Source organism: Pelophylax lessonae (genome assembly GCF_965119305.1).
Source record: "Pelophylax lessonae genome assembly, chromosome: 11".
Lineage (NCBI taxonomy): Eukaryota > Metazoa > Chordata > Amphibia > Anura > Ranidae > Pelophylax > Pelophylax lessonae.
Genome location: NC_138778.1, coordinates 16,323,251 through 16,447,998, shown reverse-complemented (window position 1 = coordinate 16,447,998; position 124,748 = coordinate 16,323,251). Strand labels below are relative to the sequence as shown.

Here is a 124,748-nt window from a genome sequence, read left to right as displayed (position 1 = left end):
GGAGTGATTGTGGGTGTCAGGCAGCAATCGGAGCCACCTGACCCACTCATCGGCTTCCCCGCTGCCGAGGAGTGGGGGCAGGAGTGCGCCGGCGCGCGCTCGTCCCCTAGCTTTCCACGCGCGACTGATGTAGATCTACGTCGGTTTGTGCAGGAAAACCACACTGCCACAGTAAAAAAGCGGCGGGTGGTCATTGAAGTCAGTGCAAGTCGCCTCCAGGTCGCCCCAAAGTAGTACAGGACCCTTTTTCTAAGTCGTAGCGACTTGTGTCACTCCTATTAGAACGGGTCCTGTGCTAATCAATGGCAGGCGACCCACCGCGACTTGTCAGGCGACCAAGTCGCCTGACAAGTCGCGCTAGTGTGAATGGGGACTTACACTGTACTACTCTGGGAAAGTGATCAGGAGTTTTTTTTTTTTTTTTTTTTACACACATACATTATGATTGTTTATACCAATGAATTTCATAGGTATAAGCAACCATTTTTACTGCATGAAACAGATTTATTGTCTTTTGCTGTGATTGGCCACAGCTAATCACATGGTACAGATGGACTGTAATTGGCCTCATCTGTACCATGTGATTACTGTGCCCAAATCACAGCTAGCAACACAATTGTTTGCCATTATTAAAAGGAAGCCATCCATTGTTTGTTTATAATTGTCGTGTGATCTGCTGTGATTGGTCACAGCTGATCACATGACACTGGCAGCAGGGCATTATTGTGATCAGTCAGCAGCTGTGTCCGGCCGTCAATCTGCCATAGGCTGGGCAGGAAGGTGTTAAAGAGACAAAAGAAATTATTCTTAAAGTAAAATTTGGATGTAGTTAAAGTGTATCTATGGTGAGGATGTAAAATCTTATATTCATTGGATACATTGTACTCCAATTATTTCTGGCCGCCTCCTATTACTCTGAATTGTCTTAAAGTTTAAAAAAACTTACCCTGGGCTGACCCCATAAATTTCCTTCCTGGAATTCTGTGACACGGAGTCACTATATTAGGCACTGCTGTGTCACACATTTCACAGAGCCCGCCTTCTGAGAGGAGGGGTTTCAGGAGGCGGAGTCAGTGCAGGAATCAGCACAGAACCATGGAATATGTAGTCCTTAGAAATGGAGGAGAAGCATGCTGGAGATCCAAGAGACCACCAGCACTCACAATATGAAAGGCGATGTTTCCAGTAATCTCAATTTGGATTTTCGGTATTCTTACTTTAACCACTTCAGCTCTGTGAAGTTTTACCCCCTTAATCACCTGCCGACCGCCGCAAGTAGATATACTGCGGCGGTCAGCCCCTCACAGGCAAAGTGACGTAGGGGTACGTCACTAGCCTGTGAGGCTCTGGGGAGCGAGCCCGCGCCGCCGGCGGCGCGCTCCCGCGTGGTCACGGACCCCCCCCCCCCCCCCCGCGCGCGTGTGACCGGCGGACCCGATGTCCGCCGGTCACTCAGCGATCGTCGGGGGAGAGGGAGAAAGTCAGGCGGCTAATGTAAACAAGCCGCCTGTCATTCTCCCCTGTGTAGAAACAGTGATCATACGGTTCTACTATGTAGGACCGTTGATCACTGTTCCTACAGCTCAAGCCACAGCCAATCACAGTTAGAATCACGCCCCTAGGGACACACACAGCCCCTCCCTCTCAAATAAGTTAACCCCTTCACCGCCAGTGTAATTTTACAGTAACAGTGCATATGTTTAGCACTGATTACTGTAGAAATGTCACTGGTAACCCCAAAAGTGTCAAAAATGTCAGTCAAGGGTCCGATCTGTCCGCCGCAATGTCGCAGTACCGCAAAAAAAAAAATCGCAGATCGCCGCCATTACGCGTTAAAAAAAAATGACAAAAATCTTTCCCTTTGTTAGTAAACGCGATAACTTTTGCGCAAACCAATCAAAATACGCTTTTTGCGATTTTTTTTTTACCAAACATATGTAGCATAAAACAAATTGGCCGAAAATGTTAAAAAATTTTGATTTTTACATTTTTTTTGGGGAATTTCATATAAAAAAAATGTGAAAAATATTGTTATTTTTGCAAAATTTACGCTCTTTTGTTTATAGCGCATGATCAAAAAATTGCACAGGTGATCAAATACCACCAAAAGAAAGCTCTGTGGGAAAAAAAGGACGTCAAATTCGTTTAGGTACAGCGTCGCACGACCGCGCAATTGTCCGTTAAAGTCACGCAGTGCCGAATCGCAAAATACCCCCTGGTCTTCTAGCAGCCAAATCCTACGGGGCTTAAGTGGTTAATGACCAGGCCATTTTTGGTGATTCGGCACTGGGTTATTTTAACCGAAAATTGCGCGGTTGGGCAACGCTGTACCCAAATAAAATGGACGTCCTTTTTTCCCACAAACAGAGCTTTCTTTTGGTGGTATTTGATCACCTGTGCGACTTTTATTTTTTTGTGCTATAAACAAAAAAAGAGCGACAATTTTGAAAAAAAAAACAATATTTTTCACATTCTGCTATATAACATTCTCAAAAATAAAATTTTAAAAATCAAATATTTTAGGCCAATTTGTTTTCTGCTACATATTTTTGCTAAATAAAATCATAATAACTGTATTTTGATTGGTTTGCGCAAAAGTTATTGCGTCTACAAACTACAGGAAAGATTTGTCTTTTTTATTGTTTTTTTTTTTACTAGTAATGGCGGTGATCAGCCTTTTTTTTTTTTAGCAGGACTGCGACATTGCGGCGGACAGATCGGACCACTAACTGACACTTTTGGGGGTACCAGTGACATTACTACAGTAATCAGTGCTAAAAATATGCACTGTTACTGTAATAATGACACTGGCAGGGAAGGGGTTAACATTGTGGGTGATCAAGGGGTTAAATGTGAGCCTAGGGGCGTGATTCTAACATTCTGGCATTTTTAGGATTAGTTAGGTTCACCCCGGAATTGCACACTACTTGCTTACATCTTACCAAAGACCTGCTCAGTGTTGGGTTCTACCTCCATTACAGCCGCAGTCATGTAATAAGGAGCACAGCTCCCCCCAGCACCCCCTTTTTTCATCAATGAAACTCCCAGAAGAGTAAGCATACAGGAAATACCGACCACCATGCAACAGGCTGGCTGTCATTTCACTTCAAGCTCTGAGCAGACTTCTAGGAAAAGCAGTGAGCTCACAACAGGAGACAAAGAATAAATTTTTTTCAGAATGCACTCTATAAATGGAATACAGATGCTATGACTGCTAAGGAAACAACATTTGAATTGGTTTTATTCTGAACATTGTAACTGGGATGTGAAGTGGAAAGGTAATTCTTTAATAACAGAACGGCTTGTGTAGCATTGAAATCAGTTATTGCCACCAAACCCGGGAAAAGTCCTGTGTGCACAATGCTCGCCCTCTACTGGACAGTCTCATTAATTACGGCTCAGTGAGTTGTGGAGGGTTTCAGGAAAGCCAACATTCACAGGTAAAACCAGGAAAAGGCACAGTGTCTGGGAGGAAGAACTCCCTCGCTGCAAGGGTTCAAGAGCGATTAACATATTAGGAAAAAGAAAATCTTAATAAACACTAAAAACAGAACACTTCATTTGGTCATGAAAATCAGATGCCGCTGGCAGCTGATTGAGGTTCGGTGCAGTAGAGTTGCAGATCATGTCTATGGCCTTCCTCATTGTGTGCACAGGAAGTGCAGTTGCTGAGAATGCGAGGACAAGCAGGAAGTGGTGAATTCTGTCCATCGTGGTCACTGACCATCCATTAATCCTCTTCTCAGCCACCAGTTTTATTTCTTGGGTTTTTTTTGTAAAAAGTTGAACAGTTCTTTATTTTCCCCAAGTACCTGAGACTCCTGTGCTGATACACAGTGTGTGATAAAGCAGCATAGTGGAGGATGAACCGTGTTCCTTTAAGGGGTCAGGATGGGAAGATGGGAGATACTACCGTTTTGTTGGCCTCATTCACACAGGTGTTCCTATCCATAGTCCACAGGTGTCAAACTGGTGGCCCTCCAGCTGTTGCAGAACTACAAGTCCCATGAGGCATTGCAAGGCTGACAGTTATAAGCAGGACTCTCCCAGTCAGAGGCATGATTGGACTTGTAGTTCCGCAACAGCTGTAGGGCCGCCAGTTGGACACACCCATGAGAAGGGGTGACTTTGTCCACATGGGATGCACAAGTGTCCTGTACATCTGCATGTAGGCAGTCCCATGCATGTCTATTGGGACACAGCAGCTGCTTAGACACAACTGCATGGGTGCATGTCCTTGAATGCAGTAAGTGTGCATTCAGAGACACGCACCTACATGGCTATCTAAATGGGACCGGCAGCTATGTCCAAATTGTCATGAATGGGTCTGCGTGCATGCAGATGCTCAGAACATCTGTGCATCCCATGTGTGCAAAGACAGCACTTCATACAGGTGCACGGATAGGTATCTAGTCCCTATAGATTTGACAGAGGGGTGGAGCCCCAAAACACAGAGCCACGCCCCCATTGACAGGGACATCAACTTCGAGGAGAGTCAAGCCCAGCTGATTCTTGCCGAGCGGGCTGAGAGGTCCCGGAACCCACCGCACAGCCGGATGGCTTGCACTCCATCCATCCCCTTTTTATAGGATTTTGGGTCCTCTAGCCAAACAAAAAGTGGGCAAAAAATTGTTGTACGATTTTATAGTAAAATGTATTTTATTCAAGAATATCATGGATAAAATCATACACAAAGAAATGCATATATTGGGTTAAGGGCCCATTGAAGGTGATAAGAAAGTAAGAAAATGTGACATATGTGAAATGGTGACTTCTGATGTCATTTTCCACCATCCATGCTTAAAGCGGAGTTCCACCCTAAAAATTAACTTTACAGCACCAGAAAAAAAACCTGAAAAAAATTGGATAATTAATATTTTTTTTTTGTTTCACTTACCTTGTTTTTAATGAAAATTAACTTACCTTCCTTCCTCTTCCTCCTTATGCGGCCACGGACGTCACTTCCTCCTTTGCATTGCATCCTGGGAGATGAGTCATCAATCCCAGGATGCAATGGGAATGGCCGGCCGCTACTCTCATTGCCGATCGCAATCTACAGCTCATGCGCGAGATTGCGATCGGCATTCAGGGAGCCAGAAACCAGGAAGAAGGTCACAGCGGCTTCAGACGCCCACACCGGAGATGGCCGCGCTCTGCAATCAATTTTAAAGAGAAGATTTTATCTTAATTCAATTACTGTCCTGTACTGTAATGTGGGGTTACTGTTAGTGTAATTAGGGTTAGCTTAGGATTAGGGGGGTATTTTTTAGCTAAAAAATGTCTTTGTGGCCGGAACTCCACTTAAAATAGACTTTGGATGTAACAGAAAGCATCCGAGTTCATGCTCAGTTCGGATGCTTTCTGTTACATCCAAAGTCTATTTAAGCATGGATGGTGAAAAATGACATCAGAAGTCACCATTTCACATATGTCACATTTTCTTACTTTCTTATCACCTTCATGGGCCCTTAGCCCAATATATGCATTTCTTTGTGTATGATTTTTATCCATGATATTCCTGAATAAAAAACATTTTACTATAAAATCGTACAACAATTTTTTTCCCATAAAGTCCCACTTTGTGTTTAGCATGAGGACCCAAAAACCTATAAATGCATTTTAAGGGATGTGCCCAAATCTGTTAAATTTCAGGCTATCTAGAGCAGTGGTCTTTAACTCCGGTCCTCGGGGCCCACTAACAGGCCAGGTTTGCAAGATAACTACAGGTGATCTCATTTGCTGCTCAGTGATTGCAGTATTCTAGTCTGCATCTCCCCAAGGTAATACTTAAAATCTGGCCTGTTAGTGGGCCCCGAGGACCGGAGTTGAGGACCACTGATCTAGAGAATCGCACCCCCCTAGATGCACTCCATCCCCTTAGAATCGAGCCATGCTGATCTAAGCCAAGCGGGTTGAAAGGTCCCAGAAGCCAACACACAGCTTGCACTCTATCACTAAGCATCCAAGCCGTCTTCCGACTCCACCATCCAGCCGCTAACTGACATCCAGCTGCTTCCTGGCGCCAACTCTGCCGACACCAGCCACTTTCCTGCTGGAGGCCCTTGAGATGTACACTCATTCTCTCATTACAAATTAGTGATCTGGAATTAGGTAGCAAGTCAATTCGGGACTTTGAAACTGCGTACTTGTTCCAGAAAATCACTAAGTAGTGAAGTGAAAACAAGGGCCATGGGGGCCTGCTCTGTTATAGTATAACTAAAGGCAAACTTTTTTTTTTTTGGATGGAGTGAAGATGGTTTAGACCCCCTGTCAGGTTTTTATTGCTGTCTGTGTCCCCAGTAGAGAGATTCCCCCTCTATTATTACCGAGAGTGAAAAAAATCCCAAATTTTGGGTTGTCACCACAACAGGAGTAGAGCTTCCAATGGGGACACTAGTTCTGGTGATACCCTGGATTTTCCTCACTTTGGAGGAATTTACCTCTCACTTCCTGTTTTGGCTATGAGGCAGGAAATGAAGGGAAGTCTCCCCAATGGGAAAAAGACTGCCAAAAAAATAAAAATAAAATAAAAAACTGACAGGGGGTTATAACAACCCCTTACTCTATCCAAAATGGAAATATAAAAAGGTTTTGCCCTTAGTTACACTTTAAGACTTTTGCACCACGGGGTCATATAAAGCTGTAGCTTAGATGTGGCAATAGATCATTCTAGGAGGGCGCCTTTCCCTGCACCTCAAGTGAAGTGCATCTACACTGCTGCATGCAGAGGTTTTGGGGTGCACGGATGAATGCAGCTCATCTAATGTGCACAAAGCCCCAATCCCAGAAACAGACAATAGTGTAAATGAACCTCAGAGAGAAGTGTCGGATTCTCTTAAAAAGGACAACACCCCAATCAATCCATTCATTGATGGCATTCTTTTGTGCTCTCCCCCACCAATATATTCCTTTCTCGATGAAGGGAGTCCAAACCCTGTGTAATCTACAGGCTGGATAGTGTCGGACATACATAGAGGTATTCTCTTGATGCCCTTCCGCAGGTGACAATGTCTGGGCCTGGTGATTTGCTGCGCAGGCCCTAGCACTGTATAGTGGGAGGAGGTCACATGCTCTCCATACCCAGAATCACTAAGGGTTTTAATAGAGCAGCAAGGAAGTGGAATCTTGAATAGTAGGGGGGGGGGGGGGGGGGGTTGCTCTTACAATGGAGCCTGCCACAAGTGACAGTCTCTTTAAAGCCAACCTGTGGCAGTGTCCATATTCCTATATTGGCAGGTCCCCTTTTTGACAATTAAAACTTCTAAGGCAGCAAGCAGTTCAAATATTTTGGTCATGTGACGGATGTGAGGGCAGGATACAAGTACTGGCAGGATTTCGCTTTGTTTGGCTCTCATAGCTGCTCAGACAGCGCAGCTTGTGGCTTCTTCAAGTGGCTACCCACTTTGGTCTCCACAGTTCCATTGACAACCCTGTTCTATCAGCTGTCATCTCTTCTTCTTCTTCTCTGTTAGCTGTTTGATTTGTCGGCTGAAAACCACCTGCATTCCGGCTTCGGCGTTGAGAGCCTCAAGTGCGGCGTGGAGGTCGTTGACTCTGGGGTCGGCGGCGTGGTTGAAGCCGATGATATGGGACCCGTCGCTCTCCATTACTTCATTGGCAAGGTCTCTCTTTCTTCTCCGGAGATCCAAGTCGTTCTGCAGCCTCAGATCTCGGTTCGGTTTGCCCTGTTCGTTATCTGGCACTGCCCCTTCTTTGTTGTCTTCCATCTTGTTCTCCCCAACAACCTTATCGGCTTCTGCGGGCTCTTTCCTTGGCATTGCAGCTGCTTCTGCATCAGCTGAATTTTTCAGTTCCTTAAGGTTCGGTTCCTTGGGGGCATTAAGGTTAGGACTTGGTCTCTGCAGATCTTGGTCCACTCTTTGAACTTTGACCTCTTTAGGTTCCTCTCCTTCTTGAAGTTGGGCCTTCTGCTGCTCCAAGCCTACGGCTGTTATCTTTACCACCTTATCAGCCGGGGCGTGCTGTTCTACAACAAGCTTCTGCTCCAGAGGACCAGGCAAGGCCTCATTCACTTTTGCTTTTAGGTCATCCTCTTGGTTCTTGAGAATGCTCTTATCTTGGTTCGGCTTCTTCAATGCCCCCTCTTCTTCATGCGCTGCCTTCTGTATATGGACCACCTGCTCAGCTGGAACTTTGGCTTTTTGCCGTGGAATCTCAACCCTCTGAACGGCGAGATGGTCCTCCGTCTTCTTCACCCCCTCGGCCTCCGGGACCTTTTTAATGATATTCAGATCATTGTTGTTCTGCAGGACGGCGTTTTCTCTGGCTACTTTCATTTCAGGTGCAGGTAAGGCAACTCTATCTTTGTCTTGTCTCTGCTCTTCCTTCTGCGGGTTTGGTACCGGCTCCTTATCAATAATGGATTCTTTTTCATCTGCTTTTCCTGCTTTCATGTCTTCTTTACTCTGTGGCTGTTCTGGAGCGGGGCCGTCTACCTTGTCACCTAAAAATAATATAAAGGAGCCATATGGTGACATTGTGATCGGTACCTTCCAATAAAGCAAAACATTATACTCCTAACTTTCTGAACTTTTTTTTTTTTTTAGCAAGGAGGAACCTTTAAAATTATGTTTGATTATCAGGGAACCCCTGCTAATAATTAAAGCGGAGCTCCACACAAAAGGGGAAGCGCCATTGTTCACACCCTCTACCCCATGGGTGTCCAACCTTTTGGCTTCTCTGGGCCACATTGAGTGTAGAGAAATTTTCTCGGGCCGCATATAAAATATATACTATAGTTAAGGTATACAAGTAAAAAAACGCTGCTGCGCCCTTCCTGTACTGCCACGCCCCCAGCACTAATTTAACACAACTAGTGGATGATCCCCTCCGAGGCCGCAGGTTGGACATGCCTGCTCTACCCCATTTACTGCTACATTTGGCACTTTTTAAAGGGGGAGCGGGTACCTGGTTTTGACAGGTACCCACTTCCACTTCCTGGTAAGATCGCCGCATGAAGATCTACGTCATGTCCGGCCCCTCATCCTTCCCCCCGCTGCCTTCTGGGACCTGTGTGTGTCCCAGAAGATGGCGGAACCATTTAGAAAGGACAGCAGGACGTGCATGCTCAATAGGAAATCAGCTGTGAAGCCTGAAGGCTTCACTGCCGGTTTCCTTTACTTGCAACGCCGGCGCCTGCACCCGAAGATGATTGACGAATCGGCTTGGGGTGCCGACATCGCAGGATCCCTGGACAGGTAAGTGTCCTTGTATTAAAAGTTAGCAGTTAAAGTATTTGTACTTGCTGCCTTTTAATTTTTTTTGTTTTTTTACAGACTGGAACTCCACTTTAAAGTGATTGTAAAGCCTCACTTTTTTTTTTTTGTTTCATTTTGTTAAAATAACAAACATATTACGCTTACCTGCTCTGTAATGGTTTTGCACAAAGCAGCGCCAATTTTCCTTTCCTGGGGTCCCTCCGCTGGCGCTGTTAGCTTCTCCTCCCTGGCCGAGTGCCCCCATAAGCAAGCTGCTTTCTATGGGGGTACTTGTGCATGCTCGCTCCCATGCCCTGCCCCCTGATCCCCCTCACTGGCTCTGATTGACAGCAGTGGGAGCTAATGACTTTATCTGAGCCAATGAGATGGGAGCTAATGACTGTATCTGAGCTAATGAGAAGCAAGAGAGCCAAGAAAGCCTCTGCACATCGTTGGATTGAGATCGGGCTCTGGTATGTATTTAGGAGGGGCTGTGGGGGGGTGGGGGGGCTGCATGCACAAGGTTTTTTTTTTACCTTACTGCAGGGGTGCCCAACCAGTGGCCTGGGACCTCCTGCTCTGGGATAGCTGGTTGGTAAGCCCAGATCACGGGTTGCCGACCCGCTATACCAGAGCAGGGAATAAAGCCAGTTGTAGAGGAAGCAAGCAGCTGCACAAAAGCGAATGCTTCCTGTAATGCGCTGGCTTTGGTCACAGGCAGAGAGATACCAAAAGCATGCCGCCCGGGACAGCAATAGCTGGCAATACCTGAATGGAAGACTAAGTTTATTACTAAAATCAGTGTATATTTGGGTATATCTGTTCTGCAGCGATTACTGGGCTGCTTTGAAACAGATCTGAAGCTGCAGCACAGTGCACCCACGGGTTACCTGCACTTAACCATAGACATCTGTTACTACCTGCCAGTTTGGTGCGCTTCTGAAAGCGCACCTAAACTCCAGAATGCAAGAGTTTTGGTGCGCTTTCAGAAAGTGCACCACACCTTTCAGGATATAATAGAAGTCTATGGCAAAGTGCAGCTAACCCGCAGTAGGGCTACAGATGCACTGCATCCGCAGTGTGGTTAAAGCGCAGCGCATCAGCGTGAAAGCACCCTTAGGCCCCTTTCACATTATCTGTCTGATCGGGTCCTCCTGTCCGTTTTTCAGGAGGACCCAAACAGATCCCCCATTCACCTCTATGGAGAAGCGGATGTAAAGGGACTTGTGCGTTTAAACATCTTCATGTGCATGGACACATAGGATAACATTGAGCTGCTTCTACAGGCAAAACAGAAAACTCCTCTAGAAGGAAGCGGCTTTTTTTAAGCTCAGTGTGCATGGAGCCTAAGACTGATCCCGCTAGATCAAATGAATCAAAAAATGTCCCAGACTTAAACACAAGTTGACTCAGAAGCCAATACCATGGCCCAAAATACATCAGCCACTGTTGACTAACTTAAACACAGTTAGAGCCGGTTCACACTGAGGCGTTCCAACTTGCCGGGGCGACCTGTGAAGTCGCGGTGCACAGCTCGCACCGCGACCTCGGAGCGACATGCACGGACTTCATATCATTAAAGTCAATGCAGGTCGCTCCAAAGTAGTACAGGACCCTTTTTCTAAATCGGAGCGACTTGTGTCGCTCCTATTAGAACGGGTCCTGTGCAAATCTATGGCAGGCGACCCATGGCGACTTGTCAGGCGACCAAGTCGCCTGACAAGTTGCCCCAGTGTGAACCGGCTCTTGAATGTCCATCAAGCAGAAACAAACAAATGTACAATAGACTAGAATCTCTGGGTACATCTCTTCCCTCGGCTCCCATTGGCCTCACCTTGCTGCTCCTGGTGGATCTCTATGTGCTGCTCTTGGATGACGGCCAATAGCTTCTCCTGCTGGTCCAGAAGACGTTTCTGCTGCACCTGTTGCTCTTTAATGACTTGTAATAAGATGGCGTGATCCAGCATCTCCGCCTTCCCGGCTTCTGTGAATTCACAACCAATACAAATGCTCAGTGAGAAGGCGGAATTGTCCCTTTAGAGTTTGATAACATTTTATGTATTTCTTTTATATTAATGGATCAGATATTTTATATAGCGTTAAAAATAATTATGAAAAGCTGAAGACTTTGAGAAATGGTGTTAGGACGAGGAGTGTCAGATAAAGGGGGAGTGTCCCTACCCATGGCAGGACCACAGGTGTATACAAGTGTGAGCAATGCCTGGCTAAGCTAGTGAATATAGTATACATACACTTGATATGGAATGGATAGGCTGTGTTCTCATGAATATGAAAAGTCCCAGTGAAGTCACTGGTCTCTAGTGAATAGACAGGCTGCGTTCCCATAAATATGAAGGGTCTTAGTGAAGTCACTGGTCTCTAGTGAAGGGATAGGCTGCCTTATAATGAATATAAAGGGTCTCAGGGATGGCACTGGTCTCTAATGAAGGGATAGGCTGTGTTCTCATGATAATGAAGGATTTTAATGAAGTCAATGGTCACTAGTAATGGATAGGCTGTGTTCTCATGAATATGAAGGGTCTTGGTGATGTCACTGGTGTCTAGTGATGGATAGGCTGTGTTTCCATGAATATAAAGGGTCTTGGTGATGTCACTGGTCTCCAGTGAACTGATAGGCTATGTTCCCATGAATATGAAGTCTCAGTGGTGTTGTGGGTCTCTAGTGATTGGATAGGCTACGTTCTCATGAATATGAAGGGTTTCGGTAATGTCAATGGTCTCTAGGGAATGGATAGGCTGTGTTCTCATGAATATGAAGGGTCTTGGTGATGTCACTGGTGTCTAGTGAACGGATAGGCTATGTTTCCTTGAATGTGAAGTCTCAGTGGTGTTGCTGGACTCTAGTGATTGGATAGGCTGTGTTCTCATGAATATGAAGTGTCTCGGTAATGTCAATGGTCTCTAGGGAATGGATAGGCTGCGTTCTCATGAATATGAAGTGTCTTGTAATGTCATTGGTCTCTCATTAACAGTTAAGCGTAATGCAAAGTGCAAAAAGTAAAAACACACAGCAACCAATCAGAGCACTTTTTATCATTCTAATTTCTCTATACTAATATAAAATGCTTCTATCCTATTGGTTACTATGGAGTAGTGCATGCCACATCTCTAAACAGTATTAGTAAATTATAGCACCCATGTCTACAGCTACACATGCATCATGTTACAGGCCATGCTTACGTTGCTCTAGCCTTCTGAGCCCGGCTGTGAGCATCCCGGAGACAACATGGACAGAGGAGAGGAGAGGAGAGAAAGATAAGCAGGTTACAACAAAGCACAGAATAGATGGCTATCACTCTTGGTTCTGTTTGTAGGACTAATAGAAATTGGAATCCTATTCGTGAACAGAAGCCAAGATGTCTGACACTATGAAATGCATACCAGGAAATCTTCTTACTCACCTTCTTTTTGCTCTTCCAGCTCACTGTTTACCTCTGAGAGCAAGGAGATATACCTAGAACTTCCAGGTGTAGGGGAGCATGTGACAGAGCTCGCCTAGTGATGTCACAGGAAGAAAGTCCTCAGCCCTGTGGAAGCTCTGACTAGGATCAGTTTGGAGCTTATGTAGGGCATTGTCTCACTCCAAGCAGCAAATGGAGCAGCTGGGGAGCAAAGGGGAGGCAAGTATTCTATAAGGTCAAAAGTAGGTTGACACCTGACTATCACACCTACTTATTAAAAAGCATATGACCACCCTACAAATTAGTAGGTTCAGGTGTCTCCAGTCAAGAGTACTGATAATTCCACATCATACAAAGACATTGTAGATAATTGTGCTCTTCCAACCTTGTGGTAACAGTTTGGTGAAGACCCTTTTCTGTTCCAGCATGACTGTGCTCCCCCTGTGTACAAAGCCAGCTCCATAAAGACATGGAGTGACCAGTTTGGTGTGGAGGAACTCGAGTGTCCTGCACACAGCCCTGACCTCAACCCTACTGAACACCTCTGGGATCAACTGGAAAGCCAATGGTGATCCCAATGTGAGGCCCAACATGTGAGCCAGGTCTTTTTTTTTTTGCCCAATGTAAGGCACAACATGTGGGCCAGGTCTTTTTTTTGGTGCCCAATGTAAGGCACAACATGTGGGCCATGTCTTTTTTTTTGTTGCCCCAATGTAAGGCACAACATGTGAGCCAGGTCCTTTTTTGTTACCCAATGTGAGGCCCAACATGTGAACCAAGTCTTTTTTGTTTCCCAATGTGAGGAACAACATGTGAGCCAGGTCCTTTTTTTGTTGCACATTGTGAGGCACAACATGTGGGCCAGGTCTTTTTTTTTGGTGCCCAATGTGAGGCACAACATGTGAGCCAGGTCTTTTTTTTTTTTTTTTTGTTGCCCAATGTAAGGCACAACATGTGGGCCAGGTCTTTTTTTTGGTGCCCAATGTGAGGCACAACATGTGAGCCAGGTCCTTTTTTTTTTTTTTTTTGTTGCCCAATGTAAGGCACAACATGTGGGCCAGGTCTTTTTTTTGGTGCCCAATGTGAGGCACAACATGTGAACCAGGTCCTTTTTTTGTTACCCAATGTGAGGCCTAACATGTGAACCAAGTCTTTTTTGTTGCCCAATGTGAGGAACAACATGTGAGCCAGGTCCTTTTTTTGTTGCACATTGTGAGGCACAACATGTGGGCCAGGTCTTTTTTTTTGGTGCCCAATGTGAGGCCCAACATGAGAGCCAGGTTATTTTTTTTTTTTTGGTGCCCAATGTGAGGCCCATCATGCAAGGTCATCAACATCAGTACCTGACCTCACAAATTCCCACAGTCACCCTCCAAAATCTTGAGGAAGAGTTTAGGTTGGTAAAGTTACAAGAGAAAGGGAAACTCTGTGGTTTTGGAATGAGATATTCAACAAGCTTATATAGGGCTTCTGGCCATATAGTGTACAAGCTGCTGTGAGGTTTTGCCTTAATGTGAACCGGTTTCTTTGCCCTGTGTAAGCAAGACACAGGTTCACTTTAAAGCTACAGATGCACAGCACAAGGAAAATATTTATAAACTAGAGCATATCTGCAACACATGACTTAAAAGAGTGCAAAGCAGTGAGGCTGAGCAGAGCAGCTTGGAGATGGTCCACATAAGCCTTTCCCGCTGGCTGGCTGCGTCACAGGAGGGAAGACATAAAGAAAAGCACCAACCTTCTTGACTATCCACTGCTTTCTCTTCAGCATTTCTGACTTCACGCTGCTCCGGTTCTGTGTCGCCAGGCGCTTGTGCCTTCTGGTCTTCTGGAAAGACAGCAGTGGAAGGTTAGATTTAGAACACTGCAATGTTTTAAAAGGATGTACAATTTAGGATCCATTCACACCTACTTCATTGTGGTAAACCCTTTACCACTGTGTACTGCAATCTGAGATGTATATGTGTTATCATTCATTTTAAAACTGAAGCATAAAGCACATATATAATACCCTACTCCCCCCACCCCGGTCTGTCTGTTTTTTTTCTGACTCTTGTTAACTAAGTTTCTTGTTAACATCACAGCACCCTGCCTCAGATCTTTTTTTCGAGAGCATTATATGAAAGAACACATCCCTAGCATTCCTTTACATGTACATGCTCCCCCTGCAGGCCAGAGAGGCTTGAGAATGCTTGTCTAAAGGGATGCCTGAGAATGTGTTCTTTGATATATTGCTCTGGAACAAAATGACTGATGGCAAAGAAAGAAAATTACTGTGAAAGGCAACATCATGATGGATCAGGAGCAGGTGAGATTGAGGAGAGCTGAAGTCATTCAGACAGGAAATAAATGTGAGCTCAGGATAGCTGCTTCAGCTTTAAAAGGTTATATTTTGGAAATACAAGTTTGTAAGGAATTGAGAGTAATTGGCTTCAACACAGGAGAGGATGCAGATACTGTCAGTCGGGAGATCTGCAACAACCCACTGCTCAAGGAACCCCCAGCAACCTCTGGAGGAACCCGTTTGAAAAAGACTGCTGTAAGGTGTGTAAACAATTGTAAGTGATAAGGAATTATAGGAAATGTTGATAAAATTGGAGCATTCCCTCAATATTAGGACTTGCAGGAAGACAACAGGTCTACTTTTAGCATATTATAGTGTTCTCAGGAAAGATGGTAGGGCTAATTTTGAAAAATAAAATACCGTATTTATCGGCGTATAACATGCACTTTTTCCTCCTAAAAATGGGAGGGCAAAGCACCAGTGCGTGTTATACGCCGATATAATAAAAAAAAAGCCGGGCAGTGCTGAGAGGAAGAGGAGGGGGGCGGGCCGGGCAGAGCAGAAGGAAGGAGAAGGAAGTCCCGCCTCCTATGATAGACAGCAAAGTGGCCCAATGCCAAGACGTGTGAAGTCTATCATAGGCACCGGGGCGTCAGATGACAGCGGAGGCTCGTACTCGCTTCTCCTCGCACGGCCCGCCTCCCTCTGCCTCAGCGCTGCCCGGTTTTTTGTTTTTTTTTTAAATATATGGGCGATCTGTGCAATGTAATGGCGCTGGCGAGGCTGCATTGGGGACACTGCGCTGGCGAGGCTGCATTGGGGACACTGCGCTGGCGAGGCTGCATTAGGGACACTGCGCTGGCGAGGCTGCATTAGGGACACTGCGCTGGCGAGGCTGCATGAGGGACACTGCGCTGGCGAGGCTGCATGAGGGACACTGCGCTGGCGAGGCTGCATGATGGACACTGCGCTGGCGAGGCTGCATGATGGACACTGTGCTGGGGAGGCTGCATTCATGGGCACAGGTAAGACTGCATTTGATTTAAAAAAAAAAAATAGTTCTGAGTTCAATGCTGTTTATTTAAAATTTTAAGATTTTTTCCTAAAATTTCCCTCCTAAATGTGAGGTGCGTGTTATATGCCGATGCGTGTTATACGCCGATAAATGCGGTATATTTCATATTTTTTTCATTTTATACTACAACTCTCTCTCTTTACCTTCTTGAACCTGTTTCTTCAGGACTCTCTCAGCCAACGCCAGGTCGATTTTTTCTTTCTCTACACCTGCAACATCGGCCTTCTGGAGCTGCTTTTCTAAAAATTTCTCTGCCAGGGCCAGATCAATTCCATCCTTCTCACCTGCAGCCCCCTCGCCATTCTTGAGCTGACTTTCTAGAACTTTCTCCGCCTCTGCCAAGTTTAACTTATCTCCTGGCGCTGGTTCTGCATTCTTCTTGGAATCCACCACTTCGTTCTGAGCTTTGTTCCCTTGCAGATCTTTTTTCAGTGGTGGGACCTCCTCTTTAACTACAGGTAGCTTCTCTGGATCTCTTTTCACTACCCCTTCCTCCTGGGGAGGCTGTTGCGGTGGGGCTCCATTGTCTTCCTTTTGGGGTGGAAGCTTCTCTTCAATTTTGCCCGCTGGTTTTACTTCTGGTTTATCATCCTTCAGACCGGCATTTTCCTTGACCTCTGGGACTGCCTTCTCCTCTGACTCCTCATGGTCCTTCCCTTCATCGACAGCTATTCCATCCTGCGGAACTGGGGGCTCATGGCGGTGGGCCTCTCCAACAGGGACTGCAATGCCTGGGTCAAGAAGACAGGAAAATTTAGAAAACAAAAAAGCTTAGGTGACTCCTCCAAAGTGTCTGCTTATAAAGGACGTATGGTGCTGAATATCAATAGAAAAGAAAGTGTGTAGAATAATGAACCTGACCTGCACCTTTTCCCTTACCCTTAAGGTAGGGCATAGAGGATAGGATTTTCTTTCTTGTAATCGGAAAGAAAATAGCTTGATTCCCCCATCAACACAGCCAGGGTTGATGGTGGAATCCCTCCTGCAGAGCTATTGTGTTCTCCCGCCGAAGGGTGAGGGGCGGTGGTAAGATATCCCAGGGAGCCATCCCTGCCTACAGAACACAGTGATTACTGCAAGCGGGTACAGCCGCTGCCAATAATCGCATGCTAGAAATCCGACATGCTGGTTGCACCCAAGTCAATCGATGGATCGATTTCGGTACAATCAGCCTGCCTATACAAGGATCAAATCTCGGCCAGTTCCTTCGAAACTAACCGAGATTTAAACCATCTATGGCCAGCTTAAAGCTGGGTTTCCCCCCTTAAGCAACATTCCTTTACTCCCTTGTGTCCCCCCACTGGTGGTACCAAGGTTTTTTTCATACTTACCTTTTCTGAAGTCAGCAAGCCACGTGATGATCAGAGTCCACTTGATCTCCTGGTTTCTAGGGTAGGTTACTGATACAGAGAGTGGAACTGACATGACGACATCAGTGACACTCTAAAAGACTGTGAATGAAGGAACGCATTAACAACCCTCCACACCCCTACTGGTGGTACCAAGGTTTTTACATTTTTTTTTATTTTCATACTTACCTTTCCTGAAGTCCGCAAGCCACGTGATGCTCAGGGTCCACTTGATCATCTGGTTTCCAGGCTAGGTTACTGATACAGAGATTGGAACTGATGTGATGACATCAGTGACACTCTAAAAAACTGTGAATGAAGGGCACCATGGTGACATCCCTTTAGGGCACGGGACCACAACATCATGCTTACACAGTAGAGAGACCTCAGTGTTTTGCATGAACTTATGCTGGACATCATTCAGCCAGGAAGATGGACATCCTGTGGATGCAAGAAAAGGCACTGCGGAGGTCAGCTCCAGATTAAAGGTGAGTGATTCTGGTACTTCCAATTCCCAAAGAGAAACCGTAGGAAAAGTGGGTGCAAGGGGAAAGATTTCACAGCCCTATGGAACCTACATAACAAAGCAGGAAAGAGCACTGGTATAAGCAACAGGCTTATCCTCTAGCTTGAAGGATTGTGCACACTGCATCAAAAACGGTCTGCTTTGGGAAGAACAGCAGGGAACTACCACTTTTCGGGGGTAAGCCCATCAGTCAAGGCTTTGAGTGAATCAGAATCAAACACTGCGACCTATGGCTCAGAAGCCACTAAGCCTGTGGGTAAATCAGATACAGAATGTGCTGGAGAAGGAATGGGAGTGCACATGGCCTCCACAATTAAAGTCAGCAAACTGGGTAATCCGGGTCATAACAGGCAGTGCGTGGCTTTTTAACCTTAATGCAGAGAAGGTATTTTTGTAGGTTAAAAAAAAAAACACATTTAGTGTTTAAAAATCACTTTATGACTTTGTGTCCCTCAATGGACAAGAAGGGAAAGCCACTTCTCGCTACAGGAACAAGATAAAAGAGATATGAGCTAGAGAGGGAGCGCAGAAGGTAAAGTTGAGTAATGCTTGGAAAGTTAACACTTTGGCCAAAAGGAAAACGACTGTCTTACAAAGGAGATGATGGGCTTACGCTCTGTGGATTCTACATTTGTGGATCGGACCGTGCAGTGATCGATATCATCTCCAAAACAAAAAAACTGTGGCCGTAGGTGACACAGGTGAAATGTCTAAATCGTATGAATGGCTCTCTGGACTTTCCACACTTTGTTGGTGTCACACAACTGACCAAAGGTTTGGAAAATACAGCATTATCTGACTATTTTCTGTTGTAGCTAGCTTTGCATTGGAGTATTTGTTCCACTGAAATCCCCATTTCCCACCTCTGGTCCAGGATACCTTTGTCAGGTCGGTCCAGCTGGACCTCTTCCTGCTTCCTCTTCTCCTCCACCGGCTGGGGGACTTCAATGGGGCCCTTAATCTGGGGCTGTTCCACTTCATCCTTCTTCGGAGGTAACTTGGGTTTGTCCCGGTCATCAGCGGGCTCCTCCACAACAGGTTTCTGGACTGAGAACACAAAACAGACAATCTGATAAATAACATGGAGGCGCCAAAAACACTTTCTGTGACTGACGGACATGTACCACTATGTGTATTTCTCTACGTCTGCAGCAGGGGGCACTATGTGAGCAAGGCATACAGGTCTGTGTGTCCTTTTATGTATATTTAACAACATAACATACAGAACTCTGATCTGTTTAACCCCATTCTAACATAAGCGTTCTGAAGGACAATGACCGCAAGTAGCGGGCAATGTCTGTTAATCATTTGTTTTTATTCCCTCTGGATTGTAGGATGAGGGCACAAGTTATCCTTGCAGAAATATGTCTGTAATGAGGAATGGAAAGTCTGTCAGAGGTTGTAATATATTCCCGGCCATCAAACTAAGATAAAGCCAAAGGGTAAAAGGAGAAGGCAAGGACTTGGGAGCACACACAGGGACAGGGAAAGTGAGAGCATACACAGAGAGAAAAGGATGAGAAAATTGGTGGGGAGGGGGGGGGGAAATATAGAGGGATGTGAGAAGAGATATGGGGCTGCAAAGAGAAAGGGATAAGAGAAAAGAGATAGGGGTGCACAGAAAGGGATGAGAGAAAGGAGATAGGGTTGCACAGAGAGGGATGGGCAAAGAGAGATAGGAGAAGAGAGATGGGGGGTGCACAGAGAGAGGGAAGAGAGAAGATAAATGAGGGGTGCACTGAGAGAATGGAATTTTTGACTCACCGTAAAATCCATTTCTTTGATGTTCATTGATGGACACAGCTCCTTATCCTTGACTGTTGGGTTATGCTGCCCCCTACAGGAGTAGAACACTAGGCAAGAAAAAGCTTGACTACGCCTATGGGGCAGTCCCAGGGGGTATACTCCCACTCTCAGCTGTAGGCATTCAGTTTTGTTACAAGCAGTATCAGAAGAAAAACAACTCCACAGAGGAGTGGGTGCTGCGTCTGTCAATGAACATCAGAGAAATTAATTTTACGCTAAGTCAAAAATCCCATTTTCTCTTTCATTCATGGACGGACACAGCTCCTTATCTTCTTGACCGTTGGGATGTCCCAAAGCAGTGTCAAACAGGAGGGGTGGGAACAGCAAGAAAAAATTCCCAAAAGCTAAACCGTAGCCAACCAGGTAACATGGAGCTCAACCATAAACAACTGGAGGTCACCTGAAAAAAATGATACACCCTCAAAAAGGACCAGGTTCTCTAAACAGCAGCCTGCAAAACCTTGCGGCCAAAAGAAGCATCCGCAGATGCCAACACATCCACCTTATAAAACTTAGTGAAAGTGTGCACAGACGACCGCCTTGTAAACCTGCAGCACTGACGCCTGATAACGGAAGGCCCAGGAGGCACTAATTTCCTGAGTAGAGTGCGCCTTAACAGAGAAAGGAGGAACCTGACTCTTAATTGAATAGGCCTAAATCACCGTCACTCTGATCCATCTGGAAATGGTCGCAGCAGAACAGCCAACCCTTTTCAAGGTCCATCCTTGAGTACAAATAGTGTGTGACTTCTGAAAAGAGTCCGTAGCTGCCAGGTACACCCTGATTGTCCGAACCACATCCAGGGAATGCAAGGCAATTTCCTTAGGATTGTTTAGGCCTGGGGCATAGGGAAGGTAACAAAATGTCTTTATGCAAATGGAAATCAGAGATGACCTTTGGAAGGAACGACGGACAGGGATGAAGAACCACCTTCTCTCTGTGAACCATGAGGTAAGGAGAACGTCTAGACAACGCCGCCAGCTCCGACAACCTGGGCACAGAACTAATAGCCACCAAAAAGGCCACCTTCTGGGACAACGTAAGCAGGGGAACCTCCCGAAGACTTTTAAAGGGAGGTTTCTGAAGAACAGACAGCACCAAATTGAGACCCCACAGGGGCAATGTAGAGCACACTGGAGGAGCCAAGTCTCGAACTCCCTGTATAAAGGTGCGCACCAAGAAATGTGTGGCCAATGGATGTTGAAAGAAAACGCTAAAGCCGAAACCTGACCCTTGATGGTACTCAAGACCAGGCACTGCTCAACCACCCATTGGAGGAAAGCCAAGATCTGAGCCACCAAAAAGGATCGAGGGTGAATCCCAAGAGACTCACACCACACAATGTACGTCTTCCAAGTACGATAGTACATCTTCCTAGAGGTACATTTTCTAGCCTTTAACAGCGTAAGAAGCACTGATTCAGACAACCTCTATCCTTCAGCACCTAGCTTTCAACAGCAAAGCCATTAAAAGCAGTGACTGTAAAGCAGGATGGAAGATTGGCCCTTGGGACAGCATATCTTTCTCTGAGAGAAAGTCTCTAAGGAGCACTTGCGACCAGCCGTACCAAATAGGCATACCAATACTGGCGAGGCCAGTCTGGAGCCACTAGAATGACCAGAATCCCTACTGTCTCGATCCTGCACAGAAGTTTGAGAGGGGGAAAGGCGTAAATCAGACGATACTGACTCCAAGGAGCCACTAAGGCGTCTGTGGCATCATCTAGAGGACCCCAAGACCATGTCACAAACCTCTGTACTTTCCTGTTGAGATTAGAGGCCAACAAGTCCACATTGGGAGTATCCGACCAGAGACGCAACTAATGAAATATCTCCGGGTGAAGTGACTATTCCTCCCTGGTCCAACGCCTGTTGACTGCCAATTTTCCACCCCTGGAATGTGTACAACAGAGAGGGCTGGAACGAATCGTTCTGCCCACCTTAGAATATCGGCTACTTCCCGAGCTGCTAGGGCACTTCTTGTGCCCCTTTGGTGATTGACATAGGCCACGGCCGTGACATTGTCTGATTGAATGCGCACCAGACACCCCTGAAGGTGAACTGTCCAAAGGTCCAGACCAAGTCTGATCGCTCAGAGTTTCAGTACATTGATCGGCAGTCTGGACTCTTCCTGAGTCCAGACCCCCTGAGCACAATCTGTGCCAAGGACACCTCCCCACCCGGACAAGCTGGCATCCGTGGTGACAACCATCCATTACAGGGGGAGAAAGGATTTTCCCTGTCAAAGTGCCGCAGAACGAAGCCACCAGATCAGGGACCCTCTCCTACCCCGGCTCAACAGGATCAGACTGTCTAGAGACTGTGGATTCTTGTCCTATTTCACCAGAGATCTCATATGGAACTGTGCAAACGGAACCGCCTCAGGCTCACCACCGCATGCAAGCCCAGGGGAATGACCATTTGCTGGACAACAGAAGCTGGATTGCCTCCTGCAATTTCTGGAGTTTTTCCGGCTGAGGCGGAGTCCAGAGTCAGGCCCATATAGCCCAGTCTCGTGGACGGAACCAGAGCAGACTTCTGAATGTTCAGAATCCAACCGAACTCCCTCAGGGTTCGCAGAGTAATCTCCAAGTTGTCCAAGTGGGCAGATGGGGGTAACAAGTTGCAGAGGACCACCGAGAGGGGGGGGCTGCATGGGAAGGAGGTAAACCCGGGGGTCCAACTATCCCGGGGAGGGGCCCACGTCCACCCAAAAAACCTCCAGGGTTAGAGGGGGACCGCTACTTACTATACCAGGAACAAGGTGGGAACCGCTCCTGACAGACCACCGCTCCATGGGAATAGGGGGGCTGTTGGCCAGGAGGAACGCTGCGACTCAGGCCATGGCCAGGTTTGAATTCGCCCTCTCGAGGCATTTAACTCGCAGGTCAGCCCCCGTCTAGTGGGGCTATGTCGCGGCTAAACAAGCACGGAGCTGAGGCCTGCCCGTGCTCGCTGGAGGGACTCTCTGGATCTAGATTATCCAGTCCTTCGCCCAGTCTGACAGTTGATTGTTATTCTGTTCCTGTGAGAATCTATTAAGATAAGAAAAAAAATGTAATTTAAAAGGAAAAAAATTGTCAGGACCAGTGATCCCAGCAAGGAACTAGGTCCTTACTCCTGAATAGGTAGAAAAAAAACTGAATGCCTATAGCTGAGAGTGGGAGTATATACCCACTGGAACTGCCCCATAGGCGTAGTCAAGCTTTTTCCTGCCTAAAGTTCTACTCCTGTAGGGGGCAGCATAACCCAACAGTCAAGAAGATAAGGAGCTGTGTCCGTCAATGAACGAAAGAGAAATGAAAGGGATAAAAGAAATGAGGGGTGCACAGTAAGGGAGGGATGAGAGAAGAGAGATGGGGGGCACAGAGAGAGGGGGATTAGAAGGAAGAGGGAAAGAGAGATAAATGATAAAAAGAGGGAGAAAGAAAAGAAAGAACACAGAGAGATGTGATAAAAGAAATGGGGGGGTGCACAGAGAATAGGGTGAGGAATGAGAGATGGGAGGGGTGCACAGAGAGAGGGATAAGGGAAGAGAGAGAGAGAGAGAGAGGAAAGGAGATAAATGATAAAAAGAGGAAGAAAGAAAAAAAAAGAAAAAACAAACAAAATAACAGATAGAGGGGAGTAATAAAAGAAATTGGGGAGGGGGGTGCACAGAGAGGGATGAGAGATGGGGGGTGCACAGAGAGAGGGATGAGAGATGGGGGTGCACAGAGAGGGATGAGAGATGGGGGTGCACAGAGAGGGGAATGAGAGATGGGGGTGCACAGAGAGGGGAATGAGAGATGGGGGTGCACAGAGAGAGGAATAAGAGACGGGGGGTGCACAGAGAGAGGGATAAGGGAAGAGAGAGAGAGGGAGGAAGAGGAAAAGAGATAAATGATAAAAAAAGAGGAAGAAAGAAAAAAAAAAAAGAAAAAAACAAACAAAATAACAGATAGAGGGGTGTAATAAAAGAAATTGGGGAGGGGGGTGCACAGAGAGAGGGATGAGATGGGGGGTGCACAGAGAGAAGGATGAGAGATGGGGGTGCACAGAGAGGGGAATGAGAGATGGGGGTGCACAGAGAGAGGAATGAGAGATGGGGGTGCACAGAGAGAGGAATGAGAGACGGGGGTGCACAGAGGAATAAGAGACGGGGGGTGCACAGAGAGAGGAATAAGAGACGGGGGGTGCACAGAGAGAGGAATAAGAGACGGGGGGTGCACAGAGAGAGGAATAAGAGACGGGGGGTGCACAGAGAGAGGAATAAGAGACGGGGGTGCACAGAGAGAGGAAAAAGGGACGGGGGGTGCACAGAGAGAGAAATGAGAGATGGGGGTGCACAAAGAGGAATGAGAGATGGGGGTGCACAAAGAGAGGAATGAGAGATGGGGGTGCACAAAGAGAGGAATGAGAGATGGGGGTGCACAAAGAGAGGAATGAGAGATGGGGGTGCACAAAGAGAGGAATGAGAGATGGGGGTGCACAGAGAGGGATAAAGAAAGACGAGGAAGGGAGAGAGAGAGAGATAGAGAGAGAGAGAGAGAAGCATAGGGCATGCTATATGTAGGGCACGGTGAAGCCTGGTCTCCTGATTTGTAGAATATGATTATTTTCTGATCCAATAAATGACATTTTTTTCTCTGCCTGTTAAGACTTTAAAAGGAAGTGCTGCCTTTGATGCTCTCATTATTAGAGATGCCTATGGGAGAAGGTCAAGGTTTGGATTTCTGAAGGAGCTGTGGTATTCTCCATAAACTATCTATAGTGACTAATAAATGTGTGAAGGCTACATTGTTAACCCATTCCTCTCCAGTAGTGGCATCACCCAATCTCACTATAAATCTGAAGAGACAACCAGTCAGAGGGGCAGTACCCTTTATGACCTCACATTGCTGTAGTAGAATCATCTCAACACATCAGAAGCCTTTCCATCAGAGCCCCCTTTACAGATTTCCCTCTCCATCACAGGTCCTCTCCAGTTTCGAGCCCTTCCATACTCCAGCAGCATGGCAGAGGACAGGAGGCGGAGCAAGGGTGGACAGGGGTGCAACATGAAAACAAGAGGGCACAATGGCCTAGTGCATTACCCGATGAAAAGTTTCTTAAAACTAAAACATGACAAAAAGCCGAAAGGCAAAAAGCATTAAATAGAACGAAACCCAAGTGACAAGGTCAACCAAGGTCATCCTTGTCAGTTGGGTTTTCTCTACTCAATACTTTTGTTTTGGTTTTAGGCTCCATTCACATATTGGAGTCTCAGCTCACGGGATGAATTGCCACAATTCTGCCCCCGATCCAGAATCCTAGCAAATCGTGGGACGCCCGTGCGATTCCCGTGACTTACAATGGCACCCCAAACGCAGCGCGATTTTGCCGCAATTGTCGCCCAAAAAAAAATCGCTGTAAAATTGAGAAGAACTTCTTTTGGGCGACAGGTGTCCCACGATTCTGTTGGCGCGATTTAACCACAATTCGTCGGGCGACAATCATTGCAATATCACGTCGCGTTTAGGGTGCCATTGCAAGTTACGGGAATCACACAGATGTCCCGCGATTTACAATGATTCAGGATTGCCGATCCGAGGCACCAATATGTGAACGGAGCCTTTATAAAATTTTCATCAGGTAATCCATTCGGCCGTTGCGCCCGCTTGTTTTAAATTTTGTTCAGCAGTTCGATTTCCGGAACTGCTGATCGGAAGAGGGCTAAATCGGTGAAACAAATATCTGTTAATGATAAGAATTAGTTGGATTCTCCTGCATGGACGTGAATCTCGGCCTCAGCATTACCTTAGCACTGTGGTGTCAATATCTTTGATTCATCTGTTCAGTTGGGACAGCCCTGCATGCCGTGTTGCTTGGACCAGCGCCATATGTAGCCACCGCGCATCCTGGCCGTAGAGCTTCATTGGCTGTTGTGGTTCTGGCAGCAACCCGCACTATTGGCAGTGCATGAGGCCGATTCAGGGCAAACTGCATCCTGTGCTTGCTGCACCCCAGGGGAAACCAAACAGCACCCTGGTTCTGGTTTTGGTTTAAAGAAATTCTAAAGGCTGAAGGTGTTTTACCCTAATGCATTCTCTGCATTAAGGTCAAAAACCTGAGTGTAGCCCCCAGCCCCCCCCCCATTCTTACATGAGCCCGATCCAGCGCTGTGCACGAGAGCAGCAGCTCTCTCCCTCCTCAAACTCAGAGCCATTGGCTCCCACTGATGTCAATTACATCCAGTGAAGATGGACCGGGGCGGAGCCGAGCTCTGTTTGTATGTGTTATGAGACCTAGTTTGTTCCTTCTTCCTCATATCAGCACCTCCAGGATCCAAATCTGGGTAAGCCATACGTGGCTTTAACAGTTACCAAAAGTAACTGTGATGTGGAACCACCACACAGGGGACAGCAGAGTGGAAACGGCTACACTGTCAATGGTCACAAGCCCAACTGTTCACCACAACTAAGTGTGTGGATTGCTTGAGATAGCAGTGATATGTTTCCAGAACTCCAGTGGAGGAAGGAACAGTTTTCTTAGTGGCAATATATATTGCCAACAGGAGGATTATTGGTGAGGAAAAGGGAAGCAGCCATTTTATTTATCAAACATGTATTTATGATTAAGCAGATATATTGAATGTACATGTTGTGAGAAGTCATATTGTTTAACAGCTGTTGTGTTCAAGAGCCATTTACACCTCCAGCTGTTAGATTGCTATCTAGGTTTTTGAAGACCTGTTCCTCAAAGGAGCCAAACTACTTGGAAGTGACAAGTCTATGTTAATGACCATCCGCATATCAAAGAATGTCACCAAAGACTCGGATGTGACTTCAAAGAAACTTTAGATAGCTAGGTCCCACCCACTTCAGAATGTATAAATTGTATTAGGTGTCCTAGCCAGCTAGAGCAATGTTTATCAAACCAACAGAATGTAATGTGACTGAATTGCTCTCCAAACATGTCTGTCTACCTACATGTTTGTCTAATAAATAATTTGCAATCTGTCTTCAACAGTCAAAATGTTACTGAAACTAGGGATGCACCAATCCAACTTTTTTACCCGATACCGATATCTGGCGTTGTGAAATTGCTGATACCGATACCAGAACCGATCCGGAACTACACACACAAAGCATGCAGCTGCAGTACAGAGCAAAGCCGCTGCTTCATGTGTACGGCTCCTCCATTCACAGGTGGAGTGCATCTGATATCACTCCGCCTGTGAGCCGGGACTATACAGGAAGTAGCGGCTCCCATCCCATACAACTACTGCACCAAGTAAGGGACGGCTGAGCCATTACTAAGCAAAAACCAGATCGGCCAGTGGATCGGTCAATGTTACCGATCCCCCGATCCAGCTATAATGGCCATATCGGCGCCGATATCCGATCCGAATATCGGATCGGTGCATCCCTAACTGAAACCCATGAGTTTTGGGGTTTCCCCTACAGACACACAGAGCCAGCTCAGGAGTGAGCCCGCACTAGTGCCTCCATAGCAAGCGGCACTCCGCAAGGAGGGGAGGGGCCAGGAGCGCTGGCGAGGGTCCAGAGAAGAGAAGGATCGAGGCTGCTCTGTGCAAAACCATTGCGATAAGCAGAAAAGTATGACATGTTTATCATTTTAAAAAAATGAAAGGTTTGCAATCACTTTAAGGACTTGTACGTCACAGTCTGTTTGCTGCTGTGAATAACTTTCTGGACTGTTTTGCACATATTTGATTGGATTGCACTTTATACACTTCTAACGCATGCATTTCTTTTCACAAATAACGGATTATGAGCCTGAGATAAAATTTCTCTGTGCTGGTAAACAGGACGCAAGTGATTTTTCCCCGGTGGACACTTGGAGGAGAGCTATCAGAAGATACGCAGGTAGCGGCAATGACCTCGGCTTCCTCGCTCCTCTCTGCACAATGTCAGGAAGCAGCTGCCCGGCTCAGATCACACACGGCCATACTACCAGCAGAAACATTCTCAGTGCCGCTCTCACTGCCTCGCTGTCCTTGCTCTATCAACAGCCTGAAGAGTCATTAGAATTAATCTACAGATCTAATCTCCACACGCAGGAAAAACATTCCCCATGTTATAGATTAGCCATGAAAAAAAAGGCTTTTAAAGAAGCTCTGGATATTTATAGCCCCTGTGGGTCAAATGTAAATAATACAATTGTATCTGGGGCCCACAGCTGCTCTTTATGTCTGCAATGATGCAGCGTGCAATGCAAGTATTAATATAAAATACTGGTGCACAGAAATAGGAAAAACATGCGTTGCTGCACCACCTTGTTCAAGGATTATTGAGCCTACAAAGCATGGCAAAGAAAAGCTTAGGAAAATTACCCTTGCAACAAAAACACCAGCAGAGAACTGACCAATCAGCAGCATCCTGATGGCCCATGTGCAGCTCATTGTGTGACAAGTTGGAGGGGGGGGGGGGGGGGGTGGTGGTAAGGTGTGCATTCTTCGCTGCGAGTCGTCACATTGTAAAGCACACCCCCCTACTCCAGCACATGTAAGGGTGTCAGGGCCGACGTGAAGACAGAGGAGATGCAGCATTGACAAGTCCATTGATTCAAGGTCTGCTGGCCGGTCTCACCTTCGCCGGATCCGAGGTGCGAGCAAGTGAAAAACAATTTTTTTAAAATTTCTTAATTTTCAAAAAAAAAAAGTGACAAAAAATGAGAACTTAAAGTGGAGTTCCACCCCCCCCTCCAAAAATTAAAACTCAGAAGCTACACATACAGTAACTGGAGTCCAGCGATGTCGGCACCGCAGCCAATGTTTCCATCGGCTGCCGGGTGCTGCTGCCGCCATTGCCGGTAAGGGAACCCGGAAGTGAAGCCTTGCGGCTTCACGGGCGGGTCACTACTGCGCATGCGCGAAGCACGCTGCGCATTCCTATTGGCTCTCAGGCGGGGGAAGGAGGAGGGGGCCAAACATCCAAGGGACGGCGCCGTATCCCGAAAATGGGGAAGGGTACCTGTCAAAAACAGGTACCCCCCCCCCCCCCCCTGAAAGGTGCCAAATGTGGCACCAGAGGGGGGGAGGAAACAAATGATCAGAAGTTCAACTTTTGAGTGGAACTCCGCTTTAAAAAACTCGCCATGACCTTGAGCTGTCAATTTTTTTTTGTTTCTATTATACTGTCACCAGGGAAGAGCGTCCTCATATATCTAGTATGGCGGTGATCAGGGACACTGACTGGTGACAGTACATAAAACAAAAAGTCAAATACATTTTTTTATTTTTTTTTTATTTTTTATTACTTTTTTTACGAATTTTTTTTTTTTTTTTAACCCACTTCAGCTCCAGAAGGTTTTTATCCCCTTCCTGACCAGGTCATTTTTTGCAATGCAGCACTGGATTACTTTAACTGACAATTGCATGGATTTGCAATGTTGTACCCAAATAAAACTGATGTTCTTTTTTTCCCCACAAATAGTGATTTCTTTTGGTGGTAATTGATCACCTCTGCGTTTTTTTTTTTTTTTGCGCTATAAACAAAGACCGACAATTTAAAAAAAAACAAAAAAAAAAAAAACTATTTTTTACTATACGACATAAAAACACACGCAATAAAAAAAAAAAATGTAAAAAATCTAATTTCTTCATCAATTTAGGCCAAAATGTATTCTGCTACAAGTTTTTGGTAAAAAAAAAAATCCCAATAAACGTATTTTGATTGGTTTGCACAAAGCTTATAGCATATAAAATCTATGGGAGATATTTATTAACTTTTTATTTTTTTAACTGTTTTTACTAGTGATGGTGGCGATCGGCGATTTTAAGCGGGACTGCGACATTGTGGCGAACAAATCTGACTCCAAGTGACACTTTTTGGGAACCAGTGACATCAATACAGTGATCAGTGCTAAAAAAAAAAAAAATGCAGTCACTGTACTAATGACACTGGCGGGGAAGGGGTTAACATCAGGGGCGATCACAGGGTTAAGTGTGCCCCTAGGGAGTGCTTTCTAACTGTGGGGGGAATGCTGTGACTGGAGGAGGACAGAGATCCGTGTTTCTGCTTAGCAGGAACACAAGATCTCCATTTTCCTCTCTCACAGAACGGCGGTCTGCCTTGTTTACATAGGCAGACCACCGCTCTGCCTTTCCTGTGAACGATCGGCTGGTCCCATCCTGCCCGTTGCCCCCTCTGATTGGCTCCTGCTGTGTCTAATCACAGCAGGAGAAGGGCTCCGGTGGCGCACGCTCGCCCCAGAGCCAATCGGAGAAATCACGTACAAGTACGTAATTTTGCGCTTCTGGGGCCGCCCCACCACAGTATATGTACGTGCGGCGGTCCCCTTAAGCGGTTAACACACTGTAACCAGAGCAATACAGTGCTAATATAACACACTAAATAAATAAAAATAATAAAAACACACTATGATTGCTTCTACCAATGAATTTCACTGTTCTAAGCAATCGTTTTAACTGAATGAAAATCGATCAATTCAGTGTTTTCTATTGTGATTAGCTGTGATTGGCCACAGTTACTCACATGGTACAGATGGGCTGTGATTGGCCCTGTCTGTAACATGTGATCACTGTGACCAAATCACAGATATTAGCACAATAGTACACAACGAATGGCATCAATTAAAGCCACCCATTGAGTACAATCCTCATGTGATCTGCTGCGATTGGTCACAGCGATCACATGGTACAGTGGTTCAGTGTTTTCTATTGTGATTAGCTGTGATTGGCCACAGTTACTCACATGGTACAGATGGGCTGTGATTGGCCCTGTCTAACATGTGATCACTGTGACCAACTCACAGAGATTAACACAATAGTACACAACGAATGGCATCAATTAAAGCCACCCATTGAGTACAATCGTCATGTGATCTGCTGTGATTGGTCACAGCGATCACATGGTATAGTGGTTCAGTGTTTTCTATTGTTATTAGCTGTGATTGGCCACAGTTAATCACATGGTACAGATGGGCTGTGATTGGCCCTGTCTGTACCACGTGATCAACTCACAGAGATTAACACAATATTACACAACAAATAGAATCATTTAAAGCCATCAATTGCGTACAATTGTCATGTGATCTGCTATGATTGGTCACAGCGAACACATGGTACAGCCCGGAACACTGATCTGTCACCTGCCGTGTCCAGAAAACGTCATAACATGTCCACCCGGAATTGAGAATGTCCCGCCCGGCACTGATTAATACTTACCTACCTTGAAAGCAAAACATTTGGAAGTTAATCCAAATAAAAAAAACATCAGAAACAGAATGCTGTTTTTGTTACAAATGCACCAATATGGCAACAATCACCTCAAGTGTGATCTGCTGTCATTCTGAATGACCCCGGTATTATGCCCCGTGGTTAGTTGCACCAGCTGAGTTCATCTTCTTTTGAGACATTACCTGATATTTTGGGAATGTTTTGTTCCAGCTCCACCTCCCCTTCTTTAATTCCTTCTCTCTCCAGCACCTCGGACTTGACTTGCGGCGATGGTTCCTGCGGAACCATCATGGTAGCGTATGTGCTGATCACCAGAATCACCAGGCCGACTCCGAGAATGAACTGCACATAAAGAGAGAACACGAGTCAAATGCAGCCACATCCTTTACCAAGTACATTCATAGCAAATATCAGTCCTCACTCCCCCCCTTCTTTTTATTCCTGCGCTGCCATTCTGGCACAAATAGTGGGTATAGAAAATAATCACCCCCCTTTAAAATAATTACATTTTGTTGATTTGCAGCCTGAAATGAAGACACAGTTTTTGTTTTATTCAGCTGAGCAACTTAGAACAGTGGTCCTCAACTCCGGTCCTCGGGGCCCACTAACAGGCCAGATTTTAAGTATTACCTTGGGGAGATGCAGACCAGCATACTGCAATCACTGAGCAGCAAATGATATCACCTGGGATGTATTTCAGTTATCTTGCAAACCTGGCCTGTTAGTGGGCCCTGTAGGCCAGGGTTGAGGACCACTGAGTTAAAACACCCAAGTGAAGGATAGAATACCAACATGTCAGAAAAAAAATTCAAAAACAGAATCACGGAGTTGGAAAAAGGATCACCCCCCCCCCCCCCCCCCCTTGTGGCAGTATTTTGTTGATCCACTTTTTGTTTTAATTCCAGCCTTTAGTCTGTTGGGATTTGTCTCTACTAACTTTTCACATCCAGACTTTGCAATATTTGCCCGCTCTTCTTTGCAGCTCAAGTTCAGTTAAATTTAAAGGTGACCGTTTCTAGACTGCATTCTTCAAGTCATTCCACAGATTTTCAATGGGGCTTAAAGTGATACTAAAGTCTTGTATTTTATATAAAAATAATAAACATGTTATACCTACCTGCTCTGTGTAGTGATTTTGCACAGAGCAGCCCTGATCCTCCCCTTCTCTGGTCCCTCTCCTGGCCCCTCCCTCTTGTTGAGTGACCCTACAGCAAGCAGCTTGGGGGCACCTGAGCCAAGCCGCATCTCCCTGTGTCCGTTCAGACACAGAGCCGGGGCCCCCCTCTCTCCCTATTTGCTCGCTGACTTTGATTGACAACAGCGGGAGTCAATGGCGCCACGCTGCTGTCTCAACCAATGAGGAGGGGAGTCCTGGACATGAGTCTTCTGTGCTACCTCGCTGGATCGAAAGGGGGCTCAGATAAGTATTGGGGGGCTTCTGCACCCAGGCGGCTTTTTATCCTAATACATAGAAAGGAAATGTTCCCTTACACTGGTGGTCAGTTAGGAAATGTTCCCTTACACTGGTGATCAGTTAGGAAATGTTCCCTTACATTGGTGGTCAGTTAGGAAATGTTCCCTTACACTGGTGGTCAGATAGGAAATGTTCCCTTACAATGGTGGTCAGATAGGAAATGTTCCCTTACACTGGTGGTCAGTTAGAAAATGTTCCCTTACACTGGTGGTCAGATAGGAAATGTTCCCTTACAATGGTGGTCAGATAGGAAATGTTCCCTTACAATGGTGGTCAGATAGGAAATGTTCCCTTACAATGGTGGTCAGTTAGGAAATGTTCCCTTACACTGTGCTGAGTGGTCACATGATCATCAATCCTTCCCACCCCCCGGGCATTCAGAACAATATAAAGGGAGGTAAGGGGTTATTCAGAACAGTCTGAGAATAAGTTGACATTAAAGGATCACTAAGTAAATAAAGAGATAGGACTTCCCAGGCCTTACTCTTACAGGGTTAATGTCTCTGTTCTCCTTTCTGCCAGTTCTAGATCCCTGTAAGGGGGAGATGTGGGTGGAAGTGAACATTACGCAGTCCCGTGGCATGATCTGGCCTGGGATTCTACTGCTGACCTGACCCACTTTTCCCGACATATCGTACAGCTGTCCTTTCCTCTGTATTGCTCCATAATCTCCCTTTTCAGTTAGGAAATGTTCCCTTACACTGGTGGTCAGTTAGGAAATCTTCCCTTACACTGGTGGTCAGTTAGGAAATCTTTCCTTACACTGGTGGTCAGTTAGGAAATCTTTCCTTACACTGGTGGTCAGTTAGGAAATGTCTTCTTACACTGGTGGTCAGATAGGAAATGTTCCCTTACACTGGTGGTCAGATAGGAAATGTTCCCTTACACTGGTGGTCAGTTAGGAAATCTTCCCTTACACTGGTGGTCAGATAGGAAATCTTCCCTTACACTGGTGGTCAGATAGGAAATCTTCCCTTACACTGGTGGTCAGTTAGGAAATGTTCCCTTACACTGGTGGTCAGTTAGGAAATGTTCCCTTACACTGCTGGTCAGTTAGGAAATGTTCCCTTACACTGGTGGTCAGTTAGGAAATCTTCCCTTACACTGGTGGTCAGTTAGGAAATCTTCCCTTACACTGGTGGTCAGTTAGGAAATGTTCCTTTACAATGGTGGTCAGTTAGGAAATGTCTTCTTACACTGGCTGTCAGATAGGAAATCTTCCCTTACACTGGCGGTCAGTTAAGAAATATGTCTTCTTACACTGGTGGTCAGTTAGGAAATGTCTTCTTACACTGGTGGTCAGTTAGGAAATGTCTTCTTACACTGGTGGTCAGTTAGGAAATGTCTTCTTACACTGGTGGTCAGTTAGGAAATCTTCCCTTACACTGGTGGTCAGTTAGGAAATATCTTCTTACACTGGTGGTCAGTTAGGAAATATCTTCTTACACTGGTGGTCAGTTAGGAAATATCTTCTTACACTGGTGGTCAGTTAGGAAATATCTTCTTACACTGGTGGTCAGTTAGGAAATATCTTCTTACACTGGTGGTCAGTTAGGAAATATCTTCTTACACTGGTGGTCAGTTAGGAAATATCTTCTTACACTGGTGGTCAGTTAGGAAATGTCTTCTTACACTGGTGGTCAGTTAGGAAATGTCTTCTTACACTGGTGGTCAGTTAGGAAATGTCTTCTTACACTGGCCGTCAGATAGGAAATCTTTCCTTACACTGGTGGTCAGATAGGAAATCTTCCCTTACACTGGTGGTCAGTTAGGAAATGTTCCCTTACACTGGTGGTCAATTAGGAAATGTTCCTTTACACTGGTGGTCAGTTAGGAAATGTTTCCTTACACTGGTCAGTTAGGAAATGTTCCCTTACACTGGTGGTCAGTTAGGAAATATCTTCTTACACTGGTGGTCAGTTAGGAAATGTTCCCTTACACTGGTGGTCAGTTAGGAAATGTTCCCTTACACTGGTGGTCAATTAGGAGATGTTCCTTTACACTGGTGGTCAGTTAGGAAATATCTTCTTACACTGGTGGTCAGTTAGGAAATATCTTCTTACACTGGTGGTCAGTTAGGAAATATCTTCTTACACTGGTGGTCAGTTAGGAAATGTTCCCTTACACTGGTGGTCAGTTAGGAAATGTCTTCTTACACTGGTGGTCAGTTAGGAAATATCTTCTTACACTGGCCGTCAGATAGGAAATATTTCCTTACACTGGTCAGTTAGGAAATGTTCCCTTACACTGGTGGTCAATTAGGAAATGTTCCTTTACACTGGTGGTCAATTAGGAAATGTTCCTTTACACTGGTGGTCAGTTAGGAAATGTTTCCTTACACTGGTCAGTTAGGAAATGTTCCCTTACACTGGCGGTCAGTTAGGAAATATCTTCTTACACTGGTGGTCAGTTAGGAAATGTTCCCTTACACTGGTGGTCAGTTAGGAAATGTCTTCTTACACTGGTGGTCAGTTAGGAAATATCTTCTTACACTGGTGGTCAGTTAGGAAATGTTCCCTTACACTGGTGGTCAGTTAGGAAATGTCTTCTTACACTGGTGGTCAGTTAGGAAATATCTTCTTACACTGGCCGTCAGATAGGAAATATTTCCTTACACTGGTGGTCAGATAGGAAATGTTCCCTTACAATGGTGGTCAGTTAGGAAACGTTCCCTTACACTGTTTTGAGTGGTCACATGATCACCAATCCTTCCCACCCCCCGGGCATTCAGAACAATATAAAGGGAGGTAAGGGGTTATTTGGGACAGTCTGAGAATAAGTTGACATTAAAGGATCACTAAGTAAATGAAGAGCTATGACTTCCCAGGCCTTGCTCTTACAGGGTTAATGTCTCTGTTCTCCTTTCTGCCAGTTCTAGATCCCTGTAAGGGGGAGATGTGGGTGGAAGTGAACATTACGCAGTCCCTTGGCATGATCTGGCCTGGGATTCTACTGCTGACCTGACCCACTTTTCCTGACACATCGTACATCTGTCCTTTCCTCTGTATTGCTCCATAATCTCCCTTTTCAGCTCAGCTGTGGATAGAAGGGGAATTCAGGTCACTGTACCATACAGACACTTGTGGCCGATGGAGAGGCCTCAGCAGATACTGCCGGCGTCCTGAGTTCAGTGGGGCAATTCATAATGCCAGAGGCTTACCACACAAATTGAGCAAATCATTACATATGAAGAAAAGGGGAATATCGCAGCCATCAGTCTCACCCACAATAATGTACCAGAGGAATACCTCTTATATCTACCAGAGAAAAGATTTCCAAGGTTTGTACCTCTAAAGACTGCTAATGTAAAACAATATTCTGGCCTTTAATTAGATTGCTTTTTTTTTTTTTTTTTTAAGATGAACTCTGTTTTAGCAAATTTTATTTAAATTCATTGGTCACGTGTCTTTCTTGAATCTTTTTCCAGATCTGTGCAGTAATCCAGTGTGGGACTTCCTGTAATAAAGACCACTCAATGCTGCTCTCTCTCCTTGTGCAGGGAGACTGGTCTTGACTCCACCCCCTTCTGTAGTTTTCTGTAAAGGGTGGAGCCTGCCTGGCCCCTCCTACAGCTCTGCTCTCTCTCCTTGTGCAGGATCTGGTCTCTGCCCCCTTCTCTGGTCCTCTGTATTGGGTGGAGCCTGCTGGGCCCTCCCACAGCTCTGCTCTCTCTCCTTGTGCAGGGGGGCTGGTCTTGTCTCTGCCCCCTCCTGTAGTCCTCTGTATTGGGTGGAGCTTGCTGGGTCTCTGACAGCTCTGCTCTCTCCTTGTGCAGGGGGACTGGTCTTGTTTCCACCCCTTTGTAAAGTTTTCTGTACAGGGTGGAGCCTGCTGGGCCCCTCCCCACAGCTCTGCTCCCTCTCCTTGTGTCTGTCCCCTCCTGTAGTCCTCTGTATTGGGTGGAGCTTGCTGGGTCTCTCTGACAACTCTGCTCTCTCCTTGTGCAGGGTGACTGGTCTCGTTTCCACCCCTTTGTAAAGTTTTCTGTAGAGGGTGGAGCCTGTGGGGCCCCTCCCACAGCTCTGCTCTCTCTCCTTGCACAGGGGGACTGGTAGAGATGCACTGAAATTTTCGGCGGCCAAAATGCTGTTATCTGCATTTTGCCAATAAGAGAAAAAGGTGCCGATAATGGCTCCTAAAACGCATGTCATTTTGCTGCGATTTTGCTGTGCTTATGGTGTGTTTTTAATAGGCCATGTGACTCAAAAACCGCATCAAAAATGTAACACGGGTGCCTTATTGATGTGTTCTTGGTGCGTTTTCAATGCCTTTCAATGGGGAGGTGCGTTTTTTTTTTTTTTTACCTGACCAAAAAAAAAAAAAGATTTTCCCACGAATGAAGCTTTCTTTTGGTGGTGTTTGATCACCTCTGTGATTTTTTTTTTTTTTTTAGCGCTATAAACAAAAAAAGCGACAATTCTGGATTTCAGAATTGTCATTCTGTTTTGGTTTATAGTGCAAAAAATAAAAAAAATCGCAGAGGTGATCAAAAACCACCAAAAGAAAGCTCTATTTGTGGGAAAATAAGGACATCAATTTTATTTGGGTACAGCATTTCATGACCGCACAATTGTCCTTTAAAATAATGCAGTGCCGAATTGAAAAAAAAATGGCCTGGTCATTAAGGGGGAAAATCTTCCGGTCCAGAAGTGGTTAAAAACTGTCATTTTCAGTAAAGTGCATCCTCCATTTCGGTACCAAAATTTCCATTTGGTGCACCTCTAGTGACTGGTCTTGTCTTCACCTCTTTTTGTAGTTTTCTGTAGAGGGTGGACCCCGCTGAGCCCTTCCCACAGCTCTGCTCTATCTCCGCCTTGTGCAGGGGGACTGGTCTGGTCTCCACCCCTCCTGTAGTTTTCTGTACTGTGTGGAGCTTGCTGGGCCCCTCCCATAGCTCTGCTCTATCTCCGCCTTGTGCAGGGGGACTGGTCTTGTCTCCACCCCTTCTGTAGTATTCTGTACTGGGTGGAGCTTTCTGGGCCCCTCCCACAGCTCTGCTCTATCTCCGCCTTGTGCAGGGGGACTGGTCTTGTCTCCACCCCTTCTGTAGTATTCTTTACTGGGTGGAGCTTGCAGGGCCCCTCCCATAGCTCTGCTCTATCTCCCCTTGTGCAGGGTAACTGGTCTTGTCTCCACCCCTCCTGTAGTTTTCTGTACTGAGTGGAGCTTGCTGGGCCCCTCCCATAGCTCTGCTCTATCTCCGCCTTGTGCAGGGGGACTGGTCTGGTCTCCACCCCTTTTGCTGTATTCTGTACTGGGTGGAGCTTGCTGGGCCCCTCCCACAGCTCTGCCCTATCTCCGCCTTGTGCAGGGTAACTGGTCTTGTCTCCACCCCTTCTGCAGTATTCTGTACTGGGTGGAGCTTGCTGGGCCCCTCCCACAGCTCTGCTCTATCTCCGCCTTGTGCAGGGGGACTGGTCTTGTCTCCACCCCTTCTGTAGTATTCTTTACTGGGTGGAGCTTGCAGGGCCCCTCCCATAGCTCTGCTCTATCTCCGCCTTGTGAAGGGGACTGGTCTGATTTCCATCCCTCCTGTAGTTTTCTGTACTGGGTGGAACTTGCTGGGCCCCTCCCATAGCTCTGCTCTATCTCCGCCTTGTGCAGGGGGACTGGTCTGGTCTCCACCCCTCCTGTAGTTTTCTGTACTGGGTGGAGCTTGCTGGGCCCCTCCCGTAGCTCTGCTCTATCTCCGCCTTGTGCAGGGTAACTGGTCTTGTCTCCACCCCTCCTGTAGTTTTCTGTAGTGAGTGGGACTTTTAATACCTGCTCCATACATGCATAAAAAATCACCCCCATGTGCACAGGTGTGCTGCAGGTCTCTGCTAGGGCCCCAAGTCCTGTGACACATCTCAGAAGATTTCATAGACTTCATATTTAAGTAGCATGTCAATCTTTTAAGGACAAAGAAAAATAACACTCAGTGCAATAATGAGAGAAGGAATTTACCTGCTCTGGCCACAATTCCCAAAGCACAGAATTACTACCTCTCCCGTCCAATAGGGGTATGTGAATACTGCGTGCTTTACAATAGCAACTGCATTAAATCTGGTGTGGCACGCAGAATGCAGTTAGAGCACAGCTAAATACCCACGCCCTGTCGCCAATCACAGGTGTGAGTGTCCCCGGGGTGACCCGCTGGCCACGCTGCTGCATGAAACCGAGGACAACCAAGGATTAATAGGACCTTCACAGGTTCTCATCTCTTCACAGCTTTGCTAATTTGCCCTATTCAACTTCCTCTGGCCTGCCTGGACTGCTGCTCTCCTCCTCTTCACCGCGCCAGTCAAGGCTTCCTGTTTTCTGTAATTAACTACTTGTTGGCAGAATTATAAGGCGTTGGCGGTCCAGCTGTAACATCTGGACTGCACAGGTCCTGAGGGTACTTGGTGGCCCTGCAGGACACTGCTCTGTATACGGTTTCACAGTACATTCTGCTAATCATATTGGAGCTTTCCATATACCTAATACCTCGGGCATGACAAAACAAATATAATTTACAGCTCTAATAGTAAAAAAGTAAATTAGTCATAAAGAGACCCTGTGCCCATTTTTCCTGTTTATCCATGCAAACGTATTGGCCTCTGAACTCTTCTCCTTGTGATGGCAGCTAAAAGCCATCTAAGATGGGTGCCACCATCTTGTTTCAGACATTAGTGGCTCCAAGCAATCAGAGAGTTGTATTTACTGTGCCGCCCCTTTGTGCACTACAGCACCGGCTTTGCTCATTGGAACTTCATCCTGATAAAGCTCCTATGAGCGAAACACATTGGTAAAGTCACACCGCCATTGACAGAATCGCCTCAAGTGCAGGGGCGTACAGTATCTCACAAATTGAGTACACCCCCTCACATTTTTGTAAATATTTTATTATATCTTTTCATGTGACAACACATATTTAGAAGAGGCTTCCTTCTGGGACGACAGCCATGCAGACCAATTTGATGCAGTGTGCAGCGTATGGTCTGAGCACTGACAGGCTGACCCCCCCACCCCTTCAACCTCTGCAGCAATGCTGGCAGCACTCATACGTCTATTTCCCAAAGACAACCTCTGGATACGACGCTGAGCACGAGCACTCAACCTCTTTGGTCAACCATGGCGAGGCCTGTTCTGAGTGGAACCTGTCCTGTTAAACCGCTGTATGGTCTTGGCCACCGTGCTGCAGCTCCGTTTCAGGGTCTTGGCAATCTTCTTATAGCCTAGGCCATCTTTATGTAGAGCAACAATTCTTTTTTTCAGATCCTCAGAGAGTTATTTGCCATGAGGTGCCATGTTGAACTTCCAGTGACCAGTAGGAGAGTGAGAGCGATAACACCAAATTTAACACACCTGCTCCCCAGTCACACCTGAGACCTTGTAACACTAACGAGTCACATGGCACCAGGGAGGGAAAATGTCTAATTGGGCCCAATTTGGACATTTTTACGTAGGGGTGTACTCACTTTTGTTGCCAGCGGTTTAGACATTAATGGCTGTGTGTTGTTATTTTGAGGGGACAGCAAATTTACACTGTTATACAAGCTGTACACTCACTACTTTACATTGTAGCAAAGTGTCATTTCTTCAGTGTTGCAACTTGAAAATATAGAATAAAATATTTACAAAAATGTGAGGGGTGTACTCACTTTTGTGAGATACTGTATATACTGCAAGGCAAACAAAGCGTTTACATTGGGCGGCATTTTTCAGGAAGGCGGCGCTGCCCCCAGGCAGAACGGGACACTACAAGGACTGCAGACTTCATATAGGGAACTTGGTGTTGAGTTATTAACTTAAAGGTCATCACAAAGGAAAAAAGGGTACTCTTTACGTCTAGCGGAAAAGAGATTTTGTCTCCAAATACAGAAAGGTTTCTTCACAGTAAGAGTTGTGAAAATGTGGAATAGACGTTCTGGCCATCTCATTAGATTGCTTTAAAAAAAGGCCTGGATTTTTTCCTAGGTGTAAATACTATAACTAGATACTAATATTTATAGGTAAAGTTTATCCAGGGAATATCCGATTGCCTCTCGGGGGATCAGGAAGGAATTCTTTCCCCTGCTGTAGCAAATTGGATCATGCTTTGCTAAAGGTTTTTTGCCTTACTATGGTTTAAATGTAGGTATAGGATTGTGTATATGGGATTGTATGGCTGTGTTTTCTGTTTTTTAGTGGTTGAGCTGGATGTTTTTTTTTTCAACCTAACTGTAACAGGTCGGAGTACTGGGCCGCAATTGTGCCTCAGCAGCCTTACTACACACAGATTGTAAAAAGGAGCTGGCGGGCTCCAGGAAGGTGAAAGTCCAGTTGAGTTTTTTTTTCTTGGGTGGGGGTGTCTCTCAACCCCTCGCTCTCTCTCTCTCTCTCTCTCTCTCAACCCCTCGCTCTTTTTCTCTCAACCCCTCGCTCTCTTTCTCTCAACCCCTCGCTCTCTTTCTCTCAACCCCTCGCTCTCTTTCTCTCAACCCCTCGCTCTCTTTCTCTCAACCCCTCGCTCACTCTCTCTCAACCCCTCGCTCACTCTCTCTCAACCCCTCGCCCTCTCTCTCTCAACCCCTCGCCCTCTCTCTCTCTCTCAACCCCTCGCCCTCTCTCTCTCTCTCTCTCAACCCCTCGCTCTCTCTCTCTCTCAACCCCTCGCTCTCTCTCTCTCTCAACCCCTCGCTCTCTCTCTCTCTCAACCCCTCGCTCTCTCTCTCTCTCAACCCCTCGCTCTCTCTCTCTCTCAACCCCTCGCTCTCTCTCTCTCTCTCAACCCCTCGCTCTCTCTCTCTCTCTCAACCCCTCGCTCTCTCTCTCTCTCTCAACCCCTCGCTCTCTCTCTCTCTCTCAACCCCTCGCTCTCTCTCTCTCTCTCAACCCCTCGCTCTCTCTCAACCCCTCGCTCTCTCTCAACCCCTCGCTCTCTCTCTCTCAACCCCTCGCTCTCTCTCTCTCAACCCCTCGCTCTCTCTCTCTCTCAACCCCTCGCTCTCTCTCTCTCTCAACCCCTCGCTCTCTCTCTCTCTCAACCCCTCGCTCTCTCTCTCTCTCAACCCCTCGCCCTCTCTCTCTCAACCCCTCGCCCTCTCTCTCTCAACCCCTCGCTCTCTCTCTCTCTCAACCCCTCGCTCTCTCTCTCTCTCAACCCCTCGTTCTCTCTCTCTCTCAACCCCTCGCCCTCTCTCTCTCAACCCCTCGCCCTCTCTCTCTCAACCCCTCGCCCTCTCTCTCTCAACCCCTCGCCCTCTCTCTCTCAACCCCTCGCCCTCTCTCTCTCAACCCCTCGCTCTCTCTCTCTCTCAACCCCTCGCTCTCTCTCTCTCTCAACCCCTCGCTCTCTCTCTCTCTCAACCCCTCGTTCTCTCTCTCTCTCAACCCCTCGTTCTCTCTCTCTCTCTCTCTCAACCCCTCGTTCTCTCTCTCTCTCTCTCTCAACCCCTCGTTATCTCTCTCTCTCTCTCTCTCAACCCCTTGTTCTCTCTCTCTCTCTCTCTCTCTCTCAACCCCTCTTTTTCTCTCTCTCTCAACCCCTCGTTTTCTCTCTCTCTCAACCCCTCGTTTTCTCTCTCTCTCAACCCCTCGTTTTCTCGCTCTCTCAACCCCTCGTTTTCTCTCTCTCTCTCTCTCAACCCATCGCTCTCTCTTGCCCTGCATTGCCTAGGGAAGCACAAAACCAAAATACACCACTCTCCCAGTGATCAAGATACGTGGTTGTTATACCAAGCAGGGTTAATGGAGAACCAAGATAAATAGGCGAAATGACCTTTGCCTTATTTATATAGTATATATTGTGGGCTTTTCATTATTTAGGTAATCACACCCTTAGAACGCAAACACAAAACTTGAAAGACCAAGAATCTGAGAATGACGTTTTTGTGTTAAAAAGGAACTTAAAGTATAACTAAAGGCAAAACATTTTTTTTATTTTTGGATGGAGTGGGGAGGGATTAGGAGCCCTGTCAGTTTGTATTGCTGTCTGAGCCCCAGTTAGGGAGATTCATCCTATTGGTCCTGCTTACCATTATTATTTAAAGTGACAGTAAAAGAAAATCCCAAATTTTAGGTTCTCCCCAGAAAAGTAAAAGATCTTTCTATGGGGTAACTAGGTCTGGTGACCTGGAGGTCCTCAAAAGAATTCCCTTATTTTACAAGGCTTTCCTCACTTCCTGTTTGGCTATGGGCCAGGATGTGAAGGTAAATCTTCCCAATGGGACACAGATGACAAAAAAATAAAAATAAAATAAAAATCTGATGGGTTATAACCCTCACTTACTCCATACAAAATGAAAATTGCCTGCAGCTCTACTTTAAAGGATAAGTTCACCTTTATTATAAAAAAAAAAAAAAAAAAAAAATTTCACATATTTTTCCAAAGAAAATTGTGTATTTCTTAATTTTTTTTCCCACATAAGCCTGCAAATTATTGCACCAAAAATCAGTGTATGGCGGGTTCAATGTCAGGTTTCCGCACACTCCAGCTCTTTGCCTGTACCTCTATGCAAGTTTTCAATTAGAAATTTGGAGGAAGTGTCAATGGTCTACAAATGCGCTGATCACTGCAATGAGAACTACAAGTCCATCTCCTATGGTGGCAGATGGGACTTGTAGTTCATTAATTTACAAATATCTTGGGAGTCCAGCAGAGCTGCGCTGATTATAAACGTGACAATGGCTGCATGAGAAAGGAACCCCTGCCCGCCGTCATATGGGACTGGGCTTTGGGGGTGGTGTGAGGTTGCTTAGAAACAGGTTACATGTTGCACCTTAAATACAAGTGTAACATGTTCCTAAAGGTGAACCTAGCCTTGTGGCATATTTGTGCACACAGAATGTGCAGCGCCATTTTTGCCCAGGCCAGAGCCAGGAAAAAAAATAAAAATAAAAATAAAAGTTATTTAACTAATAAAAAAAAAAAAAAAAAAAATATATATATATATATATATATATATATATATATATATATATATATATATATATATACATATACATACACACATACACACACACACATATATATATTTTTTTTCTTAAATAGTAAATTCGTTAAATAACTTTTAGAATTTTTTTTTTTTTACTTTCCTGGCTCTGGCCTGGGCAAAAATGATGCTGCACATTCCAGTGCACAAATACGCCACAAGGCTAGGTTCACCTTTAGGAACATGTTACAATCGAATTTAAGGTGCAACATGTAACCTGTTTACAAGGAGGCAGAAGAGAGGACCCTGTAAAATTGGGTAAAAATTTCTGGTTGAACCTTTGCATACCTGTGCCGTCAGGCCCTTGTTATGGATCTTCTTATAAATGAGGGCTGGAAGGATGAAGCAAATGAGACTTCCCATGGTTGCTCCAGTCAGACCCAGAATGGTTTCCACTAAGAAATTCAAATAAATCACTTTCAGTATCACAATGATAAAAAGCCAACAAGTCACTTCACACACAGTCAGGGCATTCAATAAGACATCTCCCACACATTTCTGGCAGTATGGGTGCTGTTGGAAGCCGTACATCAAATTAATGTAGGCCATGTAACACTTTCATTAAATAGTACCGCGTGCACCAAATTCAAGTAGTTTACAACAGCGAAAATTTTGATTGTTTCGACAGATTAAATATGGTAAACAGCCATATTGTAGCTAAGAAATGTGGAGAATATAGAAAGACCTCTTTCATCAGAATTAGGAAAAAAAAATGTATCAGTCGCACTCCACTCTTAGCTCCTTTTGCTGTATTTATTAGCCATCAACAGAAAGACTGCATACAGCAATGTCTCTACCTGGGAACCAACCTTTCTTAAAGCATTTCATCACTCCCAGCTTGTTTAGAAGACTTCCCCTATCACTGTGAGCAAGCCAGGAGTGGTGAAACGCGTCGAGATTGGTTTCCAAGAGGGGACATTGCTGTATGCAGTCATTCTGTTGATAGCTAATAAATATGGCAAGAGGAGCTAAGAGTTGGGTGCGGCTGATACATTTTTTCCCAATTCTGATGGGGAGTGGCGATGGACTACACTGGCTGACACCCAGAGTGTCCATGTGCAGGAGGGGTGAGTCTTGAACAGAACTGTGGATTTGGATTTAATAATAACTAAAATGTCATTAAAAGTATATTATAGAACATCACATATCAAAATGTGTCATTACATAATAAATGAATAATATAAGAGTGTATAATGATGGTAGTATAAACGCAGGCAGCGCAGTGGCTTATTGGTTAGCACTTTCGCTTTACAGGTTCCTCCATCGGTCAGGAAATTCTCTGCATGGAGTTTGTATGCTCTCCGTGGGCTAGCACAGATTTCCTCTGGATACCCCAGTTTCCTCCCAGACTCCAAAGCAGCCATTCTCAACCAGGACTCCATGAAACCATAGGGTTCCTCCAGAGGTTGCTAGGGGTTCCTTGAGCTGTGGTCGATTGTCCTTCAATATGATGGTGCTTGCATAGTTCTAAGGCCAACGCCACCTGGCAAAGCCATCAGTATGACACCAATGATATATTTAGCTGTTTGTAAGGATGGCATCACGACCACCACTATAAGGGTTGCATTCCTCCTACTGATCATCAGTGTAAGGGTCATTTATCTCATTGATCCCGGCGATTAATTGGTTTAGGGTTTCCCTGAGACCTAAACATTTTTTTAGGGGTTCCTCTGGGGTAAACAGTTTGAGAAAGGCTGCTCTTAAGACATGATGGCAGGTTAACTGGCTCCTCTCTAAATCACCCCTATGTATGTAGGTGGGATATGGATCTTAGATTGCAAGCATTACCTTATATGAACCTTAGATTGTTTGCTCTATATACACAGTAAATGCCTATGATATATACAGTACATATTTAGTCTCAGAAGGGTTAGATATCACCCAGGGTTCTCACTTATGCAAGTTGAGGGGCTCCAGGATGTCTGTTTTGAGTGGAATAAACAGGTTTCATAGTTTTTTCCAGGATTGGTAACTCCTGGATTGGGTTCTGGAGTCGAGAGGCATTGTAGAGACTTGAAAGGAATGAGCCCTCCAACCATGTGTCCCAATTTCACTAGGAACCAGCTTTCTGATTTTTTTTTTTATGATGGATGGAGCGACTTTCTTTCCTGCAACCACAGGTAGTGCAGGAAAGAAAACTAATGGAATCCCCCCATCAACACAGTGTTGAAGGGGGAATCCCTCCCCTGAAGCCATTTCCACAGGACACAGTGATTACTGCTAGCAGCTATAATAGCTGCTAACAAGAATCGCAAATAAAATCGGACAGGCTGGTTGTACCCAAGTGGATTGATCAATCTACTTGGGTACATTCAGTCTGCCCATACATGGTTCGAATCTTGGCCGGTCCCTGCTGAACTGACCAGAATTTGAACAGTCTATGGCCGGTTTTAGTAAAGGGGATGTCTATGGTTCAGGGCCATTTCCCAGGAGACATTGCTGCAGCCTAAGCAGTGTTTATGAACAGACACTGGGAGAGTCTTCAGGCCTCAAGGAGAGGAGATCTGACCAGGCCGTCACATGAGATTGTGTTTAATTAGGCCAGAGCTGTGCAAGTTGGGCAGTTTGGGATGATGTGAGTTTGTGCAGAGACGAGCTCAGGGACTATAGAGCCCAGATAGCAAAGAGACTGAAAACGCTCTATTTGTGATTCTGATGCTGAAGACCCCCTGTGAGGGTCACCTTGTGTGAGTTTTGGAACCTTACTTTTGAATAAAAGTGGGAAAGAAGTCCTGAATCAAAATTTACTGGCTGGGCTGCAGTACGTGGAAGGTGCTACACTTCGGCTGAATCTCCACAGTATAGAATTTTTTTTTGGGGGGGCACTCTTGAAAGGTTTGCTAAATGCCTACAGTACCCCACGTGTGAAAGTCTGTGTAGCACCCTCCTAGATAGGTGCTAGGAAAAAACATAATTTTGCTCTGCCTGCTTATCAGGTGAGCCTGATCATTAGTTGGGCCTGTTGCATATGTCCAGGTGTGATTCACTTGGTCTGAGGGAGTGTCCCCACTGTATCCAATAGGGGAGCCTGTTGGACAGTGGAGGAAACCCAGCCAGTGACACGCAGGCTTTTGTGGCTGTCCCAGTGCGAAGGGCACATCAGTGGTGCATCCTGGGATTGGTCATAAAAGCCAAAAGGCACATGTGACAGGATGTCTTTAGCCAGAAACCAGGTCCCAGGAGGGGGGTGACAGCTGTCTCTCCTCCTGTCATAGTGGAAAGTGGTCACAGGCAGTCGGCCTAGTGGACCAGAAGTGTGGTGTTGAGCTGTGAGGTCTAGAGGAAGCAGACGGTGGAGCAAGTGGCAGAGCATCCTGCAGAAAAGCAGAGTCCGTGAGTACCAGGGAGCTTGCCAGGGGTCTGCCCAGGAAGGGGACCACTCCAGGGAGAGTCAGTGGACAAGAGCCCGCACACACAGTGAGTAAGAAAGGGGGTGCCAAGTTAGACCCTGAAGAGAAACCTAAAGTATAGTTCACCTTTGAATCTTCACTTCACTGGCAAAGTGAAGCAGCGGCCTTGCCGCACACACTGCAGTTAGATGTCCTCAAGATTTGCGCATAGTTGGAGTATCCCACTCATCCCTTCTCCCATCCCAATTCCAAATAAAATACAAAAAAATACCAAATCCCCTGGACTGTTCATTGACCGAGCCGAGGACTTAAAGTGATCAATTTAACTGCCTGTTGCTATGGGTAACCCAGGGGAATCCATTCTCAGCAGCTCCCAAGGGGGCATTGCTACATCTGTTACCCCCGCAGCTGCATAGGATAGAAACACAATCAGCTACATCATTCTGACACATACATGAATCCATCGCTCCAACATTCATCCCACTGCCAAGAGACGATGTCTACTGAACATCTACAGAACTCCATGAATTCTCTGAGTGTTTCTGTATTTGGGGAGAACGACAACAACCTCCCTCACCAAACTTCTTGCGTCCCCCCCCCCTCCCTCACTTTATATGTTTATACTCCTCTTACTGCATTGTCAATCATATCAAATAAATCAAAAATCTAACAGAGAAACCACAACCACTGTTTTCAATCGCAGCCTCTTTCCCCTGATGAGGTCTGTTTAGAAGAAACGCATGGGCAGGGCCTGGTACGTGATGTCCTCACGCATGCTGATGTGATCTGCGGCTGTGCCGTTTCCTGTATTTTGATACACTGTTAACACTGTTGTGCAAATCATTAGTAAGACCTCATCTGGAATATGCAGTTCAGTTTTGGGCACCAGTTCTCAAAAAGGATAATCGGGGAACTGGAGAAAGTGCCGAGAAGGGCAACCAAACTGATAAGAGGCATGGAGGAGCTCAACTATGAGGAGAGATTAGAGGAACTGAATTTATTTTCTCTTGAGTAGAGGAGATTAAGGGGGAATATGATCACCATGTATAAATACATAAGGGGGGATATGATCTCCATGTATAAATATATAAGGGGTCCATATAGTGAACTTGGTGTTGAGTTGTTCACTTTAAGGTCAACACAGAGGACAAGGGGGCACTCTTTACGTCTAGAGGAAAACAGATTTCGTCTCCAGATACGGAAAGGTTTCTTTACCGTAAGAGCTGTGAAAATGTGGAAGAGACTCCCTCCAGAGGTGGTTCTGGCCAGCTCACTAGATTGCTTTAAAAAAGGCCTGGATTCTTTCCTAGATGTAAATAATATAAATTAATACTAATATTTATAAGTAAAGTTGATCCGGGGAATATCCGTTTGCCTCTCGGGGATCAGGAAGGAATTTTTTTCCCCTGCTGTAGCAAATTGGATAATGCCTTGTTGTGGTTTTTTCGCCGTCCTCTGGATCAACTGCGGGTATAGGATTGTATGGCTGGGTTTTCATTACTGTTTTTTTTTTTTTATATTGGTTGAGCCAGATGGACTTGTGTCTTTTTTCAACCTGACTAATGGCACTTTTCCACTGCAAGTACCGGCTCGGCTCCACTCGGCACAGCTTGGCCCAGCTCGGCTCAGTTTGCTTTTCCACTGCGTGGTACGAGTCGGCACGTTTCAGCACTGTATAGGCTCTAATCGGCTTGGTTTGCTTTTCCACTAAAGTAGTAAGTGGGTGGGATTACAATGATTCTCTGACCAATCAGTGGCTAGTAGTGACAAACAATCAATGCTGCATGCAAAGGATTGTGGGATATGGTATCGGTACGGCCCGCTTGGAACCCCAACCTAGGTGGTACTGTTTAAGCGAGCCATACCATGTAGTGGAAAAGCGCCGCTGTACCAAACCGTACTGAACTGTTCTAACCCGTACCATGCGGTACCATGCAGTGGAAAAGTGCCAAACCGATCCGTACCATGCAGTGGAAAAGCACCATAACTATGTAACTATGCAACATTATCTGTATCATGTGAGTGGTTTTCAAATAAATTTTATGTAATAATAATAATAAAAAAAAAAAGCATATCACGCTATGGGGATTTGTTCCTTCTCTTTTTATTTATTTATTTTAGGTACTTATAAGGCTGCATTCACACTTGAGTGTAGCGTTTTCGCGTTTTATTTTAGCGCGATTTTTACCGCAATTTTTACAGCTTTTTTCAGACGTTTTTTTCAGCCGTTTTTGGAGGCAGGCATTGACATCCAACAAAAAAGCTGGTAATCAGCCCAAAAAAGAAGCTCCTGTACTTTTTTCAGCAACAGGCGTTCTGCTTCAGGGGACAAAACGCTCAGATGTGAACAGGGGCCATTTAAATGAATGGGATTTTGATTGTTGGGCGTTTTGGATTTTCACAGATGAGCGTTTTATGAGCTGAAAAACGCTCAGGTGTGAACAGAGCCTAAAGCACCATCAATTCATGCAGCACCTCACATATACATTGTACAGTCACATCAGTCTCTGCCCTCAAGAAGCTTACAATTTAAGGTCCCTATCTCGCATTCATACATACACATACAAGGGCCAATTTAGACCAGAGCAAATTTACCTACCAGCATGTCTTTGGAGAGTCAGAGAAAACCGGATTACCCGGAGGAAACCCACGCAGGCACAGGGAGAATTTGCAGACTCCAGGCACGTAGCAAATGTGTTTTGAGAGCGCTACCTAGGGTTACGGTGTCACTGAAAGGAGTTGTAGCTTCGTGGCAGCCAGGTACTTATATCTCTCTTTATGAGATTTCTCTTCCTGGTAAGGAGTTTGCATCACAGGTGGGAGGAGTTTGGAGCACATTTGTTTGCTGTGGTGGCACTTTTTCTATTGTCACTTGATTACCCATAAGAAGATTGGATTTATTTTCACGCTGCGACTTTTACTTCTATTTATCTGCACTTTATTTGATCTTGTTTATATATGATTTTTATGTAGGTCAGTGGTTGCAGGACTGCTTACACTAAAAATACATTAAAAATACATAAAATGTGCAAATTCCCATATGAATAAATACTGAGCAGTGATGCATCCAAACTTCATAAAAATTGATAAATAAATGTTCATAAAAATAGTGGAGAAAAATTTGTGAAGAAAAAAATCTTTTACATAACGTCCATACTTTAGTCCATCAAAGAAATGCAAATAAAGTGCAAATAAAGCACAGAAGCACTTTATTTGCATTTCTTTGATGGACTAAAGTATGGACGTTATGTAAAAGATTTTTTTCTTCACTAATTTTTCTCCACTATTTTTATGAACATTTATTTATCAATTTTTATGAAGTTTGGATGCATCACTGCTCAGTATTTATTCATATGGGAATTTGCACATTTTATGTATTTTTAGTGTAAGCAGCCCTGCAACCACTGACCTACCTGATTTAAAGAGCACTAGCACTTTTTTGCAGCAAGCAGCTTGTATAAGCACAGATACCATTATTTATTCCCCATTTGGTGTAGCACGTACTTTAGCACTTTACTAATTTATTAATTTATTTACTCTTTCACTCACCACAAGCGCAAGGTTTTATTGGCATACATATGATTTTTATGTTTTGCCATTAAATAAACATATTTTTTTGTACATTTTACATCTTGCATTCAGAATATTAGAGAGTTGCTGCTACTTAGTGTACACTGACCACATGGGTTTTTATGGGGTTTCTTACGATTTTCATTACATATTTTTTTTTTCAGACCCAGTGACATCATCACTAGATCTCTGAGGCTACATTCACACCTGAGGATGGCGTCTTTGTGCGTTTTTCCAGGTTTTTCTGCGAGTTTTCATACCCAACTTGCGTGTTTTTATACAGCATTTTTGAGCTTTGGCGGGTTTTTTTTTTCATTAGCCAATAGAGAAAACGAACATCTGGTGCATCGTTTATGACTAGGTATTTCAGCTTTTCCATTAGCTTTTATTTATTTTATTAAATTTCTTTTTTTTTTTTGTTAGGGTAAGGGTTTAGAGTTAAGGTTAGGTTAGGGTTAGGATTAGGAGTTGGGGATAGGTTTAGGATTAGAGGTTAGGGTTATTTATTTTTTGTTAGGTTTAGGGTGTTATTAATACTACTACTACTAATAAATAATAATAAATAAATGTGAAATAAATACACAAATCAATAAAAATTATCATAAATAATACATTCAATAAATGAATACTAAGTAATAATAAATAATTAGCCCCTAAACCTTAACAAAAAATTAAATAATAAATAACTAAACACCCTAACACAAAATAAATTATACAATATTATTAATAGTAATTTATACATTTTTTTGTTAGGGTCTGGGTACGTATTATATTATTAATAATGTATTTAATATTTTTTCATGGTCAGGGGTTATTTATGTATTATTCCATAATTCGAATTTATTTATGATGATTTTTAGTTGTGTATTTATTTTACATTAGTACGATTTAATTTTAAATTTTTTTAATTCGAGCAAAAATCGAGCAAAAACACGCAAATGGTGCATTTCTATTAATTTCTATGGGAATAAAAGCTATTTTCCCCCCACACAACTGCCGCTCACTGGATATTTTCTCTTTTTTGGACTATTCTCTGTAAACCCAAGAAATGGTAGTGTGTGAAAATCCCAGTAGATCAGAATTTTTTGAAATGCTCAGAGCAGCCTGTCTGGCGCCAACAACCATGCCATGTTCAAAGTCACTTAAAGAGGAAGTAACCCCCCCCCCCCTTATTAAAGGCCGACCTATAGGTACAATTTATAAGAGAGGGTTTACAACCTCTTTAAAGCGCTTGTTACCCTGAAAAAATCCCGTTCCCTTAAAGCATGAATAACAGCACAGTGCTTGTGCTGTGTAATTTGGCCCCCTGTGTCATATAAAAAAACCTGGCTGATCCTGCCTGTTTCTGCCCTCCCCTCTAAACTGACCACGGTTAATCATGGCTGCTGAGCCCTGACACCGTGGTCAGTTTACGTGCCTCCGTCATCCACAGCCCTCCTGTCTCTCCTCTGTTGTCCTCTCTCCCCCCTCCCTGCCTGTCAGCTCTGTGTGTGAGACACCCCTCCCCTCCCCTTGTAGCACCATTCCAAGCAGTGCAAACATTACTGCTCACAATCACTGCCAGCCCCACTGCTAGTATAACCTGTAGTATATACTGCATGCCCTTTTTTAAATTCATCTTCTATATACCCTATTTATTCACCCGATCAGTGGTCACATGACCCCCCCCATAGGTCTCTTCCTCCGATGTATATACTACAGAAGAAGGTCACGTGATCACCTGGCAGACGTCAGAGGGAGATCTCGGCCCCTCTCTCTGTAGTGTATACATCGGAGAGAGAGAGAGCGATGGGCAGTCATGTGACTGCCAATCTGGGGGAATAAATAAGGTATTTAGAAGATGAATTTTGAAAAAGGCATGCAGTACATACTACAGGTTATACTAGCAGAGGGGCTGGCAGTGATTGTGAGCAGTAATGTTTGCACTGCTTGGAACGACGCTACAAGGGGGAGGGGTGTCTCACACACAGAGCTGACAGGCAGGGAGGGGGGAGAGAGGACAACAGAGGAGAGGAGAACAGAGGAGAGACAGGAGGGCTGCGGATGACGGAGGCACGTAAACTGACCACGGTGTCAGGGCTCAGCAGCCATGATTACCAGTGGTCAGTTTATAGAGGAGAGGGCAGAAATAGGCAGGATCAGCCAGGTTTTTTTATATGAACTGCCCAAACAACCCCTTTAAATCCCCTTTCTTCCCCATTCTGATGCTCGGTTTGAACTTCAGCAAGTCGTCTTCACCAAATCTAGAATCCTAAATGCATTAAATTGCTGCCATGAGATTGGCTGATTAGAAATTTGCGTTACCAAGCAATTGAACGGGTGTACCTAATAAAGTGGTCAGTGAGTGTATTAAAAATAAGGAGCTGGGACCCCCCACAAGCAATTTATAATAATCCCATTTTGCGGCACTGGCGGAACCTTCGGAGCACATTGGCTTCTGGAAACTATGACAGACTTCTTATTGTTTAAACAAAGCCTCATACAGCGGACGGGCCTGTTCCTTTTAGGGCCTGGCGTACGAGAATCCTCGAGGACCCAACTCCAGGACCACTCCTGTGATTTTGGGGTAAGATACAGATTTCCTGGCCTCCTGAACAATGGAACATTGATTTCTTTCCATTCAGCAGAATGACTTTGATTCACAAACATCCATTATGTGTGAACCAGCTGTGGAAAAGTAATCAGCGCTCCGTGTGATTTGTGAATAGACCTTCACTGCAAACACAGCCAACTGGGGGGTGGGGGGGGGGGGGGGGACAGAAATAGATCACCTTTCCTACATATACAAAAAGTAAAAATAGAATCTCTCTTTTGGACATATTGAGAATTAAAGCAATATACCTTGGGGCACATTAAAGCAGAATTCCGGGGTTGAAGCTAACTCGTCTTTAACCGCTTCCCGACCGCCCGCCGCAGTTATACTGGGGCAGGGCGGCCCTCCTGCACGAACCGACATAGGTATATGTCGGTCGCACGCCTGCAGCTAGGGGGCGAGCGCATGCCGCCACCCGCGCGCTCCCACCCTCACTCGTCAGCGGGGACTCCGATGCACGGGGGAGGCAGCTCCGATTGCCGCCTGACACCCACGATCGCTCCCCGCTGAGAGAGAAGAACGGTCAGCTGTTGTAAACACAGCCGGCCGTTCTTCTCCCTGGAATGATCATAGAGCCCATGTGATCCTTCTATACAAGATCACAGGTCTCTGATCATTTCACAAGCCCCCCCCCTCCTCACAGTTAGAATCACTCCCCTAGGTACACATTTAACCCCTTGATCACCCAGTGTTAACCCCTTCCCTGCCAATGTCATTAGTACAGTAACAGTGCATATTTTTAGCACTGATTACTGTAGTAATGTCACTGGTCCCCCCAAAAGTGTCAAAAATGTCAGTTAGGGGTCCGATCTGTCCGCCGCAATGTCGCAGTCCCGCTAAAAGTCGCAGATCGCCGCCATTACTAGTAAAAAAAAAAAAAAAAAAAAAAACAATAAAAAAGGACATAAATCTTTCCCGTAGTTAGTAGACGCGATAACTTTTGCGCAAACCAATCAAAATACGCTTATTGCGATTTAGTTTTTTACCAAAAATATGTAGCAGAAAATAAATTTTGATTTTTAATTTTTTTTTTTTTGGGAATGTTATATAGCAGAATGTGAAAAATGTTTTTTTTTTTTTTTTTTCCAGAATTGTCACTCTTATTTTTGTTTATAGCGCAAAAAATAAAAAAAATCCCACAGGTGATCAAATACCACCAAAAGAAAGCTCTATTTGTGGGGAAGAAATGACATCAATTTTATTTGGGTACAGTGTCACATGACGGCGCAATTGTCCGTTAAAATAACACAGTGCCGAAACGCAAAATATGGCCTGGTCATTAAGGGGGCAAATCCTTCCGGTCCAGAAGTGGTTAAAATTATCCCCTCCCCCTCCTAACACCTATGCTAACTAACCTGTGTAAGAGGAGGGGAAAAAAGAAAATATCCAGTGAGCGGCAGTTGTGTGGAGGAAAATGCCTTGTTGATGTCAGAGGAGAATGGGCAGACTGGTTCAAGATGATAGAAAGGCAACAGTAGCTCAAATAACCACTTGTTACATCCAAGGTATGCAGCATACCATCTCTGAACTCACAACACATCGAACCTTGAAGCAGATGGTCTACAGCAGCAGAACAACACACCGGGTGCCCCTCCTGTCAGCTAAGAACAGGAAACTGAGGCTACAATTCGCACAGGATCACCAAAATTGGACAATAGAAGATTGGAAAAACGTTGCCTGGTGTGTATCCATTAAGGATAGTCACTTGGTGGGTATAGGTAAGGGTTAACCACGTTGCATGTAGTGTTGAACTAGGACGTGTTCGGAGCCCACATGAGCGAGCCCATCAGGAAGCTGTCACCTGTACTTGGCCAGTCATTAGCAGCCAGGAAATTACCCACCAGGCAGCTGCAAGGGGCGTGTATACATGCGAATGTGGGGCGGGGAATGTCTCAGACGCAGATGATTGGCAGCTTTCTGGTGGGCTCTCTCATGTGGGTTCAGACTAGGAACCGAACATACCTGAGCTCATCCCTGGTTACAGGTTATAAGCCTTCCTTAAAGCAGCTAAACTTACCATTTGGTATCAGAATTCCGCCCATCATGGTCCCGAACACCACGGTTAACGTCAAAACTTTGAACCGTAGGGGTGGCATGTACCCGCCAGCAGCAAACGTGCCATCTTTTTGCTGTGCGAAAGAAGAACATTGTAAGTGATGTGAGGTAAAGAGGTTCTCCAAACATTAATAGCGGAACAAAGAGGGTGAAACAAGATCTGTACTGTCACTCCTAAATATGAAATAGCTGCACTATGATTGGTCACTTGGCCGCTGTCTAATGGCGAGCTCCCACCTCCCCTCCACTACTGTTTTTTTTTCCCCATCTTACCTGTAATATAGCATTGTGCTCAAATCAGATACATTGTTGTCACACTGTACACTGCTTTGCCTCTGTCACAGCCTGTCTCCCATGCCGCCATCTTTGGTCCTGGCACTATTGGGGGTCTCTTAATACTTAAGGCATTCTGGCCCCCTGATGATGTGCACCAGGCATGCCCTCCTCCCGCTTCTCTGAAGAAATAGAATCCCATGAGATTTCACAGCGCTGGAGATTTCATTCTTGGCTAAGGGTATGGCTCAATAGCACCCCAGAACCTTGGCACCCCAGATGTTTTGGAACTACATTTTCCATGATGCTCAACTACACTGCAGAGTGCATGAGCATCATGAGAAATGTAGTACCAAAACATCTGGGGTGCCATGGTTCGCCGTCATGCCTAGGGTATGGCTCAATGGATTCCACGACCCCCCCTCCTCCCCAGGGAATGGCTCCATGGATACTACCTTACCCCAGGGTAAAACTCAATGGATGCTGCCTTACCCCAAGATATGGCAAATGGATGCTACCTTACCCCAGGTTATGGCTAATGGATGCTACCTTACCCCAGGGTAAAACTCAATGGATGCTACCTTACCCCAGGGTATGGCTCATTGGATGCTACCTTCCCCAGGGTATGGCCAATGGATGCTACCTTACCCCAGGGTACGGCTCATTGGATGCTACTTTACCCCAGGGTACGGCTCATTGGATGCTACCTTACTCCAGGAGAAGGCCAATGGATGCTACCTTACCCCAGGAGATGGCCAATGGATGCTACCTTACCCCAGGAGATGGCCAATAGATGCTACCTTACCCCAGGTTATGGCTAATGGATGCTACCTTGCCCCAGGGTATGGCTCATTGGATGCTACCTTACCCCAGGGTATGGCTTATTGGATGCTACCTTACCCCAGGGTATGGCTTATTGGATGCTACCTTACCCCAGGGTATGGCTTATTGGATGCTACCTTACCCCAGGGTATGGCTTATTGGATGCTACCTTACCCCAGGTTATGGCTAATGGATGCTACCTTGCCCCAGGGTACAACTCAATGGATGTCACCTTACCCCAGGATAAGGCTAATGGATGCTACCTTCCCCCAGGATAACAAAACAGACTTTTTGTCTCAATTTTGTATGAAGAGGGAGGCGGAGTGTGCAAGGATGCCCAGTATATCCAAGGGATGGAGTTCCACTTTGATTTAGCTCTCCCCTATTCAATAGTTACACCCACCTGCTGCTCAAAAAGGAGCGTGTTCAGTGCCTGCCGGCAGGGAAGGATCATCATCGGGAACCCAACAGCCACCGACATCATGAAGCCCACTCGGATCATCTCAGTCACCACATTGGACGGGAAGTTGACCAGCACATTGCCGGCGATCGTTTCTGTGAAACTGACGTAACCAAAGAAACCGACCTGGAAATATACAAGAGAAAGCTCCAAGGTTCGGAAACTCATATTCAAAGCCTAAATCCATCACAAGTTTCATTTTTTTGTTGTTTTGGACAGTGAGGACGGGTTCATTTTCTGGAAGGGGGGGGGGGGGGTGGAGGACAGCTGTCACCTGGACAGGACAGGAAGGCAGCACAGACAGCGCTAAAACATTGTCAGAAGTTCTGACCCTGTGGTTTTTATTTTGGTTGTGCTCCTATTGGATATATTAAAGTGTAACTTAACCACTTAAGCCCCGGAGGATTTGGCTGCTAAACGACCAGGGGGTATTTTGCGATTCGGCACTGCGTGACTTTAACGGACAATTGCGCGGTCGTGCGACGCTGTACCTAAACTAATTTGGCGTCCTTTTTTTCCCACAAACAGAGCTTTCTTTTGGCGGTATTTGATCACCTGTGCGATTTTTTGATCACGCGCTATAAACAAAAAAAGAGCATCAATTTTGCAAAAATAGCAATATTTTTCCCTTTTTTTTATATGAAATTCCCCCCAAAAAAAATGTAAAAATCAAAATTTTTTAACATTTTCGGCCAATTTGTTTTATGCTACCTATGTTTGGTAAAAAAAAAAAATCGCAAAAAGCGTATTTTGATTGGTTTGCGCAAAAGTTATCTTATCGCGTTTACTAACAAAGGGAAAGATTTTTGTCATTTTTGTTGTTTTTTTTTTTAACGCGTAATGGCGGCGATCTGCGATTTTTTTTGCGGTACTGCGACATTGGGGCGGACAGATCGGACCCTTGACTGACATTTTTGGGGTTACCAGTGACATTTCTACAGTAATCAGTGCTATATATATATGCACTGTTACTGTAAAAATACACTGGTAGTGAAGGGGTTAACTTTATTTGAGAGGGAGGGGCTGTGTGTGTCCCTAGGGGCGTGATTCTTACTGTGATTGGCTGTGGCTTCAGCTGTATGCAGAGTGATCAACGGATCTACATAGTAGATCCATATGATCAGCTCTCATACAGAGGGGAGAATGACAGGCAGCTTGTTTACACAAGCTGCCTGACTTTCTCCCTCTCCCCCGCCGATCGCAGAGTGGCCGGCGGACATCGGGTCCGCTGGTCACACGCGCGGGGGGGGGGGGGGGGTCCGTGACCACGCGGGAGCGCGCCTCCGGCGGCGCGCGCTCGCTCCCTAGACCCTCACAAGCTAGTGACGTAGCCCTACGTCACTTTGCCTGTGAGGGGCTGACCGCCGACGTAGATCGGCGTGCGGCGGTCGGCAAGTGGTTAAGTAAGAAAATGAAGTCCAAATAGACGACGTCAGACTGGCCCCTTTTGCAGGTATAGCTATGTAAAACATTAAAAATAAGTGCCCAGGGCCGCCATCAGGGAGGTACAGGTGATACACCTGTATGGGGCCTGAGCGTCAGCAGGGGCCCAGACCCCGGCAACCAGGAAGTGTGCACAGTGCATGAGAGAGGAAATGGGATGGAAGAGATAGGATTGGAGGAGGAAGACATGGGATGGAGAAGAGGAGACTGCAGGAGGAGGACATGAGATTGGGGAGATGGGATGGAGAAGGAGGAAGGCATGAGATGGAAGAGGGTATAGGATGGAGGAGGACATGGGATGGGACTTGGTGGGACAGCCAGTGGGGGGCCCTGGGGAATGTTGATGGTCAGGTCCAGGGGGGCCCAGGTCTAAAGCTGATGGCTTCCCTGTAAGTGACTATACTGTGTAAAATCCAGTAATACACTGTCTCACCCTGCTCTGCACATGCTCAGTTGCTCTCCATTTTTTGGCATTGTGCTGAAAATCAGAGCCACTAGAGGGTGATCTGCTGACAGACTAAACATTCACTGCTAGTCAGGGGCTCTGGGCTTCAGCAAAATGGCCGCCTCCAGAAAAAACAAACAAACAATGTGGACTGTATCTTCCTTGCTAAAGAACATTAGTTTTATCAATTTGTTTTTGGTAAAGTTCTGCTTTAGGAGTTACTTCCTGTGACTTTCTGGAAATGCAATTATTTTAGTAAATATAAACTGCCAAATACCTTTTCTCATCAGCAGTATACAGTAAACCCCCCTCCTCCTTAGCGGGGGTTATGTTCCAGACCCACCCGTGATAACTGAAAATCCGTGAACTAGAAATACCCTCCAATTTAGTCTTGTTGGGGAAAGGAAAAGCAGACAGGTACTGTACAGTAGATGGACTTCTGATGGTCTTAAATCCCCTTGTCATTTCTTCCGCCCATTGGACTGATGAAGGAGCACATCTGCGCATGCTCTGAAACGCGTTACCGCCCCCTTTAAGTCACCACGCTCGGTGTGATCCACGAGCGAGGCATGCGTTCCACCGCAGTCTCGCACTGATTCACCGCTCCTGATTGGGCTCCCCCCATTGGCGTCATCTCCCTGCTGCTGGACAGTCGGAAGATGGGACCAGGAATAGAGACCCCGAGCCGCGAGGACACACGTCATTCTTCAGTGTAAGTCTGCTTATCGTGTGTGAATAAAGTGTTATCTGCTGCACTCAGAGGCGCCTTTCTTCTTCTTCTGAATCGGTACGTACGACTACTGTATAACTCATATATGCCGCGAAATGGCGAAATATACGCAATATCAAAATGAATAGGTCTTATAGAAAACAACACGATATACCGGGACCGCTAAAAAAAACTGACCCGCGATATAATGGGGGTTTACTGTATAGCACTTTTGTGACTTCTATCAGTGTCTGGTTAAAGCTTGTAGGAGGAGTTTTCATTCTCCCCTTGACTGTCCTATGAGGCTGGCTGACCCCTGACCCTCTGTCTGAACAGTGCTGATTGGCCCTGTGCTGATCACATGCTCCCTCCCAAGAAAGAAAAAAAAAACTCTCTAGCAACACACACCAAACTGAGCATTTGCAGAGTGCCCCCAAGACTATGTTCTTTTATAAGATGGATTGGGGACATTGGAAGAAGGGGAGGATTAGAAGACCGGATCAAACAGCCTTTTTATACAATAAGGAGGATTAACCCCTTAGGTTCCACAGTGAGTATAACAAGCACGCTTTACTGCATATACAGACTGATTTTACTGTTGTGGGTTTAGCAACACTTTATTTAGTACCTTCTATGGCACTCATCTTCCCCCAAATTCCTTTTTTTTTTTTTTTTATTTGGCTGCTATGAGCTGACTTTCTGTTAGAGGTTGGCTACGTTTGTTGTCCATGGTCCCACTGCATGTAGGAATGTAGCCACCCCCTACTCTCTCCTCATTGGCTCACTGGCTGTGATTGACAGCAGTGGGAACCAATGGGTCCTGCTGCTGTCTCAGCCAATGAGGAGAGGGAGTCCTGGGACAGCTGAGGCTCATGCACAGCGCTGGATCAAAAGGGGGTTCAGGTAAGTATTGGGGAGGGGTTGTGGGGGGGAGCTCCACAGAGAAGGTTTTTTAACCTTTATGCCTAGACTGCCTTTACAACCACTTTAAGTAGTGATGTGTATGGATTATTTTTGGAGTATGAGAATATTGTTAAGTGTACGTTCACATGGGTGAGACATGTCATGCGATTTGACAGGTCAAATCACATGACAAGTCGCACCCTATTGTCGGCAATGGAACTGTTCACAACGGTGCGACGCTGACTCTGCGGGGGCGCACCGATTTGAAAAAGCAGTTTCTCCACTACTTTTGGCGATTTTAGGTGTGACTTGCATAGACACCTGTGCATGAAGTCACACTTATGTCAGCCAAGTCGCACCGACACGCGGCTTTGAAATCGTGCAATTTCAAGTGAAGTTGCACGATTTCAAAGCGGCATTCAGTGTGAACCAGGGCTTGGTGTCACCTTAACCACTTGCCGACCGCCGCAAGTAGATATACTGCGGCGGTCAGCCCCGGCCAGGCAAAGTGACGTATATATACGTCACTAGCCTGTGACCGGCTTGTGAGCCAATAGCGGGCGAGCGCACGCCCGCTGAGGCGCGCGCCCACCCCGTTCACTGAGGAGTCTGTGCGTGTGACCGGCAGAACCGATGTCCAACGGTCACACTGCGATCGTTGGTAGAGAGGGAGAAAGGCAGGCAGCCTGTCATTCTCCCCTGTGTAAAAATGGAGATCAGACGGTTCTACTATGTAGGACCGTTGATCTCTGTTCCTACACTAGTGGCCATGTCCCATCACAGTTAGAAGCACGCCCCTAGGACACACTTAACCCCTCCCTCTCCAATACAGTTAACCCCTTCCCTGCCAGTGTCATTTTTACAGTAACAGTGCATATGTATAGCACTGATTACTGCAGTAATGTCACTGGTAACCCCAAAAGTGTCAAAAATGTCAGTCAAGGGTCCGATACGTCCGCCGCAATGTCGCAGTACCGCAAAAAAAAAAAAAAAAATTGCAGATCGCCGCCATTACTTGTTAAAAAAAAAAAACACCAAAAATGACAAAAATCTTTCCCTTTGTTAGTAAACGCGATAACTTTTGCGCAAGCCAATCAAAATACGCTTTTTGCGATTTTTTTTACCAAACATATGTAGCATAAAACAAATTGGCCGAAAATGTTAAAAAATTTTGATTTTTACATTTTTTTTTGGGAATTTCATATAAAAAATGTGAAAAATATTGTTATTTTTGCAAAATTTACGCTCTTTTTTTGTTTATAGCGCGTGATCAAAAAATCTCACAGGTGATCAAATACCACCAAAAGAAAGCTCCGTTTGTGGGAAAAAAAAGACATGAAATTAGTTTAGGTACAGCGTCGCACGACCGCGCAATTGTCCGTGAAAATCACGCAGTAAAAAAAAAAATCACAAATAAAACCCTGGTCAGGAAGGGGGTATAATCTTCCGGGGCTTAAGTGGTTAAGGGCTCTCTCACACGGAGCGGACCGCATTGCGATCTGCTCCGGTTCTTTTTTTTTTTCACGGAGTGGATGACACTTGTGTCATCCGCTTCGTATGTCCGCATATCATCCCATCCGTTTGCGGATGATATATGGACATAATGTATGTCTATGGCATTGCGGATGACACCGCTGACATCCGATTTTGCTTCCTTTCCGTTTTTTCAACGGAACAAAAATAGGGTTCTGTTCCATTCCAAAAAACTGAACAGAACTGAAAGGAAGAAAATCGGATGTCAGCGGATGGTATTCCGCTGACATCCGCAATGCCATTGACATACATTATGTCCGTATATCATCCGCAAAAAAATAGGATGATTTGCGGACATGCGGAGCGCCCGTGTGAAAGGGCCCTTACAGCTATTTTTCTGCGCTTAGTCCCGGTTCACATTTGTGCGACGCGGGAACGCTGCGAATATACAGCGTGTTCCCGCATCGCATCCACACAACAGGCAGTTGACACTGCCATATGCGATACGCAGGGGGTGTCAAAAGTTAACGACACCCCCCCGGTGAGATCACATATCGCAGTGCGATCTGCAAGTTCGCACAGAATCGGATCGCACTAGTGTGAACCACCATACAATCCGATTCTGTGCGTGTTTTAGTGCGATTGCGGTGCGACTTCAGCCATACAAACTGTATGGCTGAAATTAGCACCGCACAGAGATCGCATGTCATTTTAGGAGCAGTGCGCTCCGAATTACATGCGATCTCTGTGATTGCACAAATGTGAACCGGCAACAAAAAAAGGAAAAAAATGACAGCAGCCACTACATCAAAGCAGTGATCCTCAACTCCGGTCCTCAGGGCCCACTAACAGGCCAGATTTTAAGTATTACCTAGGGGAGATGCAGACTAGAGTACTGCAATCACTGAGCAGCAAATAATATCACCTGGGATGCATTTCAGTTATCTTGCAAACCTGGCCTGTTAGTGGGTCCTGAGGACCAGGGTTGAGGACCACTGCATCAAAGGATTATGCAGCTGCAATATAGGACCTCTCTGTTCTTGAGTTTAGATACACTTTAGAGCAGTGGTGTGGCTGCAGGACGGTCGCTAATCTAGGCAATCTAATCGAATTAGGTCTAAAAGCAAAAAAAAAAAAAAAAAAAAAAGCAAAAAACACAAAATATCCATTTCTACTTCTAGAAAACAGAACTTACCAGGACATAGAACGTGGTGACAACATGTAGAGAACGAGCAAAAATGGAACTCATCGTTTTTACAGAAGGTTCGTCCAGACTGTCATAGGTGGGGAGAACTTGGCTAGAAGAAAAGAAAATATTGCTTAAAACTGGGATGTAAAAAAGTCAACTCCATAAAAACGTTCGACAAAACTCCTAAATGAGAAAAACTGCAGCATCCAATGTGTAACAGAATGTTGGCGCATCTCTGCACCATAATGCAAAGGAAATAAAAACTTTGGGTATCCAGCAACAAGTCGCACCATTACTCAGCAATCACAACTACTGCAATAAAAGCTGGTTGATTTGCATAGAAGTACTCAGACTGGGAGAGGGAGAGAACGGTTTCGGGACCAGGCTGTATTTTCTTGCTACAGTGTCATTTGAAGGGAGGTCCAAGACTTGACTGTGCTGTCTGACAGGGGTGGCGGGATCACAAGACTTGCAGACAGGGCCGGTGCTAGACTATTTTACGCCCTAGGCAAGACCAGCTACTTGCCCCCCCCCCCCCCAAAAAAAAATAAAAAGGGTAGGAGTTAAAAACTTCTCTATGTCATACCCAGTGACCCTGATCTGATGGTTTATCCATGTTATGCTGTCATACCCAGTGACCCCCATATTCCTCCATGTCACACCTGGGGACCCTGATGTCGTTCTATGTCACACCCAGGGACCACAATATTCCTTCATGTCTTTCTGTCAAACCCACTGACCACGATGTTCCTCCATTTCACACCCAGGGAACCCCCGTGTTCCTCCATGTCATGCTGTCATACCCAGTGACCCCAATGTTCCTATATGTCACACCAGGGGCCCTTGATGTTCCACCATGTCATACCCGGAGAGACCCTGATGTTTTTCCATGTCACACCTGGGGACCCTGATCTTCCTTCATGTCACACCTGGGGACCCTGATCTTCCTCCATGTCACACCTGGGGACCCTGATGTTTTTCCATGTCACACCTGGGGACCCTGATCTTCCTCCATGTCAAACCTGGGGACCCTGATGTTCCTCCATGTCACACCTGGGGGCCTCAATCCCCCATGGCACACTCAGGAACCCCAATTCCTCATGGCACACCTGGTGACCCGAATCCCTGTTACAACCGGTGACCCGAATCCCTGTTACACCCGGTGACCCCTATCTCCCATGTCACACCTGGTGATTCCGATTCCCCATGACACACCTGGTGACCCCGATTCCCTTTCACACCAGGGATCCTCCATGTCACACCCAGGGACCCCGTTCCCCTGTTCTGGGGACACTCACTGAGCGGTATGAAGAGAGTGGCCCACGCTCTGTCCTCCTTCACCGTGATTCCTTTTCCCAGGACACTCCTCTCCTGGACCACAGTGCTCACCACAGCTCCAGCCGAAGAGGATCATCATGCAGGCAGCACTCCGTGGGCTCCCTTCCTGCCTCTTGGGGCCCCCCCCAACATTGGTGGAAAGCCGAGGCTTGGTAGTTCCGCCACTGCCCCAAGCATCTTTCTCTGTCCCTTCTTCCTCCCCCACTGCTGCCCCTCCCCTCAGCTCACAGGGATCATTAATAAAGGAGAGTGTCGACTCGTGGCTACGCCCCTAGGTGGCAATGCGCCCTAGGCGGCTGCCTAGTTTGCCTAGTGGAAGCACTGGCCCTGCTTGCAGAATAAGGTCTCTTGCACACTGCAGCTTGAAAAGCTCAGTACAGCATGGTTATTTTACTGAGCTAAAATGTAGCCGATTATTTACAATGCTCGTGTGTACACAGGCGAATAAACAAGAGTCAATTACTCCTCAGTAAAAACAAAAATCTGCGTTCCCGGTCAGCACAAATGATCATAAATATAAATTAATTATTCCTAGGAAAGCGAAAGTGCATATACGTGCAAATACACGCACATTTGTTCAAAACAAACACCCAAAACTACATCCAAAAAAGCAGCTCAAACATCAGTAGTGTGTGTGGAATGAGATGTACCCAGAACACCAGGTTTAGGACTTTGGATATCGAAGAGACGCAATGTATTCAAGAACTTCTTACAAGAAAAACATCTTCCAGTCTGGCCAAGTACAGCTTCAACACCGCTCCCCCCCCCCACCCCCCCTCTCTACTGCGCTGGAGCATTAGACGCAGCATGTTAATGTTAACATTTCATTATCGGAGTGTGAGAAAATGTATGAGCTGCCGCTGGATGTGAGAGGCCAGCACAGGCACTGACAGAGGACTGGAGGGGTGGAGGGACACCGAGGCTGCGCTCTGTTAAGTGCCTTCTGAATAAAGAGAGAGTGGCTGCACCAGACCTGGCTGCAAATTACATCTCCAACATTTCTCCGCTTTAATGAATGCCACTGGATTAACATCTCTGGACATTGTAAAGGTGAAAAAAGCAACACCTAAATGAAAAAAAAAACCTCATTATTTTATATGGGGACGGGTCACAGTTCTGCAGAATATATCAGGACAAAATATCCAGTCAAAACCGATATTTAACCACGTCTGGACCGGAAGGATTTGCCACCTTAATGACCAGGCCATATTTTGCGATTCGGCACTGCGTTACTTTAACCTCCCTGGCGGTATGATTGTTTCCGATTTTAGGTGCTGAAAGCGGTACAATTATTTTGCATGTAATTCTTAAGGACGAGCAGCCCAAACCAACTATTTACATATGATTTTTTTTACTGTGCATTCTTCTTTATTATATACATATACACACACACACACACACACACATACACAGTACAGACCAAAAGTTTGGACACACCTTCTCATTCAAAGAGTTTTCTTTATTTTCATGACTATGAAAACTGTAGAGTCACACTATAAGAGGTAGTCTCCTGAAATGGTCTTCCAACAGTCTTGAAGGAGTTCCCAGAGATGCTTAGCACTTGTTGGCCCTTTTGCCTTCACTCTGCGGTCAAGCTCACCCCAAACCATCTGGATTGGGTTCAGGTCCAGTGACTGTGGCGGTCATCTGGCGCAGCACCCCATCACTCTCCTTCTTGGTCAAATAGCCCTTACACAGCCTGGAGGTGTGTTTGGGGTCATTGTCCTGTTGAAAAAAAAATGATGGTCCAACTAAACGCAAACCGGATGGAATAGCATGCCGCTGCAAGATGCTGTGGTAGCCATGCTGGTTCAGTATGCCTTCAATTTTGAATAAATCTCCAACAGTGTCACCAGCAAAGCACCCCCACATCATCACACCTCCTCCTCCATGCTTCACAGTGGGGACCAGGCATGTAGAGTCCATCCGTTCACCTTTTCTGCGTCGCACAAAGAACCAAAGATCTCAAATTTGGACTCATCAGACCAAAGCACAGATTTCCACTGGTCTAATGTCCATTCCTTGTGTTCTTTAGCCCAAACAAGTCTCTTCTGCTTGTTGCCTTTCTTTAGCAGTGGTTTCCTAGCAGATATTCTACCATGAAGGCCGGATTCACACAGTCTCCTCTTAACAGTTGTTCTAGAGATGTGTCTGCTGCTAGATCTCAGTGTGCCATTGACCTGGTCTCTAATCTGAGCTGCTGTTAACCTGCGATTTCTGAGGCTGGTGCCTCGGATGAACTTATCCTCCGCAGCAGAGGTGACTCTTGGTCTTCCTTTCCTGGGGCGGTCCGCATGTCAGACAGTTTCTTTGTAGCGCTTGATGGTTTTTGTGACTGCACTTGGGGACACTTTCAAAGTTTTCCCAATTTTTCGGACTGACTGACCTTCATTTCTAAAAGTAATGATGGCCACTCGTTTTCCTGTACTTAGCTGCTTTTTTCTTGCCATTCCGTAGGACTATCAGCTGTGTATCCACCCGACTTCTGCACAACACAACTGATGGTCCCAACCCCATTTATAAGGCAAGAAATCACACTTAATAAACCTGACAGGGCACACCTGTGAAGTGAAAACCATTTCAGGGGACTACCTCTTGAAGTGTGAATTTTCATAGTCATGAAAATAAAGAAAACTCTTTGAATGAGAAGGGGTGTCCAAACTTATGGTCTGTACTGTACACACACACACATATATATAAGTAAAACTGCAGGAAAGGGTACTTGGGGGGGGGGGGGGGGGCAAACTAATGTCAATTTATTTTATTTTGTAATGTAATCCAATAGGATTACAATACATCAGTGTGTTTGTTTGTTTTATTTTTTAAAATTTGCCGCGAGTTCCACCCCCCTGCGAGCGTCACGTCGCAGGAGACAGAAGCCGGGGCTCACAGCATCGGGCAGAAGATCCGGCCGCCGTATGCTGCAGTGACACATTGCGGGATCCCGGGGACAAGGTAAGTAACCCCTTCCAGAATCCAGCGATGCTCCCTGGCAGTACCCAGAGTGTGGCTCGGGGTTACCGCTAATGGCACTGAAATTTCACCTTGAGCCACACTCGGTAATACCACCAGGGAGGTTAACGGACAATTGCGCGGTCGTGCGACACTGTACCTAAGTAAAATTGATATCCTTTATTTTCCACAAATAAGAGCTTTCTTTTGGTGGTATTTGATCACCTGTGCGACTTATTTTTTGCGCTATAAATAAAAAAAAAAAGCCACAATTCTGAAAAAAAATATATATATTTCACATTCTGCTATAGGACATTCCCAAAAAAAAAATGAAAAAATCAAACATTTTTTAACATTTTAGGCCAATTTGTTTTCTGCTACATATTTTTGGTAAATAAATAAATAATAAAAAAATCACAATATGCATATTTTGATTGGTTTGCACAAAAGTTATCATGTCTACTAACTACAGGAAAGATTTATGTCATTTCTATTGTTTTCTGTTTTACTAATAATGGCGGCGATCTGCGATTTTTAGCGGGACTGCGACATTGCGGCGGACAGATCGGACCCCTAACTGACATTTTTGACACTTTTGGGAGGACCAGTGACATTACTACAGTAATCAGTGCTAAAAATATGCACTGTTACTGTAATAATGACACTGGCAGGGAAGGGGTTAACACTGTGGGTAATCAAGGGGTTAAATTTGTACCTAGGGGAGTGATTCTAACTGTATGGGGGCATGGCTTGTAAAATGATCACAGAGACATGTGTTCCTATATAGAAGGATCACAGGAGCTCTGTGATCATTCCAGGGAGAAGAACGGTCGGCTGTGTTTACAATACCTGACCGTTCTTCTCTCTCAGCGGGGAGCGATCGCGGGTGTCAGGCGGCAAATCGGTGCCGCCTGCCCCGCGCATCGGAGTCCCCGCTGACGAGCGGGGCACACGCCCCCTAGCTGCAGGCACGCGACCGACGTATACCTATGTCGGTTCGCGCAAGAGGGCCGCCCTGCCGCAGTATAACTGCGGCGGGCGGTCGGGAAGCAGTTAAAGTGGTTCTGAAGGCTTCTTTTTTTTACCTTAACCACTTGACCTCTGGAAGATTTACCCTCCTTTGTGACCAGGCCACTTTAACGGACAATTGTGCGGTCGTAGGACACTGTAACCAAATAAAATGTATGTCCTTTTTTTCCCACAAATAGAGCTTTCTTTAGGTGGTATCTGACCACCATTGCATTTTTTATCTTTTGCACTATAAACAAAGAATGACCTACCATTTTGAAAAAAAAAAAAAAAAAGAAGAAAAATTATATTATATATATATATATATATATATATATATATATATATATATATATATATAGATATATATATATATATATATAAAAATAATATATATAATTTTCTTTTTTTTTTTTTTTTTTTTTTTGCCATAAAACATATAAAAATGTAATCTCTTTATAAATTTAAGCCAATATGTATTCTGCTACATTTTTGGTTAAAAAAAAAAAAATTCTAATAAGTGTATATCGATTGGTTTACTTTACACGAACATTATAGCGTCTACAAACTATAGGATATACAGTGGATATAAAAAGCCTACACACCCCTGTTAAAATGTCAGGCTTCTGTGATGTATATGTAGCACTGCCCCCTAGAGGACTGCCGAGAATTGCACTTTCTGGATTCCCCTGGGTTACCCCTTAGCAACTGATAGCAAACAAATAGCATTTAAAGAGGAAGTAAACCCTCCTCTGACACTTGTACCTATAGGTGATCCTATGATAAGGCTTACCTATAGGTACTGTAAATATCTCCTAAACATGTACCGTTTAGGAGATATTTACCTTACATGTCCTTCAGAGTCCCGTACCGTACTGAATGCCTTTTTCTCATCAGTCTTTACACAGGAATCGGAGGGGTACACTGACCATGACTGTATAGTTAGTAGTAATACACAGGACTTGCCACTATGGCTAACAGAGGGGGAAATCAGGGAAAGGCTGGATAAACTCAACACAAACAAATCACCAGGCCCGGATGGCGTACATCCGAGAGTACTCAAGGAACTCAGTAAGGTTATATCCAGACCACTGTTCCTGATCTTTGCGGACAGTATTAGGACAGGAGATGTACCAGGGGAGTGGAGGAAAGCTAACGTGATTCCGATATTCAAAAAGGGTCAGAGGCATATACCGGGAAACTATAGGCCTGTCAGTCTGACATCAGTAGTATGTAAACTTCTGGAGGGGATGATAAGGGACTATATCGTAGAGTTTGCTAAGAACAACAGCATCATCAGTAGTAACCAGCACAGGTTTACAAATGGGCGTTCTTGTCAAACCAATCTCTTAACATTCTACGAGGAGGTGAGCTGTGAGCTAGATAGGGGCAGACCAGTGGATGTGGTGTACCTAGATTTTGCTAAGGCGTTTGATACAGTTCCCCATAAGCGCTTAATTTATAAAATAAGGTCTGCAGGTATCGACAGCAGGGTTTGCTCTTGGATACGGAACTGGCTAAAAGGGCGTATCCAAAGGGTGGTAATAAACAGCACATACTCAGACTGGTCTGAGGTAGTAAGCGGGGTCCCCCAAGGCTCAGTCCTAGGACCAACCTTGTTCAATTTATTCATAAACAGCATTGAGGACGGGATCAGTAGTTCAATATCAGTTTTTGCAGATGACACAAAATTAGGCAGGACAATAACAGCACAGCATGAAGCAGATATCCTACAGAATGACCTGGACAAAATAACGGAGTGGGCAAAGACATGGCAAATGAGGTTTAACGTGGAGAAATGTAAGGTTTTACACTTGGGGACTAGAAACATAAAAGCACAATACACGTTAGGAGGGGAACCCTTGGGAGAATCAAAAATGGAGAAGGATCTGGGAGTCTTGGTTGATGATAGACTAGGCAACAGCATGCAATGTCAAGCGGCAGCTGCCAAGGCTAGCAGAATATTAGCATGCATAAAGAAAGGGATGTATTCCAGAGATAAAACTATAATCCTTCCACTTTATAAAACTCTGGTCCGACCTCATCTGGAGTATTCGGTCCAGTTCTGGTCACCAGTCCTCAGAAGGGATGTGTTGGAGCTGGAGAGAGTCCAGAGAAGGGCAACTAAACTAATTAGGGGATTGGAGGACCTTGATTATGAGGAGCGTCTGCAATCGCTTGATTTATTCTCCCTGGAGAAGAGACGCCTGAGGGGGGACATGATAGCAATTTTTAAATATCTAAATGGGGATCTAGGCTTAGAAAAAAAGCTGTTCAGTCGAAGGGATTGCATGAGAACTCGGGGGCATACAATGCGATTAGAGGAGAAGCGTTTTAACCTCAGGCAACGTGGGGGGTTCTTTACTGTTAGGGCTACAAGATTGTGGAATTCTCTACCACATGAGGTGGTTTCTGCGGGTAGTATGGTGGCTTTCAAAAGACTCTTAGACGTACATCTCAAGGATCAGAACATTCAGGGGTATGCAAGATGATTACAGCCACACACATCTACACAGGTTGAACTGGATGGACTTTTGTCTTTATTCAACCTCACCAACTATGTAACTATGTAACTATGTAACTATGTCGCCAGTGACGTCACTGGCGCATGCGCTCTGAAGGAACGGCCGATCGTGCCGTTCCTTCAGAGTCCCGTGCCGTGACTGTCGGCTCTCGCGCGCGTGCGCGGGAGTGATGTCACCGTGGCTCCGGCCAATCAGATGGCTGGATGCCGCGATCCCGGAAGACGGGCGACTGAACATGTCGCCCGTCATAGAGGTGAGTGAGCAGCACGGCGGGGACTCGTTCTAAGGTAAGTATTGCATAATGAGCTAGTATGCGATGCATACTAGCTCATTATGTCTTTCTCTTGCAGGGTGGAAAAAAAAACGAGTTTACAACCGCTTTAAAGTCCTTGGCTCAGTCAATAATCAATCCAGGGGATGATTTTTTTTTTTTTTTTGGATTTTATTTAGAACTGGGATAGGGGAAGGGATGAGTGGGATACTCCAACTATGAACTATGCACAATTCTTGGCTTTTTGAAGCTGCTGTGTCGATATGGATGTTATCGCTATAAAATGAGGGGGGGGGGGGGTTTAGAATTCTGTTTTGTTTACACCTCATTTCACAGGCTGCACTTGGTGAGTAAATGTTGTCAGCAGGATTTCCATAATTGTGAACACTTAGTGAAGGTGCTGAGGGACACAGAGCATCCAGCAGCCCCCCCATGGCTGGGCCCTGATCTGGTTACAGTCACAGTTCCAGACCCCCGTGTGATGGAAAAACTACCCCCCCCCCCCCCCCAAATGACAGGATGTAGTGTTATATGTCAGGCCGCGCAACCTGATCTCTGCCACAGCGGTGAGAGGAAACTGGCTTGCACCTTGGTCACGGTGAGATCCCATAAAGAACCTTCCTGCGGCAATAGTTTTATGGCTGCTGTTCCAGGAAAGCACAACTGCTGATCCGCCGGGTTCAGAAGAGCAGATGGGTGACGTGTCATCGGTTCGGGGTTAGCGGTGTACGTCAACGGCTACAGCACAACTGGGGCCCATGGGACCAGCCAAATGATTGACCGTCAACTTTAACTGGATGCATGGTTCACATTTCTGAATGCTGCAGTATTGTGTTGGGAGAGTCTAAGACTTTAGCTGGCCACAAACCCAATGAGATGAAAGTAAAGATGTGTCCTCACGTCAGTGGTCTGTGGAGGGGGGGGGGGGGGGCCTCGGAGGGTTAACACAAACATGGAATCTTTATTCATGCGTCTTCAAATGTCAGCACTGTAATAGGCCAGTTAAGTGAAGGGTATGTATCTAGTTTAAAGTGCACTTGTTCTAAAGTAGTAAACACATTGAGGTCGATTTGCTAAAGGCAAATAGACGGTGCACTTTGCAAGTGCAGTTGCTCTAGAGCAGGGGTGGGGAACTTTTTTTCTGCCAGGGGCCATTTGGGTTTTTATAAAATCATTCGGGGGCCGTACAATATTATCAACTTAAAAATGTGCCTATTATATTTGGTCAAACATTTAATTAACTCACCCCTAATATGATGGCTGCAACTGCTTCTCTTTGATGAGGTGTGTGATGTTAGCTGGTATTGATGATGTTGCTACTCGCAACTGGTTTTCCAGGTTTGTGTCGGTCAGTCTGGAGCTTAGTCGACTCTTTGTGGTGGTAAGTTTTGAAAAGAACTGCTGGCGGGTAATGCTGGTGGGTATTGCTGGCTGGTATTGCTGTGGGTACTGCTGGCTCAGGCTGGTACTGCTGTGGGTACTGCTGATTCAGGCTGGTACTGTGCTGTAGGTACTGCTGGCTGGTACTGCCTTGGGTACTGCTGGCTCAGGCTGGTACTGCTGGCTGGTACTGTGGGTACTGCTGGCTGGTACTGCTGGCTCAGGCTGGTACTACCAGCTAGTACTGCTGGCTGGTACTGCTGGCTCAGGCTGGCACTGCTGGTTGGTATTGCTGTGGGTACTGCTGGCTCAGGTTGGTACTGCGCTGTAGGTACTGCTGGCTGGTACTGTTGTGGGTACTGCTGACTCTGGCTTGTACTGCTGTAGGTACTACTGGCTCTGGCTGGTACTGCTGTGGGTACTGCTGGTTCTGTTGTGGGTACTACTGGCTCTGGCTGGTACTGCTGTGGGTACTGCTGGTTCTGTTGTGGGTAATGCTGGCTCTGGCTGGTACTGCTGGCTCTGGCTGGTACTGCTGTGAGTACTGCTGTTTCTGGCTGGTACTGCTGTGTGTGCTGCTAGCTCTGGCTGGTACTGCTGTGTGTGCTGCTGGCTCTGGCTGGTACTGCTGTGTGTGCTGCTGGCTCTGGCTGGTACTGCTGTGTGTGCTGCTGGCTCTGGCTGGTACTGCTGTGTGTGCTGCTGGCTCTGGCTGGTACTGCTGTGTGTGCTGCTGGCTCTGGCTGGTACTGCTGTGTGTGCTGCTGGCTCTGGCTGGTACTGCTGTGTGTGCTGCTGGCTCTGGCTGGTACTGCTGTGTGTGCTGCTGGTGGGAAATGCTGGCTAGCAGCGGCGCCACGCTGGAGGAAGAGGCGATGTTTCCTTTATTGGTCACAGGCGGAGTGCATTTGATATCACTCTCCGCCTGTGACTCACTCAGACTGTTAGAACGGAGCCGGAACAATACAGGAAGCATTGGCTCCGTTCTGACAGATCAGCTGAGAGACATAGACTCAGCTGCATGGGGGGGGCCGGACCAAATGACTTTGAGGGCCGCATACGGCCCCCGGGCCTTAGGTTCCCCACCCCTGCTCTAGAGCTTAGTAAATGAGGTAAAGCTTTACTATGCAAAGAATAACCAATCACATATAAGGGGGAAAAAAAAAAGCTGCTTTTGCGTGCACATGATTGGATGATGGAGGTCAGCAGATTAACAGAGGAGATCTAGTGCTAGAATTCCTACCCATGACCTGACGTTCGTGGGGATATCTCACGTGTGGTGTGGGTTGATCACGGTTTATGAGCATTCGCCTTTGCGTGCAAACACAAGGGTGGCAGGGGGGAAAGCTCCTCCCGCTGCTTGAAAAAAAAAAAATATATATATATATATATATATATATATATATATATATATATATATATATATATATATATATATATATATATATATATACTAGATCCCCTAACCTGCAGAGCCTTCAGCCCCCAGCCTCCAACAGCAGCCTACAGTGCACCTCAGCCCCTGCAGTGCCCTCCAGAAGTGATCACAAAGCAAGATCATTTTACAAGAAGCTTCAGTTGGAAGCAACCACTCTGGTTGGCAGCCTATTGCTTCCTGTCAAAGTTGATGTTATTAAGAGGTGCAACTTCACCTGCCCAGAATTGGATTAATCCCATTTGCTGATCTGCATACTTGTTCGGGGTCAGTACTGAAGCCATGGTTCAGCATGACAGGCCGGCAACCAGCCATTCTGGAAAAAGTGAAATCAGCAATGGCAGGAGGGCTGTTTCTCCTGTGAATGCTTCCCTATAAGGACTCTTATGCCACCCATCAACAAAGCAGAGATACTTACGACTGGCAGGCAAAAGACATCCCAAAGATGGGAATGCAGCGGAATATTCCTTCGAAGCGAGCGTAGCTGACCTGCTTCATCCATTGCCCACTGAAGAGGCCATGTTTGAATGAGGAGAGTATGATCTACAGACAGGGAGAAAGACATGAAGGATGTGATGAAGGAAAACTCCGGAGTCTCGGCAAAGACACATACTGCACAGAAACAAAATGTTAGCTTTTGATAGAGGAACATTTTTTAAATCTTGCCAGTTGAGTTACCCCTCACTTCCTGTCCCACAGACACATAAGGAAGTTAGGGGAAAATCTCTGCAAAGTCAGGGGCACAGAACACCCAGCAGCCCTGACCTGCTTAACCACTTAATCCCCGGAGGATTTGGCTGCTCAAAGACCAGGCCCTATTTTGCGATTCAGCACTTCGTGAATTTAACGGATAATTGCGCGGTCGTGCAACGCTGTACCCAAATTAAATTGACGTCCTTTTTTTCCCCACAAACAGAGCTTTCTTTTGGTGGTATTTGATCACCTGTGCGATTTTTATTTTTTGCGCTATAAACAAAAAAAGAGCGACAAATTTTGAAAAAATAACAATATTTTTCACATTTATTTATATGAAACTCTCAAAAAAAATGTAAAAATCTAAATTTTTTAACATTTTAGGCCAATTTGTTTTCTGCTAAATATTTTTGGTAAAAAAAAAAAAAAAAAATCACAATAAGCGTATTTTGATTGGTTTGCGCAAAAGTTGTTGCGTTTACTAACTACGGGAAAGATTTATGTAATTTTTATTGTTTTTTTTTTAACTAGTAATGGCGGCGATCTGCAATTTCTTTTGCGGGACTGCGACATTGCGGCGGACAGATTGGACCCCTGACTGACATTTTTGACACTTTTGGGGGTACCAGTGACATTACTACAGTAATCAGTGCTATAAATATGCACGGTTACTGTAAAAATGATACTGGCAGGGAAGGGGTTAACTTTATTGGTGCTCAAGGGGTTAAGTGTGTCCCTAGGGGCGTGATTCTAACTGTCAGGGGGCGTGGCTAGTGAAGTAACTACAGAGACATGCGATCCTACATAGCAGGAATGCATAGCCTCTGTTCTTACTTCAGGGAGAATGACAGACGGCTGTGTTTACATCAGCCGTCTGTCTTTCTCCCTCTCCTGCGGGAGATCGCGAGTCGCCGGCGGCTCTGCACACGTGCTGGCTCCCCAAGAAATGAGCGGGGGCAGGAGCGGCAGTTCTACAGTCTCGTGGGCGAGGGACGTAGGTCTACGTCGCTTTGCCTGTAAGCAGCAGAGTGCCGCAGTAAATCTACGTTAGGCGGGGCTAAAGTGGTTAAAGTCACAGTTCTAGGCCCCGAGTGATGGGACAAAACACCCGGTGAGGGTCGGCACCAGAATGGGTGTCCCCAATGGTGGTTTTCCCCTTTTTTTCTGCACTGATGACAAAAATGGGATTTTTGACTTACCGTAAAAAATCCATTTCTCTGATGTTCATTGACAGACACAGCTCCTGATCTTCTTAACCATTGGGTTATACTGCCTAGTACAGGAGTAGGACACTAGGCAGAAAAAAAGTCCCAGGGGGTATACTCCCTCTTTCTGCTATAGGTACTCAGTTTTGTTACAAGCAGTGTCAGAAGAATTACAACTCCACAGAGGGGTGGGTGCTGTGTCCTTCAATGAACATCAGAGAAATGGATTTTACGGTAAGTCAAAATCCCATTTTCTCTTTCATTCATTCTCCACAGTCTCCATAGCTTGTAGACATCTATGAAGGAATACAAAGCTTCCTCTGAATGGCTGAGGTTGGATATCATAACATAATTTGCCCGTCTTTATGCCACAGCCAATCAGAGGCAGCTTTGTATTCAATCATAGAAAACAAAGCTTCCTGAACAGCGCTTAGACTGATTCTATTTTGATCCGGGAAAGGGACGGGAAGATCTTGTCTCACGCAGAGAACGCAGAGCTGTATGCAGAGGCTACATACAGGTAATAAAGCGCTCCCAGCAAGCACACCTGTTAGTTAGTGCAGTAAAAAAGTTTGGGCCAACTTGGCTCAAACAAACCATTTCAAGGGACATTAACCACTTAAGCCCTGGAAGATTTTACCCCCTTCCTGACCAGGGCATATTTTGCGATTCGGCACTGCGTGACTTTAACGGACAATTGCACGGTCGTGCGACGCTGTAAGTAAACAAATTTGCCGTTCTTTTTTCCCCACAAACAGAGCTTTCTTTTGGTGGTATTTGATCACCTGTGCGATTTTTTGATCATGCGCTATAAACACAAAAAGAGCGTCAATTTTGCAAAAATAACAATATTTTTCACATTTTTTTAATATGAAATTCCCCAAAAAAAATGTAAAAATCTAAATTTTTTAACATTTTAGGCCAATTTTTTTTTTTTACCATATGTCTGGTAAAAAAAAAAAAAATCGCAATAAGCGTATTTTGATTGGTTTGCGCAAAAGTTATTGCGTTTACTAACAAAGGGAAAGATTTTTGTCATTTTTGTTTTTTTTTTTAACGCATAATGGCGGCGATCTGCGATTTTTTTTGCGGGACTGCCACATTGGGGCGGAAAGATCGGACCCTTGACTGAAATTTTTGACACTTTTGGGGTTACCAGTGACATTACTACAGTAATCAGTGCTATACATATGCACGGTTACTGTAAAAATGACACTGGCAGTGGAGGAGTTAACTGTATTGGAGAGGAAGGGGTTAAGTGTGTCCTAGGGGCGTGCTTCTAACTGTGATTGGCTGTGGCTGTGTGTAAGAACAGTGATCAACGGTCCTACATAGTAGAACCGTTTGATCATCATTCTTACACAGGGAGAACTGACAGGCGGCTTTGTTTACACTAGCCGCCTGCCTTTCTCCCGCTGTCACGGACGATCGCGAGTGCCCGGCGGACATCGGGTCCACCGTGCACACGCGCGGGGGGGGTCCATGACCGAGCGGGAGCGCGCCTCCAGCGGCGCGCACTCGTTTCCCACACCCTTACAGGCTAGCGATGTATCCCTACGTCGCTCTGCCTGTGAGGGGCTGACTGCCGATGTAAATAGACGTGCAGCGGTCGGCAAGTGGTTAAATGTAGAATTAGGCATTGAGGCCTCGTGCACACTGAGAATTTAGTGGAAGGTCCAGGCACACCATCCAGTCCTGCTTTCAGCAGCCTTTAAAACTCTATGAGAGGCTGAAAGCTACTTGGGCTAGACAGTACGAATGTTTACAGTAGTTTGCGCCCAGGGAAAATTGCTTGGGATGCAAGCAGGACGCGTTCTGGGCTTTTTTCCCTGGGTGCAAACTACCCTAAATGTTCGTACTGGCCGATGCACCATCCAGCCGTAGCAGCGGTCAGTCTTTAATAGCTTTTTACAGGCTGCTGGCAGCAGTACTGGATGGTGCACCTGTGCCTTCCACACACACCAAAACACCAGAGTCTCATGCACTAGGGCTAGATGCTCAGGGGGTGGATTTATAAAGGCAAAAAGACACGCATATTGTGCATATGGCAAAGTGCTGACTTCCATCATCCAATCATGTGCAAGCAAAAATGCTGTCTTTTTTTATTTACCTTGCATGTAATTCTGTACTTTTTGCAAAGTGAAGCTTTACCTCATTTACTAAGCTCTGGAGCAACTGTACATGCTGAGGGCAACCGTACTTTGCAAAATGCATAGTCTATTTGCCTTTAGCAAATCAACCCCTCAGTGTGCATGAGGCCTAAAGTGTATATTAAAGCCAGAATCTTTTTTTTTTAGTCTTGGATAGTGACCTAAAGGGGATTCCTAGCCTACATAGTTGGTAAGGTTGAATAGAGACCAGAGTCCATCCGGTTCAACCGGTGTTGGTGTACGTGTGTCAGTGTCTATAATCATTTCCCATATCCCTGTATGTTGTGTTTGAAGGAATAATCTATCCTCCATTTTGTTCTTTCAACTCCATCTTATTACTAAAACCCTAGACTCAGCTTAATAAAAAAGCCTATCTAAGTAAATGTCCTTGAAAGTTTTCAGGACATTTTGCTTTGTGGTCAAACTGACCCTTAAAGAAAGTCTGTTTGAAGTAACTAATTAGGACTTATCTTAACCCTTAGAACAAGTCTGATGTAATGCCAATTATAATTATGCCTTATATTAATTAGCTCATATGTAAGTATGTGACTTGAAGCACGTAATGGTAAACTGCTATTCCTGTATCAATTCTATGTAAAATCTCCTGGAAAGGGACTTCCCCTTTTACTTTCTCTATAAAATGTTCTTTACTGTCTGAATAAAGCTGAGCATTCTGTGACATGGTACCTGCCGTCTCTGTCTCATTGAGTGCTTCCAGATATCTGAAGGAACTTTGATGCCTAGGGCCATGCAAGTCTGAATTATTGCTAACAGTGTTCTTTAAGATGCACGTCCAAGAGTCTTTAAAAAATATCAATAGTCCCCGCTGACACCACTAATTGTGGAAGAGAGTTCCACATCCTTATTGCCCTGATAGTGAAAAACCCCTGGGCAGCTTAAGGTTAAACTGCTTCTCCTCCAATCGCATTGTGTGGCCCTGTGTTCCCTTACACTCTCTGAGACTGAATGGCTTTTTTCCTATGCTAGGATCACCATTGAGGTGTTTCTAAATCGCTCTCAAGCATCTCTTCTCCAGCAAGAATACATTTAGTGCTTGTAGTCACTCCTCGTAATTGAGGTCCACCGATCCCCTTATTAATTTCATTGCCCTTCTTTGGGCTCTCTCCAGCACATCCCTTCTGAGAACTGGTGACCAGAACTGGACGGAATACTCCAGATGTGGCCTAACCAGAGTCCTAATATCTCCACATCTCTGACCAGGTGAGCAGAAAGAGGAAAAAAAACAGGGAACTTGGGACTCCTCGGGTGCTGATTATCCAATACAAATATTGAAAAATGAGCAACAATAAATAAACTTCATCTTTGAAGCTTCATTAAGTCCTGGTTCACACTGCCACGACTTGTCAGGCGACTTGGTCGCCTGACAAGTCGTGCTCCATTCTGTTCAATGGAACCGTTCTAATCAGAGCGACTCAAGTCGCTCCGACTTAGAAAAAGGTTCCTGCACTACTTTGGGGTGACATCTGAGCGGCTTGCATTGACTTCTATTATAGAAGTCGTTTGCAAGCCACGATGAAGTCGTGATGCACGGGACGGCTCAAAGTCGGGGATACTTTGAGTCGCCCCAGTGTGAACCGGCTCCAAAACGTGCAGTTGGGGGGGGGGGGGGGGGAATGGGAGATTGAGCCATGTGCGCAAAAACTGCTCTGGAAGCGAAACCGTTTAATAAAAATTGGAGATCTGCATAGAACCGTTTAATAAATATTGGAGATCTGCATAGAACCTTAGCAACTGTTATGGTTTGCCGTTTTCACATAAGGCCACTACTAGTTATAGGTCTTCCCATCATAAGCTCAGTGTGAATTGTGCAGGTTAGTGACGTGTTTGGGCAGCACATGGTGCTAAAAGCCAGTTAAATCCATTGACCTTTGCCACCTGTGACCAAAGCATTAAAGTCATTACAGATATCCAATGTCTATTTTTAGCCCTAAAACATATTTGTCTTGGAGCTGCATTTAGCAATATAAACTGAACTTTGATCCCCACTTTACTCTGACCTAACCCAGCTACCCAGCCTGTCCATTTCAGACTCAACTGTTATGCAACAGAAATGAAACAGAAAAAATATAAAACATACATACATACATACAGCAGGTAAAATAAGTATTGAACACGTCATCCTTTTTCTAGGTAAATATATTTCTAAAGGTGCTATTGACATGAAATGTTCACCACATATCAGTAACAACCCATGCAAACCATACATGCAAAGACACCAAAACAAATAAGTTCAGAAATGACGTTATGTGTAATAAAATGGAATGACACAGGGAAATAGTATTGAACACACTACGTGAAATTTAATACTTCATACAAAATCCTTTGTTGGTAATGAAAGCATCAAGACGCAGCCTCCTGTATGGAGAAACTAGTCGCATGCGTTGCTCAGGTTTAATTTTGGCCCTTTTTTCCACGCAGTCTTCAAGGCTTGAAGGTTCCGTGGGCCTCTTCTTCTATGAACCTCTGATCTTTAGTTATTTCAGTAGATTTTCTTTTGGATTCAAGTCAGGTGATTGGCTGGGCCATTCTAACAGCTTTATTTTCTTTAATTTGAGAGTTTCCTTGGCTTTGTGTTTGGGACGATGTTTTGCGGAAATGTCCACCCTCCTTTCATTTTTATCATCCTGGTAGAGGGCAGCAGATTTTTATCAAGAATGTCTTGGTACATTTTTCCATTTATCCTTTAATCAATGACATGAAGGTTGCCAGTAACGTATGCTGAAAAACAGCCATGTTTCCCCCCTCCAAACATCACTGTCGGTATGGGGGTGTTTTCGGGTTGATGTGCCATGTGACCTCCAAACATGGCGTGTATTATGGCATCCAAAGAGTTCAATTTTGGCCTCATATGACCAGACTATATTCTCCCAGTATTTCACAGGCTTGTCTAAGGCTACGTTCACATGTGGGCGCAGCGGATCACGGGCAGAATCACCACAATTCTGCCCGCGATCCGGAAATAATTGCAAATCGCGGGACGCCTGTGCGATGCCCGTGATTTGCAATGGCATCCCAAACGCTCTGCGATGTTGCCGGGATTTCCGCCTGCCGAAACGCGCAAACAATCGCAGGACGCATGACGCCCAAAAAAGGTACAAGAGCTTCTTTTGTGCATCATGCGACCCGCGATTCTGTTTGCGCGATGTTACCGCGATTCGGCAGGCGGAAATCGTGGCAACATCGCACAGCGTTTGGGGTGCCATTGCAAATCACGGACATCGCACAAGCGTCCCGTGGTTTGCAGTGATTTCCGGATCGCGGGCAGAATCGCGGTGATTCTGCCCGCGATCCGCTACGCCCACATGTGAACGTAGCCTAAATGTGCAGCACACTTTAAAGGAGCTTTAACCTGCTTTTTCTTAAGCAATGGAGTCTTGCGTGTGGAGCGTGCATACAGGCCATGGCGGTTGAGTGCATTACTTTTTTTTTTTTTTGTACCTGCTAATTCCAAGTCTTTCTGAAGCTCTCCATAAGTGGTCCTTGGCTCTGGGACAACTCTTCTGATAATTCTTTTCACTCCTCTGTCAGAAATCTTGCGAGAAGCACCTGGTTGTGGCAAGTTTATGGTGAAATTATGTTCTTTCCACTTCCGAATGATGGACCCAACAGTGCTCACTGGAACATTCAGAAGTTTAGAAATCCTTCTGTAACCAATGCCATCTGTATGTTTTGCAACAATAAGGTTGCAAAGGTCTTGAGAAAGCTCTTTACTTTCAGGCCCCGTTCACATACGAGCGACGCTACTTTGCACCGCGACCTCGGAGGTCGCGGTGCGAGCAGCGCGCCGCGACCTCGGAGCGGCCGCCACGGACTTCATAACATTGAAGTCTATGGCGGTCGCCTCCAGGTCGCCCCAAAGAAGCTCCGGACCCTTTTTCTAAGTCGGAGCGACTTGTGTCGCTCCTATTAGAACGGGTCCGCAGCTTCCCTATGGAAGGCGACGTACGGCGACCTGTGAGGCGACCAGGTCGCCTCACAGGTCGCCTTAGTGTGAACGGGGACTTACCCATCATGAAATCTTTCTTTGGTAACGAGACACCTTTTTATAGGCCATCAGTTAAGACTGAACCAGCTGATATTAATTTGCACTGACAAGGGGCAGGATTGCTTTCTAATTACTGATAGATTTTAGCTAGTGTCTTGGCTTTCCAGGCCTTTTTGCACCTCCCTTTCTTCATGTGTTTAATACTTTCTCCCTAAGTTATTCCATTTTATTACACAGAACTTCATTTCTGAACTTATTTGTATGTATGGATTGTTACGGACATCTGGTGAAAATGTCATGTCAATAGCACCTTTAAACATAATTATATATATATATATATATATATATATATATATATATATATATATATATATATATATATATACACAGTGAGCGAGGCATATCCGCAAAAGATATTTTATGCAAAAAAAAAAAAAATGTGTATATATATATATATATATATATATATATATATATAATTATATATTTTTTCCCCTTTTTTGCATAAAATATCTTTTGCGGATATGCCTCGCTCACTGTGCACATCGGTACAAATCTGTAAAAACAAAGTTTGGTTTAAAGAGCCAAAACCCCGACCAGAAAAGATGGATTAAAGCCTAACTCCACATTTAACGTCTCTTTAAATAGATTGTTTGGGCCAGTGTGGTCCAAAAAAAACTATTTAGTGCACTAACTGGAGTGCTTGCTAGCTGTGCTGTATTAACTGTATGTAGCTTCTTGTGGCTGTGGCTTCCCGTATCACTCCTAGAACAAATCTGAGTCAGGCTGAGCCCTGCTCATCCATTCACAGGAAGCTTCTTATTCCTATGAATACAAAGCTTTTTTTGATTGGCGGAGGTGGAGATTGTCACATCATCTGCCCATGTCTCCACCTAGGCCAATTAGAAGAAGCTAAATTCATTATTTTCCTCAAAATTCAACAAACAATACAGCATAATGACAAGGTGAAAGAAGCTTGTTTAAAATATTTGCAAATGTATTAAAAATAAAAAAAAAAAATGAAAAAAATCCCATGTACATAAGTATCACAGCCTGTGCCATGACACTCAAAATTGAGCTCAGGTGCATCCTATTTCCAGTAATCATCCTTGAGATGTTTCTATAGCTTGATTGGAGTCCACCTGTGGTAACATCAGTTGATTGGACATGATTTGGAACGGCACACACCTGTCTATATAAGGTCCCACAGTTATCAGTGGATGTCAGAGCACAAACCAAGCCAGGAACTCCAAGGAATTGTCTGTAGACCACCGAGACAGGATTGCATGGAGGCACAGATCTAGGGGAGGGTACAGAAAAAGGTCTGCAGCATTGAAGGTCCCAGTGAGCACAGTGGCCTCCATCCTCATTAAATAGAAGAAGTTTGGGACCACCAGGACTCTTCCTAGAGTGGACCTCATCCTAGATCGGGGGAGAACAACCTTAGGGAGGTGACCAAGAACCCGATGGTCACTCGGACAGAGCTCTAGCGTTTTTCTGTGGAGAGAGAAGACCTTCCAGAAGAACAACCATCTCTGCAGCACTCCACCAATCAGGCCTGTATGGTAGAGTGGCCAGATGGAAGCCACTCCTCAGTAAAAGGCACATGACAGCCCGTCTGGAGTTGGCCAAAAGGCACCTGAAGGACTCTCAGACCATGAGAAACAAAATTCTCTGGTCTGATGAAACAACGATTGAACTCTTTGGCCTGAATGGCAAGCATCATGTCTGGAGGAAACCAGGCCAATACCATCCCTACAGTGAAGCATGGTGGTGGCATCATCACGGTGTGGAAATGTTTTTCAGCAATAGGAACTGATGGAGCTTGAGAGGTTCTGCAAAGAAGAATGGGAAAAAACTGCCCAAAAAAAGGTGTGCCAAGCTTGTAGCATCATACCCAAAAAGACTCGAGGCTGTAATTGGTGCCAAAGGTGCTTCAACAAAGTATTGACCAAAGACTGTGAAACTTCTATAAATAGAATTTTTTGTTTTTTATTTTTAATAAATTTGCAAAGATTTCAAACAAACTTTTTTCACGTTGTCTTTATGGGGTATTGTTTGTAGAATTTTGGAGGAGAATAATTTAATTCATTTAGGAATAAAGCTGTAACAGAACAAAATGCGGAAAAAGGGGAAAAAATTTCTGGGATTTTTTAGACCTGAGGTTTAGATGGATCTACTTCTACCTCGTTTCCACTGAGCAGATCGGTTCGACGCGGTACGCTATTTTGAGCGTTTCCATTATGAAAGTGGCCTATACAACCAAACCAAACCGCACCATTCCTGGTCCTCCTTCGGATGTAAGGCCATAGGAAATGGTACGGTACGGTTAGGGCAGAGCTACTGGCGTCACACGATACATTCCACCCATTGGCGGACAGGAAAACGTCAATGCTCACATCAAACAAAAGCGCAAAACAAACACCACGTCGCCGTTCAGTCCAGATAATAAGAGACTTGTAGTGGAAACGCTCACCTGAATAGGCTGGACCAATCTAACCCTTCCAAACTGTACCAACCCGAACCGTTCCGCTCAGTGGAAAATGAGGCATGAGTAAAGGATACAAATGCATATTTAGCATGACAGTGGTTTACATTTCACACTCACCACAAACATGAAGACTGTGTAGAAAATCAGAGCCATAGCACTGAAAGACTGGATGGAGGCCATCATGTTGCGTTGAAGGCTAAGCGGGAGAACGATGCACAGCGACACAGCGAAGAGGAGGAAGATACGGAAACCCTCTGTCACCTACAGTCACAGATATAGAAAAATATAATAATGGCAAAAAGAAGCAACCGGACTTCTCATAACACATACACTTGCTCAAAAGATCAACCACTCATGACCGCAGTTTTGGGTACTGAATATTAACTCAATCAATAAGAAGCTTCTTTGATCTCTAGGAGTACAGAAGAGAGATCTCTGCATCCAAATACCACCTGCTGAGGCTAAGAAGTGTTGCATTCTCTTTGGTATATTACTCACAGTAAAATTCTTTTGTTGCAGTCCACTGATGGGAACAATGTCCTAAAGGAGTTGTAAAGACAGAAGGTTTTTTTATCCTAATGCATTCTTTGCATTAAGATAAAAAAACCTTTTGTGTGTAGCAGCCCCCCAGCACCCCCTAATACTTACCTGAGGTCCTTTTCTGTCCAGCGATGTCCGGGAGTCCCTCAACCGTCGGGGACTCTCTCTCTTGATTGGCTGGGACACAGCCGCAGCGCCATTGGTTCCTGCAGCTGTCATTTAACCACTTCAGTACAGAGCCCTTTCACCCCCTTCTTGCCCAGGCTAATTTTCAGCTTTCAGTGCTGTCACACTTTGAATGACAATTGCGCGGTCATGCAATTCTGTACACAAATTTTCACACAAATAGAGCTTTCTTTTGGTGGTAAGGGGTTTTTTTATTTCTTACTAAAAAAAAGAAAAAAAGATAGAAAATTTTGAAAGACAAAAAAGTTTTTCTTATTTTCTGTCAGTAAATTTTGAATATAAGTAATTTTTCTCCTTCACTGATGTGCGCTGATGAGGCGGCACCGATAGGCACTGATGAGGTGGCTCTAATATGCTGCACTGATGGGCACTGACAGGCAGCACAAATGAGCAGGCACTGATGGGCACTGACTGGCAGCACTATGGGCACTGATTGTGGGAACTGTTTTTTTACTTTACTGTAATCAGGGCACTGATGATCAGTGCCCTTATTACCTGTCCTAGACTCCCCTTTGAGGAGGAGCCGCTGATCGGCTCTCCTCCCCACACACTCTGACAGTGTGAGGCGAGGAGAGCCGATAAATGGCCCTTCCTCATTTACATGTGACCAGCTGTGATTGGACACAGCCGATCACATGGGTAAAGAACCTTGTCATTGGCTCTTTACCAAGATTGGGGTCGTGCCGTGTCCTAGGAACACAGTGCGGCCAGGATCGCCGTACTGCGCACCCATGCGGGCGCACGAGAGTGACCGTTCTGGGGCGCCGTCATATGACGTCATCCCAGAACGAGAGCCACGCCGCTCCGACGTCATTTGACGGTGGGCGGGCGGCAAGAGGTTAAAGTCAGTTAGCTACTGGTGAAAATGCTCAGTATCGGTGCAACCCTAACAGAGTTAGGACCGCAGTATACAGAGCAGCATTGACATGGCCACTGCAACTTCCTCATAGATTTGCAAATATGTGAAAACTAAACCCTCTGTTGTTAAAATGAATTGTTAGACTGGTTATTCAGGCCGGCTGAAACTTGTTTGTACAGAAGGATTTAAAGTGTGACTAAACCCACAACAGTCAGTCTGTATATGCAGTAAAGCATTCTTGTTATACTGACTGTGCAACCTAAGGGGTTAATACCCTGCATTGTGTAAAAAGGCTGTTTGATCCTCTCGTCTCTGATCCTCCCCTTTTTTTACTGTCCCCAATCAATCTGCTGATAGTACAGAGCCTTGGAGTCACTCTGCACATGCTCGGTTTGGTGTGTATTGCTAGAGAGTTTTTTTTTTTCTTGGGAGGGTGTGATCAGCACAGGGCCAATCAGAACTGTCCAGATATGTCCAGGCAGAGGGTCAGAGGAAAATTAAAACTCCTCCTACAAGCTTTACTAGTAACTGATACAAGTCACAAGACTGCTATATACTGCTGATAAGAAAAAGGTATTTAACAGTTTAAATTTACTAAAATAATTGCATTTCCATGTTCTGTGTACAGTGGGAGAGCAGATATAGTGAATGCAGGCTCCTGGGGAGACCAGATATAGTGAATATGCAGGCTCCTCGGGAGACCAGATATAGTGAATATGCAGGCTCCTGGGGAGACCAGATATAGTGAATATGCAGGCTCCTGGGGAGACCAGATATAGTGAATATGCAGGCTCCTGGGGAGACCAGATATAGTGAATATGCAGGCTCCTGGGGAGAACAGATATAGTGAATATGCAGGCTCCTGGGGAGAACAGATATAGTGAATATGCAGGCTCCTGGGGAGAACAGATATAGTGAATATGCAGGCTCCTGGGGAGAACAGATATAGTGAATATGCAGGCTCCTGGGGAGAACAGATATAGTGAATATGCAGGCTCCTGGGGAGAACAGATATAGTGAATATGCAGGCTCCTGGGGAGAACAGATATAGTGAATATGCAGGCTCCTGGGGAGACCAGATATAGTGAATATGCAGGCTCCTGGGGAGACCAGATATAGTGAATATGCAGGCTCCTGGGGAGACCAGATATAGTGAATATGCAGGCTCCTGGGGAGACCAGATATAGTGAATGCAGGCTCCTGGGGAGACCAGATATAGTGAATGCAGGCTCCTGGGGAGAGCAGATATAGTGAATGCAGGCTCCTGGGGAGAGCAGATATAGTGAATGCAGGCTCCTGGGGAGAGCAGATATAGTGAATGCAGGCTCCTGGGGAGAGCAGATATAGTGAATGCAGGCTCCTGGGGAGAGCAGATATAGTGAATGCAGGCTCCTGGGGAGAGCAGATATAGTGAATGCAGGCTCCTGGGTTTAGTAACACTTTAAAGGGGTTGTAAGCCCTCTTTTTTTTTTTTTTTTTATAAAAATAACATGCCTATTACTTAACTGCTCTGTGCCAACGTTTTGCACAGAGCAGCCCTGATCCTCTTCTTCTGGGGTGCCCTGCTGGCACTCCAGGCCCCTCCTGTCTCCACGGAAAGCCGCTTTTTCCTGGGGGCACCCGTGTGGGCTCTCTCCTGAGTCCTGCTGCTGCGTCCATTGACACAGACAGCGGACTTGGCCCCGCGTCACTGGATTTAACTGACAGCAGTGGGAGTCAATGGCTCCTGCTGCTATTAATCTGTTGAATGAGGAGAGAGAAAGCAGCTGGAGCCGCTGTGCTCATGCATGTCGCTGGATCAGATTGGGCTTAGGTAAAAGAAATGGGGGGGAGCTGCAGCACAGAAGGTTTTACACTATAATGCATTCTATGAAAAACCTTGAGGCTTTACCAACCACTTTAATTGAGCCAGAATCAGGAGGTTCCACAGCCTAGGGCTTAGAAACAAATAGGACCACGGGTACATCTAATAAAGATTCTGCTGAAGAATTTTGTTGAGTCTGAAAATATCTGTATAAGTTGGGTCATAAAATTCTCCATGATGGTGGTAAAAAACCTCAGCTGAGAGGACAACCACACCCAACGGAGCCAAGGAGGACTCCAAGGAGGGAAGAGACTCTAGGACAGTGTGACCCCAGGCTGCAGAGGTAGGTGAGTTGAGGGCCCCAGATACAACTGTATAGCTGGTAGCAGGTAAGGGGCTGCAACAGAGAGGTCTGAAGGCCAGAGGTGACCAATCGGACTGTAAGAGGGCAACAAGAACAGACTGTTCCATGTGGCTCCTTACAGAAGGGGCAGCAGTAGAGAGGAGCTGCCCGAGTGCCGTATGTCTGGAAAGAGAGTGTAGAGCGCACACGCCAATCTGCCCAGTGGGGGGTGTCAGCATTGAGCCCCACAGCACCATAATCTTCAACTGTTCTACATTTATCTATTCAACCGGAGAATCACACCTCACACATGAGAGGATCCCACTGACTGAATGTACAATCACATCTTGCAGCTTGGCGTCTGAGGAAACCCCTGACCTATTTGCTCTCACTCCCCTTTGGCATTGCATAAGCACAGGGGTGGCCAAGTTAACAGAGAGTTTAGGGGGAAAGAAGTCCAATCACACAGCCAGCAACATGTGCTTCCAGCTATTTGGTTCCGGGGATATTCCCAGAATTGTATTAGGAAATTAAAAATGACTTTCCCTATTTGCGAAATTTACAAAAAGTGGGGCAAAGTAGGAGGCTGCTGCAAGCATTGGGGGCTTTTTACACTGGTAGATGGAGGTGCCATAAAAATATGCAGCCGAGCTCTGTCTCTCCACCCCAATCACCACCTTTAACCATTTCCAGCCCAGGCCAATTCTGGCATTTCTCTCCTACATGACAAAAATCATAATTTTTTTGCAATAAAATTACTCAGAACCCCCAAATGATACATATATTAGTGATCGACAGATTATCGGCACAGCCGATATATCGAGGGCCGATATGCACTTTCCCCGATATATCAGAATTGGCCTCCTTGCTGATATTCCAGGAAAGTGCTTGTACCGGAGTGATACCTGCAGCTAGAGACATCACCCCGGTACCGGCGTCCATACCCGACGGTCGGCTGTCTTGTAATGACAACCGATGCGGCTGAGAAGCCACTTGGCTGTCATTACAAGGAGCGGGAGGGGACATCCCCACCCTCCCGCCACCTTCCGTGGCTCGCCCGGGTCTCCCGTCCCACCGGGAGACCCGGGCAACCAGCCTGCACGGCCACTGAAGACCCGATCAAAGCCCCATTCAGCTCTGATCGAGGCCTCCATGTAAGAACCCGGAAGTGATGTCATGACATCACTTCCAGGTACTTGGCGCCAGATTAAAAAAAAATGACAGAATTCAAAACAGCCAAACCTGGCGTTTTGAATGCTTTTAAGTGCAGAGGAGGGGTTTTTCAGATCCCCCAGATCCCTCCATAAGAGAACCTGCCATGTAAAAAAAATAAAAAATACATTTTTTTTTTAAATGTACGAAAATACCGGCTGATACCGATATGCAATGGCTAAAATATCGGTAATGAAAAACCGGTATCGGTCGATCACTAATATATATATATATTTTTTAGCAGAGAACCTAGAGAATAAAATGGTGATCGTTGCAATTTGTTATGTCACACGGTATGTGCGCTACATTTTTTTGGTAAACACTTCAAGGAATCTTAATGCAAAAAAAAACACAATATATGACCTAATTTTTTTGTACTATTTAAAAGATATATTATATACATGACAAGTCGTACCAGTGTGAAAGGGGGCTTAAAGTGGTTTGTAAACTCTTCCATATCCCCAGTGAAGTGACTGGCCTCAGGTGACACACAAAAATGAGACAAATCCTCCTGTACAAGTTGTATCTGTTTATCTGCAGTCTTCTCTTCTCTACATCCATTCAAAGTCCAAAATTTATACGGCCTTTCTGAGCTTCCAGAAAGCATGGTGCAGGAAGTTACACTCTGTAGAGCTCAGTGAGAGCTGATTGGAGGGAAGAGAACCTCTCCAACCCCGTTCACACAGCAACAGAGCTGAGGCTGTCGATCACAGGCTGTGTGTTGGAGCTCCCTCCCTTGTCACTTTTTTTTCTCTTGGTGTCAGGAAAACTTGCCAGAAGTGACTCATGCAGATAGCAGAGGAAGGAGACATATGCTTTGTTCATATTTCATGTCTGAGGTTTACAACCACTTTAATGACTAAGACCCTTCTCTTTTCCTTTCAATAACGTTTTTAACAAATTTACCTGAAGGCCGAGCAAACGGGCAAAGAAAGAGGAACCAAGGTCTCCGATGACAACATAGAAGGCGATGCAGGTCCCCAGCATCAGTCCAATCATACTGCGAGAAACAGACACAGTATTAAAACGTCAGCAAACATAGCAATGCACAAAAAGTACAAATTATACAATACTAGCAGCTGAGAAGTGTAAAAGAAAAGTATACCATCAGTATAAAGAGGACCGGTGCTCAATTATTACCTTAAACAAGATGTGAGGGCATATAAAAAAAAAAAATCTTCATACCCGCCTCCCTACTGCAGCTGTCCCCTGACGGCTCTAAACCCAAGAACTGAGCGATCACATGACCGCTGATCATTCTGTTTTCAGTCCGCTCTGAGCAGAGAGTGGTGACTTTCAGTCACCGCTCTCTACTCTGCCTCTCCAGCGCTCATTGGTGTGTCGGGTTGGGGAGGAAGTGGCTGGCTCAGGCTCTCAGCGTTGAGCCAGCTGACGGTCAAGCATCTGGGTGGATCCAGTAATTGTCCGAATGCTTCCACAGCCTGGCCCAGCTCTGTAATGTCAGCCAACAGCAGGCTTTAACCGGTTGCCACCCGCAGCAGATATACTGCGTCAGGCTGGCTCGGCTGCGTGAACTGCCGTGCCTGTATTTCCAGTCACCATTGCGACCCGGCACCTCGGTTTTGTCAAGCCCTGACTCAATCCATATATGGGCAGGCTGAATGTGCCCAAGTTGATCGATCAATCAAATAGGGTACAACCAGCCTGCTGGATTTTACATGCAATTATCGCAGCGGCTGTCAAAGCTGCTATCAATGATCAGCGTGTCCTCTCGGTGGGATGGATGTTGCTGCCGCCGGCCCTTTAAAGGGTTTGGATTGCCGGGAGGCAGAGCAGGGTTATGGCCATGTGACCGCCGTGATTGCCTGTCACGTGATCAGGAAACTCCTGATCGCAAGAAGTGATCGGGAGCTTTCTGTGAGCCGCTGGTCACTGTGCTGGGAGCGCGCAGGGTGCACGCTCTGGGCACAGCTCTATTGGCGCTATTGCGTACAAACATACGGCCGCTCTGAGTCAAGGCCCGGCTGCCAAGTGGCCACATATTTGCGTGCGCTCAGCGTCAATAGGTTAATGTGTCCTCCCTTCAGGGATGGCTCACCCCAACCCCCCCCCGCTGGGAGAACCCAACAAGACAGCGGGAGGCAGATAGTGTTAACCGGTTGTCAACCACACGCAGTGTATTTACTGCAGCAGTGTGGCTGCCCCAGGCAAACTGACTTAGGGCTAAGTCGGTCACGAGCAGGGAGCTAGGGGGCGAGCGCGCGCCAGAAGTCGGAAGTGCAGCGGAAGCCGATGCACGGGTCAGGCAGCTTCGATTGCCGCCTGACACCCGCGATCTTTCCCCGCTGAGAGAGAAGGACAGTCTAATGTTGTAAACACAGCAGACCGTTCTCTCTGGAATGATCACAGAGCCCCTGTGATCCTTCTATATAGGATCACAGGTCTCTATGGTCATTTCAGAAGCCACGCTCCCCCCCCGTTAGAATCACTCCCCTAGGCTCACATTTAACCCCTTGATCCCCCACAATGTTAACCCCTTCCTTGCCAGTGTCATTATTACAGTAACAATACATATTTTTAGCACTGATAACTGTAGTAATGTCACTGGTCCCCCCAAAAGTGTCAAAAATGTCAATTAGGGGTCCGATCTGTCGGCCGCAATGTGGCAGTGCCGCTAAAAATCGCAGATCACCGCCATTACTAGTAAAAAAAAAAAAAACAATAATAATGACATAAATCTTTCCCGTAGTTAATCAACGCAATAACTTTTGCGAAAACCAATCAAAATACGCTTAATGGGATTTTTTTTTACCAGAAAACAAATTGGCCTAAAATGTTAAAAATTTTTGATTTTTAATTTTTTTTGGGGAATGTTATATAGCAGAATGTGAGAAATATTGTTTTTTTTTTCAGAATTGTCGCTCTTTTTTTGTTTATAGCGCAAAAAATAAAAAAAAAATAAAAAAATAAAAAAATCGCACAGGTGATCAAATACCACCAAAAGAAAGCTCTGTTTGTGGGGGAAAAAAGGACATCAATTTTATTTACGTACAGCGCCGCACGACCGCGCAGTTGTCCGTTAAAGTAACACAGCGCTGAATCGCAAAATACGGCCTGGTCATTAAGGGGGGAAATCTTCCGGTCCAGAAGTGGTTAAAAGGGGAATTGCGTAAATTTTTTTTCCTGCAACCTGTGGTTGCAAGAAAGAAATTTGCTCCATCTGTGGCCAGCCTACGTTGTGACCTCGTGTTTCTCTCATGATCGGTTTTCTTTACAGCGAATCTCACTGCTCACCTTGTCTCCACCATTATCTTCCCAGCTTTTCCATAGGCGTGAAAGGCTACAAGGAAGGAAAAGAGGGAACAATAAATATTAGTTGCAATGGCGAATAAAAGACACAGAAAGATGAAAGGAACACTGGGAAGGGGTGCACATGCCTGTGACTGTTGTGTCCTATTCCCATCCCCCATCCTCACACAGAACTATTATTGTGCACTTATTGACTCGCTCTGCATCAGATGTGGGATTTGGGATTACAGGCCGCTGCGGTAATAAATGGGTGCTATCTATAGATCAAAGCTGTGCAGTAAACTGCGGTATGGCGGTCTTCTCTCTGTTCTGACCCTGTGGCACTGACGGAAGCTTCCACCCATAAACTCAGTCATACGGGAGAGTGGACATAAATATAGAGGGGAGCCTGAAACACGCACACTGCTGCAAAATGTATTTCATTTATTTCTGGCATTTCTATAGCTTGGTCATATTACACAGATCCACTCACATCAGTCCCGTCCCCCCAAAGGAGCTTACAGTCTAATGCAGCCAGGGCTCCATTCAAGTCTGGGGTTCCTCCAGAGGTTGCTAGGAGTTTCTTGAGCAACTGCTGCCTCTCAGGGGAGTAATTACTGACAGCAATGATCTTTATAGAGATCTGTAAGCAATCCTACACACACTGGGGGCTATTTGGGAGCTCGCCAATTAAAGCTGAAGACTGGCCAAGAACCCCCCAACCCCCCCCCATAACTAATCGCCCCAGGAAATGAGGTGTCGTAGCAGTGTAGGGGTAGGTGTGGTAGCAGTGTAGGGGTAGGTGTCGTAGCAGTGTAGTGGTAGGTGTCGTAGCAGACAGTAGGTGTCGTAGCAGCGTAGGGGTAGGTGTCGTAGCAGCGTAGGGGTAGGTGTCGTAGCAGCGTAGGGGTAGGTGTCGTAGCAGCGTAGGGGTAGGTGTCGTAGCAGCGTAGGGGTAGGTGTCGTAGCAGCGTAGGGGTAGGTGTCGTAGCAGCGTAGGGGTAGGTGTCGTAGCAGTGTAGTGGTAGGTGTCGTAGCTGTTAAGTAGTAGATGTAGTGGCAGTGTAGTAGCAGGTGTAGTAGTAGTGTAGTGGTAAGTGTCGTAGGTGTTGTAGCTGTTAAGTAGTAGATGTAGTGGCAGTGTAGTAGTAGTGTAGTGGTAGGTGTCGTAGCAGTTAAGTGGCAGTGTAGTAGGTGTAGTAGCAGGTGTAGTAGTAGGTGTAGTAGCAGTGTAGAGGTAAATGTAGTAGCAGGTGTAGTACAGAAAGTACAGATAAAGTCTCCTGCGCTTTAGTGTTGTGTTGAAAGGATGGCTATTTTGTTGACTTCTAGGATCTTGCTGCCCTCTCAGGACGATGGGTATCTATACAGACTGCAAACAAAGAAAACAAGAGAAGGGCGCACCGACCTAGCGCAATATCATAAAACCTTTATTGTAAGATTAAAAGACATGCCATACATAATACTCACAAACATATGCTAAAGATAAGCATGACAAAGGTTTCTTTTAGCAACCCGGAGACCTCCAGAAAAGAAGGGCTCTGATGAAGAGGGTTCTCCCTTGAAACGCGTCAGCCCCATCACCACAGACCCTTTCCAGTCTTCCTGCTTTACTGAAAAGCGCTTCTTTTCTGGAGGTCTGCGTATTGCTAAAAGAAACCTTTCCCATACTTATCTTTAGCATATGTTTGAGTATTATGTATGGCATGTCTTTTAATCTTTCAATAAATGTCTTATGATATTGTGCTAGGTAGGTGCACCCCTCTCTTGTTTTCTATGTTTGTAGTACAGAAAATCTCTGGGTTACAAACCAGATTTCTGTAGGTTTGTTCTTCTAGAGATTGTTTTTCCCTATAAAAATAACAAACATGTTTTACTTTCCAGCTCTGTTGCAGTGGATTTACACAGAGCAGCCCGGATCCTCCTCTTCTCGAGTCCCTCTTCTGTGATACTGGTCCATCCCTTCTGTTGAGTGCCCCCACAGCAAGCAGCTTACTATGGGGGCACCCAAACCAAGTCACAGCTCCCTGGGTCTATTCAGACACAGAGCCGCGGACCCGGTCCCGTCCTCCCTCCCTCCCTCTCCTGATTGGCAGCACATGGTATCTGGATCATTCCAGTAAAGCGGAGTTCTTCTTAAAAGCTTTCCCGCACCCTTTCGTGCACCTTTCCCCCCCACATACATTCTAATCAGAACCGCCATTGGCTGCCTCACTGGCCAAGAGGAATGTGCAGACATGGGGAGGTCAGGCAAGCTTCAACACTGCCAGAAAATGCTGGTGCGTTGCCCAAACAGATTTAGGTGGACTCCATGTTATGCACGCATCTCTTGATAGGAGTGAATAAATCCCAAGGGGAAATTGGGATTCAATAGCGCTTGCTAAATGGGGATAATAATAAATATTCAAATAGACTAAAATATCACTAAAATTCCATTACATAAATAATTAAAATTCATAAATAGTATACCCAATAAATAGCATAAATTAATATATCAGTTAAGTGTCATAAAAAGTGCATCATTTGTGCCAAAAAAATAGTCCAATAAAGTTCATAAGTGAATAATGAAAACAGATTGCGCTGTCAGTGCAAATCAAAGTGCAAAGTGCTCAGTGCTGGATCTTCCAGAGGTCCATTAACCAGTTGAATGAAGTGACTTTTAAGGTGAATAAGATGTAAGCTTACCAGAAGTAAAGGGTCTAAGTTACCTTACGGTAAAAAGACCAATCGTGCTTAGTGGCCCTCCTAGCCTCAGATCCGGTACCTGCTGGGCTTATCCCCTACTGACCAAGTGTAGTACCGTTAAACAAGGATTTTTATTGAAGTTCCGTGGTAAAATGTACACACAAAGTGATTTAAAATAAGTTTTGCGCCCGCTAGCCTGAAGTCTGTAGCGTGGAGAGTGGTGGTTACCGTACTAGGCCTACCCGGAAGCTAGCTGGAACGCAGTACGGTAACCACCACTCTCCACGCTACAGACTTCAGGCTAGCGGGCGCAAAACTTATTTTAAATCACTTTGTGCGTACATTTTACCTCGGAACTTCAATAAAAATCCTTGTTTAACGGTACTACACCATCTGGAGCAAATTCTTTTATCTTTCCCTAAACCGGACCTGGAGGATATCGTTTGCCCAGGAAGGGACCTCGGTCAGTGGGAGTTAAGCCCAGCAGGAAGGGACCTTGGTCAGTAGGGGATAAGCCCAGCAGGTACCGGATCTGAGGCTAGGAGGGCCACTAAGCACGATTGGTCTTTTTACCGTAAGGTAACTTAGACCCTTTACTTCTGGTAAGCTTACATCTTATTCACCTTAAAAGTCACTTCATTCAACTGGTTAATGGACCTCTGGAAGATCCAGCACTGAGCACTTTGCACTTTGATTTGCACTGACAGCGCAATCTGTTTTCATTATTCACTTATGAACTTTATTGGACTATTTTTTTGGCACAAATGATGCACTTTTTATGACACTTAACTGATATATTAATTTATGCTATTTATTGGGTATACTATTTATGAATTTTAATTATTTATGTAATGGAATTTTAGTGATATTTTAGTCTATTTGAATATTTATTATTATCCCCATTTAGCAAGCGCTATTGAATCCCAATTTCCCCTTGGGATTTATTCACTCCATTCTACCCACACACACTATAGCTGCTGCTCCCCCTTAGAGTTTAACTCCATCCCACCCTCTAGCTGTTCCTAGGCGCGAAGAATACACTACACTGAGTGTATATATTATATGCATCTCTTGATAGTTGCACTTCATATCTTTTATAATTTTAACCCAACGGATGAATTGAAATGCCGACTACTAGCCAGGACATCCTGCCCAACATCAGTCCCTGACCTCACAAATCCTCCAACTTGTGTCTCCTTGCCCCGTACTGGCACTATATCCATGGGAACATTTGTGTTTAGCAGAGCAGAGTAGGGACTGGCCAGAGAGGGATTACTTTCACACAGTTGGCCCGTTTAACATGCATTGCAATATACACTCACCGGCCACTTTACTGGGTACATCTGTACATTTATTGGGACACAATAACTTTACTCAGGTGTGAATGGAGCCCAAGCTTTGCTGCAGTTCATTCAAAGAAGGAAATAAGTAAACAGAGAGCTCAGGGAGAAGGGGAAGAAGGGGGCGAACTCTTCCAATAAAGTTCCAGCTTACCATGGCTTTCTGGTGGGGCCAAATGGCGTAACCAGTGAATATACTGTATTTAGTCAGCCAATACCTCTCATATACCCACCGCTATTCGTACGAGAAATATTAAAATCATTCTTTTCCTAAGAATTCCCCATAATGACCTCCCTGACCCACCACAATACGTTGTTTAATCCCATCATAGGGTGACTCTTCTATTCCCGTCTACAGCAAGCTTATCATGTTTATAACTGAAAAAAGAACTGAGATGGGTTGGCCATAGCGACAGTACCGGGTCTGTAGACAGATTCCCAGAACCTTCCCCTGGTAACCGGCTCAATAACTCCTCCCCAAATCAGCACTGAGCCAAGGCCACAGGGCACTACAATGGCTTAGTGGTTACAACTTCTGTCTAACAGCATTGGGATCCTTGGTTGCAATCCCAGCCAGGCTATCTGCATGGAGTATGGATGTTCTGCAAGGAGTTTAGATGTTCTGCATGGAGTTTAGATGTTCTCCCTGTGTTTGCATGGGGCATGGTTAACCACTTCCAATCCTAGCCAATTCTGTCACACGTGTAAAAATTAGCATTTTTTTGCTAGAAAACTACTTAAGAACCCCCAAACATTATATATATTTTTTTGTGTGTAGTTGTGCGTATGTAAATTCAGTGAGCAGGCAGCAGCTTCAGCTGCCCACAGTTAAAATGGCTGCAGCCAGACTTAGTGGAGGGAGATTTCTGCAGCATATTTGGCAAGTACAGAATCACAGTATATATAAAAATAATATGCAAAGTGGTTGAAGGGAATCTTCAGAATGGCAAATATGTTTTTATTACAAATTATATGAGCAGACTGCAGTTCCCCTTTAATGAGTTTTAGTAAACAAAACACAATACAATACCATCATTTCTGGTAAAACATAAAAGATGATGTTACTCCAAGTAAATAGATACCTAAAATATCACTTGAGTCTAATGCTGTGCTGGGAGACACATGCAAGCTAAGGTGGCCCATTTTGCTGCTCTCCATTGTTGGTTGTTAGGATGCTGGCGGCCATGCCATACAGTGTCATTGGTTGCTAGGATGCTGCCAGTGGTGCTGTACAACATCTTGGTTGCTAGGATGCCAATAGGAGGTCTGCACAATGTCATTAGTTGCTAGGATGCTGGTAGGAGGGCTGCACAGTGTCATTAGTTGTTAGGATGCCGCACAGTGTTACTGATTGCTAGGTTGCTGGTAGTGGGGCTGCACAGTGCAACTGGTTGCTTGGATGCTAGTGATGGGGCTGTATAGCATCTTTGGTTGCAAGGATGCCGCTAGTGGTGCTGCACAGTGTCACTGGATGCTGGAAGTTAGGCTGCACAGCGTCACTGGTTGTTAGGATGCCAGCAGTGGGCCTGCACAGCGTTACTGGTTGCTAGGATGCCAGCAGTGGGCCTGCACAGTGTTACTGGTTGCTAGGATACCAGCAGTGGGCCTGCACAGCGTTACTGGTTGCTAGGATGCCAGCAGTGGGCCTGCACAGCGTTACTGGTTGCTAGGATGCCAGCAGTGGGCCTGCACAGAGTCACTGGTTGCTGGGATGCCAGCAGTGGGCCTGCACAGAGTCACTGGTTGCTGGGATGCCAGCAGTGGGCCTGCACAGCGTTACTGGTTGCTAGGATGCCAGCAGTGGGCCTGCACAGCGTTACTGGTTGCTAGGATGCCAGCAGTGGGCCTGCACAGCGTTACTGGTTGCTAGGATGCCAGCAGTGGGCCTGCACAGAGTCACTGGTTGCTGGGATGCCAGCAGTGGGCCTGCACAGAGTCACTGGTTGCTGGGATGCCAGCAGTGGGCCTGCACAGCGTTACTGGTTGCTAGGATGCCAGCAGTGGGCCTGCACAGCGTTACTGGTTGCTAGGATGCCAGCAGTGGGCCTGCACAGCGTTACTGGTTGCTAGGATGCCAGCAGTGGGCCTGCACAGCGTTACTGGTTGCTAGGATGCCAGCAGTGGGCCTGCACAGCGTTACTGGTTGCTAGGATGCCAGCAGTGGGCCTGCACAGCGTTACTGGTTGCTAGGATGCCAGCAGTGGGCCTGCACAGCGTTACTGGTTGCTAGGATGCCAGCAGTGGTCCTGCACAGCGTCACTGGTTGCTAGGATGCCAGCAGTGGTCCTGCACAGCGTCACTGGTTGCTAGGATGCCAGCAGTGGGCCTGCACAGCGTCACTGGTTGCTAGGATGCCAGCAGTGGGCCTGCACAGCGTCACTGGTTGCTAGGATGCCAGCAGTGGGCCTGCACAGCGTCACTGGTTGCTAGGATGCCAGCAGTGGGCCTGCACAGCGTCACTGGTTGCTAGGATGCCAGCAGTGGGCCTGCACAGCATCACTGGTTGCTAGGATACCAGCAGTGGGCCTGCACAGCGTTACTGGTTGCTAGGATACCAGCAGTGGGCCTGCACAGCGTTACTGGTTGCTAGGATGCCAGCAGTGGGCCTGCACAGCGTTACTGGTTGCTGGGATGCCAGCAGTGGGCCTGCACAGAGTCACTGGTTGCTGGGGTGCCAGCAGTGGGCCTGCACAGCGTTACTGGTTGCTAGGATGCCAGCAGTGGGCCTGCACAGCGTTACTGGTTGCTAGGATGCCAGCAGTGGGCCTGCACAGCGTTACTGGTTGCTAGGATGCCAGCAGTGGGCCTGCACAGCGTTACTGGTTGCTAGGATGCCAGCAGTGGGCCTGCACAGCGTTACTGGTTGCTAGGATGCCAGCAGTGGGCCTGCACAGCGTTACTGGTTGCTAGGATGCCAGCAGTGGGCCTGCACAGAGTCACTGGTTGCTAGGATGCCAGCAGTGGGCCTGCACAGAGTCACTGGTTGCTAGGATGCCAGCAGTGGGCCTGCACAGCGTCACTGGTTGCCAGGATGCCAGCAGTGGGGCTGCACAGCATCACTGGTTGCTAGGTTGCCAGCAGTGGGGCTGCACAGCATCACTGGTTGCTAGGATCCCTGGGGCTAAACATGTACTGAGGACAGAAAGTTGGACATGGACACTCAGTGCCTCCCCCCCATCATGCCTCCATCTATGCTGCCTGGGGCGGCCACCTCAGTTAGCCTCATAAGCAGCACAGCTCTGTCTGCTACAAATCGCTCTCCTTCAGTGGTCTGCAGCTAAGCCTTAGAGGTGAATGCAGAGTGATTGTCACCAACATAATAACATGCACAAATTTGAGTGTCTGAGATACAAATCACTATAAAATTAGTGGGCACGTCATTCCATATTTCCTTAATGATAAATGATTAAAAGAAAAGGGGGGGGGAGGAGGATCACTGCATTGTCTGCACAATAACGCAGAGTCCAGAGTCATTCTTTAACCTTTAAATGTGGTTTTGAATTTAGGGGAAAATGCGGAGCTCTGGGAAGATTCCAGGCACATGGGGCTCCTTGGTGGGATCAGGACCTCAGCGCTGCAATGAATGCTGACCACAGTACCATCATACTCACCACCAGAATGATAAGACAAATGGATCCTGTGTGAATTGGCCTTCACCAACCTTCCCATAGAAAGGACTTGGCGTGGTCAGATTTTATGCGGTTTCTTTAACCTCAAACATCTGAGAAATGTTATTCTTCCTAAATAAAGGACCAAATCAGATACTACAGACATCATCATACACAGCGCTGTGCAGCAGCCAACCCTCTGCCTAAATATTGGTTATAGGTATAGTAGAGAAGGGTTAGAATATCTGTTGGGTTTTTATTGACATCTCCATGGGGAGATTCCCCCTCACTTGGCCCTAAGTACTATATGTATGCACACAAGATACCTATAAGCTGCAAATTTCTGTAGTAGTCCACACCGTTCTTCTGAGTGTTGTGCCGAGCAACTGTGAGGTGTAAAGGAGCGGCAATGACGTCCAATCAATGAACACTTCACATTCACTGAGAAAAATCAAAGGCGAGCAGGTGAATTGGGAACTTTGGGGTGGGCGTGCCCGGAAGTGACGATGTGAGTGTGGGCTGTGCGCCTTCCCGCTGGACACCTCTCCCGCCAGAGCCTGTAGAGACGCCGAGAGTACACCCGAAAGCAGCAGAGCTAAGTGAGCCGTGACCCGGACGCCGATATCTGAATAGCCCGCACCTCGGGTGAGGAGGGAAAAGCGGCCAGATTACATAGGAGGTCAGAAGCGGAGCTCATCCCGGTCCCGCCGTTCGGAGCGCCGACGGCTCGATCAAGTAAGGGGCTGTATCTCAAACCTCCAGCTGATTGCCTCTATTGCTGAAATTCCCCATCAGCCAGAGCAAATAGAGGTTACGGAGGCAAGAAAGCAAGACCAGCAGGAGGAGAATAGGATACCAGCCTCCCGAGGAACCAGTGCTGCAGATGAGGAGGGGAGAGTACCTGGATGGTGAGCCCCCCTGCTTGGTGTCTGTACAGATTAAAATCTCCAGGAGCGGAGATAGAGGCTGGAGCTGCAGAGGATAGAGGCCTTGAGAGTCGGCCTGGATCAGATACAAGGCAACCCATGCGGGTTATCCCTTTAAACCAGGTTCCCTCTTATACTGGTATTTTTTAAGGGAAAGGATAGCCACCCTATTGGAAGGACAGTTTGGAATGTGGGTGAGATAATATTTTTTCTTTTCTATCTTATACCCCTTCCCGTATATCTCTATTGTATGCTGGATGGCTATTGACTGTGATATCTATAACGATTAAATTAAGAGACTGAAGAGGAAAAGGGACTGCATTTCTTCTTACTGGTTGTTTGTCCTGTGGCTTTTCCCCGTGGTTATTTGGAATAAAATATCCTAGGGGAGTTAATAGAAGTTGAGAGAGAATAGGCCATAGAATTAAAAAGAAAGTATGACACTAACTAAAAAAAGAAAAGGAAAGAACAATACGACGAAACCTAAAATAAGTAAACCAGAAGGAGAAATAGACAAATACTTTGCTAATAATCATAAGACGTCAAGAGAAATGGCAAGAAGTGGAAATAGTGCCCTAACAAGCCCAGAGTCAGGAGATGTACCTAGCTCTCTGACTGCCTCCCCTACTTCAGAGAATTACCTTGAAAGTCCAGAGGCAAGACAAAGGGAGAATGATACATCTTGCACTTATGTACAGAGCTTATCTCACAACATGGAGCTAAAAGCTATGCTACAAGCCCTCCCAACTAAATCGGACATAGAACAGATGATCAGCAAAATAGAGGAGGTACATCAGAGAGAAATGCAGGAAATAAAGAAAGACATACAAAATATTACAATAGGCTTAGCGGAGGAAGCAGTAGCCAGAAAAAGTATTGAAGAGAGGGTAACATCACTAGAATCAACAAGAGACATACAAAGAGAGATAGATGAGAAGATACAACTACAATTGGAGGAAATAGAAAACAGAAACAGACGTAATAATTTACGTATACGAGGCATACCTGAAATGGTGGGGAAAGAAAAACTGACAGAAGTAGCAGAGGAAATTTTTAAGCAGATCATGAAGGATAAATATCCGGAACATTTGGAGATAGAAAGAATACACAGAACCCTTGGCCCTAGAAGCAAAGACGAGAGAAGACCGAGAGATGTGATCTGTAGACTATTTCATTATGTGCATAAAGAGGCGATTTTAAGGCTAGTGTGGGATAACCAGGATATAAAAGTGGAAGGAGTACCAGTTAAGATATATGCAGACATTGCCAGAGGTACACTGAGGAGAAGAGCTCTCTTGAGACCATTATTAGAATTGGCAAGAAAAGCAGGATGCACATATAGATGGGGGTTCCCATTTTCGGTAACGTTCCGTAGGAATGGACAGTATTTTAACCTTAGAACATACCAAGACAGGATGGCATTCTTTTCGTTTATAGAGACAGACCCTATTCAAATAGTAAATTGGCTGAATCGACTGCCTAATGAGAACCCGCCAGTATACCATCAACAACGGGAGAAAAGACCAGAGACCCTATCGAGAGAAGAGAGGAGATAAAGAAATTTGACTATTAAGAGACTGTAGTGAGATCCCCCTAAGGGAAATAAGGGTTAATTATTGATACATCCTTCTCGCCCCCCCCCCCTCCTTTTTTTTTTTTTGACACAGTTTGGAATATAGGATGGAAGTCATTCCTCTTGTCACTAATTTTATAGGTGGTATGGAGAAGTGGAAGGGGGGGTTTTTTTTTTTTTTTTTTTTTTTTTTTTTCTTGACACAGTTTTGAATATAGGATGGAAGTTATTCCTCTTGTCACTAATTTTATAGGTGGTATAGGGAAGTGGAAGGGGGTTTTTTTTTTTTTTTTTTTTTTTTTTTTTTTTCTTGACACAGTTTTGAATATAGGATGGAAGTTATTCCTCTTGTCACTAATTTTATAGGTGGTATGGGGAAGTGGAAGGGGGGGTTTTTTTTTTTTTTTTTTCTTTTTTTTCTTGACACAGTTTTGAATATAGGATGGAAGTTATTCCTCTTGTCACTAATTTTATAGGTGGTATGGGGAAGTGGAAGGGGGGGTTTTTTTTTTTTTTTTTTTTTTTTTTTTTTTCCCTTTTACACAGTTATTGAAATATAGAATGGAAGTTGTTCCTCTTGTCACTAATATTATAGGGGGTACGGGGGAGGGGGGGGGGTTTTTTTTTTTTTTTTTTTTTTTTTCTGTTGTGTGTTTTATGAAGTATATAAAGGTTAACTCACAATTTAATTCGGTAGAATAAGAGGGGGATGAGAAGAGGAGGATTGAGTTATTGAATATGAAAATGTTGTGATATCCATATTATGATGAATAGCGTTTGTGTAGATGGGGGGAGGGATAGATGGGGAAGTAAGGGAGGGGAAGAGGGAGGTTTCCCTCGACCCTACCCCCTCCCCATCAATCCCCGGGACCATTACTCAAGTATTTTGATGTTTTCCTTTTTTTTTTTTTTTTTTTTTCTTTTTTTTTTTTTTTTTTTTTGTAATTCAGTGAGAAGGGAATGTCACTGTCCATTAAGGGAAACCAAAGACCATGAAGGGAAAGAGAGGAATGCCGGTAGACCTTAGAATAAGATATGGCCAAAATATGTTGATAAAAAGTGGTGGGAGGAGGTGGGGGAGAGTCCACAGAGAGTCACTTCGGGGCACGACCCTACTAATAAAGTCACACAAGTGGCACGAAAGTGGCCGTGTGAAATAAGGATACATTTTTTGTTATCCGAAACTACGGAAGAGAAGGCCGTTCTCTTGTAGAGACCGACCTTCTCGAATCCGTAGGGGGGGGGGGGGTTTTTTTCCTTTTTTTTTTTTCTTCTTTATCCACGAGCGAATGATGGAGGATGTAAAGGTGGTTTCATATAATGTAAAGGGACTTAATACCCCAGAAAAAAGGCACATGTTATTATCTGAATTAAAGCAGTCACATACTAGTATAGCGCTGATACAAGAAACGCACTTCAGGACAGATAAATTACCGTTTCTTAAAAATAGAAATTTTTCATATGCATACCATTCCACTTATACACAAGCAAAAGCAAGAGGGGTTTCCATACTCATTGCAAACTCTGTTCCATGGACTTTCCAAGACAAAATGCAGGATCCGGAAGGAAGATTCTTGTTTGTTAGGGGGAAAATAGGGGAAATACAAATAACAATAGCAACAATATATGCACCCAATAGCAGACAAGATAGCTTTATAGCTAAGGTAGTAGAGAAGCTCATGAGGTTCTCAGAAGGACAGTTAATTATGGGGGGAGATTTTAACTGCCCATTAACACCAGCCCTGGATATATCAACAGGGACATCGACTTTTTCAGCAGGAAGGAATAAAAAGATTTTAAAAATACTATATAATGCTCAACTTATAGACGCATGGCGGCTACAACATCCTTCTGAAAAAGAATACACATTCTTTTCTACACCGCATAAGACCTACTCTAGAATTGATTTTTTTTTTATACCTCATGCCCAATTACAATCAGTTCAAAATACAAGTATAGGCAGTATCACATGGTCAGACCATGCACCTATATTTTTGTTATATAAATTAACAGCGAATTCTGCACAGGGGAGGAGCTTCTGGAGACTGAATGAAAGCCTACTACAAAAAGAAGAGATACTAAGGGAAGTCGAGAAAGAAATGAAAAGCTTTTTTGAAATAAACGAGCAACCGGATTGTAAGATGGGAATACTTTGGGAGGCCCATAAGGTAGTCGTGAGAGGGCTCCTTATAAAACATGGAGCACGTATTAAAAGAGAAAGAAATGAGCAACTGTCACAACTCCTAGGAAAACTTAGGGAACTAGAGACAGAACATAAACAAAGACCGATAGATGCAACCTTGATCGAGTTAAAACTAGTCAGGAAAAAGATAACAGATTTGATGCAGTATAAAGCAAAAGCTGCCTTACAAAGGTGCTGTAAGTTAAATTACGAGGCGGGTAACAAATGTGGGAAAGTACTGGCTAGAACTGTTCGGGAGCAGAGGACGAGATCTTATATACCATATATTACCTCAAGAGAAGGAATTAAAAAAACTTTACCTGCACAAATATTGAAAGAATTTGAGACATATTATACCTCTCTGTATAACTTACAGGAGACACCCCCCCAACAACAAGATATAGATCAATATCTAGTTCAGTCACAGCTACCTAGACTCTCGGAGGAGGATCGTGAAAGCTTGGAGGCTGAGATTACACTAGAGGAAATAAAACAGGCAGTTAAGGCAATGAACCCTGGGAAAGCACCTGGCCCAGATGGCCTAACGTTACAATATTATCAGGTACTGTTCCATATCTTAGGACCATATATGGTAAAGTTATACAATGCATCAGGTTTGGATGGGAAGCTGACGAGAGACACACTTACAGCCCATATCTCATTAATACTAAAAGAGGGTAAAGATCCAGCTATATGTGGCAGCTATAGGCCAATATCCCTATTAAATGTGGATTTAAAAGTATTGACTAAAATCTTAGCAAGTAGATTGGCAGAATTCCTCCCAAACCTGATACATCTGGATCAAGTAGGCTTTATGTCATCTAGAGAGGCAAAAGACAATACCATAAGAATTCTCAATTTGATGCAAGTAGCAAAAGAAAAAAAGATCCCTTATGTAGTGCTGAGTACGGATGCAGAGAAGGCATTTGATAGAGTGGGATGGCCTTTTCTGTTTTCCGTACTCAGACACATTGGATTGGGAAAAAATATGCTAGAAAAGATTACTAGGGTATATACAGAACCGATAGCCAGGGTAAAGGCCAACGGGCTATTATCAGAAGCCTTTCCAATAAGAAACGGTACCAGACAGGGATGTCCCCTGTCACCCCTTTTGTTTGCCCTGACGGTGGAACCTTTCCTGTGCAGAGTTAGATCGAACCAGGATATTGAAGGGATAGAGGTAAAAGGGAAACAGTATAAAGTAGCTGGTTATGCAGACGACTTGTTATTCTCTTTGACCAAACCGGGTATTTCTCTGCCAAACCTATTACAGGAATTTAAAAAATTTAATGCTATATCTTATTTAAAAATTAATTATGGAAAATCAGAGGCAATGGGTGTGGGATTACCCGTGGCCCAAATCAACCTATTGAAAACCAGTTTTGGTTTTAGATGGAGGGGTGAGGCAGTGAAATACCTGGGGACCTACATACCAGCGAAGTTAAGCCAGGTGTTCGACCTTAATTTTTTACCCCTTTTGGCAATGACTAGGAAACTACTTAAACAATGGTATGGCGGGCTACACTCTTGGTTCGGTAAATGTAATTTATTGAAAATGATAGTGCTACCAAAATTTTTATACCTGGTGCGTGCACTGCCGGTTAAGATACCGAGTGTTTTTTTTAAGACAATGCACTCTCTTTTTTTGAAATATATATGGGCCCATAAAAGACCTCGCATAGCACGCAGAACTTTAACATTACCGAAAAAAAATGGAGGCCTTGCTTTACCGGACATTCGAACTTATTATTACGCAGCACATCTGAGTAGGATATTGGATTGGTGGCACCACTCGGAAAACAAAATATGGGTACAAATCGAGCAGACTCAAACAGAGATAGACCTAAAGAGGGCGATATGGGTTTTCCAGTGGTTACCTAAGGAATTGAAACATCACCCAATAATAGGAAACACATTGCGGATATGCTCGCACCCAAATATATATAGTAAATTAACAAAGAAGGAATCACCCCTATTCCCAATATTAGGGAACCCACAGTTTATCCCGGGTTTAGATCCTAGAAGCTTTATACCATTGAGAGAAAAGAAACAGGAACAAGCTTCATTATTCCTTATACAAAATAACTGGGTTTCAATTAGCAAATTATTGGAGAGAAATGGATTATACAACTTGCCTTTTTGGCAAGCAGTGCAACTACACCATTTCCTGGATTCGATACAAAATCCAGAGAGGTATAGTAGAGCATTAACAAAATTTGAAAAGTACTGTATAGAACCAGGAAAATTATCACATACATTATCAATCTCCTATGATTTACTGATGAACCCAGAGGAGCAATTCAAACCCCCGTGGGTGGGAAAATGGGAGAGAGACTTGGAGTGTGAACTAATTGAGGAGCAAGTACAGAGGATAGTAAGGTTAGCCTTTAAGCCAGCTAGATGTACCAAGACTCAAGAGATGAACTATAAGTTTATGACGAGATGGTACATCACACCCGAGAAATTACATAATTGGTATCCAAGAGAGACCAGTGAATGCTGGAGATGTAAAAAAGAAATAGGCACGCTGATCCATATCCTCTGGACCTGTACAGAAGTAAAACCTTTTTGGGGAAGAGTAAAAGATTTAATTCAGAAATTTACGGAAAGCAGAATAGAGGAAAAGCCAGCCTTTTTTTTGTTACATCTATCGGATATCCCGATAAAGAGATATGAAAACTCGATTGTACCATACCTGGTAAATGCGGCTAAGGCATGTATCCCGAGTAACTGGAAAAAAGTACAACCCCCCTCGATAAGAGAATGGGTAAATAGAGTAGAGGAAATAAGGAGAATGGAAGAGTTGATTGCAACTTCTCAGAATAGGAAGGGAAAATACAAGAAAATATGGGATGTGTGGGGTCAGTTTATAGTCTCTGAAGAAGGGAAGCAACTTATAATAGGATAAAAGCAACCCAGAAGAGCTTACTGATTTATTCGGTCATTCGCCGTGGATAAATGAGTAATTTAAGGAAGGGGGGAGAGGGGGAGGGGTTTTTTTTTTTTTTTATTTTTTTTTTTTTTTTTTTTTGGGTGAGAGAGGAGGAGGGAGGGAAGGGGGGGAAAAGAAAGGGAAGGGGAAAAAAAGAGAAGGAATATAAGAGGGTAAAAGTGGAAGATGAAGATTAAATTAAGTGTTAAAAAGTGATGTAAACTCCACATGGAATGTAGATGTATGTTTTTTCTGTTATGAAGATTCCTGAATAAAACTTATATTTGAAAAAAAAAAAGAAAAATCAAAGGCATTCTGTAAATGGCAGCCATGCCAAGGGACAGACCCCCTGTTATTATGCAGGAGGGCACCAGCTTGGCACAGCACCCAGAAGATGGTGGCCATCACTCATTGTAGTAGCTCGGGCTACTACACTGATTTACAGAAGGGGTCGACAACCCATCGACCGGGGGCAGCTGACGGGTAGATTGCAATCGCCTCTCTGCTGCCACACTGCAGACTGGAGAGTGGGAGGCACCACAGTGCAGGAGCGGGAGCTGCCTCAGTTAACCTTTCAGGTGATTGGTTGCTGGAATGTGGTGCAGTCCTACCAACCAATCACCTGCTTGATATGAAAAGTTACCTCCTGCAGCTCCAGCCCTCAGTCCAGTACTGTGCCGTGCTGCCTCCCACTCTCCACTCTGCTATACGCCCGCTGTCAAGCAAGAAAGTTCTACCGACATACTGAGGTGTGTTTGTGAAGGGGGCAAAGGACACTACTGTGGAGGGCAAAGCAAACTGCTATGGGGGCCAGAGGACACTATAGTGGGGGGGGGGGGGGGGGTTATATGAAGGGAGACAGAGGACACTGCTTTGGCATGAGAATACTAGAGTGGGGAGAATTTGAAGGGGGGAAGAGAAAACAACAGTGGGACGGGACAGGATACTACAGTGAGGGGGTGGGGGGAGTGATGTGAAGGGGGGCAGAGGACACTACAGTGGGGGGAGTGATGTGAAGGGGGGGCAGAGGACACTACAGTGGAGTGATGTGAAGGGGGCAGAGGACACTACAGTGGGGGGGAGTGATGTGAAGGGGGGGCAGAGGACACTACAGTGGGGGGAGTGATGTGAAGGGGGGCAGAGGACACTACAGTGGAGTGATGTGAAGGGGGCAGAGGACACTACAGTGGAGGGAGTGATGTGAAGGGGGCAGAGGACACTACAGTGGGGGGAGTGATGTGAAGGGGGGCAGAGGACACTACAGTGGGGGGAGTGATGTGAAGGGGGGGCAGAGGACACTACAGTGGGGGGAGTGATGTGAAGGGGGGGCAGAGGACACTACAGTGGGGGGAGTGATGTGAAGGGGGACAGAGGACACTACAGTGGGGGGAGTGATGTGAAGGGGGGCAGAGGACACTACAGTGGGGGGAGTGATGTGAAGGGGGGCAGAGGACACTACAGTGGGGGGAGTGATGTGAAGGGGGCAGAGGACACTACAGTGGGGGGAGTGATGTGAAGGGGGGCAGAGGACACTACAGTGGGGGGAGTGATGTGAAGGGGGGCAGAGGACACTACAGTGGGGGGAAAGATTGAAGGGGGCAGAGGACACTACAGTGGGGGGAGTGATGTGAAGGGGGACAGAGGACACTACAGTGGGGGGAGTGATGTGAAGGGGGGCAGTGGACACTACAGTGGGGGGAGTGATGTGAAGGGGGGGCAGAGGACACTACAGTGGGGGGAGTGATGTGAAGGGGGGGCAGAGGACACTACAGTGGAGTGATGTGAAGGGGGCAGAGGACACTACAGTGGGGGGAGTGATGTGAAGGGGGCAGAGGACACTACAGTGGGGGGAGTGATGTGAAGGGGGGCAGAGGACACTACAGTGGGGGGAGTGATGTGAAGGGGGGTAGAGCATACTACAGTGGAGGGGAGTGATGTGAAGGGGGGCAGAGCGTACTACAGTGGAGGGAGTGATGTGAAGGGGGGCAGAGCGTACTACAGTTGGGGGAGTGATGTGAAGGGGGGGCAGAGGACACTACAGTGGGGGGAGTGATGTGAAGGGGGGCAAAGCATACTACACTGGGGGGAGTGATGTGAAGGGGGGCAGAGGACACTACAGTGGGGGGAGTGATGTGAAGGGGGGGCAGAGGACACTACAGTGGGGGGAGTGATGTGAAGGGGGGCAAAGCATACTACACTGGGGGGAGTGATGTGAAGGGGGGCAGAGGACACTACACTGGGGGAAGTGATGTGAAGGGGGGCAGAGGACACTACAGTGGAGGGAGTGATGTGAAGGGGGGCAGAGGACACTACAGTGGGGGGAGTGATGTGAAGGGGGGCAGAGGACACTACAGTGGGGGGAGTGATGTGAAGGGGGCAGAGGACACTACAGTGGGGGGAGTGATGTGAAGGGGGGGCAGAGGACACTACACTGGGGGAAGTGATGTGAAGGGGGGCAGAGGACACTACAGTGGAGGGAGTGATGTGAAGGGGGGCAGAGGACACTACAGTGGGGGGAGTGATGTGAAGGGGGCAGAGGACACTACAGTGGGGGGAGTGATGTGAAGGGGGGGCAGAGGACACTACAGTGGGGGGAGTGATGTGAAGGGGGGCAGAGGACACCACAGTGGGGGGACTGATGTGAAGGGGGGCAGAGGACACTACAGTGGGGGGAGTGATGTGAAGGGGGGCAGAGGACACTACAGTGGGGGGAGTGATGTGAAGGGGGGCAGAGGACACTACAGTGGGGGGAGTGATGTGAAGGGGGGCAGAGGACACTACAGTGATACACTATGTGGTATTCATGCCATCTTTTTATTGGGGGCTTGGTATTTTTTGTTCTCCGTTTCTATTACCTTTATTGACCCATTGTGACTACACTGTTGTGTATGTGTCTTGTGTTTACTGCTCTTAAAAAATATAAAATTGTATCTGATTTAAAAAAAAAAAAAATTTAGGAGTAGTAAAGGCTTTAAAAACTTCATCTAGTGAGATTTTTATGTTGCTGTATTTTTTCGCAAAATCACAGTCACAAATGTTTTTAGGACAAGTTTATTATCTAATTTGCTTGATGCAACCTCATCTTTAATATTTTACCAAAAAATAAAAAAATTGTGAAATAAAATATAAAAACTAAAATTAATTTCATGATATTTTTTCCTGAAAATATGCGTTTGATAAGCGCAAATGCTGTGAGACATAAAAAATTGTGAAGTACTGTAAATCTTTTTTATTCTCCAGGGCCTCTGCTTTAAGAAAATATAGAATGTTCAGGGGGCTGTTAAAGCGGAGTTCCACCCTGGGAATACATTTTTTAATAAAAATACCCCCGGGACAGTCAGGGCTAGCACATTCCACAATGGATAGCCTCTGATCTGTCCCGGGTTGCACTTACCTTTTGGGAGAAATACTTACCTTGAAAATGCCTTGTCCAGCGCTGCCATCCCAGGTGTGGGCAGCTTGAAGCCAGCGCGATCCTCTTCCGCGTCCTCTTCGGTCCTCTTCCTTCTTCTTCGGTCCCACGATGCACTGCACCAGCCCCGAAGGGAATGACGCGCGCGCCCCGGAACTGACGTAGGGGCCGGTGCAGGCGCAATGATTCCTGGGAGCGATGACGTTCAGCTCCCAGGAATCATTGCAAAAGCCAGGAAGTGACGAATCGCCGTGGCCGCCGAGGGGAGGAAGAAGGAAGTAAGGTGAGTATATTTTCTCTACAAGGTAAGTAAAAAAAAAAAAAAAATTGCGATTATCCATTTGTTTTTCAGGTGACCCGGAGCAAGAAGATGGAGGTAAGTATAAATTTAGGGTGGAACTCCACTTAAAGTGATTTTATGGGCAAAACTGTAGATTTTTGTGCGTGTGCAACAAAAAAAAAAAACAAAGAAAAATGCTCTACAGCCAAACTGGTTAAACGAGTTCCTTCTTGACTTCAGGCCAAGGAGTTGGAAGCTTTGCTATTTAACAAAGATCGTTGCAAGTTAGTTTCTAGATATTTTACCAAAAACATGTAGCAGAATACATATTGGCCTAAATCTATGAACACTTTTTTTTTCAACTTTTTATTAGATGCTTTTTATAGCAGAAAGTAAAGAAAAAGGTGTTTTTTTTTTTTAAATTGTGTCTTTTTTTTTTTTTTTAATAGCACAAAAAATGAAAACCGCAGAGGTGATCAAATACTACCAAAAGAAAGCTAGGCGGCCCGAGCGGAAGTGGGAGCGGATACCTGGTCTCCCCAGCAGCCGGCGTCCACTATATCATAGGTGTGCGCAGCCTATTGCTTTAGGGTGTGCACCCCAAAGTTTAAATACACATGCATGTGTTTGCCTACATGTATATGGCTCCGGTACATTACTCTCCCTGCTGGCAAAGTGAAATAGAAGTGTGTGGCACTTCTCTTATGGCAGAGCAGGCCAGAGGGAGATCTTTCCCATCTCCTCACTGGCAAACAGAGCGATAATGCTAATGTGCCCTAGGTGATTAGGGTGTGCCCAGGCACACCCGGCGCGCACGCCTATGCACTATATCTGGTCTCCCCAGCAGCCGGCGCCCACTATATCTGGTCTCCCCAGCAGCCGGCGCCCACTATATCTGGTCTCCCCAGCAGCCGGCGCCCACTATACCTGGTCTCCCCAGGAGCCGGCATCCACTATACCTGGTCTCCCCAGGAGCCGGCATCCACTATATCTGGTCTCCCCAGGAGCCGGCATCCACTATATCTGGTCTCCCCAGGAGCCGGCGCCCACTATATCTGGTCTCCCCAGCAGCCGGCGCCCACTATATCTGGTCTCCCCAGCAGCCGGCATCCACTATATCTGGTCACCCCAGGAGCCGGAATCCACTATATCTGGTCTCCCCAGGAGCCGGAATCCACTATATCTGGTCTCCCCAGGAGCCGGAATCCACTATATCTGGTCTCCCCAGGAGCCGGAATCCACTATATCTGCTCTCCCACAGTACACAGAACATGGAAATGTAATTATTTTAGTAAATATAAACTACTAAATACCTTTTCTCATCAGCAGTATATAGCAGTCATGTGAGTTCTATCAGTGTCTGGTTAAACCTTGTAGGAGGATATTTTACTCTCCTCTGACTGTCCTATGAGGCTGCATGACCCCTGACCCCATCTGGACAGTGCTGATTGGACCTGTGCTAATCACACGCACTCCCCCCCCCCCCCCCCAAAAAAAAAAACTCTAGCAATACACACTAAATTGAGCATGTGCAGCTCGTCCTTAAGCCTCTGTTCAGTCAGGAGATGGACTGGGGACAGTGGTAGAGGGGGAGGATCAGAGAAGACAGGATAAAACAGCCTTTTTACATAATGCACAGGATTTACCCCTTAGGTTCCACAGTGAGTATAACAAGCACGCTTTACTGCATATACAGACTGATTTTACGGTTGTGGGTTTAGTAACACTAAGCAAAAATATCTTAAAAAAAAAAAAAAAGTTTTGTCTTGGACAATTTCGATGTACTCACCGAGCCCCGCATAAGTCCTGCGCTTGCTCAGACTAGCTGATTTGACGAGGAACATACAGGACTGATGGGTCATCCAGCAGCACAACAAGAGGAGCAGAGTGCCCAGCACAACCCCACACTGCAAGAGAAAAAACAGCAACACAATTCAAGATGGCGGCTCAGAAGATAAGGAGACAGAGAGAGAGATAAGTGCAGTTACAGCCTATGTCCACCGAGACTATTTCTCAGCGTGTGGCATCCTGTCCACTGGTCTCCCAAAATATTCCTGAGCACAATTTTGGTGAATTTCTGACCAGGAGATCTTGACATTAACCCTTTCACTGTCCTAGACCCCCCCTGTAACTCTAAACAGGTAACCTGTAAAAATTTTTAAAGCATCGCCTATGGAGATTTTTAAGTATCGTAGTTTGTCGCCATTCCATGAGTGTGTGCAATTTTAAAGCGTCACACATTAGATATCTATTTACTCGGCATAACATCATCTATCATATTTTACAAAAAAAATTGCGGGTATATATTGGGTTTTGTTTTTTTATTTATTCAAGCGCATTTTTTTTGAAAAATAAAAAAAAGGTTGAAAAACCGCTACACAAATACCGTGTGACATAAAAAAACTGCAACGATCGCCATTTTATTACCTAGGGTCTCGGCTAAAAATTATGTACGTTTGGGGGGGGGGGGGGGTTGGAAGTAATTATCTGGCAAAAAACACAGATGTAAACTTGATGTAAACAAAAAGGGCCAGAAAAAACCTGGTCTTCAAGTGGTGTATATACAGTATCTCACAAAACTGAGTACACCCCTCAAATTTTTATTTTAATCTTTTCATGTTGCAACACTGAAGAAATGACACTTTGCTACAATGTAAAGTAGTGAGTGTACAGCTTGTATAACAGTGTAAATTTGCTGTCCCCTCAAAATAACTCAACACACAGCCATTAATGTCTAAACCGCTGGCAACAAAAGTGAGTACACCCCTAAGTGGAAATGTCCAAATTGGGTCCAAAGTGTCAATATTTAGTGTGGCCACCATTATTTTCCACTACTGCCTTAACCCTCATGGGCATGAAAATCACCAGAGCTTCACAGGTTGTCACTGCAGTCCTCTTCCACTCCTCCATGATGACATCACAGAGTTGGTGGATGTTGGAGACCTTGCACTCCCCCACCTTCTATTTGAGGATGCTCCACAGATGCTCAATAGGGTTTAGGTCTGGAGACATGCTTGGCCAGTCCATCACCTTTACCCTCAGCTTCTTTAGCGATGCAGTGGTCATCTTGGAGGTGTTTTGGGTCGTTATGTTGGAATACTGCCCTGCAGCCCAGTCTCTGAAGGGAGGGGATCATGCTCTGCTTCAGTATGTCACAGTATATGTTGGCATTCATGGTTCCCTCAATGAACTGTAGCTCCCCAGTGCCGGCAGCACTCATGCAGCCCCAGACCATGACACTCCCATCACCATGCTTGACTGTAGGCAAGACACACTTGTCTTTGTACTCCTCACCTGGTTGCCGCCACACACGCCTGACACCATCTGAACCAAATAAGTTTATCTTGGTCTCATCAGACCACAGGACATGGTTCCAGTAATCCATGTCCTTAGTCTGCTTGTCTTCAGCAAACCGTTTGCTGGTTTTCTTGTGCATCATCTTTAGAAGAGGCTTCCTTCTGGGACGACAGCCATGCAGACCAATTTGATACAGTGTGCGGCGTATGGTCTGAGCACTGACAGGCTGACCCCCCCACCCCTTCAACCTCTGCAGCAATGCTGGCAGCACTCATACGTCTATTTCCCAAAGACAACCTCTGGATATGATGCTGAGCACGTGCACTCAACTTCTTTGGTGGACCATGGTGAGGCCTGTTCTGAGTGGAACCTGTCCCGTTAAACCGCTGTACGGTCTTGGCCACCATGCTGCAGCTCAGTTTCAGGGTCTTGGCAACCTTCTTATAGCCTAGGCCATCTTTATATAGAGCAACAATTCTTTTTTTTTTTTTCAGATCCTCAGAGAGTTCTTTGCCATGAGGTGCCATGTTGAACTTCCAGTGACCAGTAAGAGAGTGAGAGCGATAACACCAAATTTAACACACCTGTTCCCCATTCACACCTGAGACCTTGTAACACTAACGAGTCACATGACACCGAGGAGGGAAAATGGCTAATTGGGCCCAATTTTGACATTTCCACTTAGGGGCGTACTCACTTTTGTTGCCAGCGGTTTAGACATTAATGGCTGTGTGTTGAGGCATTTTGAGGGGACAGCAAATTTACACTGTTATACAAGCTGTACACTCACTACTTTACATTGTAGCAAAGTGTCATTTCTTCAGTGTTGTCACATGAAAAGATAGAATAAAATATTTACAAAAATGTGAGGGGTGTACTTACTTTTGTGAGATACTATATATATATACACATATAAAACTACCAGCAGTGAGTCATCTTCCTGTCCCAGAATGCCTTGCACACTCTCAGGCTAAACTAGTGTTCACATTCCACATCAGGATTCCAACCAGTTTTTTTCCTGCAGGCTACAGAGGCCCCCTGACCGGTCACCCGGTGACATCAGCAATTTCAGAGTGAGCTTCATGAAATCCAGTTGGCTGAGCTCTGTCCTGATACCACGCTGGCAACAAATAAGCAGTTATATTATTCTCCCACCCCCCCATTATATTATTCTCCCACCCCCCCATTATATTATTCCCCCCCCCCCCCCATTATATTATTCTCCCGCCCCCCCCATTATATTATTCTCCCGCCCCCCCACAATAAAGTCTGTTACACTGACCCTCCCCCTTCCAGGCTGTTATATGGTGTTGATGTTTTTAATGTATAGATGTGATGGTATATTTGTCACATGTGACGTATTTTCTTCTTTTTTTTTTTTAATGGTCCTGTCTGTCCACTGAAATGCGGGGCTGTTCTTAAACAAGATCTTTTCAAACGAAGGCCTCATTCACACCAGCGTACCAATCTGTACAATTCACCGGATGCACAGGCGCTGCAGGCAGACAATTTAAATCAATGAGATGCAGATGGCTGCACTGATCTCCATGTGTGTAGCTGACTGTAATCCCGTTCAGGACAAGGCTCGGATCAGGACAAAGTCTCTCTGTGTTCTGATCCATGCATTAGTCCTGCATGGATGTACAGTCAGGAATGCTACTTGGAGATCGGTGCAACCATCAGAGTGACTCTCTAATTCGTGTTTGCTGTGAACCAATTACAGCCATCCCTAGCAGTTCACCCTATTCAAAGGTGTGTTTTTTTTTTTTAGGGGGGGGGGGATTTAATGTACCACTGACCACCAAAACTTGTGGAAGTTTTTTTTTTCCTTTAGGTGTGGGATCGAGGGAAGGGGCGGGTTAATGTACCGCTGATCAACAATAATTGTGGGATGTTTTTTTTTTTTTTTTTTAAGGGGGGGGGGGTACCACTGATCACCAGTGATTGTTTTTTTTTTTTGGGGGGGGGGGGTTGTTGGTTAAGGTACCTCTGATTAGCAATGATTGTGGAACTCTTTTTTCAAGGGGGGGGGGAATTTAATGTGCCACTGATCACCAATGAATGTGGGATGGTCTTTTTTGGGCATTATGTTGGTTAAAGTACCTCTGATCACCAATGACTGTGAATCTCTTTTTTCGGGGGTGGGGGGGATTTAATGTACCACTGACCGCCAATGATTGTGGGATTGTTTTTTTTTTTCAGGGGTGGGGTGGGTTATTGTACCACTGATCACCAATGATTGTGGGACTGTTTTTGCTTTTGGGGGGGGTATCACCAATAATTGCGGGTTTTTTTTTTGGGGGGGGGGGGGGGAGAACAGGGGGGGATGTAATGTACCACTGATCACCAGTGATTGTGGAGTTGTTTTTTTTTTTTTTTTTTAGGGGTGGGGTGGGTTATTGTACCACTGATCACCAATGATTTTGGGACTGTTTTTGTTTTGGAGGGGGGGGGGTTTAGGAAGGGGGGATGGTAATGTACCACTGATCACCAATAATTGTGGGCTTTTTTTTGGGGGGGGGGGTGTAATGTACCAGTGACTGTGGGATTTTATTTTTTAGGGAGGGGGTGTACCACTGATCCCCAGTGATTGTGGGGTTTTATTTTTTAGGGAGGGGGTGTACCACTGATCCCCAGTGATTGTGGGGTTTTATTTTTTAGGGAGGGGGTGTACCACTGATCCCCAGTGATTGTGGGATTGTCTTTTATACCTCTCATCACCAATGATTAAGAAACTTTTTTTTTTTTTTTGAGAGGGGAGGGGGATGGGATGTAGGATTTAATGTACCACCTATGTTCATTGATTATGGGATTGTTTATTTTGGGGGTGGGGGTTAAGGTACCTCTGATCACCAATAATTGTGTAATTTTTTGTTGAGGGGGGATTGATGTACCTCTGCTCACCAATGACCTAGCCACTTTTTTTGGGAGGGGAGCAGGGTACTGATTTTTTTTTTTTTTTGGGGTGGGGGGATATAATGTAGCACTGATCCCCAATGAATGTGGGACTGTTTTTTTTTGGGGGGGGGGGGGTTTAGGAGGGGGGTTAATGTACCACTGATCACCAATAATTGTGGGACTGTTTTTGTTTTGGGGGGGGTTAGGAAGAGGGGGTATCACCAATAATTGCAGATTTTTTTTGAGGGGGGAGGGGGATGTTATGTACCACTGACCACCAACTGGGGTACTGATTTTTATTTTATTTTTTGGGGTGGGGGGATATAATGTAGCACTGATCACCAATGAATGTGGGACGTTTTTTTTTGGGGGGGGGGTTTAGGAGGGGGGTTAATGTACCACTGATCACCAATAATTGTGGGACTGTTTTTTTTTGGGGGGGGGGGTTAGGAAGAGGGGGTATCAACAACAATTGAAGATTTTCTTTTTTTTGAGGGGGGGGATGTTATGTACCACTGATCACCAATGATTGTGGGACTGTTTTTGTTTTGGGGGGGGGGGGTAATGTACCACTGATCACCAATAATTGTGGGTTTTTTTTTTTTTTTTTTTTTTGGTGGGGGGTATGTAATGTACCACTGATCACCAGTGATTGTGGGATTGTTTTGTTTTTTTAGGGGTGGGGTGGGTTATTGCACCACTGATTACCAATGATTGTATAACTGTTTTTGTTTTGGGGGGGGGGGTTAGGAGGGGGGGGGGTAATCTACCACTGATCACCAGTGATTGTGGGATTGTCTTTTATACCTCTGATCACCAATGATTAAGAAACTTTTTTTTTTTTTTTGAGAGGGGAGGGGGATGGGATGTAGGATTTAATGTACCACCTATGTTCATTGATTATGGGATTGTTTCTTTTGAGGGGGGATTTCAATGTACCCCTGATCACTAATAACTGTGGGACTGTTTTTCTACACTAAACCCCCAGCATTTATTACATACTACCAAAATAAAGCTCTAAGGCCCCGTTCACACCGGTGCATTATGAGATTTGACTGTTTAAAAATCGCATGACCAGTCGCACCCTATTTGTGCCTATGGAACTGTTCAAATTGATGCGACTCCGACTTGTGCCAATTTGAAAAAGGTTCCTGCACTATTTTTGGTCACTTCATGAGTGACTTGCATAGATATCTGTGCATGAATTTGCAGATGTCAGCAACCGCACATGAAATCGCACTGCCTGGTGGGTTTGAAATCGCACTGAAGTAGAGCGATTTCAAAGCCGCATTCAGTGTCAACGGGTTGTCAATGATAGAAAATGACTTGTATTTCATGACTGAGTAATTCTCAGTCAAACTATCACGACATGGAAAAGTGACCTGGTAATGAAGGGGTGCATACAGGCCGGTACTCAGGTGGGCGAATAGGTAATTGTTTGATTGCCGATTGGCTACAATGTGACTCCTCCCCTCCCTGGATATTTATACCTCCCCCCAACATGACGGAGCCAATCATCTGACAACACTCACCTCTTTAAAACAGAACGGCATCGTCAGCACGCTGACCCCGACTATGCTGTTCACAATGTTCATGATGAGTCCCCAGTAAGAAGCGGCCATTTTTGTTGCGTGTAGACGTATAAATAAAGTGTATTATACAAAATCCAATATATATATATTAATTTGTGCAAAAATAAAAATTACATCGGACGTTAGAAAAATACAAAATATAGATCAACAGGTCCAAAAAAAAACGATAAAAAAAAAAAAAAAAGATAAAAAAAACCACAAAAAACTTCCTGTCGGCACAGAAATGGGTTGTCAGGTATCTGACCCGATATTACGGAAAGGTGAAAGCGGTAACTTGGTCCGGACCAGGAGAGGAGATCTGATATGGCGGTCTTGGATCTTTGTGGTGGTGGTGGTGGGGGAGGGGTGTAAAGTTGGATATTTGGTCCAAAAAAAGAGACGTAACTTATAACTCCAATGCAGCAAATGTTACTTTGTATTCCCTCTTTATATGACAATCAGGCCGCCTCCTCCGGGTCAGGTGACCGATTCCCCTCCATGTCTATAGAGTTCAGCTCACAGCGTCCTCAGGGGTCACTTTCCTCTGATCCTGGAGAATGGAAGACTCCTGATTGGTCCTTTCTGGGGATCTGGAAGTGGAGAGGAAAAATGATGAAGAACATTATTGGGGCCACAGGAACTTCAAAGGGGTCTGTAAGAGGAGAAAGAATGGGGTAATGGGGGAGGGGGGCTCAGAGGTGAGATGGCAGAAAAAAACAGAGGGGCAAATGGGGTCACAGCGGAGGTCACTAACTACCCACAAATCACAGCGAGGTATGGGATAGGGAGGATTAGTGAAGAGACAGATGGTACTAATTAGGGGCAGAGGGCAGCAAGCCCAGGTAATATTTAGGAAAGAGGATACTAGCCGGGGGGGGGGGGGGGGCAAGAAGTACTAGTACCCAAGAGGACAAAGTCAGGATATAAGTGGATACTAGTAAGGGGGGGGGAGACTAGTCGGGGGAAGAGGGGGAGAGGGTACTGGGAGGGGGTAGAGGGTACTGGGAGGGGGGGGGGGGAATAGAGGGCACTGGTCGAGGGGGGGGGGATAGAGGGTACTGGTCGAGTCGAGGGGGGGGGGGTAGAGGGTACTGGTCGGGGGGTAGAGGGTACTGGTCAGGGAGGTAGAGGGTACTGGTCAGGGGGGTAGAGGGTACTGGTCAGGGGGGTAGAGGGTACTGGTCGGGGAAGGGGATAGAGGGTACTGGTCGGGGAAGGGGATAGAGGGTACTGGTTGGGGGGGGGAAATAGAGGGTACTGGTCAGGGGGAATAGAGGGTACTGGTCGGGGGGGGGTGTAGAGGGTACTGGTCGGGGGGGGGGGGGTGTAGAGGGTACTGGGTACTTGTCAGTGGGGGTAGAGGGTACTGGTCGGGGGGAAGGTGTAGAAGATACTGGTCGGGGGGGTAGGGTGTAGAGGGTACTGGTCGGGGGGGGGGGGGTAGAGGGTACTGGTCGGGGGGGGGGGGGTAGAGGGTACTGGTCGGGGGGGGGGGTAGAGGGTACTGGTCGGGGGGGGGGTAGAGGGTACTGGTCGGGGGGGGGGGGTAGAGGGTACTGGTCGGGGAGGGTAGAGGGTACTGGTCGGGGGGGGTAGAGGGTACTGGTCGGGGGGGGTAGAGGGTACTGGTCGGGGGGGGTAGAGGGTACTGGTCGGGGGGGGGTAGAGGGTACTGGTCGGGGGGGGGTAGAGGGTACTGGTCGGGGGGAGGTAGAGGGTACTGGTCAGGGGGAGGTAGAGGGTACTGGTCAGGGGGAGGTAGAGGGTACTGGTCAGGGGGAGGTAGAGGGTACTGGTCAGGGGGAGGTAGAGGGTACTGGTCAGGGGGAGGTAGAGGGTACTGGTCGGGGGAGGTAGAGGGTACTGGTCAGGGTGTTCAGGGGGGTAGAGGGTACTGGTCGGGGAGGGTAGAGGGTACTGGTCAGGGGGGTAGAGGGTACTGGTCGGGGGAGGTAGAGGGTACTGGTCAGGGTGTTCAGGGGGGTAGAGGGTACTGGTCAGGGGGGTAGAGGGTACTGGTCAGGGGGGTAGAGGGTACTGGTCAGGGGGGTAGAGGGTACTGGTCAGGGGGGTAGAGAGGGTACTGGTCAGGAGGGTAGAGAGGGTACTGGTCAGGAGGGTAGAGAGGGTACTGGTCAGGGGGGTAGAGAGGGTACTGGTCAGGGGGGTAGAGAGGGTACTGGTCGGGGGAGGTAGAGGGTACTGGTCAGGGTGTTCAGGGGGGTAGAGGGTACTGGTCAGGGGGGTAGAGGGTACTGGTCAGGGGGGTAGAGGGTACTGGTCAGGGGGGTAGAGGGTACTGGTCAGGGGGGTAGAGGGTACTGGTCAGGGGGGTAGAGGGTACTGGTCAGGGGGGTAGAGGGTACTGGTCGGGGGGGTACTGGTCAGGGTGTTCAGGGGGGTAGAGGGTAGTGGTAGGGGAGGGTACTGGTCAGGGGGGGTAGAGGGTACTGTCAGGGTGTTCAGGAGGGTAGAGGGTACTGGTCGGGGGGGTAGAGGGTACTGGTCGGGGGGGGTAGAGGGTACTGGTCGGGGGGGGTAGAGGGTACTGGTCGGGGGGAGATAGAGGGTACTGGTCGGGGGGAGATAGAGGGTACTGGTCGGGGGGAGGTAGAGGGTACTGGTCGGGGGGAGGTAGAGGGTACTGGTCGGGGGGAGGTAGAGGGTACTGGTCGGGGGGAGGTAGAGGGTACTGGTCGGGGGGAGGTAGAGGGTACTGGTCGGGGGGAGGTAGAGGGTACTGGTCGGGGGGAGGTAGAGGGTACTGGTCGGGGGGAGGTAGAGGGTACTGGTCGGGGGGAGGTAGAGGGTACTGGTCGGGGGGAGGTAGAGGGTACTGGTCGGGGGGAGGTAGAGGGTACTGGTCGGGGGGAGGTAGAGGGTACTGGTCAGGGGGAGGTAGAGGGTACTGGTCAGGGGGAGGTAGAGGGTACTGGTCAGGGGGAGGTAGAGGGTACTGGTCAGGGGGAGGTAGAGGGTACTGGTCAGGGGGAGGTAGAGGGTACTGGTCAGGGGGAGGTAGAGGGTACTGGTCAGGGGGAGGTAGAGGGTACTGGTCAGGGGGAGGTAGAGGGTACTGGTCAGGGGGAGGTAGAGGGTACTGGTCAGGGGGAGGTAGAGGGTACTGGTCAGGGGGAGGTAGAGGGTACTGGTCAGGGGGAGGTAGAGGGTACTGGTCAGGGGGAGGTAGAGGGTACTGGTCAGGGGGAGGTAGAGGGTACTGGTCAGGGGGAGGTAGAGGGTACTGGTCAGGGTGTTCAGGGGGGTAGAGGGTACTGGTCAGGGGGGTAGAGGGTACTGGTCGGGGGAGGTAGAGGGTACTGGTCGGGGGAGGTAGAGGGTACTGGTCGGGGGAGGTAGAGGGTACTGGTCAGGGGGGTAGAGGGTACTGGTCAGGGGGGTAGAGGGTACTGGTCAGGGGGGTAGAGGGTACTGGTCAGGGGGGTAGAGGGTACTGGTCAGGGGGGTAGAGGGTACTGGTCAGGGGGGTAGAGGGTACTGGTCGGGGGAGGTAGAGGGTACTGGTCAGGGGGGTAGAGGGTACTGGTCAGGGGGGTACTGGTCAGGGTGTTCAGGAGGGTAGAGGGTACTGGTCAGGGGGGGTAGAGGGTACTGGTCGGGGGAGGTAGAGGGTACTGGTAGGGGAGGGTAGAGGGTACTGGTCAGGGGGGTACTGGTCAGGGTGTTCAGGAGGGTAGAGGGTACTGGTCAGGGGGGGTAGAGGGTACTGGTCGGGGGAGGTAGAGGGTACTGGTAGGGGAGGGTAGAGTGTGCTGGTCAGGGTGTTCAGGGGGGGTAGAGGGTACTGGCCGGGGGGGTTGGGGTACTGGTAGGGGGTACTAGTTAGTAGGAAGCGAGTACTAGTCGGGGGGGGGGGGGGGTAGGGAGTAGTGGGGGGGGGGTAGGGAGTAGTCGGGGGGGGGGGGGTAGGGAGTTCTTGTCAGTGGGGTAGAAGGTAGTAGTTAGTAGACAGACAGCACCAGTCAGACGCTCCAGGTACCGGTGTTGTCATGCGTTGTCGGGGGGTCTCCGGTCTTCACACTCGGTGTCCCCGGTCAGGCGGATGGCTCCGGTCTCCGGTGATCACAGGTCTCCGGTAGCTCCATGCCCTGGGCTGTCAGTCTCATCTCCCGGCATGCCCCGGGCGGGTGACGTGTCTCTAGTAAACACAGACGTGACGTGGCGGCAGAAGGGCCGCGCTGTCTCCACTCTCCCCCAACTCCCGGAGGATCCTTCTTCTCACTTCTCAACCTTTCCCCCGCTCCGGTCTCCGCTCACCCCCAGCCCCGTATCCCCGGCGGGACCGACCGGCCGCTTCTCTCCACTTCCTGGTTCTCTCCACCACCGTCCGTATCCAGGAAGTGAGTAACATCAGCAAGACGAGGTGACAGCGTGGCCACAGGAGGGGAAGGGGAGAGGAAGCGCGTCACAGCGACACCGCACGACTGGAGGACCAACTAACACCGCTAGAGAGGAATCCCATGACATATCGTGCCACGTTTCTTACCAGCAGAATCAGATGACATTATTTTATATTATTTATAATCATCACATGGCCCTCACTGCACTACAGTACATTCTGTTGTTGATTTATTATTATTACTGTATATAGAACTTAATTTTCTTTTGTTATGTTTATATTTATGTTTTCAAATTCAATTTTAATATTAAATCTGATCTCCAGGATAATAAATCCATCGGTCACGTGTCTTCTTCTAGAATCTTCTTCCAGATCTGTGCAGTAATCCAGTGTGAGACTTCCTGTAATAAAGACCGCTCACCAGGGCTGGCACTAGAAATCCTGGGGCCCCATACAGCATACCCGACAGGGCCCCCCTACCCCCCCCCCCCTTCCAAAAAAAATCAAATCAATATTATCACTAACAAAATAAAAATAAAATCATTATTCTCCCCCAAACAAAAATGCAAATATTCCCCCTCCCAACACAAATCTTTGCCTCCCCCCCCCCCCCCATCACGACTCCCAGCTCAAATCCCTCCCGAATTCCCCCTCCTATCAGAAATCTTCCTCAACACAAAAAAATCACTTGCCTAGCATGTATCCTCTTCTCATATTCTTTATATTAGTACAAATCTTCTCCCCAATCCCCCCTCTAAGCATAAATCCCCCCAATCCCTCCTCATAGCACAAATTCCCCATATCCCCACTCCCAGCATGATTCCCCCTCTATCCCTACTCCCAGCACGATTCCCCCTCTATCCCCACTCCCAGCACAAATCCCCCCTCAATCCCCACTCCCAGCACAAATCCCCCCCAATCCCCACTCCCAGCACAAATCCCCCTCAATCCCCACTCCCAGCACAAATCCCTCCCAATCCCCACTCCCAGCACAAATCCCCCCCAATCCCCACTCCCAGCACAAATCCCACTCAATCCCCACTCCCAGCACAAATCCCCCCCAATCCCCAATCCTAGCACAAATCCTCCCCACTCCCAGCACAAATCCCCCTCAATCCTAACTCCCAGCACAAATCCCTCCCAATCCCCACTCCCAGGACAAATCCCCCCCCAATGCCCACTCCCAGCACAAATCCCCCCCAATCCCCACTCCTAGCACAAATCCCCCCAATCCCCACTCCTAGCACAAATCCCCCCCCCCCAATCCCCACTCCCAGCACAAATCCCCCTCAATCCCCACTCCCAGCACCAATCCCCCTCAATCCCCACTCCCAGCACCAATCCCCCTCAATCCCCACTCCCAGCACCAATCCCCCTCAATCCTAACTCCCAGCACAAATCCCTCCCAATCCCCACTCCCAACACCAATCCCTCCCAATCCCCACTCCCAGCACAAATCCCACTCAATCCCCACTCC

General features: G+C 46.1%; 1 protein-coding gene across 2 annotated transcripts; it reads right to left on the bottom strand.

The window, feature by feature from the left end:
- Positions 1–7,208: 7,208 nt before the first annotated feature.
- Positions 7,209–119,048, bottom strand: SLC38A10 (solute carrier family 38 member 10). 2 transcript variants are annotated; one of them, XM_082271794.1, is made up of 16 exons: positions 118,873–119,048; positions 112,935–113,052; positions 92,214–92,259; positions 89,865–89,958; positions 84,132–84,275; positions 73,888–74,012; positions 62,567–62,669; positions 56,342–56,524; positions 54,806–54,917; positions 43,564–43,670; positions 31,047–31,206; positions 18,754–18,921; positions 16,143–16,730; positions 14,379–14,468; positions 11,053–11,202; positions 7,209–8,464 (listed from the first exon to the last, which is right to left on the bottom strand). In XM_082271794.1, exons 1-16 carry the CDS (start codon positions 118,960–118,962, stop codon positions 7,446–7,448), a joined length of 3,297 nt encoding a protein of 1,098 aa, XP_082127920.1. In that variant the 5' UTR covers positions 118,963–119,048; the 3' UTR covers positions 7,209–7,445. The 2 variants fall into 2 exon arrangements, with proteins under 2 accessions (XP_082127920.1, XP_082127921.1); XM_082271795.1 differs by having other exon boundaries at positions 14,379–14,465.
- Between the last annotated feature and the right edge of the window lie 5,700 nt (positions 119,049–124,748).

Excerpts from the sequence above, each read along its gene's own strand:
- SLC38A10 (XM_082271794.1), bottom strand. The coding sequence starts at position 118,962 with ATGGCCGCTTCTTACTGGGGACTCATCATGAACATTGTGAACAGCATA. Across the intron at positions 31,207-43,563 it reads ACAAGGGCCTGACGGCACAG|TTCATTCTCGGAGTCGGCCT; the intron begins GTATGCAAAGGT and ends CTTTATGTGCAG. Across the intron at positions 14,469-16,142 it reads GAAGAAACAGGTTCAAGAAG|AAGACCAGAAGGCACAAGCG; the intron begins GTAAAGAGAGAG and ends CTGTCTTTCCAG.